General features: G+C 38.1%; 1 protein-coding gene across 4 annotated transcripts; it reads right to left on the bottom strand.

The window, feature by feature from the left end:
* Positions 1-28,761: 28,761 nt before the first annotated feature.
* On the bottom strand, positions 28,762-91,957 carry nudt14 (nudix (nucleoside diphosphate linked moiety X)-type motif 14). 4 transcript variants are annotated; one of them, XM_062034896.1, is made up of 6 exons: positions 91,865-91,957; positions 91,528-91,697; positions 55,179-55,222; positions 44,906-44,970; positions 44,197-44,497; positions 28,762-36,931 (listed from the first exon to the last, which is right to left on the bottom strand). In XM_062034896.1, exons 2-6 carry the CDS (start codon positions 91,606-91,608, stop codon positions 36,682-36,684), a joined length of 741 nt encoding a protein of 246 aa, XP_061890880.1. In that variant the 5' UTR covers positions 91,609-91,697; positions 91,865-91,957; the 3' UTR covers positions 28,762-36,681. The 4 variants fall into 4 exon arrangements, with proteins under 4 accessions (XP_061890880.1, XP_061890879.1, XP_061890881.1 ...); XM_062034895.1 differs by lacking the exon at positions 91,865-91,957 and having other exon boundaries at positions 28,762-29,159; positions 36,820-36,931; positions 91,528-91,737; XM_062034897.1 differs by lacking the exon at positions 91,865-91,957 and having other exon boundaries at positions 28,762-29,156; positions 36,820-36,931; positions 91,528-91,737.
* Positions 91,958-122,500: the final 30,543 nt, after the last annotated feature.

Genomic DNA, 122,500 nt, shown 5'->3' with positions numbered 1-122,500 from the left:
CAGCCTCTGTTGACATATCCTTTGTTTTATTATTATTATGGGCCTGCTGCTAACATTTTAGCACATTTCTTATGTTTACAACGAAATATCATGGATTGTGATACTTGGCCCTATCTTAGATGTATGATCATTTCTTCAGTGTTAGCATGCTAACCTTTTATGCCAGCATTTTAGCTAATTTTGTTCGTTATACTTGACGCCATCTTAAAAGTATGTTAACTTCTCCTATGTTAGCATTTTTACACTAGCATTTCAACTGATTGTGTTCGTTTGTATCTAAAAAGCAAAGCTTTTGATATTTGGCGGCGTCTTCCAAGGATGCTAATTCATCCTATGTTAGCATGCTACCATTTTAGCAAATTTTTGTGTGCTTTAATCTAAAAAAAATCACAGATTTTAATACTTGGCACTACCTCAGAATTATGATAATTTGGCACTACCTCAGAAGTATGATAATTTCTTCGATGTTAGCATGCTAATGTTTTATGTTAGCATTTTAACTAATTTTGTTCGTTATACTTGACGCCATCTTATGTTAAATTCTCCTATGTTAGCATTTTTACACTAGTGTTTCAACTAATTGTGTTAGTTTGTACCTAAAAATCAAAGCTTTTGATACTTGGCGCCATCTTCGAAGTATGCTAATTCATCTTATGTTAGCATGCTAACATTTTAGCTCATTTTTTTGTGCTCAAATCTAAAAAAATCATGGATTGTGATACTTGGCCCTATCTTAGATGTATGATCATTTCTTCAGTGTTAGCATGCTAACCTTTTATGCCAGCATTTTAACTAATTTTGTTCGTTATACTTGACACCATCTTAAAAGTATGTTAACTTCTCCTATCTTAGCATTTTTACACTAGCATTTCAACTGATTGTGTTCGTTTGTACCTAAAAAGCAAAGCTTTTGATATTTGGCGCCGTCTTCCAAGTATGCTAATTCATCCTAGGTTAGCATGCTAACATTTTATGGTAGCATTTTAGCTAATTTTTGTGTGCTCAAATCTAAAAAAAATCATGGATTGTGATACTTGGCACTATCTTAGAAGTATGATCATTTCTTCAATGTTAGCATGCTAACCTTTTGTGCTAGCATTTTAACTAATTTTGTTCCTTATACTTGACGCCATCTTATGTTAAATTCTCCTATGTTAGCATTTTTACACTAGTGTTTCAACTAATTGTGTTAGTTTGTACCTAAAAATCAAAGCTTTTGATACTTGGCGCCATCTTCGAAGTATGCTAATTCTTCTTATGTTAGCATGCTAACATTTTAGCTAATTTTTTTGTGCTCAAATCTAAAAAAATCATGGATTGTGATACTTGGCCCTATCTTAGATGTATGATCATTTCTTCAGTGTTAGCATGCTAACCTTTTATGCCAGCATTTTAACTTATTTTGTTCGTTATACTTGACGCCATCTTAAAAGTTAGCATTTTTACACTAGCATTTCAACTGATTGTGTTAGTTTGTACCTAAAAATCAAAGCTTTTGATACTTGGCGCCATCTTCGAAGTATGCTAATTCTTCTTATGTTAGCATGCTAACATTTTAGCTCATTTTTTTGTGCTCAAATCTAAAAAAATCATGGATTGTGATACTTGGCCCTATCTTAGATGTATGATCATTTCTTCAGTGTTAGCATGCTAACCTTTTATGCCAGCATTTTAACTAATTTTGTTCGTTATACTTGACACCATCTTAAAAGTATGTTAACTTCTCCTATCTTAGCATTTTTACACTAGCATTTCAACTGATTGTGTTCGTTTGTATCTAAAAAGCAAAGCTTTTGATATTTGGCGCCGTCTTCCAAGTATGCTAATTCATCCTAGGTTAGCATGCTAACATTTTATGGTAGCATTTTAGCTATTTTTTGTGTGCTCAAATCTAAAAAAATCATGGATTGTGATACTTGGCACTATCTTAGAAGTATGATCATTTCTTCAATGTTAGCATGCTAACCTTTTGTGCTAGCATTTTAACTAATTTTGTTCCTTATACTTGACGCCATGTTGTGTTAAATTCTCCTATGTTAGCATTTTTACACTAGTGTTTCAACTAATTGTGTTAGTTTGTACCTAAAAATCAAAGCTTTTGATACTTGGCGCCATCTTCGAAGTATGCTAATTCATCTTATGTTAGCATGCTAACATTTTAGCTAATTTTTTTGCGCTCAAATCTAAAAAAATCATGGATTGTGATACTTGGCCCTATCTTAGATGCATGATCATTTCTTCAGTGTTAGCATGCTAACCTTTTATGCCAGCATTTTAACTAATTTTGTTCGTTATACTTGACGCCATCTTAAAAGTATGTTAACTTCTCCTATGTTAGCATTTTTACACTAGCATTTCAACTGATTGTGTTCGTTTGTACCTAAAAAGCAAAGCTTTTGATATTTGGCGCCGTCTTCCAAGTATGCTAATTCATCCTAGGTTAGCATGCTAACATTTTATGGTAGCATTTTAGCTAATTTTTGTGTGCTCAAATCTAAAAAAATCATGGATTGTGATACTTGGCACTATCTTAGAAGTATGATCATTTCTTCAATGTTAGCATGCTAACCTTTTGTGCTAGCATTTTAACTAATTTTGTTCCTTATACTTGACGCCATGTTAAGTTAAATTCTCCTATGTTAGCATTTTTACACTAGTGTTTCAACTAATTGTGTTAGTTTGTACCTAAAAATCAAAGCTTTTGATACTTGGCGCCATCTTCGAAGTATGCTAATTCATCTTATGTTAGCATGCTAACATTTTAGCTAATTTTTTTGTGCTCAAATCTAAAAAAATCATGGATTGTGATACTTGGCCCTATCTTAGATGTATGATCATTTCTTCAGTGTTAGCATGCTAACCTTTTATGCCAGCATTTTAGCTAATTTTTGTGTGCTCAAATCTAAAAAAATCATGGATTGTGATACTTGGCACTATCTTAGAAGTATGATAATTTCTTCAATGTTAGCATGCTAACCTTTTGTGCTAGCATTTTAACTAATTTTGTTCCTTATACTTGACGCCATCTTATGTTAAATTCTCCTATGTTAGCATTTTTACACTAGTGTTTCAACTAATTGTGTTAGTTTGTACCTAAAAATCAAAGCTTTTGATACTTGCCGCCATCTTCGAAGTATGCTAATTCATCTTATGTTAGCATGCTAACATTTTAGCTAATTTTTTTGTGCTCAAATCTAAAAAAATCATGGATTGTGATACTTGGCCCTATCTTAGATGTATGATCATTTCTTCAGTGTTAGCATGCTAACCTTTTATGCCAGCATTTTAACTTATTTTGTTCGTTATACTTGACGCCATCTTAAAAGTATGTTAACTTCTCCTATCTTAGCATTTTTACACTAGCATTTCAACTGATTGTGTTCGTTTGTATCTAAAAAGCAAAGCTTTTGATATTTGGCGCCGTCTTCCAAGTATGCTAATTCATCCTAGGTTAGCATGCTAACATTTTATGGTAGCATTTTAGCTAATTTTTGTGTGCTCAAATCTAAAAAAATCATGGATTGTGATACTTGGCACTATCTTAGAAGTATGATCATTTCTTCAATGTTAGCATGCTAACCTTTTGTGCTAGCATTTTAACTAATTTTGTTCCTTATACTTGACGCCATCTTATGTTAAATTCTCCTATGTTAGCATTTTTACACTAGTGTTTCAACTAATTGTGTTAGTTTGTACCTAAAAATCAAAGCTTTTGATACTTGGCGCCATCTTCGAAGTATGCTAATTCATCTTATGTTAGCATGCTAACATTTTAGCTAATTTTTTTGTGCTCAAATCTAAAAGAATCATGGATTGTGATACTTGGCCCTATCTTAGATGTATGATCATTTCTTCAGTGTTAGCATGCTAACCTTTTATGCCAGCATTTTAACTAATTGTGTTCGTTATACTTGACGCCATCTTAAAAGTATGTTAACTTCTCCTATGTTAGCATTTTTACACTAGCATTTCAACTGATTGTGTTCGTTTGTATCTATAAAGCAAAGCTTTTGATATTTGGGGCCGTCTTCCAAGGATGCTAATTCATCCTAGGTTAGCATGCTACCATTTTATGATAGCATTTTAGCAAATGTTTGTATGCTTTAATCTAAAAAAAATCACAGATTTTAATACTTGGCACTACCTCAGAAGAATGATAATTTGGCACTACCTCAGAAGTATGATAATTTCTTCGATGTTAGCATGCTAATGTTTTATGTTAGCATTTTAACAAATTTTGTTCGTTATACTTGACGCCATCTTAAAAGTATGTTAAATTCTCCTATGTTAGCATTTTTACACTAGCGTTTCAACTAATTGTTTTCCTTTGTACCTAAAAATCATAGCTTTGATACTTGGCGCCATCTTCGAAGTATGCTAATTCATCCTATGTTAGCATGCTAACATTTTAGCTAATTTTTGTGTGCTTAAATCTAAAAAAATCACGGATTTTAATACTTGGCACTACCTCAGAAGTATGATCATTTCTTCGATATTAGCATGCTAACGTTTTTTGCTAGCACTTTAACTAATTTTGTTCGTTATACTTAACGCCATCTTAGAAGTATGTTAACTTCTCCTATGTTAGCATTTTTACACTAGCATTTCAACGAATTGTGTTCGTTTGTACCTAAAAATCATAGCTTTTGATACTTGGCGCCGTTTTAGAACTATGCTAATTCATCCTATGTTAGCATGCTAACATTTTAGCTAATTTTTATGTGCTTAAATTAAAAAAATCATGGATTGTGATATTTGATCCTATCTTAGAAGTATGATAATTTCTTCAGTGTTAGCATGCTAACCTTTTATGCCAGCATTTTAACTAATTTTGTTCATTATACTTGACGCCATCTTAGAAGTATGTTAACTTCTCCTCTGTTGGCATTTTTACACTAGCATTTCAACTAAATATGTTCGTTTGTACCTAAAAAGCAAAGCTTTTGATATTTGGCGCCGTCTTTGAAGTATGCTAATTCATCCTAGGTTAGCATGCTAACATTTTATGATAGCATTTTAGCTGCTCTTGTGCGCTTAAATCTAAAAAATCATGTATTGTGATACTTGGCACTATCTTAGAAGTATGATAATTTCTTTGATGTTAGCATGTTGACCTTTTTTGCTAGCATTTTAACTAATTTTGTTCGTTATACTTGATGCCATCATAGAAGTATGTTAACTTCTCCTATGTTAGCATTTTCACACTAGCATTTCAACTAATTGTGTTTGTTTGTACCTAAAAATCATAGTTTTTGACACTTGGCGCCGTCTTCGAAGTATGCTAATTCATCCTAGGTTAGCATGCTAACATTTTATAGTAGCATTTTAGCAAATTTGTGTGTGATTAAATAAAAAAAAAATCATGGATTGTGATACTTGGCACTAACTTAGAAGTATGATCATTTCTTCGATGTTACCATGCTAATGTTTTATGTTAGCATTTTTAACTAATTTTGTTCGCCATCTTAAAAGTATGTTAACTTCTCCTATGTTAACATTTTTACACTAGCATTTCAACTAATTGTGTTCGTTTGTACCTAAAAATCATAGCTTTTGATACTTGGCGCCGTTTTAGAAGTATGCTAATTCATCCTATGTTAGCATGCTAACATTTTAGCTAATTTTTATGTGCTTAAATTAAAAAAATCATGGATTGTGATATTTGATCCTATCTTAGAAGTATGATAATTTCTTCAGTGTTAGCATGCTAACCTTTTATGCCAGCATTTTAACTAATTTTGTTCGTTATACTTGACGCCATCTTAGAAGTATGTTAACTTCTCCTCTGTTGGCATTTTTACACTAGCATTTCAACTAATTATGTTCGTTTGTACCTAAAAAGCAAAGCTTTTGATATTTGGCGCCATCTTCGAAGTATGCTAATTCTTCCTATGTTAGCATGCTAACATTTTATGATAGCATTTTAGCTGCTCTTGTGCGCTTAAATCTAAAAAATCATGTATTGTGATACTTGGCACTATCTTAGAAGTATGATAATTTCTTCGATGTTAGCATGCTAACCTTTTTTGCTAGCATTTTAACTAATTTTGTTCGTTATACTTGACGCCATCATAGAAGTATGTTAACTTCTCCTATGTTAGCATTTTCACACTAGCATTTCAACTAATTGTGTTTGTTTGTACCTAAAAATCATAGCTTTTGACACTTGGCGCCGTCTTCGAAGTATGCTAATTCTTCCTAGGTTAGCATGCTAACATTTTATAGAAGCATTTTAGCAAATTTTTGTGTTCTTAAATTTAAAAAAAATCTTGGATTGTGATACTTGGCACTAACTTAGAAGTATCATCATTTCTTCGATGTTACTATGCTAATGTTTTATGTTAGCATTTTTAACTAATTTTGTTCGCCATCTTAAAAGTATGTTAACTCCTCCTATGTTAACATTTTTACACTAGCATTTCAACTAATTGTGTTCATTTGTACCTAAAAATCATAGCTTTGATACTTGGCGCCATCTTCGAAGTATGCTAATTCATCCTATGTTAGCATGCTAACATTTTAGCAAATTTTTGTGTGTTTAAATCTAAAAAAATCATGGATTGTGATACTTGGCACTATCTTAGAAGTATGATAATTTCTTCGATGTTAGCATGCTAACGTTTTATGCTAGCATTTTTAACACATTTTGTTCGTTATACTTGATGCTATCTTAGAAGTATGTTAACTTCTTCTATGTTAGCATTTTTACATTAGCATTTCAACGAATTGTGTTCATTTGTACCTAAAAAGCAGAGCTTGTTATATTTGGCGCCATCTTCCAAGTATGCTAATTCATCCTAGGTTAGCATGCTAACATTTTATGATAGCATTTTAGCTGCTCTTGTGTGCTTAAATCTAAAAAATCATGGATTGTGATACTTGGCACAATCTTAGAAGTATGATAATGTCTTCTATGTTAGCATGCTAACATTTTATGGTAGCATTTTAACTGAACTTGTGTGCTTAAATCTAAAAAATCATGGATTGTGATACTTGGCACGATCTTAGAAGTATGCTAATGTTTTATGCTAGCATTTTAACTAATTTTGTTCGTTTGTACCTAAAAATCAAAGCTTTTGATACTTGGCGCCGTCTTCGAAGTATGCTAATTCATCCTAGGTTAGCATGCTAACATTTTAGCAAATTTTTGTGTGCTTTAATCTAAAAAAAATCATGGATTTTGATACTTGGCACTATTTTAGAAGTATGATAATTTCTTCAATGTTACCATGCTAACCTTTTGTGCTAGCATTTTAACTAATTTTGTTCATTATACTTGACGCCATCTTAGAAGTATGTTAACTTCTCCTATGTTGAAATTTTTACACTAGCATTTCAACTAATTTAGTTCGTTTGTACCTAAAAATCATAGCTTTTGATACTTGGCGCCGTCTTAGAAGTATGCTAATTCATAGTAGGTTAGCGTGCTAACATTTTATGATAGCATTTTAGCTGATCTTGTGCGCTTAAATCTAAAAAATCATGGATTTTGATACTCGGCACTATCTTAGAACTATGATGATTTCTTCGATGTTAGCATGCTAACGTTTTATGCTAGAATTTTTAACTAATTTTGTTCGTTATACTTGACGCCATCTTAGAAGTATTTTAACTTCTCCTTTGTTAGCATTTTTACACTAGCATTTGAACTGATTGTTTGCTGGGCCCGAGCTCACAATTGTTTTTGGAACAAAGAGGAAAAGAACCATCTGGATTGTTACAGGCACAAAGTTGAAAAGCCAGCATGTGTGATGGTATGGGGGTGTATTAGTGCCCAAGACATGGGTAACTTACACATCTGTGAAGGCGCCATTAATGCTGAAAGGTACATACAGGTTTTGGAGCAACATATGTTGCCATCCAAGCAACTTTACCATGGACGCCCCTGCTTATTTCAGCAAGACAATGCCAAGCCACGTGTTACAACAGCGTGGCTTCGTAGTAAAAGAATGTGGGTACTAGACTGGCCTGCCTGTAGTCCAGACCTGTCTCCCATTGAAAATGTGTGGCGCATTATGAAGCCTAAAATACGACAAAGGAGACCCTTTGGACTGTTGAACAACTTAAGCTGTACATCAAGCAAGAATGGGAAAGAATTCCACCTGAGAAGCTTCAAAAATGTGTCTCCTCAGTTCCCAAACGTTTACTGAGTGTTGTTAAAAGGAAAGGCCATGTAACACAGTGGTAAAAATGCCCCTGTGCCAACTTTTTTGCAATGTGTTGCTGCCATTAAATTCTAAGTTAATGATTATTTGCAAAAAAAAAAAGAAGTTTCTCAGTTTGAACATTAAATATCTTGTCTTGGCAGTCTATTGAATTGAATATAAGCTGAAAAGGATATGCAGATCATTGTATTCTGTTTTTATATATATGTTTATGTCTTTATTCGTTTTTAATGTTTTCATGCATATGTATGTGTTAGCACATTTACGAGTGTCTGCGTTAGTATTATTAACTTTTCTATTGTTTCAGTTTCACAAATTCCTAAGTAAACTCACCGAAACGTCAACGTGGAGTTATTGGGTCTGTTTAGCTGATTGGAGCGCTAGCTTCCGCAGCTAGAGGGTCCATGACAGAACTTCTATTTTGTTTGATCCGCCATTTAACTTCTGTGTTACAGACACCGTTTGGAAAAAGTTAAGGTACTGTATATAATAACATTTGAAAAATATTTCTGTTTAAATAACTAATTTCGCAACGTATGCATCTGCGGCTTTTAGTCCGGTGTGGCTAATACATGGAAAAATATGTTTTCCTTCCAAAATGTAGTGGGTGCGGCTTATATATTGGTGCGCTCTATAGTCCGGAAAACAAGGTAATGTTTCCTACTTCATGGAAATTAATTTATAATATTCATGTCATCGATGCATGGTGCAATCGCACGTGCGCAATGTGAGTTATTCATTACTCATTTGTAGTTTTGTATTGCGTTTTACTTTTGCTGCTGTATGTAAAAAATGGTGCCGCCGAAAGTGGCGTCTGATTGCAGCAGCTTTCTGCACTTTTACTGTATATCCTCTATTTTTTCATTAAAGGCCTACTGAAACCCACTACTACCGACCACGCAGTCTGATAGTTTATATATCAATGATGAAATCTTAACATTATAACACATGCCAATACGGCCGGGTTAACTTATAAAGTGACATTTTAAATTTGCCGCTAAACTTCCGGTTCGAAACGCCTCTGAGGATGACGTATGCGCGTGACGTAGACCGGGGAACACGGGTATGCCTTCCACATTGAAGCCAATACGAAAAAGCTCTGTTTTCATTTCATAATTCCACAGTATTCTGGACATCTGTGTCCGTGAATCTGTTGCAATCATGTTCATTGCATTATGGAGAAGGAAGCTGAGCAAGCAAAGAAGAAAGTTGTCGGTGCGAAATGGACGTATTTTTCGAACGTAGTCAGCCACAACAGTACACAGCCGGCGCTTCTTTGTTTACATTCCCGAAAGATGCAGTCAAGATGGAAGAACTCGGATAACAGAGACTCTAACCAGGAGGACTTTTGACTTCGATACACAGACGCCTGTAGAGAACTGGGACAACACAGACTCTTACCAGGATTACTTTGATTTGGATGACAAAGACGCAGACGTGCTACTGTGAGTATGCAGCTTTGGCTTCTAAACATTTGATCGCTTGACCGTATGTGCGCAACTTTTTTTTGCGTATGTACGTAACTTTTTTAAAATATATAAGCTTTATGAACCTTGGGTTAGGTGAACGGTCTTTTGGGCTGAGTGATTGTGTGTGTTGATCAGGTGTTTGAATTGTATTGGCGTGTTCTATGGAGCTAGGAGCTAGCAGAGGAGCTAGGAGCTAGCATAACACGTACCGTACCGTACGTGCGCGTCGCGTACGTAACTTTTTAAAAATATATAAGCTTTATGAACCTTGGGTTAGGTGAACGGTCTTTTGGGCTGAGTGATTGTGTGTGTTGATCAGGTGTTTGAATTGTATTGGCGTGTTCTATGGAGCTAGGAGCTAGCATAGGAGCTAGGAGCTAGCATAACACGTACCGTACCGTACGTGCGCGTCACGTACGTAACTTTTTAAAAATATATAAGCTTTATGAACCTTGGGTTAGGTGAACGGTCTTTTGGGCTGAGTGATTGTGTGTGTTGATCAGGTGTTTGAATTGTATTGGCGTGTTCTATGGAGCTAGGAGCTAGCAGAGGAGCTAGGAGCTAGCATAACAAACACGCAGGTGTTTTTATGCAGGATTAATTTGTGGCATGTTAAATATAAGCCTGGTTGTGTTGTGGCTAATAGAGTATATATATGTCTTGTGTTTATTTACTGTTGTAGTCATTCCCAGCTGAATATCAGGTCACCCCCGGCTCTCACAGCATCTTCCCTATCTGAATAGCTTCAACTCCCCACTAGTCCTTCACTTGCACTTTACTCATCCACAAATCTTTCATCCTCGCTCAAATTAATGGGGAAATTGTCGCTTTCTCGGTCCGAATCTCTCTCACTTCATGCGGCCATCATTGTAAACAATAGGGAACTTTGCGTATATGTTCAACTGACTACGTCACGCTACTTCCGGTAGGTGCAAGCCTTTTTTTTATCAGATACCAAAAGTTGCAATCTTTATCGTCGTTGTTCTATACTAAATCCTTTCAGCAAAAATATGGCAATATCGCGAAATGATCAAGTATGACACATGGAATAGATCTGCTATCCCCGTTTAAATAAAAAAAATTCATTTCAGTAGGCCTTTAATGTTTCCCGCTTGTTTGTACATGTTTTTTTTTTACCGCTTGGTACTTTTAATCCCTCTTTCTTGACTTTTACGCTGCTTTTAATAATCGTTCTGGGACTGAAACCACACAATTTCCCCGTTGTGATAGGAACAAAAGTCTATCTATTCTATGCTCAGAACTGATCAACAGCGACAAACAAGGGACGACTGTATACGTTTTTGTCAACAAAAAGACAGTAGCTTATTTATTTGGCAGACAGTAAAAATAGTGTGTTGCTTATGTAGGAAATATTCAAATTTAATTAGACTTTTTTTTTTCTGTGTGTGTAGAAATATGGGGAAACAACTACAAATGTGCACTTCATTCACTAACTGTGTTACAAAAAATTCAATGAGATTTGGTGCATTTGCAAACAGCTAAAATGATGTACAAAGCAAATTATAACCTGCTAGCCAAGAATGTACAAAAATTATTCTCAACAAAAGAGGAGAAATATAACCTTAGAGGAAAATCTCATTTAAAACATTTGTAATGCACGTACAGCACTTAAAACCTTTAGCATATCAGTACGTGGAATTAAATTATGGAATGGATTAAGCAAATAAATCAAACAAAGCACCAATGTGATTCAGTTTAAGAGACTGTTCAAACTACAAGAGTTCACAAAGTACACATAACAAGAATTATGATGAACATTTTAAACCTTTTTTTTTTTTTTTTGAGATAAAGATTATTTGTATATTTAATATTTGTTTGATTACTATGCTATATTAATTATTTATTTATTCACTGTTCTGTTACAGAGAACAAGGAAATGGGATAAAATTGCTATGGTATGAAAAGGGGTAGGATTAAATAAGCTCAGCTTCTTCCTACTCCTTTTCGGACGTGCTGTAATTGAAACAACTGGAAATATGTGATGCATTACATTTACAGATGTCCGATAATGGCTTTTTTGCCGATATCCGATATTGTCCAACTCTTAATTACCGATTCCGATATCAACCGATACCGATATATACAGTCGTGGAATTAACACATTATTATGCCTAATTTTGTTGTGATGCCCGCTGGATGCATTAAACAATGTAACAAGGTTTTCCAAAATAAATCAACTCAAGTTATGGAAAAAAATGCCAACATGGCACTGCCATATTTATTATTGAAGTCACAAAGTGCATTATTTTTTTTAACATGCCTCAAAACAGCAGTTTGGAATTTGGGACATGCTCTCCCTGAAAGAGCATGAGGAGGTTGAGGTGGGCGGGGTTGGGAGGGGGGGGGGTTGAAGTGGGGGTAGCGGGGGGTGTATATTGTAGCGTCCCGGAAGAGTTAGTGCTGCAAGGGGTTCTGGGTATTTGTTCTGTTGTGTTTATGTTGTGTTACGGTGCGGATGTTCTCCCGAAATGTGTTTGTCATTCTTGTTTGGTGTGGGTTCACAGTGTGGCGCATATTTGTAATAGTGTTAAAGTTGTTTATACGGCCACCCTCAGTGTGACCTGTATGGCTGTTGACCAAGTATGCCTTGCATTCCCTTGTGCGTGTGAAAAGCTGTAGATATTACGTGACTGGGCCGGCACGCAAAGGCAGTGCCTTTAAAGTTGATTGGCGCTCTGTACTTCTCCCTACGTCCGTGTACACAGCGGCGTTTTAAAAAGTCATACATTATACTTTTTGAAACCGATACCGATCATTTCCGATTTTACATTTTAAAGCATTTATCGGCCGATAATATCGGCAGTCCGATATTATCGGACATCTCTAATTACATTGCATCGTAAGCATGTTCGAAATAAACTGAAACTCCTGTAAATGCTGTTTTTTTTCTGCAATTTGTAGGATGTTTGACTGTGGAAGTTGATGCTTGACAGTTGCCAATGACAACCACGGTAATAAACATATTGTTGAATGAATACATATCGACGGTGTCTATTAAATCTGAACATACTCTCTCACTCTATTATTGCAAAGAAGCAGAGGCAGCTTCCCTTGAACTCTGAAGGAGTTCCTTATACAGTAAATCGCCCGCCAGTAAAAGCTGCTGTGATTGGCCCCATCACGCTACTTACTGCACACACAACCAATTTGCTTGCAAAGCAAAATGTATTTACTGAGCATCTGAGCATCCGAGATAAGACCGTCTCCTTCCACACGCAAACAGACTTGCCCTGAACCCGACCATCCATGGCTTCACGTAAAACCTGAGGTGCTCGTAAATATGTATTAAAGCCAAACCACAACTCACTGGGCTTGCAGAAAGCGGGGCAGAAACCTCAAGAGGCAGGTCAACTTTAAAGCAGAAACAGGTTGTCAGCATTCCCTTTGCTTCTTATCTCAGACCGGACCACTTCTTCACCCCGCTGCGCCTTCTCAGAGCTGGATGCTGATCCATGAAGGTCGTGACCTCGCTGCAGGAGGGAAGGACAGGGATACTTCACACACGCTGGATGGAAATGTGGATGTAAAATATGTACAGCATACTTACGCGTTTAGCAAAATGATGAGGGATTCCCTCGATTGTGGTCAAAAAGCGTCACGAGTAATACAAGTGTTTAAAGTCAATTTGACCAACACACCACACAATTATTAGAACAAACAGACCTCCAACGAAGCCAAACAATCGCAGTTTTGATCATTTCTCCAAAAATAACCCAAAAAAAAAGGAATATTTCAGTAAATATTATTAGAGTGATGGGGAAATATCTTACTGTAAGGCTACAATAATAAACTGTTGATACTACCAGAGAACTAAATATGTCAGAAACAGTTTGTTTTTTTTCAGAAAAAATATTTTTACAGATAGGTTACACCAAGGGTCACCAACGCGGTGCCCGCGGGCACCAGGTAGCCCGTAAGGACCAGATGAGTAGCCCGCTGGCCTGCTCTAAAAATAGCTCAAATAGCAGCACTTACCAGTGAGCTGCCTCTATTTTTTAAATTGTATTTATTTACTAGCAAGCTGGTCTCGCTTTGCCCGACATTTTTAATTCTAAGAGAGACAAAACTCAAATAGAATTTGAAAATCCAAGAAAATATTTTAAAGACTTGGTCTTCACTTGTTTAAATAAATTCATTTATTTTTTTACTTTGCTTCTTATAACTTTCAGAAAGACAATTTTTTTCCTCTTTTTCCTGACAATTTAAATCAATGTTCAATAAATTTATTTTTTTTATTGTAAAGAATAATAAATAAATGCTATTTTAATTCTTCATTTTAGCTTCTGTTTTTTCAACGAAGAATATTTGTGAAATATTTTTTTCAAACTTATTATGATTAAAATTCAAAAAAATTATTCTGGCAAATCTAGAAAATCTGTAGAATCAAATTTAAATCTTATTTCAAAGTCTTTTGAATTTCTTTTAAAAATTTTGTTCTGGAAAATCTAGAAGAAATAATGACTTGTCTTTGTTAGAAATATAGCTTGGTCCAATTTGTTATATATTCTAACAAAGTGTAGATTGGATTTTAACCTATTTAAAACATGTCATCAAAATTCTAAAATTAATCTTAATCAGGAAAAATTACGAATGATGTTCCATAAATTCTTTTTTAAATTTTTTTTCAAAAAGATTCAAATTAGCTAGTTTTTTTCTTCTTTTTTTCGGTTGAATTTTGAATTTTAAAGAGTCGAAATTTAATTGTCATTTTTTTCGTGTTTCCTCCTCTTTTAAATCGTTCAATTAAGTGTAAATATCATTAATTATTAATAATAACATAGAGTTAAAGGTAAATTGAGCAAATTGGCTATTTCTGGCAAGTTATTTAAGTGTGTATCAAACTGGTAGCCCTTCGCATCAATCAGTACCCAAGAAGTAGCTCTTAGTTTCAAAAAGGTTGGTGACCCCTGGGTTACACTATATATATATATATATATATATATATATATATATATATATATATATATATATATATATATATATATATATATATATATATATATGCTAAAATATACTGTAAATCACACCCATTTGAATCCATTGCAAGGCATGATCTCAGCTGCATTCGGGCGCAAGCACCCCCCGGGACCCCGAAAGGGACAAACGGTAGAAAATGGATGGATGGATGGATGGGCAAGGCATTATGGGACAAAATGCTAAACACTCTCTCCACACTTATTCACGTTTGACTTTTAGCCGCTTGATATTTCTGATTGATTACAAAGCTTTAAAGATGCCATCGCGGAAGTAAATAAGGTAGGAGTTGAACTTTCACATACAGTGCTATTAACATTAAATTGTAATATTTGTTAATTATTCATTAAATTATTATATGTAAACACACACAAACACATACACACAGACATATATATGTATATATAGTTATATATACAAAACGTATATACATACATACATATATACTGTGTATATATATATATATATATATATATATATATATATATATACATATATACTGTGTATATATATATATATATATATATATATATATATATACACGTGTATATATAAATATATATATATACACACACATATACATATATATATGTGATGTGAAATCGATGCGTCACTGTATGCTTAAAATGAGCAAAATACATGTTATTATGAATGTGCCTGTTATGACACAACATATACATATTACAGTGTGTATATAAAACTTTGATTGAGGTTTTTGAATTGGGTTTTTTAGAGCGCTTTAAAAGCAGATTAGATCTCGACAAAGTGTATATAAAATTGGTTATGAATTTTCAGTTTAACAACACTTTTTGTGGCAAATGTAGTTATTTCATAATCCTGGTAAATAAACCCACCGAAATGCATGTTTGGTCCACGGTTCATTATCTGTCAGCTCACACAATAAAAAAAAATGTTTTCTCCACAATCCTTTTAACATTTACATTAAAAAAATATTATATTGGTAGCACCAACTTCTCCAACATGTTTCCCAGATGGACAAATTTATATATTGATATTTATGATGTATTAACCAAGGGATAAAAGAATGAAAAACGGATATTTCCCCCCGCCCCCTTACACGAGGTCTCATTATCATACAGATGGGGAGTGTGTTGGAATCGTGTTAGCTTCAGACTGTGGCCGTGGATCTTGTCCTCCTGTCAAAGACCTCCTCTTCGCTCCCACCTGTGAATAGGACACATTGACAAGGTAATCCATCTGCTGGCCTGGCACACATACAGATGGCCTCTGGAGAGCGGAGGTACGGCCATTGTGTCCCGTTACAACATGAAAGCAGCAGGCACGCCATATATATACATACATACATACATACATACACACACACACACACACACACACACACACACACACACACACACACACACACACACACATATATATATATATATATATATATATATATATATATATACATATATATATATATATATATATATATATATATATATATATATATATATATATATATATATATATATATATATATATATATACAAATATATACACACATAATAATTGCAGGAAATGTAGTGTTGATTTTCAAAATTTTCTTTCGTGCTGATAGAAATGCTCCTCTTTTTTCTCAAAGGGTGCTCACATCTCTGAAGTCCGTACATGATGATTCTTTCATACTTATTTTTTGCTCATAATGTTAACCATATCGGTTTTGAAGTAATCATGGACAAAGGCAACAAAAAAATGCAATTAAGTGATGAAAGTAATAGTTTTATATGGCTTTACCACACTGTATGTGGGGAATGACGTCACACCAAGAGGGGGCGATATATGGAGTCTGGCGATGGGAAAAGGGGGCGTTCCAGGTACAATAAATTATATAACGATTACTCCAAATCTAATTGACTGCCAGATACATTTTCAGGAACAAAAGATACCAAACAAGAACTTTTTAGTGTCACGTCAGTCATTTAGACGCTATGGGTGGAAGGGGTAGTGGGAGAATTGGTATTCAGCCCAAGTATTTAGTAAGTTCACAAAATATGCTCCGAAAAACGACATTTTGGGGTAAGTATTAGATTACATTATATTCTCTGCGGGAAACCTCGCTGTGCCACACTTAAAAAAACATATGCTCTCAAGCTCAAACTTTTTACACCAAGTAGCACCTTAGAAAAAACTTGGCTACAGTCCAACATTAAAATACAGTATTCAATAAAAACAAGGCAGAGGTGTTATTCAGCAAGTATATTGTAACATTACATTGAGTTTGAACGGTAACACTGTGTTTGAACTAGGGTTGTACGGTATATCGGTATTAGTATAGTACCGCGATACTAATGAATCATACTCGGTACTATACCGCCTCTAAAAAGTACTGGTCCGACCCCCCCACCCCCGTCGTCGGGTTTACGAGAAGACGAGCATGTTCGGCAGCGCACAATCACAGAGTACTTACAAACCGACAATGTGTGTAGACAGAAAAGGGAGAACGGACGCATTTTGGCTTAAAAAGTAAAGATAAAGGTCAAGTTATAACACTGAAATTGTCATGATCCGTGGCCCGAATCATGTTTTGTTATGTTCTGGACTACCTTAGTTCCTGTTTGTGCACCTCTGGGTTTGTTTTAGTTTCCATGGGGATTAATTGGGTTCACCTTCCTCTGGTTAGTGGTCAGCACGCTCAGCTGCTGTCAACCACTAATCAGAGAGCTTTTTATTCACCTTGCTCACCACGCTCAGTCTGGCTTCCTTCTGTCACGTCGGGGTCGCATCTTTATGCGGGGTCGTTCTCCCAGGAATGCAGACGGAAAACTCCGGACGAAAGCGTGAGGTTGGAATGATTTATTGTCCATAAATCATGCAAAACACAAGAATACCGAAAAGTGTTCCGTTAGCATGGGAGCTATGGCGAAGCTTAGCACATGAACTACAAACAGGAAACATAGAAGTACTCAACGTAACTGTTGCTTTCAACAAACAAGGAAGCCAGACTGAGCGTGGCGAGCAAGGTGAATAAAAAGCTCTCTGATTAGTGGTTGACAGCAGCTGAGCGTGCCGACCACTAACCAGAGGCAGGTGAACCCTATTAATCCCCATGGAAACTAAAACAAACCCAGAGGTGCACAAACAGGAACTACGGGAGTCCAAAACTAACAGAACATAACAAAACCTGATCCGGGCCACGGATCATGACAGAAACGCCCTCAGGAAGAGGTGCTTTAAGACATGGCTAGCTAGCTAGAGGCTAAAGTCCATCCCCAGTCGGCAGTGTTTTAGCTACTTCTAAATCACTAATCCTCACCTCCATGGTGACAAATAAAGTAAGTTTCTTACAAGTATCATCCCTGCAGGACGAGGACTAGCTAAACATGTTTCACTACACACCGTAGCTCACTGGCGTCACAATGTAAACAAACGCCATTGGTGGATCTACACCTAACATCCACTGTAATGATACCAAGTACAGGAGCGTATCCAGTCGATACTACTATGATTACATCGATATGTTTTGGCATCACATCTTCTTTCGTTTTTTTTAAATGTATATTATGTTTATAAACTCAGGAAATATGTCCCGAGACACATGAGGACTTTGAATAGGACCAATGTATGATCCTGTAACGACTTGGTATCGGATTGATACCCAAATTTGTGGTATCATCCAAACCTAATGTAGAGTATCAAACAACAGAAGAATAAGTGATTATTACATTTTAACAGAAGTGTAGATAGAACATGTTAAAAGAGAAAGTAAGCAGATATTAACAGTAAATGAACAAGTAGATTAATAATTCATTTTCTACCACTTGTCCTTAATAATGTTGACAAAATAATAGAATGGAAAATGACACAATATGTTACTGCATATGTCAGCAGCTAAATTAGGAGCCTTTGTTTGCTTACTTACTACTAAAAGACAAGTTGTTTTGTATGTTCACTATTTTATTTAAGGACAAACTTGTAATAAGAAACATATGTTTAATGTACCCTAAGATTTTTTTGTTAAAATAAAGCCAATAATGCAATTTTTTGTGGTCCCCTTTATTTAGAAAAGTATCGAAAAGTACCGAAATACATTTTGGTACCGGTACCAAAATATTGGTCAACACTAGTTTAAACGTAGGAACATTACAATATTGAATGAAATGATTCTTTGGCGTACCACTGGGTAGAGCCCGCAAACCAATAGTGGTAATCGTACCGCAGTTTGAAAATTACTGCTCTTGAGAGCATATTTACCGACAAGATGTTCCGGGTTGGTCGTGTTGCTCAAGTTATTAAGACGCTGTGCAGCATTCCATGCCACCATTGGGCCTTGAAACTCTGGCAAAGGGGGAGGGGACAAGTTCAAGTCGAAATGTCACTAAACAAACTTATTTAAAGTTCATTCATTCATTTCCTACCAGTTGTCTTGGTCATGGCAGAGCTGGAGCCTATCCCAGCTTTTGGTGAGGTGAGGGGTGAGAAGGTGCGCCCTGGACTGAACACCAGTCAACCACACTATGGACAGTTTACAGTCTCCAATTAACTTCTCCTGTTTTTGGAGAGGAAACGGAGGTTGTGACACTGAAGTGGGAGTACAGTGTAAGCTTGTATTCCCAAGCAACACTAAGCAGAGGGAAAGTGCTTTCAAATGCTCTGCGGGGAACCAATATGTCTCCGCACGTGTCTGGTTAAGGCATCAAATGGTCCCTTTTGTGACTCGCGTTTCCTCTGCAAAAATCATATCCTCATATCTGTTAAAAGGATCAAGATCAAGTGTTGAAACTCTGCATTGCATCAACGCGGAAGGGATTCTTTGCTTGAATGGGTCAGCTCGTTTTCACATCCACTATCTTATCTTCGTCTTATCAGCACGCACTGACTGTCAGGTTGCTGAATGGGAGGAAAGACTCGGCGACGCAACACATTTTATGTGAAAGTGAAATTAAAGTTTGATTCCACTATTACAATGTCAATAGAAGCGCAGTACATGCACTAATCAGAGGGGGCTTGTGTTTTAAACATTATTTCTCCTCCACAAATGTAAGTTCAAAAATGTGGAAGTTATCCTGTCCTGATTGCAATCAGTGCAAGTCATCAGAATCAGAATCAGGTAATACACCAACTTTTTGCCAATTGTATTGTACCATATGTCCCGACAAGAAATCTGCGTTCAAAGAACTCCGGCTTATTAGTGATTCCCAGAGCCCAAAAAAAGTCTGCGGGCTATAGAGCGTTTTCTATTCGGGCTCCAATACTATGGAATGCCCTCCCGGTAAAAGTTAGAGATGCTACCTCAGGAGAAGCATTTAAGTCCCATCTTAAAACTCATTTGTATACTCTAGCCTTTAAATAGACTAGCAACAGCATTGCTAGGCTTTGCCAGGCTGGAAAGCATTAACCGTGTGGTTACAGGTCCAGTGTTTGGTAGTATTGTTAATCTTCTGTCTATCCTTCCAGTCAGGGGCTTATTTCGTCTGTTTCTATATGCAGTTAAGCACGATGCTATCACGTTAGCTCCGTAGCTAAAGTGTTTCGCCGATGTATTGTCGTGGAGATAAAAGTCACTGTGAATGTCCATTTCGCGTTCTCGACTCTCATTTTCAAGAGGATATAGTATCCGAAGTGGTTTAAAATACAAATCAGTGATCCACAATAGAAAAAGGAGAAAGTGTGGAATCCAATGCACTCTTGTACCTAAGTTACGGTCAGAGCGAAAAAAGATACGTCCTGCACTGCACTCTAATCCTTCACTCTCACGTTCCTCATTCACGAATCTTTCATCCTCGCTCAAATTAATGGGGTAATCGTCGCTTTCTCGGTCCGAATCGCTCTCGCTGCTGGTGTAAACAATGTGCAAATGTGAGGAGCCCTTCAACCTGTGACGTTACGCTACTTCCGGTACAGGCAAGGCTTTTTTTATCAGCGACCAAAACTTTATCGTCGATGTTCTCTACTAAATCCTTTCAGCAAAAATATGGCAATATCGCGAAATGATCAAGTATGACACATAGAATGGATCTGCTATCCCCGTTTGAATAAGAAAATTTCATTTCAGTAGGCCTTTAAACGGAATACAATGATTTACAAATCCTTTTCAACCCATATTCAATTGAATGCACTACAAAGACAAGATATTTGATGTTCAAACTCATAAACTTTATTTTTTTTTTGCAAATAATAATTAACTTAAAATTTCATGGCTGCAACACGTGCCAAAGGGCATGTTCACCACTGTGTTACATGGCCTTTCCTTTTAACAACACTCAGTAAACAATTGGGAAATGAGGAGACACATTTTTTAAGCTTCTCAGGTGGAATTCTTTCCCATTCTTGCTTGATGTACAGCTTAAGTTGTTCAACAGTCCGGGGTCTCCGTTGTGGTATTTTAGGCTTCATAATGCGCCACACATTTTCAATGGGAGACAGGTCTGGACTACAGGCAGGCCAGTCTAGTACCCGCACTCTTTTACTATGAAGCCACGTTGATGTAACACGTGGCTTGGCATTGTCTTGCTGAAATAAGCAGGGGCGTCCATGGTAACGTTGCTTGGATGGCAACATATGATGCTCCAAAACACATATGTCAGAGTCAAGGCCCGCGGGCCATATCCGGCCCGCGAGAAGGTTTTTTACGGCCCTTGGGATGATCTTGATTTATTATTAGAACCGGCCCGCAGACCGCAGATCTTTTACACGCACCAAGCGGATGCCGGTCCAAGGTTCCGAAAGGGGGCGAGCGGCCCGCCGGGACGCGCCTGCCGGCCGAAGGGCTGCAGCCCGGCCGTCAGTCGCGGAGCCCGCCGTGCCACGCGCGCCAAGGGGGCGGGCCGAAACCCGGCCCCGAGGCCCTGAGACTTCTGCTTTGTTTCCCCAAACCGCGCGTCACCGCCGGGCCCGCACCACCGTCGGGCTGCAGCCCGGGCGTCGGTGGCGGAACCCGTCATGTGCCGCGCGCGCCAAGCGGAGCGGGGGGGTCAAGCGGGCCGAAACCCGCAGGCCACCCCCTCACCACGAGGCCCTGAGACTTCTGCGTTTGACCCCTACGCGCGGCCCGTCGGGACGCGCCCGCCGTCAAGCCACGAGGGCCAGCCGTCGGGTCGCGGAGCCCGCCGTGCCACGCGCGCCAAGGGGCGGGCCGAAACCAGCGGGGGGTTTCGGGCACCCAACTCGCCTCCCTCCCACGGAGGGATGAGGGGGTTTAATGTGAACATTACTGTGCAATCACATATTTAGAGTTTTTACTCAATTCAAGTTTAAAAGTTAAAGTTTAATATTTGTTTTCACTGCATGTTACTTCTCCTTAAACAAAGTGTTGTTTTTGATTTATAGATTTTTGCACTTTATTTTATTGTATTTCAATTTAATTATATTTTAAAAATATTTCAGTTGAGTGGATGATAGAAAATTGCTATTATTGTTTTTTTCTTTGAAGTAAATTTAGCCCACTTTTGCTAAAATAGAAAATATAGGCTACTGATGGTGCCTTGAATACCGGTTTCTTTCATTTAATGTTCATGTTATGGGGATTTTTATATAAAGGAAATTTGTCTTTTGTGTCTGTTGAAAATTAAAGATTACTGACAGAGCCATAAGAATATATTGCTTTATTTATCTGATCATATTGGAATATATTTGTTAGGTTTTCAGTAGGTTCAATTAGGTTCACTAGACTATATGCGTCATTTAAAAATTTTTCAATGAACATTCGAACAGTCCGGCCCTCGGCTTGTAGCTAAATTTTTTATTTGGCCCTCCGTCCATTTGACTTTGACACCCCTGCTCCAAAACCTGTATGTACCTTTCAGCATTAATGGCGCCTTCACAGATGTGTAAGTTACCCATGTCTTGGGCACTAATACACCCCCATACCATCACACATGCTGGCTTTTCAACTTTGCGCCTATAACAATCCGGATGGTTCTTTTCCTCTTTGGTCCGGAGGACACGACGTCCACAGTTTCCAAAAACAATTTGAAATGTGGGCAGCACGGTGGACGAGGGGTTAGTGCGTCTGCCTCACAATACGAAGGTCCTGAGTAGTCGTGAGTTCAATCCCGGCCTCGGGATCTTTCTGTGTGGAGTTTGTATGTTCTCCCCGTGACTGCGTGGGTTCCCTCCGGGTACTCCGGCTTCCTCCCACCTCCAAAGACATGCACCTGGGGATAAGTTGATTGGAAACACTAAATTGGCCCTAGTGTGTGAATGTGAGTGTGAATGTTGTCTGTCTATCTGTGTTGGCCCTGCGATGAGGTGGCGACTTGTCCAGGGTGTACCCCGCCTTCCGCCCGATTGTAGCTGAGATAGGCTCCTGTGCCCCCCGCGACCCCGAAGGGAATAAGCGGTAGAAAATGGATGGATGGATGGAATTTGAAATGTGGACTCGTCAGACCACAGAACACTTTTCCACTTTGTATCAGTCCATCTTAGATGAGCTCAGGCCCAGCGAAGCCGACGGCGTTTCTGGGTGTTGTTGATAAACGGTTTTCGCCTTGCATAGGAGAGTTTTAACTTGCACTTACAGATGGAGTGACCAACTGTAGCTACTGACAGTGGGTTTCTGAAGTGTTCCTGAGCCCATGTGGTGATATCCTTTACACACTGATGTCGCTTGTTGATGCAGTACCGCCTGAGGGATCGAAGGTCACGGGGCTTAGCTGCTTACGTGCAGTGATTTCCCCAGATTCTCTGAACCCTTTGATATTACGGACCGTAGATGGTGAAATCCCTAAATTCCTTGCAATAGCTGGTTGAGAAAGGTTTTTCTTAAACTGTTCAACAATTTGCTCACGCATTTGTTGACAAAGTGGTGACCCTCGCCCCATCCTTGTTTGTGAGTGACTGAGCATTTCATGGAATCTACTTTTATACCCAATCATGGCACCCACCTGTTCCCAATTTGCCTGTTCACCTGTGGGATGTTCCAAATAAGTGTTTGATGAGCATTCCTCAACTTTATCAGTATTTATTGCCACCTTTCCCAACTTCTTTGTCACGTGTTGCTGGCATCAAATTCTAAAGTTAATGATTATTTGCAAAAAAAAAAAGTTTATCAGTTTGAACATCAAATATGTTGTGAATGGATGTAAATATAAACGAAATACAATGATTTGCAAATCATTGTATTCCGTTTATATTTACATCTAACACAATTTCCCAACTCATATGGAAACGGGGTTTGTATATATATATATATATATATATATATATATATATATATATATATATATATATATATATATATATATATATATATATATACACACACATATATATAATAATAAATAATAATAATGGATTGGATTTTATATTGCGCTTTTCTATTATTAGATACTCAAAGCACTCACAGAGAAGTGGGAACCCATCATTCATTCACACCTGTATATATACACATATATACACATTATATATATATAAATATATATATGTATATATATATATATATTTTACACACATATATATAAGTCGCTTTACATGTAGAACCCATCATTCATTCACACCTGGTGGTGGTAAGCTACTTTCATAGCCACAGCTGCCCTGGGGTAGACTGACGGAAGCGTGGCTGCAATTTGCGCCAACGGCCCCTCCGACCACCACCTATCATTCATCATTCAATTCACCGGTGTGAGTGGCACCGGGGGCAAAGGGTGAAGTGTCCCGCCCAAGGACACAACGGCAGTGATTTTTGGATGGTAAGAGGCACGGAGCGAACCTGCAACCCTCAGGTTTCTGGCACGGTTGCTCTACCCACTACACCATGCTGCCCTATAAGATTTGATTTGATTTGATTTTTATTAAGGATCCCCATTAGCTGGTTGCCACAACAACCCACTAGTCTTCCTGGGGTCCACAAACTCAATACAATTACTTGTAAAAGCATATAATTATAACTACACAATACAGAAAAAAATAAAAGCATCAATAAGAAAACAAGCAAACAATTTACAGTCACAGAATAATAATTACCATATAAATATAACTACACAATATAAAACCAAACAAAATCACCAACAAGCAAAGTAATTTAAAGACTCAGATAAAATATTACTTTCTTTTTAAAAACCTGTTTACTTTCAATGCTGGTGAGAATTTGAGGCAGGTTATTCCAGAGCGATACAGATCTATAAATAAAAGATTTCCGCAAAGCATTCTTCCCGGGACGAGGGAGTACAAAATGCCCTCACTAGACGCCCTGGTATTATGATTATGTATATAGTGCTACTGGAAACTATTTGGGCCATGAGAAAAGCAGGAGTTTTACTACCGGTTACTGATTTGAACAATATTAGAGTATTAGCTGACAACCTGTCCTGCACTGTTAGCCAGGAAAGAGAAGCATGCATTTGGTTTACATTGGTTCTTAGTGAACAACCCAGAACCAGCCTTGCTGCCCTATTTTGGACAATCTGGAGCTTACTGATCTCACCACTTACAGCAGACGCCCAGACTGTAGAACAATAGTCAAGATGACACAAGACTAAACTCTTAACAACAGATGACGCGCTAGCTGTCCAAAGTCGGGACCCAGGGTGGACCACTCATCTGTGCATCAGTTGGGGACGTCTCTGCGCTTCTGACCTGTCTCCACTCAAGATGATCTCCTGCTGGCCCCACTATGGACTGGACTCTCACTATTATGTTAGATCCACTATGGACTGGACTCTCACTATTATGTTAGATCAACTATGGACTGGACTCTCACAATATTATGCTTGATCCACTCGACGTTCATTGCACCGGTCGCCCAGGGGGTGGGGTCCTCACATCTGCGGTCCCCTCCAAGGTTTCTCATTGTCATCCCACTGGGTTGAGTTTTTCCTTGCCCTGATGTGGGATCTGAGCCGAGGATGTCGTTGTGGCTTGTGCAGCCCTTTGAAACACTCGTGATTTAGGGCTCTATAAGTAAACATTGATTGATTGACTGATTGATTTTTTACGCAGACTGACTCATTTTACGCTGTCGCAAACTCATTTTATGCAGACGTGAACTCATCTTACGAAGGCGCGGACATATTTTTTGCGCAGACTCAGACTCATTTCACGCTGTTGCGGACTCATTTTATGAAGGCGTGGACTCATTCGACAAAGGCGCAGGCTAATTTTTACGCAGGCTCTGATTAATTTTACGCAGTTGCGAACTCATTTTATGCAGCAGTGAACTCATTTTACGCTGTTGCGTACTCATTTTACGAAGGCGTGGACTCTATTGACAAAGGCGCAAACTAATTTTTTACGCAGGCTCTGACTTATTCACCTGAATATTATCTGCTAAGACAACAATGCTTTATCAGTTTAATAACTGAAATGTGGCTAATATTGAATAGAGTTTGAATAGAGTTTGATAACATTAGACCAACTTTATACATCCCACGAGGGGAAATTCCACTTGAACAGTATACTTCAAGAAACTGTTTGTTTGGCTTCTGTTAACAAGTCTCAGTAAATATACTTGAAATTCGACTAATTAGCGATCATTAGCATGCTAATAAGAGGTCATTTTATTGCTAATACTATGACATAAGACAGTCATGGAGCGGTGTGGCTCAGATGGTAGAGCGGCCGACCAGCAACTTCAGGGTTCCTGGTTCAAATCCAGCTTTTGCCATCCTCGTCGTCATTACCCACCTTTCACCCAGTGCCACCCACACTGGTATAAATGTATCTTAAAAATGTAGATAATAGCTTTTCAATCTAAAAGCACTCTGAGTCACTCGAGAAAAGGTGCTTTTTAATATAAATCACATAAATATCTATTTCTATGTCTATATATTAATATGAAAAATCATCATCTCAGCAGCACTCGGAATAAATACGAAGTTAATAAATAATATAACCTCTCATCATTCACTTACATATGATTATAAATATGGTACAATTTCCTTGACATGTATGAATCAGCTGATACACATAGGAGTATCAAATCATAATAGTAGATCATTATTTTTATGGCGATATTATCATCAGTGCATCTGCTGGGGGGTAAGCCACCCTCGTCCTTAAAAACTTGTTGTACCTTTATTTCAAACTTAAATCGAGGCTCCATGAATGCACCAGAGTGAAAGTGAAACTTAACCATTACTTTCTCCTTTACTGCCGCAGGTAGATTTAGTGATGTTTTACCATCCTTCTGTCATTTTACACTTCTTCCAAGTGGTGCTGCGTGTGACCGCTTAAAGGTGAGCTTTGATGACGTTATGACGTCTGTGTTGAGTGACTTGGTTCGATGCTAGGTTTGTCGCTATCCAGGTGGAGCAAGCCATTTTCTACCTGTTTTTATATCTGTGTGTGTAGGTTTAGTCGTAGATGTTCTTCATTTCTTTCAAGCAACCTTATTTTTGCACTTTCACAGCAACATTTATCTTTGCTTACATTGTGGAAAAAAAATCCAAAGGAATTTACAGTAAAAAAAAAACCTCAGCTCAGTCACAAAAATGTTACCGTAAATGTTACTTTGTCGGAAAAAATTACCGTATACTAAAATACAGTATTGTTGTTTTTTTTTCGGTAAAAATCTGCCGGCCCAGTTTTTTGACAGTGTAACATTCTCAGCAGTATTTAAAAATATATATATATACACTATATTGCCAAAAGTATTTGGCCACCTGCCTTGACTCACATATGAACTTGAAGTGCCATCCCATTCCTAACCCATAGGGTCCAATATGATGTCGGTCTACCTTTTGCAGCTAATACAGCTTCAACTCTTCTGGGAAGGCTGTCCACAAGGTTGCAGAGTGTGTTTATAAGAATTTTCAACCATTCTTCCAAAAGCGCATTGGTGAGGTCACACACTGATGTTAGTCGAGAAGGCCTGGCTCTCAGTCTCCGTTCTAATTCATCCCAAAGGTGTTTTATCGGGTTCAGGTCAGGACTCTGTGCAGGCCAGTCAAGTTCATCCACACTAAACTCTGTCATCCATGTCTTTATGAACCTTGCTTTGCGCACTGGTGCACAGTCATGTTGGAAGAGGAAGGGTCTCGCTCCAAACTGTTCCCACAAGGTTGGCAGCATGGAATTGTCCAAAATGTTTTGGTATCCTGGAGCATTCAAAGTTCCTTTCACTGGAACTAAGGGGCCAAGCCCAACTCCTGAAAAACAACCCCACACCATAATTCCTCATCCACCAAATTTCACACTCAGCACAATGCAGTCCGAAATGTACCGTTCTCCTGGCAACCTCCAAACCCAGACTCGTCCATCAAATTGCCAGATGGAAAAGCGTGACTCATCACTCCAGAGAAGGCGTCTAGAGTCCAGTGGCGACGTGCTTTGCACCACTGCATCCGACGCTTTGCATTGGACTTGGTGATGTATGGCTTAGATAGCTGCTCGGCCATGGAAACCCATTCGATGAAGCTCTCTGCGTTCTGTACGTGGGCTAATTGGAAGGTCACATGAAGTTTGGAGCTCTGTAGCAACTGACTGTGCAGAAAGTCTTTGCACTATGCGCTTCAGCATCCGCTGACCCCTCTCTGTCAGATTACGTGGCCTACCACTTGGTGGCTGAGTTGCTGTTGTTCCAAAACTCTTCACTTTTCTTATAATAAAGCCCACAGTTGACTTTGGAATATTTAGGAGCGAGGAAATTTCACGACTGGATTTGTTGCACAGGTGGCATCCTATGACAGTTCCACGCTGGAAATCACTGAGCTCCTGAGAGCGGCCCATTCTTTCACTGTTTCACTTGTTTGTAGAAACAGTCTCCATGCCTGAGTGCTTCATTGTATACACCTGTGGCCGGGCCAAGTGATTAGGACACCTGATTCTCATCATTTGGATGGGTGGCCAAATACTTTTGGCAATATAGTGTATATATAACCGACATTTCTAAATGACAGAAACAAATCTTCGACTTTTACTGCTACAACATTTCTACTTACCCCTTCACTTCGACGCCCCTGCCTGTACAGTTAATAAAAGTTGTATGAAGGAGACATCTTGACACTGGAACATTATTTCTAAAATTTCTTGGGGAGAAAAAACAAACAAACACAATATTGTTACATTAATGTCATTAAAAGTGTCAAAACAGAGTGTGATTTCTTTAAAAAAAAAAAAAAAGCAGGATTTAAAAAAGAAATGTATTTTCTTGAACTGGCTGTGCAAGTGTCCTGAAGTTGTGAAAAAGGCAAAGATGTTGTCAAATCATCACAAAAGACATCGTCTCAAAATGATTTCTGGGTATTGCACCCATTTTATTTCAGCTTAATCCATCACAGTTAGTGCACATGCAAAGTATCTTATTTGAATGTATACCGTTTGTTTGTACCAATAGTCATGTTTTCAAAATTACCCTATATTAACACTGAGTCAGTAGAATGAACTGAATTGGAACAATACCGAAAAACAACGGGCACAGAGATCCAACACTCTTAATAAAGCGTAAAACACGTATTTGTGTACATTTTTTTTTTTTAAGAAAGAAAGTCAGACAATAAAAATATGACTGAAGACTTTGTGATAAAGAAAAATGTAAATACCTTGTATTTCCAGTAAATATCTTGTCAATATGAAGAGTTTTATAGCGGATTACTTTCCTGTAGATTGTCTAAATCCAGCTACCAGTCTGCTAAAAAGAAACCGGAAAAAGGTAAATGAATAAAGCTGTGGTGCCTAATGAAGAAAGTGAGACAAACAGTTAATATATGAACTGCGACGTCCGCATATCAACTCCTAATTTAACAGTACTCCACCTGTCTTACTAAATAGGACACAACATTTAGCACCTTTATCAAAGAAATCGCAGCGACATGAAAAAAAAAAAAAAAAAAGAAAAGTGCAGAGATATAAAAGAAACAGTCACAGTTAAAGAAGCAACTACAGCATAGTCATGGGGAAGGAATAAGATACAACACTGAAATGTGCTGGATGAAGTGGTTTTCTGATGCGATGCTGAGAGTCGGATATGTCAGCGCCGTGTTAGACAGCAAACAGGCACAAAATAGTTGGGTTGTGTGCCTGAGTGATGGAGGTAGAAGTGTCTTTAACGTTGAGCTCATGGTCCTATAGTTACCGCAGGCAAGGAGGAATTTGAAAACCACCAGCTGCATACCTCGCCAGCGTTAAAAGAGAGCGAGCATATGGCTTTTTAGTGGCAAACGTCACTTTCGACTGTGGAAAGAATGGCTTGTAAATAAATTGCAAAGGTGCAGATATTGTGAAGGTGTGATGTCGCTTAAAGGGGAAATGCACTTTTTTTTTTCTTCTATTTTGCCTATCAATAAAAATCCCGATGCAAGACAAGAACACATACAGAATGTTTTGCTTTTTTTCTTTAAATCCCTTCTAAATTGTAAAAAATTGTTAACAAGTCAACTAACAATGAAGCCAATTGGAGTCGCTCTATTTCGCCTATAAAGCGTTTTAAAAAACCTCCATCAACGTTTTATATACACACTGTACATATATATGGAATGCAGTAACAGACACATGCATAATAACATATGCCGTACTTTCCGGACTACAGAGCGCACCAGGATATAAGCCGCACCCACAAAATTTTAGAAGAAAAAAAACATTTTCCATATATTAGCCGCACCGGACTATAAGTCGCACATACATACGTTGTTACATGAGGTATTTACACAGGAATATTTTGTAAATGTTTATTTACATACCTTAATTGTTTCCAAACAGTGCCTGTACCTACTCAGTGGCCTTGTGGTTAGAGCATGGGTGTCAAACTCTGGCCTGCGGGCCAAAATTGGTGGTAGCGGGGGGTGTATTTTGTAGCGTCCCGGAAGAGTTAGTGCTGCAAAGGGTTCTGGGTGTTTGTTCTGTTGTGTTTATGTTGTGTTACGGTGTGGATGTTCTCACGAAATGTGTTTGTCATTCTTGTTTGGTGTGGATTCACAGTGTGGCATATATCTGTAACAGTGTTAAAGTTTTTTATACGCTTCACCCTCAGTGTAACCTGTATCGCTGTTGATCAAGTATGCGTTGCATTCACGTGTGTGTGCGTACAGAAGCCGCACATATCTTGTGACTGGGCCGGCACGTTGTTAGAATGGATGAAAAGCGGACGTGACGACAGCTCATAGAGGACGTTAAAGGCAGTGCCTTTAAGGCACGCCCCCAAGACTGTGGTCCGGGTGGACTACGAGATATAATGACTGATGAACACCTTCGTTGGATAATGAAGGTTGCCTCAGCTCAAAGCCTGAGCCCCGACATTAATGAACTAGCATCCAAGAAAAGATGGCAGGTATCTGGCTTGGGCACATCAGATTAGATCATTGTTGCAAACTGAGCAGTTTAAAGTCCTCAATGGTTGGTTTATTCATTGTTATTTAATTTTCAAATTTATTAGCCTGTGGAAAAAGTTCATGTTGATATTTACCTCAGAAGGCTGCAAATAGAAAAGAGGGATTACATTTTTATTTAAATTGTATTTGATATGCCATTGATATTTTTTTATTATTATTATAATTATTTGAAACTCGATTTTGCATGTCACTATAAAGTTATATAAGCCTTGCTTGTTCAATATTTAATGCAAAACTTGTTTGGGTCCCTATTAAAAGGTTAATTTGTTCAACATTGGCCCGCGGCTTTGTTCAGTTTAAAATTTTGGCCCACTCTGTATTTGAGTTTGACACCCCTGGGTTAGAGTGTCCGCCCTGAGATCGGTAGGTTGTGAGTTCAAACCCCGGCCGAGTCATACCAAAGACTATAAAAATGGGACCCATTACCTCCCTGCTTGGCACTCAGCATCAAGGGTTGGAATTGGGGGTTAAATCACCAAAAATGATTCCCGGGCGTGGCCACTGCTGCTGCTCACTGCTCACCTCACCTCCCAGGGGGTGATCAAGGGTGATGGGTCAAATGCAGAGAATAATTTCGCCACATCTAGTATGTGTGTGACAATCATTGGTACTTTAACGTTTTGGCGAACTTACTTAGGAATTTGTGAAACTGAAACAATACAAAAAAGTAAGTGATTAATACTAACACAGACTCTGGTAAACATGTTAGCATATGAGCTAATGCTAACAATGCGAGCTTGATTACGTTACCATAGCACGTACAAATATGCATGGAAACACTCCTACAGACATCACACATGGGACGGTTCAGTAAGTAAGACATTTTTTAGTTAAACTGTGAAACCTAAAAAGGTTGCTTGGAGTGATGAGTGAAGAATCCTTTCGAGCAAAACGCGACGGATGCTTATTTCTTGTTTACCGCATGAAAACAGGAAGTTACATTTTCAACCCGCAATACCTGCAGTAAACAAACTCGCCCAAAATTTGGCGCCATGGCACAGACAGTAACACAGCATTTTAGTTTAATGCAAACTATTGAACACAAAACCTTAGGGCCATTAGCGGAAAAAAATAGCCGCTCCGTTTTATACGCCGCAGGGTTCAAAATCTAGGAAGAAAGTAGCCGCTTATAGTCCGGAATTTACAGAAATATTTACTTATTTTGCTCATTTTAAGCATACAGCGGCGTATTAATTTCACAAACGCATAACGTTTACTTTTCCCTTTAACAACAGCAAATCTACTACTCACGGCAGACTTTGTGAGAAACAACAAAGACTACTTTTGGACAAATTATGATCCAGAACCTTATATTTTTGAGCCTGAATATATGGAGGATGAGCTGTGTGCTTAACAGATCTATCTTTAGTGAAACACAAAGCATCGTGTAGCAGTATTGCTAAGTGGTAAACAAGAAATACAAACAATGAACATACTAAAACAATCACGTACTGCACAATGTCTGCTTTCACTTCCCATTTAGATGAAGACTTAATCATCCTTGTGAAAAAAGTTGCCGCAAACAAGCGTCTTTTTGTGTCTTTCTCGCCATCTTTGGGTATAAGTTGAATGTCAAAGATGGCCACTTCTCGGTCTATGGTAACAACATTCTACTCTCCAGGTGATTTATAATCTAGAATTAACTTTTACCAAATCAGAGGATGAAGCAGCAGCAGGACACCGGCTCAACGTTTCAATACAGCAGCATAGGCTAGTTAGCTCTCTGTGATCAATGCGCCGCTAAAAATAGATTGTCTTACAATAACAATATTGCTGATACTTAGTTAATATTCAGATCACGATATTCAAATAGAGCAGTGTTGGCGGTTTTTGGATGGTTATTCAGAGGGCTTTGTGGGCAGAGTAGAGGAGCTCCCATTGACATATAGAAAGCATAAAAATATAAAAACATACCTGTTCTTGTCTTACATAAGGATTGTGACTCATAGGCAAAGTGCAGTATCCCTTTAACATTTCCAAACATGGATTACATTTTGACAAGTTAAGGTCTTGCACAGGATCGGACATTTTTGTGGTAAAACGTAAAATGAAAATTAAAAAACCTGTCTCACAAAAAAAAACGGATAAAGTGTCGCTGCCTTAGAAAGTGCAACTCCTTTAGAAATTGCAAGAATTTGGTGAGAAATGCCAAATAAAACCTAACTCCAGATTATAACGATTGATATTGTACATCACAGCATATCATAACAATGCTCTATGGCAGTCCTCAGATACTATTTAAAGTAGGCCCCTGTGGGCTGTGAGCAGCAAAGGGATGACATCAAAAAAATCTGATTGGAGGCTTTAACGACGGCCCTTTTTTACTGCACAGTACCGACTTGGCTCACCTTAGTGTTTCTATTTGTAGAAAAAAAATAGTTATTTCTAGTACCCGGTCCATGCGGGCGGTGTACACTACTGCAGGTTGCTCATTGGTTGAGCGGTTTTTGAATAGAAGTAACAAAAATACTGTAATTTCCGGACGGAAAGCAGCTACTTCTTTCCCACCCTTTGAACCCTTAGTTTTATACAATGCTGCGGCTAATTTATAGATTTTCTGGGTTCAGAAGCTTCACATGCCACCAATAAATTTAGCCTCGTCACATCAGACCATTCAAACCTTTTCCAGCGAGGCCTGTGTAAAGTAAAGTTGAAGGACGTGGGGGCCACTTTGATACATTTTGTAGATTAAAGATGCTAAAAGCAACCAAGTCTGCGTCAATACATGCAAAGCTACCTGAACAAAACATCCACGTTAGCTTTGTGTTATACGCGACAAAGAAAGTGTGTGTAATGTAATAACTTGGAATGTCAGAAAAAAACGAGTCAACTCTTACGATTAATTATAAAATATATTGCAATAATCACGTATATACGCAGATTAATCGCGCAAATAAATTTGCTCTTTTACCTTCTATCAATTCTAACAACAAAATTGCATTGGTGACTTAAGTTAATAGAATCATTCGTCAATTGATATCATGTAAGCAAGTTTATACCAATGGTAATACTTGTACTTAATCCAAATGTAAAACTGTGATTAATCTGATTTTAAAAATGTATCGTTTGACAGCATAACTAATAACATCTTGATAACAATGAATTCATTTAATTTTTATGATCTGCTGAGGGCCAATAAAAAACGAGCTGCGGGGCGATATTTGGCCCCCCGAACCACACTTTGAACACCCCTGCATCAGACCGATGAAATTGCAACGGGTCACGATGGGCCAATGAAATTGTTCACATTAAATCAAACGCGCGCACACAATCATTTAGTCAGCCATTTAGCGCCTTATGGACTCACCCTTATCATTAGCAGAAAATACAAAATGCGCAAGACGCAGCCCCACAGCCTAAGCCGATCAACCGGGCTATCGAAAAAGGAAACAGACAATACAAAGAATGGAAATCCACCACCACTAACGGACCACGAAAGGCAGCGGAGAGGGACAAAGACTGTGCTCAATGACTTTTCCGGTAGGCGCCTGTGTAAATATTTCATGTTTCAATGTGTACACCTGTGCCTTATAGACTTGTCCGGGAACAAAAATATTTGTCCAAAAATAATTTTTACAATTTTATCAATTTTGCACAACATTTTGTACAAATAAAATGTGCTAGTTTTCTTATTTTGGGGCATTTTATTTTGTGCAATATTTCTTTTAGCTCAGTTATTACAGTAAACACACATGCTAACATTAGCGTACCCTGTTGCCATACCTCATCTCTGGACGCTGCGGTAACATACTCCACAGTCTCCACTTTGCTGCAGTGGCCCTCAATCTCCTCTTTAATAAATGTAGTTATTAAAAATAATAATAATATAAATAATAATAATAATTACAAAAATAAACTAACAATATTTTTCTTCAAATGATTTCTTTACTGTAGTTAACAGCCACATGTTGGGAAAAAATAAATACATTGAAAAAACAACCAAAGTAACTGGAGCCAAGCTAAAACGAGTACTACGTAGTAAGAAAGCGGCAATAGTTAGTCCATTGCAATTTGACATCGTCACAATATCATAGCATTCTGCCCTTTTTTGTGTATTCTATATGGGCTGCAAATGTTGAGAAATGACATTTATATGCATTTGTGTGAGTGCTTGACTACCTCAGAATTCACAAAATTACTGCAAAAACATTCAACTCTGCATAAAGGAATGCCTAGAAAAGACACAGAGGAGAGTATCGCTGATATTTGTAGAAATTGTGCAGGTGAGAATAACACGGCAAAAACCCAAACTGTACCGAATTATTGCACTAGGACACCTGGAACTATTCTATTGCTTCTGCAAAAACTGGGATTATCACTAACATTGTTGAGATCATTACTCCAACCTACTCTGTGAAGGAAGTGACCGCGTATAAATGTTGATTGTCACCTTATTTTGCAACAAATAACGTGTTTTTTCACATGGTGTCTGCAGCTTACATTTCTGTGTTAAAGTTCAGTCAATAACAGTTCAACACATTTATTTCAGTCACTCAGGTCCATAAGAGAGGTTCTTACATGATCTGATTGCAATCATGGATTCAAGAGATTGGTTATCTACAATACGTTTTTGCATACTGTCCAAAAGGAAACTTAAGATATGGTGGGAAATTCTTCCACCTGACATGCGTAACATTACGATGCGGTACCAGCCCTTTATTCGAACGAGGAGGAATACTCATAGATAGTAGGACGATTGGAGACTTTGCTGCAAGCGAGTTTGAAGAATGATATTAAAATGCTGGTCAGCGTCACACATCCAGAGATTCTCCCTGAACCGGAGCAAAGTTTTATTATAGGACCTGAGCTTTTAGCGAACAGCAAAGTAGGATCCAGTTTGTGTGTGAGGCAGCAATTCTTTTGCATTACTACAGATAGTTAACTAGTTGACGTCCTACCTAAACATCGCCTTATATGATTAGAATGTCAGCCAACACATGAAGATTACTCTTTTTCTTTTTATCCAGTCAGACTTCATTCCAGCAAAACTGACGCAACCGAAATGGAATCAAAACCAACCTTTATGTGAACGGAGTCGTTCACGTTCTTATTACTTGTTGGGTGCAGCAGGACTTCAATACCATTCAGGGTGGCTTTCATTGTGTTTGGTACTCACGCAATCACACAAACTGTGCTTAAGCTAACAGGGCTAAGCAACAATCTGCAAGTATGTTGATAAATTTCCAAAATATTTGTGTATTGTGTTGGTATCAATTAAAAGTCTGCAGAACAAGGAAACTGTTTGAGGCATTGCTAACAACACGGTGCAACCATCACCATGATCAAAGGCCGCCGCCATTGACAAGCATAGTTTTTGCATTACTGGCTCGCAGTGTAAAGGAATGCTCCGCTGTTTGCTTTTTTTTTTTTTTTTTCCAAAACCGCATCTTAAGTAAGAGTTTTCAAAGGGCACATTTCAAAAAATATATATTTTCCAAAACTGGGCATTGAAAAATAGGGGTCAACACAGTAGTTCAAAAAATAGATGTCTGCAGCTGAAGCTTGTGTCAACGCAAAAGTTTTAGCAGTGGAGCATTCGTTTACATAAAACCAGGGATATGTAATACCATTTTCCATGCCTGGCAACATACATTTTCAGGAAAAATGACACACAACTGGGGGAGAAAAGTGCCAGTGACAGCCTGCTGAGGCAGTCTGCGTTTAGGAAAAATACACAAAAAACGTTTGACAAAATAGAAGCTGGCAGACGTCCACCTGTCATCACGTGCCATTGACGAAATAGGCGGAAAAAAAAAAAAAGTGAGGGGCTATGAGGAGGCGAGTAGGTGTGCTGGGCCAGTGATTTGACATAAAAGTTACTAGTGGTTACACGTTGGTGGAGATCTTGTACTTCGGGGACATGTTGTTATGGAACCAAATGAAGCTAAATATGACACCCATGGTTTTGGGGATGCGCTCGTTGTAGGCGAACGTCATGGCTTCGTGCAACGGGATTTTGACTACCTCAATGAGCTCGCCCTCCCGCGGATCACCTCCGCCTGCGCTTACGCAGTTGTCGTCGGACACCTCGGCGTAGAACATGGTCTGATTGGCGCCTGTGACGCCCACGCCCGACCTGGAGACAGAAGAGGCAAATGTAAACGGAAAATGTGTTTTTCCACCAAACTACAACAGTGGTACCTCCACTTAAGAGTGTTTTGAGATAAGAGCTTTGTCTCTGCGAATTGTTTTGTGAATGTTAGTAACAAGCCAGTGTTTCCCATAAACTGCCAAGATACCTGTGGTGGTGGGGGCGTGGTTATGGGCGTGGCTATGGGCGTGGTCGCCATGACATCATCGAGTAATTTGCATAATTTACTACAATGATATGATTTTCTCTAAAAAGGCTCAAAAAATATATATTTACTAATTAATAATAACAGTTTTGTTTTAAACGTCCATCCATCCATCCATTTTACAATATAATTACAACACTTTATGTACATATTTATATACAGATTTGAACAATAAGTTATTCACTGAAATATATTTATTAATTGTGGTTCTTACAAAAAATATATCTTATAAAATATAAAAGCTAAAATGTCTCTTAAAGTTCTGCCCCTTTAATTAGTGCATACTAAATAATTTAACTTTAGCCTACTACAACAACCATATTATTTACCAGCAACATAATAATTTCTCTCTTTCTATCCCCTCCTGCTCCGGCCCGGCTGCACCAAATGATAATATAAATACATTTAATAAAGTCAAATACAAATAAGGCAACAAGAGAAGTGTCCTACACTTCTCTTTTGTAAAGTAAATCTGAACAGCCGATATGGGCATCTACATCAACTATATGATTTGCCTGAGAAGCTGGACAGGACAAAAAAAAAAATAAAAAAAAAATAAATAATAAATAATTTAAATAAATAAAATAAAATAAAAATATATATATATATATATATATATATATATATATATATATATATATATATATATATATATATATATATATATATATATATATATATATTGTGGCGGACGTAATTCTTTCGTGGCGGGCCGCCACAAATAAATGAATGTGTGGGAAACACTGCAAGCGTTCCAGCCACTGGTAGGCACAGCAAAGGCATCATTGAACCCTGTAAGATCCGCCCAAAACATCCAATCTTGCTTGTCTGGGCCGATAGAAAATATCAATGTATAACACGACAGTCACGTAATTTATATCAATAAAAAATGCGTTCGATAAAACGTTCAATATTTTTGGGCCGGAAGAAACCGAAAGTTACGAAGCAAGGTTGGTTGCATGAACAAAAGCACTCCCTCTTTGGTAACCGAGCAAAACAGGAAGTGATGGAAGGGACACATTAACAGCCAATGAAATCACAGTATCAACATTATCACGGAAACAACCGGTAGGAACCAGTGCAGGAATGTATAAATAAAATAAATTACAAAATATATCAATTACTGCGGAACATAAATTAATTTCCATTTTAAATAAGAATAACAGACCATATTAAATGTTTCACAGCCTCAACTTCCTGGCATTAAAACTGTAAAAAAATAGTTCTCTATGTTAAATGTTCACACTATTTTGTTACACTTCATTATGCATTTCTTACATATTCCTTATTTTTGCACCTTAATTTTAAGATGTTACTGTGAAGTGTTCAATGTGATTTTAGAATTTGTTTACATTGAGGGTTTTCCTTTCCTTTTTACCTTCACAGCTGAGGGAAATATAATCAGACAAAGGTTACATTTTCAGTACAAATAATTCCATTTAAATTTATTTTTCTCCTCGTCCATATTTTCGATAAGTCTCTAAAAAGTATCAATAATTATCGATATCAACTGATATAAAACACTTATCGTGTGATACAGTTTTAAGACACTTAATCAACAAATATATATAAATAAAAAATGTGTTTGATAAAACAGTCGATATACACACATATACATACACACACACACATATATACACATTCATATATACATTTATATATATATATACACACAAATATATACATATGTGTATACGTATATACATACATATACAGTACATATACATACAGTACATACATATACAAAAACAAAAACATACATATGTATTTGTATATGTATTTTTGATATTTGGTCAGAAAAAACCCAAAGGTTACAAAGCAAGGTTGGTTACATGAAGAGACGCACTCGCGCTCTGGTAACCCAGCAAAACAAGAAGTGATCACTGAGCAATGGGAGAGGCATGCTAACAGCTAATCAAGTAACAGTATCAAGTTTGGTTGCGGCATCTTGGGGTCTTTGTTTTTTTTTAAACGGACAGTAGTCATTAGCCGCGCTCATGTTTTTTCTTTTCAACCCGCTTCCGTTCCCTATTTGGGTATAAGGACACAACAGAAAAGAACTAAAGTGCAGAATTGTATAAAATAAAAAGAGATTGCTAAATATAACAAATTTGCTACTATAAAATAATAATAATTCGGGTCGCCATTTATCCATAAAAATATGGAAAAAACGCTCAGTGTGTTTGATGGAATAGCAGCTGGAAGGAGATGCCACAGTAGTCCTAGGTAAATGCTGGACATTATCATCACATTACTTCATAAAACTACTGTAGTTGTTTGTAGTGCATTTCATTGTATTGTTTTTCATGCAATATTTTTATAAAAAAGTTTGATTTTCTTTTTCATGTTATGTTAAAATTGTGCAGTTTTGGGGGGGGCAAAACACCAATTAAAATGATTTCAATTATTTCAATGTGAGACGTTGCTTTGAGATGCAGGTGTTTTGAGTGGAAAAGCTACGTCACACACTCAAAAGCTCCATTACACAACTAATTAAACTCCTAAGTTGAGGTACTACTATATTCTGTTCCGACTGTTTTGCAAAATGATTGATGTGAACAGGGTTTTGTGCCAAAATGACCTGAATGCGGCTTTAGTAAAACCTCCAGGCCCACAATTTTACAAAAATACATTCTCATACATCAGAATATGGATCATGATTATCTTATTGTAGAGTGGTACCTCAACTTACGAGTACTTTAAGATACGCTTTAAGTTGCGAGCAAAGTTTGAGTTATGAGCTTCCCCTCTGCTGGCTGAATTAGTATTTGTCCACAGGAACGGAGAAAGTTAGTGCCAAGGAGAAGAAGCTGACGACTGAATCAGAGAAACAAACATGTCCTACCGGTTAGCCGCCCCGGGGAGTCAGCCCAACAAAGCCACAAACAATGGACGTTTATCCATAAAAACACGAAGAAGCTGCCGGGGTTGTGTTTCAGTTTGTTCGGTCTACATGACTTGACCAGCTTTGATTTGTCAATTGTTCTCAACACTGACCTCTCCGGTCCCTCACTCAAAGATGTCTGTCCATGTGCAACATAAAAAACTATTTCTTAGTTCCGATTGTTACACAACGGAGAATCAGCGCATAGGAGACACTAACAAAAGTAAGGTAAATTCGGTACAATATTTTTACATTATTTCTACTGTAGTTGTTGGTAGTACATGCTATTGTAATGTTTGTCGAACAATTTTTTTTTAATCTAAAAGTGAGTTTTTCTTTTTAAAAGGCATGTTAAATGGTAAAAGTGTGCTGTTTTGGAAGGGCAAAGCGCGGACTAAATTGATTGAAATTCATTTTAATAAGCAGCGCTGATTTGTGCTGAGTTAGGAGCTCGATCGTGGAACCGTCTGAGCTCGTAGGTTGAGGTATCAGTTTATAAGTCTAATGTACAGTCATATCTTGGTTTTTGTACGCCACACTCATTCGGTTTTTAACAAAAAATTTCCCTAAAGGTTTGATTCGTTTACCGTGTCGGTTATCGTACAGTCAAACTTTATGCGCATCAAACTAGTATTATTGGTGACTCAAGTCAGTGTCTATGAAGAATGGGTAGTGGTTGTCTCAGATTTGGGACATACACAGAGTCCATTCAGGGAACCCCTGTAATCATCTTTATTGTGTGTGGGCGTGTCTTTTTTGTTCAGAGAAGGCATACAAAAAGATTAACAACTCTTTGTCTGTCTCCTTTCTTTGTGTTGGAGCAGGATCCATGTAACCTCCAGAAAGTTTCTGTGATTTTTTTTAATGGAGTACACAAAATAAGACCTTTGGCCCAAAGAAAGTTGTGAGTACCAACACTTTGATAAAGAAGGAGGGGAATCACCACAAGAAAGACCTTGTAGTTAAGTATGAAGGCAGCGTCTTCTCTCTTCTACTTCTCTTCTTGTCGCCATCTTTGCCATCAAGAATCGTTAATAAATGTCAAAGTGATAATAATAACGGATTAGATTTATTTATTTTTTTAGACACTCAAAGCGCTTCACACAAAAGTGAGAACCCATCATTCACACAGTGATGGTGGTAAACTACACTTGTAGCCACAGCTGCCCTGGGGTAGACTAACGGAAGCATGGCTGCCAATTTGGCCCTACGGCCCCTTCGACCACCACCAAGTCATTCACTTTCATTACTTAAATAACGTTGCTGTATGACATTTGTATCCAAATATTGGGGTATTTTCTTAAGCAGATTTTCATTATCCAAGCAAATAATAACCCGTGATTAATTACATTTCAAGAGTGTGATTAATCTGATTTTTTTTTTTAAATCTCTTGACAGCCCTACTTGTTAATAAAGAAAACGTTGATGCATCAACTCCTTGTTATGTTTGTTTGATACACAGTACTGTATAGCACTTTATATTGTGTTCAAAGTGTACAAACTTTCACTAAATATGGACTTTTGTCAAGGATGGAAGCCATTATTCATATTTACAGTGTTTCTTATATAGAAATCTGCTTCACGATACGAACTTTTAGATTTACAAATCCTGTTCAAGAACCAATTAAGTTCCAAAATCTAGATTTCACTGAATTAAGTATCGAAAGGCAGCATGCAAATGTTTATATTCTCATGAGTCAAAATATCTACCACAGTTAAAAGTAGAGAGCTCAATATAGTTATCAGATATATCAAACAATTGCTACCCCAAATAACATCTAGTACAATGTGTATGTCATTTCACTCTCTGAGTGTTTATAATACACAACAAAGCCCATTTAGCCGCCACAGTAAATCATTTCAGTGCCTTAGCGTGCAGCTTCACCGCCACACAATGCACTTCCTTCAAAATTCTGTACCCTCATAGGGGTCGTGAGGGTTAAGACGATACCCATCTATTCAAATGGGAGCGGACCCACACGTAACAAGGACCATAGACAACACCAACAAAGCTGGAGGAGGCCAGCGAGTCAAATCAAAAGCACAGTTATGAGAGCCGTCAGTCTACCCTGTGCAGGTGTGGTAGGGGTTGTTTTTCTTCCTGCTGCGTTGTCTCATTGGGCTTGCTAATAAAACATTTAAAAAGATTGATGGCTCACTTGATGCTTCCGTTGACCCTGCATATATCTCTGAATCTTTAGCTCTCATCCATCATCAGTGGAGGATACTAGAAAAAAACTGTTTTAAATGTTTCCTTATCTTGTGAGGCATATATGTAAGCAGGATTTACACAGCATTTACCTACACCATGTTGGACCACATTTAACTAAATTATTGTGCAGTAAATTAGTATTGGACGTGAAATTATTAATCGAAAAACTATTTGATTTATTGCTTGTATTCCGACACTTCTGGAAATGAAAACCAGTGGTGATCAACAACGCTAAGATAGCTGATGAACAGCAAGCAGCGTGCAAGATATCTAAAGTTAAAGTGCGTGCAAGATATCTAAAGTTAAAGTGCATGCAAGATATCTAAAGTTAAAGTTAAAGTTAAAGCACCAATGATTGTCACACACACACAATAGGTGTGGTGAAATTTGTCCTCTGCATTTGACCCATCCCCTTGTTCACCCCCTGGCAGGTGAGGGGAGCAGTGAGTAGCAGCAGTGGCCGCGCCCGGGAATAATTTTTGGTGATTTAACCCCCAATTCCAACCCTTGATGCTGAGTGCAAAGCAGGGAGGTAATGGGTCCCATTTTTATAATCTGAGTACAAAAGAGGCTTAAATCTTCCTGCAAAAAGCAGCAATGAGGAAAAAACCCAACTATGCAATGGAACAGATTCCTATACTTTATCAAAAAAAGATTTGTAGAGTGATGTCAAGAATTATACGTTGGTCGCGTTCTCAGACATATCAAACTGATGTGCTCCAGACGCCATATTGTACACCACAAAACAGAAGGAAACTTGGAAAAGTGTGGAGGTCTACAACTTCTTTGTGAGTGGCTGGGTCAAGGACATTGGTATCAAGTCTCTCCCGGATAAATGTGCATCGTTTTTGCTGAGGTAAGGTTACATGTCATGATTTAACTTGGCGTCTACTGCCATGTTTGTTGCTGTTGCACCTGCTGTTTGCGATTACGTGTGTTTTTCCCGTCTTTATCAAAATATAACTATAGATGTCAACATTGTGTATGCGCTGAAAGCTTCATTTATGATTGCTGCCTTTGGTAAAAGCTTAACTCTTTAAGGTTTTGCTTAAATGTGCTTGATTTTATTTAGACTCGCTTTAGTTGGTGCTTTTCGAAACACTCGAAGCAAACATGTGTTTAAGAAATACAAATAACATTAGGAAAATACTTAAATGGGAAATGATAAACGTAAAAAATATATCAAGCAAACCTTTAACAAAGTGATCACTGCAAACTCGTGCATTCTTTGACTCTGCTCCCTTGGACTGGAGTGTGAGCTGCTTTTCTCGTTGTTTCTTAAAATCTTGCACTCTTCCTCCCTTTTTAATTACATTTCGAGGAACTCTGAAGAAACCTTTATCCTTTTTGCAATTTGAACGATTGATACAGCCGAAAACAACACAAGCATAGGTAATTTTTTCTTTGAGAAAGGCTATTGGCGAGTAGTAACCATTGACAACAGAGCTATCTTGACCACCACGCATATTTAATGGTTGGGACATTAGTCAAATCCATGTAACAGCCTGTCGCTTCAATTATTCAATTAATGAGAGCACTAATAAAAAGACCGCATTGAGTGCCCATTACTTGAAATATGCAAAACGTAAAGTTATCTGTGTGGTGGCGAACAGAGAAGAGTTTTTAGGTACTTATTTCTTAGAATTAATTCACACATGTTAAACTTTTGTTTATTTGAACTATTTTACCTAAAATACACATTGAAGCCATTAAATGTGTTTTATTCGATTACCCAATTAATCAAACTAATCGATAGACTACTCGATTATTAAAATAATCGATAGCTGCAGCCCTAATGAGTACTACAATATATATTTTTAGTCTGGTTGACTTGTTTTGTTGGTCTTTCTTGTCTGCTTATTGTTCAAATATTATGTGTATGCGATGTATGAGTTTTGAATAATATCGTAAAGTGAACAAATACAAATGGTACAGATAACACTTCTCACCGATAAGAAGTAATCCTCTTGAGTTTTGAAGCAGGCACATCGTAGCCACACTCCTCCAGCACTTCCTGTCTGGCGATTTCCTCCAAGGAGAGATTGGGTTTGTCCACCAGCCCGGCGCACAGCTCGTAGGTGACCCCAGCGGCGGCCGGCGGCCACGCAGACGGGCTTTCCCCCGCTGTAGGCGCTTGGGCCTCCTGGCTCTCGGAGCTAGACGCTGCAGCTTCGGCGACCCCCTCCTCTGTCTTTTCAGCAGATTGACATGGCTGTGTCTTGGTCTTTTCCCACTCACACATGAATACAGCTAGTGGATAAGCATTAATGTTAGTACGTAAGTTGCATTTAAGTGTGTCACGTAAAATACAGCACATTATACTAATAATTAATATCCACAGGCCAAATGTTAAACACCAACGTCAAGCAAAGTCTCGGATAAAGTGCATAATATCTTTTTATCTATCCATTTCCTCCCAGCAATAGAAGCGAACAAAAGATATTAATACACAGACTTCCTTGAATTTAGTGCCGAACAAAGGAGGTAGGCCTCTTGTGGCGTATTTAAGCAATGTGGCTCCAACCAGCATGAATAAACGGGATTTGAAATACACTATTTTTTGGTGAGAAGTGGCTACAGAGTAACAATATACTGCAGATCTGACATTGTCGAGGGAATTAAATAAATAAGCAGCAGCAGTGGTTAAACAAAGCTTACCTGGACGGAACTGCTTGACAAGGACAAAACAGTGGGAGGTGGTGTTGAAGATCAGCACAGATACACTGAGGATAAATAAAGGGGAAATGTTACGATAAAACAATTAATAATATATATGAATGTTGGCATTCATCCAGGTCGTTGTGTTCTAAGGGCATTCAATCAACCGACTGTTCTGTTTGTCTTAGAAGATGTTTCACCTCACATCCAAGAGGGTTCATCACTTCATGCTCATAGATTTAGATTGGTCAGATCTAGTCTTAGACTTTAATTGGACAGAGAAGGGATCATGGTCCATTTCAATGAAATTAAGCATGTGTGGAGACTGTGGCCTCCTTTAAGTTCCTGGGAACATATATCTCGGAGGACCTCAGGTTCGTGTACGTCGCGGCCATCTAAATTTTGGATGGAATAGTAATATAATTTAACATAAAAATCCACTTTCCACGTTTTTTGGTTTGATAACAAAAAATAAAAAACAATCGTTATCCGCTGTCCAATATCCACATTACTATAGTGTTTGAAAATCTAAAATGGGAATCAAAACAAAACTCTTTTCCCTATTCCTCGTTCTATTTGTTTGGGCATATAAGTGGCTTGCACATGCGCAGTGTCTCTTTTCAGGATCCTCGTCTGTGAGTGACCCGGAACAACAGAAGAAGAAGACAAAGAATGGTGTCAGTGTCGTCGGTCAATAGTTTTACGTCAATACGTCACTCTTGTTCTTCTGTTGTTGTTCCAGGTCACTCACAAACGAGGATATGAAAATGAGACACTGCACATGTGCAACCTTCTCATATGTAACAGGGACTACGGAAAATAGTTTTCCAATTATTCAATTTTAACAGATAACGGATAATGGATAATGATCTGTTTTTCTTTTTTTATTATTTTCAAACCAAAATAAAATGGGAAAGTGGATTTTTATGTTAAATTATTTTTCTATTCTTAACAAAAAATGGATGGCCGCGATGTAGACTGACCACATAACATGGATTGTCAACACTTCAGCACTAGTCAAAAAGGGACGCCAGAGACTCCACTTCCTTCGTGCTGCGGAGGAACCAACTTGAGGAGAAAAAGCAGGCATCTTTTTATGGGGCAAACATAGAGCCAGTACTACGTAACTGTGTGGTTTGCTGCCTGCTCTGCTGCAGACAGGAAGGCCCTGCAGAGTGTGACCAGGACAGCGGAGAAGATCATCGGACAAACAGAGTTAAAAACAGTTTTTATCCGTGGGCCATTACGATATTGAATCCGTCCCAATAACTTACACTGTTTTTCAATTTTTCACTGATGATTGTACTGGTATTTATGTATTTATTTTTAACATGATATTTATTGTTTGTCTTGTATTTTAATGTCACCTAACAGAGTAGCCACCTGAAATTTCGTCATGCTCCCATGTTTTAGACATTAAAGCATTATAATATTTTCTATTATTTCTAGTCCAGACTAGATCTGATCAATCTAAATATAAGACTTTATTAGACTAGTCTAGACTAGATCCGACCAACCTAAATCCAAGACTAGATCTGACCAATCTATAGGTCTATAAACATGAACAGATGAAGCCTACTTGGATGAGAGGCAAATTGTCTTTTAAGAAAAACTGAACAGTCCAGTTGCAATCGACTGAATGCCCCAAAAATACAATTATTCATAGTTTTGTTGTATGTGAATGTATGTCCTAGAAGGTAGATAAAAATCTGCCCGTAATTCCTTGAGTTATCTATAGCGGAATTAAAGAAACGTGAGCACATTTGCTACTCATCCCCTGTCTTTGTCTCTGTGAGACCGCCAGCATACGCATACACAGAAGTTGAAGCTTGTAACATAATAGAAATGATCAGAAGCAGGCCCAAAATCAAATGAGCTGTTCCTTATCCCATTTAGGATATTTTCTGAAGGTTTTATGAAAATCCGACCATTACCTTATTACCTTAGTCAGTTATTTTGCTGACTAAGTAACTAAGAGACAGACAAACCAACGACAACGTTTATATAACCTCCTGGTGGAGGTAATCATGGATATTCACAGTGTATCAACGCTCAGACCACAGAGAATGTTGATAACCATCACCTTTCTTTCAAATTCTGAAGGTGTCAAAAATCCAGACAAGGAAAAGTGGAACAGTAGGAGCTGTGTTGAAACATATCTGCACTAGAACACAGGTACAGGTACAATTATGCAGCAGATTGAGGCAAAAACAAAAAAAGTGGGACATGCAGGCCTGAGGCATGGAAGCTGTCCCTTGAGGCAACTCTGGGTCTTTTAAAACTGTTCCACACATTACAGCTCTTCTGCAGCTTCCCAAAAACAAAATGCTCTAATGGTTATACCAAGACGCTTGGGATTTTTCATGCGCCATTAAACGTGTTACCTCCTCAAGGGGCCTTTAACCCGGACAGTGGGATATGAGCAGTGATTTTGTTAAGTATCAAAACAGCAGAAAGTAGCTTCTTCCGGTGCAAAAAATCAAATTTATACAGTATTTGATACCATGATCACAATGTTTTCAGTTAAAATGAGGATTCTTTTCTTTTTTTTGTCCTGTCCCTCTACTCAGGCAAATCATATTGTTGATGTAGATGCCCATATTTTCTGTACAGATTTACTTTACAAATAAAAAGTGTGAGATACTTCTCTTGTTGCCTTATTTGTATTTGACTTTATTAAATGGATTAATATTATTGTTTGGCGCAGCCGGACCAAAGCAGGAGGGGATAGAAAGAGAAAAAAAGGAAGACAGAGGGGGAAATTGCGGGAACAAAAAGGGGATAAGACAGAGAGACAACATCAACAGTAACAACAACCCCAACAGAACAGCATCAGCAAATAGGATATGTACAAATATGATACGAAAAGTGATAGCAAAGAAGCAGTTAGTGAAATAAATATTAATAACACATAAATGACAATGAACATTATTGCACTACAAATGGAGCAATAAAAATATCAATAGAAATAGCACTATTGATAATAAATAATTACAATAATTACCTCTATTATCAACAATACAATTGTTTCCAATGCAACAATACATATATGTAATGATAACTTGATTTACAAAAGAAAGCAGATACATGGAGGGCAAGAAAGAGAAGCTAACTGTATTAACCTTGTAGACCAGACCTGGGCATTCTGAGGCCAATTATAAATTACAAAATAAATGTTAAAAAGTATCTATGTCGTGCGCGCAATACAACTGTGCTGCTTTTATTTTGAAAAGTATTATTTATGGGCGTGTGTCCGTGTGTAACCTGTGAGTGAAGGTGCACATGCAGCGACAAGTGATGCACGGTTTACACCCGAGACGCTAAAAAGAGAAAAGTTGATGAGGAATGCCGTGTTTTCAACAAGACATGAACTGCAAAGCAACGTCCCCTCTAAGGAGCGTGCCTGCGCAATTGCGCACTGCTCAAGCGTCCGCTGCGCGCAGCAGGTATATGCCGCGCACCAAATCAAATCCCATCTGAATTCTAAACAAAATAAACATATTTATTCTATGGAATTTTGCAATGCAACTTTGAGTGACAGTGTCAACAAGCGGCCCTAACGGTGTTCGTCAACACCGTTCAATTGAACACCGTTCAATTATTGTAACGTCTATCGAGATGCTTCGAGGACAGGAATTATATCGATCACTTTATTGAGCAAAACTGTTTATATTCGGACATAACCACACCAAAAACATGAGTAAAACAATTCTATCTCGAAAAACTAGTCATTTTCTGCCGTACAAACCAGGCCAAAACCAACTTGTCATCTGTCACCAACACGCATAGCACTAAACCACTGGTGCGTTTATGGCCACACAAAAAGTCGGACAACTCAAACACCACACAAAGTTACACTATGACTCCTCAGTCATACGTGTGCTTATTTTACTGTCATTTATTATTAATGTTAATTTATTTATATTAGTCATGGAATGCTGTTACACACACTATGTTGAAGTATTACTATTATTATTAATTATTATTATTATTATTATTATTATTTATCTTACGGTATATATCAAAAATAATATTGAGCAAAATTTAATTGAAATATTGTCGATGTGGCCCTCCAGCAGTGCTCGGGTAGCTCATGCGGCCCCCGGTAAAAATTAAGTTATATGTAAGTTATAATAGCAATAGGATTCTTCGAGAGTAATGTTTGGTAATTCCTCACCAATCATAGCAAATTATAGGAATTTGGCTGAGTGCGTGAAATTGATGGTTGACTAAAGCGGTTTTGAAGAAATTTGACAAAAAAATGCATGCACTTCTTGGTTGTGCGCTGTTGATTCTGTCCAAACTAGTTTGCCGTTTTAAAAACAACAACATGACTTCAGCTATTCACATATAACTCCCCTTGGCAGCCTTAATCTGCTACACTGAGCAATCAAAATAGTTTCCAGGTACTAAGGTCAAGCAAAGGTCATAGAAGTACTAGTTGAGAAATTAATGGGACAAAAGTGATGAAGGCTTTGGATGAGTTAGTCTGTTGATTTGTGTGTACAGTTCGCTTCCTGCCTATGTTGCATATCTTCCACAACTTGAGCAACTACTTGTGATCGCGTCTCACTTCCAAGCACATTTGTGCTCACTGCTAAAAGTATGCAGGCGCAAATGGCCCAGAACGCCTCCCAATGAACTCAGTGAACAAGTCTGTCCTCAGTGCACAATTGTAGCTGTCAATTGAGATGGGAACTGGGCCACTTTCTGAGCAAATTATTATTAAGTATGCAGCATGACTGGATAAGATCACACATACAAGCAGAATGTGTTAAGCTATTTCATAGAGATGTCTTGACATTTCCATTCTACACTTTAGTCTAGGTATGGCGAAATAGGAGCTGATCTTAAGACAAACAATATTTATTGTTTGAGTAAATTCTCAGTCATCCAGATCTTGGTAATCCGCAAAACTTGTTAGTTGCCTATAGCGAGTTGTTTTGCCACGATGCAGGTAAATGACCCATTAGTATGCAAGACGGTCCATCAGCCATGCAAGACGATATTAACAATGACAACCTTATGGTTACCACTCCCTGGAGACTCACCCACCAAGGACATACCGGTATATAGGGAAACTCCAGATCTAAAGTTAAAAACTGAAGAAGCCCTTTGGAAATAAAGAGGCAAACGTCTTCAACAAACAAGAAGAATCCAGAACAAACAGATTTCATATCTGCCAAAAAGATCGGTGATGCCCCCAAATTTGGCTTTCACATTTTTAGGTCATTCACCTGAAACGTGCAAAGAAGCTTAGACATGACTCAACCCTGCACAGAGGAAACTGTAATGCCCACTTAAACAAAAATGCTAAACAAATTTAGGTCCATTCAATACATGTCAAAACGGGAAATACTACTTTGACACCTGGGAAAGAATTGCCGGCTCCCGTGGCCTATTTCCTCTCGGAAATACATGTATGAGGTTAACAGCCTTTGTCTCAGGAGTGCTGTTTCTACAAGGACTTCTTTTGGGGTTAAGAGTAGAGGAAAGAGAGCTTAAATGACCTGAGACGTACCTCTGACCATTAGCGTTCCTCAGGCAGAACACAGAAGAAACCAGGGCTTTGACGTGGACGTGTGATATTTCTCTTACAGGACGCCCTGTGAGGCTTAGATAATTATAGCTATTGACAAGTACAATAAAGGGGCTCCATTTTCCCAAAATAATGAGGTCTCTAGGCCTTGTCCACACGTCAACTTAGAGTTTTTTCCTTAAAAGGACAAAAACTTACCTTCAGCGGGTAAAACTAAACTGTTTGGTTTGTGTCATAAGGAATGCGTGACATTATATAAGCTTTTACAAACATTACTTAACAAAACATTAAGCTATTTACTAATGAGTTTTGGTTTTCATTTTGTGCAACTGCAGACAAGCCTGTTCATCCCTGTGATTTTAAAGACAATGTAAATGTCATTGTACATCTAATATATCACTATACTAATGAACAAACGTGTTTTAATTCCACTAAGTCAGCTGTGGCGGACTTTCAAGGGGTTCTGATTGTTGAAAATTGTCTTTGAATAGGTTTTTGTGTGGACAGAGATCATGTAGGGATGTAACGATATGAACATTTCATACTACGGATATCAGAACCAAATATTATCAGTTATTATTATTATCCCATTATTGTTGAATGTGCTCAAAAAGTATTTATACACACATTCAAATCTTGTCAGCAAGGGCATTTTTTTTTAACTAAAATAAATAGACAGTTAGAAAACCCACTTATGCATCACTGGTAGTGTTTTAGTCTTAGTAATTTATCTGTTTTAATGGCTAAGCTTTTTTTGTTTTAAATAATGAATTGTACTGTTAAATTTTTAATATTTATATAAATTAAAAGTGTATAACAAATCAAATCTATTTTTATTATTTATCATTTCTGGCGAGCATTGTGGCGTCCTACTCTTTTGAGCGGTTCTTAGACGCACCGTAAAAACGCCTCTGTCTCTCAGTATAGAACAAAAATTAATTGCTAAGAGAGCACAGCTTGTAGGTTCAATGTGCATAATTAAATAGCTTAGTTGCTCAAACAGCAATGTTTTAGGTTTAGATTGTGGTAGGTCATTTCTTAATATGGAAAGATATTATTGTCTCTTGTTTTCATGTTAGGATTTAAAATAGTGAGCTGGCGCCATTCAAATCCTGAGTTTATCAAAGTGCAGTTATCAATCTCGTTTTTTTTGGAAAATGTCTATTTAAAACGATAATACTAACTGTCAGGAGCTTATCATTAATACTGTTTATCGTTACATCCCTAACTGTATATGAGGGATATTAAACTAAATTGTTTTGGGGGCCACATTTCCAGTATGCTGTGGACCGAGGCAGCCTTCTTGTTTCACTATTAGTCTTGTTTTATCAGCGTTAAAGGAGCGCTCTGCTGTTTTTACCGACCTTCTGCAAAAAACGTGAGTCTCTTACAAGTTTTGTTTAACTGAACCAACAGTTGAATAGCCCGAATGATAAAAAAGAGAGGACCAAAAATGGAACACCACTAGTATAACTAAATGCATTGAACAAACAAATACTGACTACATCTGAAGTAAACAAGCTAAAGCAACACCTTAGTTACACAAATCACATTATGACAAAAATATGTAACTGCCAAAAAGGAGAGGACATAAAGGGGTGCTTTGAGGAACGCCTCAGGTATGTACTTCACAAGTTTGGACCCCAGTGTTCTGTTAGTTAGCAAGGTTAAATGTCAATGCAAGTACCTGCCGGTATGTTTACAATGGACCAAGTTCCTCTATACAACAGTTTTTAGAAATTTGCTGCAAAAATGTTTGTCCCCCAAGTTTTTAACTGAACTCCGGACCGCCAGTTGAATAGCCCAACTTTATATCCACATAAGAAACTTTGTAAGTGTAATTTGACATTAGGGATGGGAATTTGTATGTTTTTTTCCGGTTCAGATTCTACTTTCAATTCCGCAAACAATTCGGTTCCTTAACGGTCCTCTTATCGATTCTTATTTGGGGGGAAAAAAGAGAAAAAATGGTGAAATAGCATCAATTTTGATTAGTTTAGAGATAACGTGACCTTACAAAGCCTACAGCAAGATCTCAAGAGGCATACGTAGTATAGAAGAAAAAAAAAGAAACAAATAAATAATTAATATTCTTCTGTAGACTTTAATCATGTGCAAATTACACTATAATGTCACATTTAGTAACATGTAATATTAAGTTATTACATGCATAGTGAGGTATGTCAAGCATTTATGGATTATAACTTTGATGATTATAGCTTACAGTTTATGAAAACTTTGAATTGTAAATCTCAGAAAACGTAAGGTTTCAAAAACTGTAAGCCATGATGATCTGAATTATAACATATAGACGGCCTACATGTAATAAATTCATTTCACAGATTAGTTTCACATTTGAAGTAAATTGCTGACATGAATGGAGTAATTTTTTGATTTTCACCTGTATAATATTATGACAGACAAAATCTGGTTGCAGGAAAACATGCAACTTTTCTCTGAGTACAATTGAACATTCACCTACCGAAAATGCTAACTTTTGACCAAACTTAGTTGCTGCTCGGTGACATTAGTTTAACGGCAGACGTAAACTCGGGCGAGTACTGCTTGCCTCGAAAGACAGTCAGAATCCGTTACTCTCAATGTGTGTCAAAAGGCATTAACAAATAATAGCACTAACACAGGCCTGGGCAATTATTTTGACTCGGGGGCCACATTTAGAGAAAAAAATGTGTCTGGGGCCGGTATATCTATTTTTAGGAACACTAATACAAATCCTCACAATAATGTCTGATTTAATGCTAAAAACGTTATGACAGACCGCCTTAAAAAACAATGGAATTTTACATTTTTCTATGAAGGTTAAAACACTGAATATTGACAAAATATGAATCTCACACCCCCTTTCGATCGACATATTTTACAATCAAGTGAAACGCAACAAAAATGCAACAAACACTGAAATATGAACGCAAAGGGTACAAAATAAACCCACCTACAATCTGATGTATCTAGGGATGATGCATGTTAAGAAAGTATTGATTTCGATGCCATTATCGAATCCTCTTATCAAACCGATTCCTTATCGTTTCTCTTATCGAATCCAGATAGGTTTGTATATGGAAAAAACACACAATACTTGGTTTAACAAAAACTCACTTTTGGCAGCCTTCACTTATATTTTTTAAGAAAAAAATTAAATTAAATAAATAAATACATGCAGGGAAAATCCTGCATTCATTTGTATTATTTATTAGACGAACCTGCAAACTCTGGAGTGGTGTAGGCTAAAAGATAACGTTAACGTTATCAGACACATACAAAAAGGCTAACGTTAACGTTACCGTTAGCCACTGACTATGCTTAGGTAACATTAGTCTAGCTAACATTACTGCAGTCCTGGTTGACATAAGAGGTAACGTTATTTTAGCCTAAAGGCTACAAATGAGCAGATATGGAAATGAACCGGCAACAGTTAACGTTAGTTACTCACCGGCACTATCACTGTGACTGCAGGTTGAAGCAGAGGAAGAGGGGTTTGCTTCGTCATCTCTGTCGTTGCTTCTCCACGACACCTTTCTCTAACCTTCAGATTATGTACGGCCTGAACATGTTTCAACATGTTTGTTGTACTGCTCCCCTTACAGGAAAGCAAAGCCTGGCAATAATTGCAGATAGCCGTTTCCTCGTTGTATTTCTTAGTTAAGTGAAGCCATGCCTTGGAGCGTTATTTCCAGTCCATAGTTGTTGCTGCTTCTGTATCTGCCGCCGAATGACTGAGCTACATCATTTCCTGTGACGTGCCACAGGACATTTCCTGTGACACGGGATTCGTTCCCAGGGATTTGAATAAAGAACCAAATCTTTTTCTTTACTATAGTGGCTTCGATAACGGGAACCATTTCTCAAAAAGGGATTCGAATCCATGGAATCAGTTATTTTCTTATCGAACAATCGGAGAACAGGTTTTCGAACATCATCCCTAGATATATCTGATATATCACTAAGCTTTAGAACTTTGTTGTGAAAATCTCCTTCCGCGTCTGTGCAAACGCTTACCACCCACACTGCTTGGTGCCTCGTCTGAGCTGCTGTGACGTAGATTACCATAGTAACTAATTAGATGACCATAGTAACTAATTAGATTACCATAGTAACTGGTATATCATCCATAAGCGCAGATTCCAACCATTGAAATACTTTGTATAGTTCTGTCCGGTGGGCCAGATTGAAAAGCTTAACGGGCCGCATGTGGACCCCGGGCCTTAATTTGCCCAGGTTTACACTAACATGATAGGAGGTGTTAGTACCTGTTGTATTCAGATGACGTGCTCGGGTTACTGCTGCTGGAGCGGTTAAAAACACAACTTTCATTTATAATTATTGCATGCTGTGTTCAAATGTTTCAGCATATTGCTCGCATGTCCTCCTCTTGATAAACTAGCAGCTTTATAATTATTACAAGTAGCGCTGTTGCAATATTTTCTTGTAAAATGTAGTCAAGTGTAGAGCGTTTGTTGCCCGCCATTTTGAGATCTGACGTCACTACGCGACGTCATCCCCACCCGGAAGGATCGACAAGAGATTTGTTTGAATAAATGGCTTCCAATTCCAAGGAATTGATACACTGGGAACCAGTTCTAAACAAGAACCGGTTTTCGATTCCCATCACTATTTAGAATGTTTATTTTTCAATGTTACTTTCATTTTTCCTTAATGCTTCATTTGCGCCAATTAAAGTGTCAATCAAACGCTGCAAAGCAAGGGTGTGGTTACCTGTCATGAGTTCGCATGAAGTCCCAGGACTTTTTTGTGCCATTCTGTGGAGAGATAAGATGGAAACACAGTCTGTGAGTGACTGCAATAAAAAGAAAGCACTAAACTATTTGAATGCTCAAATGCTCCGGTTAGGCAGAATTAGGTGCTTCCTTTGAAGCGTGAGGTCCTTGAAGTCTGGATGCCAAATCATCTTTGATTTATTGAATCTGGGTACTGCTAAAGCAATAAGCTTCCCGACAACAGACGCTCAGTTCATGTAAAACTACTAAAGTCTGGCATGCATCTTTGACTAGTAGCCTCTTAGACTGAATATCTTTTGCAAATTAATCGGATTCTCACTTTTATATGGGACAGTAATGGAACAATGCAATGTGGGACTTGGAGCACTTGGAGATTTTTGACTTATCATTTTTCAAGGAGTATTATAGTTCTGGATTGGATATAAACAAAGACGGGGTTTGTCAAGCGCGATTCAATTCAGTTGGGCAAAATGTTGTAAATCCATCCATTTTCTACATTATTCTAAATGTGTGGTTGATCTTGAACTGGATTAGAAGCTACTTAACCAACAGGAAGCAATACGTGAAGATAGGCGAACACACTTCTACAGAGCTAAAAATATCTTGTGGCGTACCTCAGGGTTCACTACTCGGACCAAAATTGTTTAATCTCTATATAAATGACATTTGTAAAGTTACAAAGGACTTAAAGTTAGTATTATTTGCAGATGATACAACGACATTTTGTTCAGGAGAGAACACACAGAAGATAATACAAATAATAACAGAAGAAATTAACAAATTAAAAAGATGGTTTGACAAAAACAGACTATCTTTGAATCTCAGTAAGACTAAAATAATGCTATTTGGTAACAGGAGAAGAGAAGGTCAAACACAAATACAGATAGACGGAGTAAATATTGAAAGGGTAAAAGAAAACACATTGGAAATCTCATGTAAAAAATATACAACATAAAGTAGTAAGAAACACATCAATAATGAATAACGCAAAACATGTTCTAGACCAAAAATCACTTCATATTCTTTACTGGTCACTAGTGTTAACATATCTGAGTTGTTGTGTAGAAATATGGGGAAACAACTACAAATGTGCGCTTCATTCACTAACTGTGTTACAAAAAAGATCTTAGAATAATACATAATGTTGGATATAGAGAACATAAAAAACCCTTTATTAAATCACAATTATTGAAATTCAACGATTTTGTGCATTTGCAAACAGCTAAAATTATGTATAAAGCAAACTATAACCTGCTACCCAAGAAAATACAACAATTCTTCTCAACAAAAGAGGAGAAATATAACCTTAAGAGGAAAATCTAATTTAAAACATTTGTATGCTCGTACAACACTTAAAACCTTTAGCATATCAGTATGTGGAATTAAATTATGGAACGGATTAACCAAAGAAATCAAACAAAGCACCAATATGATTCAGTTTAAGAGAATGTTCAAACTACAAGTGTTCATAAAGTACACAGAACAAGAATTATGATGAACATCTTAAACCCTTTTTTTTCCTTCTTTTTTTTTTTTATTGAGACAAATATTTATGTATTTAATATTTGTTTGCTTACCATGGTATATTATTTATATGTTCACTGTTCTGTTACAGAGAACAAGGATATTGGATAAAATAGCTATGATATGGAAAGGGGTAGGATTAAATAAGCTCTGCTTCTTCTTACTCCTTTTCGGACGTGCTGTAATGAAACAACTGGAATTGTGTGATGCATTACATTGCATCGTATGCATGTTCGAAATAAACTGAAACTGAACTGAACTGAACTAAATCATTATTAGTAAAGAGTCTGGGAGACATTTTTTGAGAACTTTCTCTGAAAGCGATGAAGATAATGGGTTAAAATAGTAAGAGAAAACCTTGCTACAGATCTGAACTTCTTCCTCAGCCATTTGTGTTAGGTAATCTTCAATAATTCCCAAAGGTTTGAAGCAGCACTGACAAATAACTTCTATGGTCTAGGGACGTCACCCTTGACTGATGGGGACCAAAATGTGTCTTAGCTTTAAACGAAATAGCAACAATGACTTTAAAAAGAAGAAGCTGAAATGAAAGGATGGGTGTTTCCGCGCTGGATTAAGTTTCAGGGAGGGAATCCTGATGACTAAATGCTAAAACACGCCCTATTGTTATTCAGCTTTGGTGGCAGAGGTGGTAAATAGCTTTTTATATGCCCTGCGGTCATGTTGTCACATCAACAGGATGTGCAGCATTACACACCATCAGATGTGTGGTTAAGAAGCAGCACAAAAGAGAACACCGGGTGTTCGGTGTGTGGGAAGTGATTTGCACATTGTCTCGGATGTTTCTCATTACTTAGGAGTGTAAAGGAATTTGCTTAGCATCTTGAGAGTCAAGTTTATTATAGCCATTACCTTTAGATGGGGCGGGTTCAAGTACATGCTGGGTTTCAAGGCTGCATTCGAGAAAACGATAATGATATGGAATTATCCACTCAATTTCACTTTCAGCGTGAAATGAAGACATCTGATCGTCACCTACTTATGTTTGATATGCTGGCTGCCGCTCCTCGGACGTGAGACGAGATGCACAAAAGTCTTATTTTAGCTCATTCGATTAGAACTGTGGTCGGGGTGACTCGGCGGAGCGAGCCGAAAAAGAAAGGCACCACTACGCTACAAGTAGGGATGTCACAGTATGAACATTTCTTATTACGGTTATCATTATTATCGCTGCATTTTTAAACGTGCTCAAAATGTACAAAAAAATCTTTTAACAAAGTTGTATTTAAAAAAAAAACAACAAAAAAACACAACACATTGAAAATGATTTCCTTTGTAGGAGAACCATTGTTGTGGATAAAAACACTGTTTCAGGTAGAAATTGAATGAGCATATGAAAGAAACACAAGCGTTATCAACAAAGTAATATGGTAGAAAAATATATAAATAAATAAAACAATTGTGAACATTGTGCAAGATAGCACTTTATGGACATAAGAGATAAAAAATAAATAAAAACAAATGTAAGAATTTTGCAAGATGGCACCTGATGGCCATAAGACGTAACTGCACTTTTTGTCCATGTATATGAAAATAGTGTTCATGTATGAAATCTAATCTTATACATAGGGCTGCAAAATTATGGCCACAATAATAATTAAGATGAATATCAATTTTGATTGATGATTATGATTATTGATTATGTTAGGTAAAACAGTGTTGGGGTGTGAACGCGACGCCATCAAGTAATTTGTAATGTCGAAATAAAAAGGTTACCCATATATTTAAAGACAAATATTTGTTTTTTGTTCATTAATAGTTAAGTATCAACGTGTCATCTTTTTCTCATTACATGAAGACATTATCTCTATTTTTACATTTTGATAGTGAGAGGTATTCTTTAAGTTATGTACATTTACATGCTGTATGGGGACAGATCCATTAAGAGTTTGCGCAGAAATGTCGTATAGGAATTAACTATAAACCATAAAATATTAACATATGTCACATGAATGGTTTTTAAAATAACAACTTTATGAAATTAAAAAAAACATGTAAAAAAAAACAACAACAATTTGCCGTTTACTTTTTGATATCAAAATAAAACACAAAGCAGTTTGGCTAATGAAAATAAAGTTAAATAAACAAGCGTTGTTCTTCTCCAACAACACCAACAGTTTGGCCAACAAAAATCAACAGGAGTGGTACCTCTCATATCGAATACACAATCTTCACAGCCTCCGTTCAATTCGATGAGATGACAAAACACTAAAGCTAGTACTTATGTTATTTGAACACTGATAAAGTTAGTAGTTAAATAAAGGAGTGAACATCCCAGTAAACAAACAAACTACTTTATAAACAACTTGTGGCAACGTTATCGACACGTCGCCTGTTGCATGTTTCCTCACCTCATTAACTCTCAGTCACAGCAGCTGATGGACACCGTATTGAAAAAAATAAAAGCAACATCAAATAGTTTTCTCCTTCGCTGTATACTTTTAGTGTGAGACAAATGAGTCTGTCTCCAATATTGTCCACACCTGTCACATCGAAAAACAGCAATGCGCTCTTAAAAGCAAGCCAAGACTCCACGGAAACGAAGTAGGGAAAATGAAGTTAAACCAAGCGCTTGGCTCTGTTTACTCCGAGAGAAAATCTCCGTAGCAAAGTCCGAATAGTTCTTCAAGCCGAACGACGCATGTGCATATGCGCTAGCGCTGCTAGGACTTTGTTTCAGGAAGTAAGCAGTGTTGCCTAAAATGCATTAATAAAGGACGTTTTTTCGGTAATTAAAAATATAAACGGTATTACTAATCGTCTGGAATTTTACCGCGGTTTATCATTATATCGTTTGTCGTTACATCCCTAGCTACAAGACACGTTTTCACCAAAGCGGTGGCTCTGATCATGACGGCTCATAACAAGGAGCTCAAATCGCCACACGAAAAAAACAATGTTTTACATTTATTTGCAGGAAAGTGTTGAACCCATCTGATTTAATGAAACAACTTTTTGTCATCCACAGATGCATCTTGCATGTTATATTGTTGTCATGGATTTGTCATTATGTCCTGTGTGGACTCCCACCGCAGGTTGCTGGGTACCGAATTCAGTACTTTTACAGCTAACGACCGAGTTCCATCTGTACTACCGGATGAATTCACGTAAAAACAAGCGGTAGCATTTTCGATAACTTTGTTGCATGTGACGTAACACCGGGTTGGCAGGGAAACAAGCAGTCAAGAACTCAGATCAAACTTAATCGGAATGCCTTGAGGTAACAAAGCAAAAATAAGGCGCTGGAAAGTAGGGCTGGGTGATAAAACGATATACCGTAATTTCCGGACTATAAGCCGCTACTTTTTCCCCTCGTTCTGGTCCCTGCGGCTTATACAAGGGTGCGGCTTATTTACGGCCTGTTCTTCTCCGACACAGACGAAGAGGATTTCAGTGGTTTTAGTACGCAGGAAGAAGACGATGACACAATGATTAAAGACTGACTTTTCATATACCGGTAGGCTGGTTATTTTGATAACGTACAGGCGAGCACTTTGTATTACTTTGCACCGTTGTATTATTTGTACTCTGCACGAATGCTGTTCGCCATGTCAAAGATGTGAAAGTTTGATTGAATGATTGAAAGATTTATTGTTAATAAATGGGACGCTTTGCGTTCCCAAACAGTCATCTCTGTCCCGACAATCCCCTCCGTGGTAGCAGGAACCCCAATATACTACGGTAATTACACATCAAAACCCTGCGGCTTATAGTCGGGTGCGGCTTATATATGGAGCAATCTGTATTTTCCCCTAAATTTAGCTGGTGCGGCTTATAGTCAGGTGCGGCTTATAGTCCGGAAATTACGGTAAATATACAGTATATCGCGATAGACACGTAATTTTTTAAAAACGTGTTTGATATTTTCTTTTTCTTCAATGTCGGAAGAAACTGGAAGTTGCAAAGCAAGGTTGGTTGCATGAACAAAGGCACTGAGGCTGTGGTAACCGAGCAACGCAGGAAGTGATCACTGATCAGTGGGAGTGACACGCTAAAGGCCAACAAAAGGTAATGGTATCAACTTTGGTTGGGTCATCTTGTTGTCTACCGATTTATGGTTTGCATGGAGTGAAAAGAGAAACTGAAAATGAGTACTACTGAGTGTGAAAAAAATTGTTGATAAAACTGGCAAAGTACCCTCGAAAGTATAGCAGTTTTGGGGGATTTTTAAAAAAAACGGACAGTAGTCAGACCAAGACCTTAGCTTCCTGGATTGCAAGATGGCGGCGCATGGGTATGCTGCGGCTATGCTAACGCTCTTGGGAGTGTAGAGCGATTTGGCAAAAAACACCCGTCATTTCTGTCAATTTCATGGCTGGCTCAAAGCGTGAACACTCTGTGATCACATACGACCGACAGACAATTCTGGATGTGGATGGATCGGGTCGTTATAGACTGAAAGATGCATGTACGGTGGACCTCCTCGCTAGCATGGGAATACTTCGTGGGCTACATCGAGCGGCCTTTTTAGCAGCGGAGTCAAGTGCTAGCGGTGACCGCCAATGGAGACGACATAAGCGGTGCGAGCGGAAGCAGAAGCGGGGATGCCGAGCTGGGCTAACAACAAAGAGAAAAGCTAACCAAAGAAGCGTGGAGTCTCCGGGTAAGAAGCCATTCAAACTAGAACTAGCCGGCGTCAGGCTGGATAATCCCTGCACACATAGCAATTTTCTTAGAATAAAACACAACTCACATAATGTTTTTTCTTTTGTGACCGTGTCAGAGGCAGACATACATTGTACTGAGGTAGCTAACTATGATGCGTTCAGTTTATCGCAACATCAAGCAAACAATCTGAATATCCCCGTCGTATCAATTCCTAGATATGGTCGAAACTATTTAAAGTGCAATATGCATAATAAACGCAACATTATTAATATTGCTACTTCGGATAATTTCAACAAACAATCCTCAAAACAGCCCACTACCTATAATATGGGCTTTTTAAACATAAGATCATTATCTTCCAAAACGTTATTAGTTAATGAAGTCATTAGAGACAACAAACTTGACGTCGTTGGTCTCGCCGAGACCTGGCTCAAACCAGACGATTTTTTTGCGCTAAATGAGGCATCTCCTCCTAACTATACCAATACACATGTTGCCCGACCTCTTAAAAGGGGAGGGGGTGTCGCACTAATATACAATGAAAACTATAATCTTACACCTAACCTAAATAATAAATATAACTCGTTTGAGGTGCTCACTTTGAGGTTTGTCACACCGCTGCCTCTCCACCTGGCTGTTATCTACCGCCCCCCTGGGCCCTATTCGGACTTCATCAGTGAATTCTCAGAGTTTGTTGCTGATCTAGTGACGCACGCCGACAATATAATCATAATGGGGGACTTTAACATCCATATGAATACCCCATCGGACCCTCCATGCGTGGCGCTCCAGACTATAATTGATAGCTGTGGTCTTACACAAATAATAAATGAACCCACGCATCGCAACGGTAATACGATAGATCTAGTGCTTGTCAGGTGTGTCACCACCTCTAAAGTTACGATACTCCCGTACACTAAAGTAATGTCCGATCATTACCTTATAAAATTCGAAGTTCTGACTCATTGTCAACAAACTAATAATAAGCCGCAACATTAATGCTGCCACAACGACGACTCTTACTGACCTACTGCCTTCGGTAATGGCACCATTCCCAAATTATGTGGGCTCTATTGATAACCTCACTAACAACTTTAATGACGCCCTGCGCGACACCATTGATATTGTAGCACCGCTAAAGCTAAAAAGGGCCCCTAAAATGGGTTATACTTGTATAGCGCTTTTCTACCTTCAAGGTACTCAAAGCGCTTTGACAGTATTTCCACATTCACCCATTCACACACACATTCACACACTGATGGCGGGAGCTGCCATGCAAGGCGCTAACCAGCAGCCATCAGGAGCAAGGGTGAAGTGTCTTGCCCAAGGACACAACGGACATGACTAGGATGGTAGAAGGTGGGGGTTGAACCCCAGTAACCAGCAACCCTCCGATTGCTGGCACAGCCACTCTACTAACTTCGCCACGGCGTATCCCATGGTTTACAGAAGAAACTAAAGCCCAGAAATTATCATGTAGAAAGCTGGAACGCAAATGGCGTGCGACTAAACTTGAGGTTTTCCATCAAGCATGGTGTGATAGTTTAATAACTTATAAACGCATGCTTACCTCAGCTAAAGCTAAATATTACTCAAATCTCATCCACCTCAACAAAAATGATCCTAAATTTATGTTTAGTACAGTAGCATCGCTAAACCAACAAGGGACTCCTCCCAGTAGCTCCACCCACTCAGCAGATGACTTTATGAATTTCTTTAATAAGAAAATTGAAGTCATTAGAAAAGAGATTAAAGACAATGCATCTCAGCTACAACTGGGTTCTATTAACACAAATACGACTGTATATACGACGGATACCACCATCCAAAATAGTTTCTCTCTCTTTGATGAAATAACATTGGAGGAATTGTCAAAATGTGTAAATGGGACAAAACAAACAAAATGTTTACTTGACCCAATTCCTGGGAAACTTATCAAGGAGCTTTTTGTATTACTAGGTCCATCAGTGTTAAATATTATAAACGTATCACTTTCCTCTGGCACTGTTCCCCTAGCATTCAAAAAAGCGGTTATTCATCCTCTACTCAAAAGACCTAACCTCGATCCTGATCTCCTGGTAAACTACCGGCCGGTGTCCCACCTTCCGTTTATCTCGAAAATCCTCGAAAAAATTGTAGCACAGCAGCTAAATGAACACTTAGCGTCTAACAATCTCTGTGAACCTTTTCAGTCCGGTTTCAGGGCAAATCATTCTACGGAGACAGCCCTCGCAAAAATGACTAATGATCTATTGCTAACGATGGATTCTGATGCTTCATCTATGTTGCTGCTTCTTGATCTTAGCGCCGCTTTCGATACTGTTGATCATAATATTTTATTAGAGCGTATCCAAACGCGTATTGGGATGACAGACTTAGCCTTGTCTTGGTTTAACTCTTATCTTACTGACAGGATGCAGTGTGTCTCCCATAACAATGTGACCTCGGACTATGTTAAGGTAACGTGCGGAGTTCCCCAGGGTTCGGTTCTTGGCCCTGCACTCTTTAGTATTTACATGCTGCCGCTAGGTGACATCATACGCAAATACGGTGTTAGCTTTCACTGTTATGCTGATGACACCCAACTCTACATGCCCCTAAAGCTGACCAACACGCCGGATTGTAGTCAGCTGGAGGCGTGTCTTAATGAAATTAAACAATGGATGTCCGCTAACTTTTTGCAACTCAACGCTAAGAAAACGGAAATGCTGATTATCGGTCCTGCTCAACACCGACATCTATTTAATAATACCACCTTAACATTTGACAACCAAACAATTAAACAAGGCGACTCGGTAAAGAATCTGGGTATTATCTTCGACCCAACTCTCTCGTTTGAGTCGCACATTAAGAGTGTTACTAAAACGGCCTTCTTTCATCTCCGTAATATCGCTAAAATTCGTCCCATTTTGTCCACAAGCGATGCTGAGATCATTATCCATGCGTTCGTTACATCTCGTCTCGATTACTGTAACGTTTATTTTCGGGCCTCCCTATGTCTAGCATTAAAAGATTACAGATGGTACAAAATGCGGCTGCTAGACTTTTGACAAAAACAAGAAAGTTTGATCATATTACGCCTATACTGGCTCACTTGCACTGGCTTCCTGTGCACCTAAGATGCGACTTTAAGGTTTTACTACTTACGTATAAAATACTACACGGCCAAGCTCCTGCCTATCTTGACGATTGTATTGTACCATATGTCCCGGCAAGAAATCTGCGTTCAAAGAACTCCGGCTTATTAGTGATTCCCAGAGCCCAAAAAAAGTCTGCGGGCTATAGAGCGTTTTCTATTCGGGCTCCAATACTATGGAATGCCCTCCCGGTAAAAGTTAGAGATGCTACCTCAGTAGAAGCATTTAAGTCTCATCTTAAAACTCATTTGTATACTGTAGCCTTTAAATAGACTCCCTTTTTAGACCAGTTGATCTGCCGTTTCTTTTCTTTTCTTTTCTACTCTGCTCCCAACCCGGGGTGGACCGCTAGCCTGTCCATCAGATGGGGACATCTCTACGCTGCTGACCCGTCTCCACTCGGGATGGTTCCTGCTGGCCCCACTATGGACTGGACTTTCGCTGATGTGTTGGACTTTCACAATATTATGTCAGACCCACTCGACATCCATTGCTTTCGGTCTCCCCTAGAGGGGGGGGGTTACCCACATATGCGGTCCTCTCCAAGGTTTCTCATAGTCATTCACATTGACGTCCCACTGGGGTGAGTTTTCCTTGCCCGTATGTGGGCTCTGTACCGAGGATGTCGTTGTGGCTTGTACAGCCCTTTGAGACACTTGTGATTTAGGGCTATATAAATAAACATTGATTGATTGATTGATTAAACCTGCAAAAAAATTGTTCTTTTCAATGTTTACATTTTCACACTTCACACTATTTCGTTACTTGATTAAGCATTTCTTACATATTCCCTATTTTTTTACCTTCATTTTAAGAGATTATTCTTAAGTGTTCAATGTGATTTTAGAATTTTGTTTACTTTTATTGAGTATTTTCCATGGTTGTGTTGGCATTTTCTTTCCTTTCTGCCTTATCTCAGAGGCTTAAAATCAAAGGGACGCTTACATATTAAATAAAAATGTTTAATTTTAATACATTTTTCTACTGGCCCTTATTTTTGATAGGTCCTAAAAAAGAATCAATAATTATCGTTATCGTCCGATACAAAACACTTACATCGTGATACAGTTTACCTACTGGAGAGTAAAGTTAAGCTACACATTTGAAAATGCGCTAGTTCGATGCTAAAAGACATGTACCTCAGACATGCTACCGATCAGCATTAGCGATTTTACATGGCAATTTCAACACCTCTCCAAATGTAGTAATCCAAAATTAAAAAAAGATAAGCGTCAAACTCAAACAGCTGGTGTGGAATAAGTACAATACTTACAGTACAAAAACTTTGTAGGGTGCAAGAAAAGACTGGCCCATTGAAATTAAAGACAAAGACCACAATTCTATAAACTATTGCCAACTAATGTCTTGAAATTGTAACTGCATACAAAGTGTCTACTATAACACTTGCAAATGAGACTCAGAAGTGTAAAAAATAAGACATAACAACTATGAGGAGTCCCAAGTCCTGCAGCACGTTTATTTGTGCAAAACTCAACAGTCAGTTAACATAAAAATGTACTCCAATAGGCACAGAAGGTTTTTATTTTTTTGTATTTTTTTGTATTTTAGTCCAGTCATTTACAAAAAATAAACATGGTAGGCTATAGGCTACTAGGAGCTAGCAGCTACACAACAGCGAAGCACACAAGATAGACATATACGGTAGTTGCATACAATAATACTTACATATATAAAGACTCCAGCAAGAAGCATATTAGAAAGTATACAGTAACAAATGTGTCCGCATCACTGAATTTACTGCATAAACGTCTAACGCAAACAAAAGGGGTCATATTGTGGGGGGGGTTTTCACACTTGTTCCACACTTAAAACACTTCCTTGTGGTCTACATAACATGTAATGGTGGTTCTTTGGTTAACATTGTGCTCAGATTATGGTCCTGATTTACTAAAGGTTTGTGTGTACAAAAACACGTGCAAAGTGGATAGCACACGCAAAGCTGACATACTAAACGTCTGCAATGTGGATTGAGTTTGATTGAGTTAAGTGAGCAGAATAAGGTTTGCAATCCATTTCGTGCCTCTGTCTTTATTAATATGCAAAATATATGCCGTTTTGCAAACACTATTTAGCATTTTATTTAGCATGTGTGAGAAGGACGCGCAAACTGACAGTTCCACAGGATCAGTGCTAACGCTGCAAAGACAAGACGATGGACGGATGAGAATCCTCTGTCCTACGTATATGTTAACGTTTTGGACGGTCAGAAATAACAATTATTACACATATTGTCTATTCAGCAACATCATTTTATAGCTGCTAGAGCAGTGGTCCCCAACCTTTTTGTAACTGCGGACCGGTCCCACGGACTGGGGGGGACCCTTTTTTTTTTGTCATAAAAAAATACAATCATGTGTGCTTACGGACTGTATCCCTGCAGGCTGTATTGATCTATATTGATATATAATGTAGGAACCAGAAATATTAATAACAGAAAGAAACAACCCTTTTGTGCGAATTAGTGTGAATGCGTGTAAATGGGGGAGGGAGGTTTTTTGGGTTGGTGCACTAATTGTAAGTGTATCTTGTGTTTTTTATGTTGATTTAATAAAATAAAATAAAAATAAAAAAGTATTTTTTTAAAATTTTTTTATTTCTTGTGCGGCTTGGTACCAATCGATCCACGGACCGGTACCGGTCCGCGGTCCAGTGGTTGGGGACCACTGTGCTAGAGGACTTAAGGGGCTGATTAAAACAAATTAAATTGATGCGTTTTGTTTCAGTTCTTTTTTTAATGACTGTTTTTTTCACATTGAATATATATTATTAAAATATTTGTTATATGAAAAAAACTGCTTTAAGTATGCAATTTTTTTGCATCTTACATGGAGTAAGTGCAGCCTTTCTCCAATGAACACACCTTCAGTGGTAAAAAAAAACCTCCTCAACCATAAATCAATTCCGTACAATATCACTTCTAAACATAGAAGGCAAAATCTTCTTTTCTGTACTGGCAAAAAGGATGACCTTATACATGACGCAGAACGGATATGTTGACACCTCTATCCAGAAAGGTGGAATTCCAGGCTTCTCTGGATGCCTGGAACACACCGGAGTTCTCAGTCAGATGATCCGGGAGGCCAAAGCAAGCAAAGGCAACCTGACTGTTGTCTGGTTTCAATATAGATGCACTGCAGGACTGTTTTTAAAATTTAAAACATTTTGATAGAGGGATGTTTTTTTTTTAAGTTATGTACATTTATATGTACATAACGTCAGAAAAGTTGGTTTTGCATAATGCGTAGGTCTACTCTAAGGAATTATTGTGGCCACTTGGTGTTACAAAAAAAACAAACAATTACTTCACTTGATTTTAAAGACAATATAAGTCTGTCTTAATGTTAGTTTTTAAAATCATTTACTACGATATCATACTGAAATCATATCGGATAAATAACAGTATCGGCCAATACTCGAGGGTTGTATCGACACACCCCTAATAACGACTGGACAGCACAGTTACCATTACCAGCTCACTGTGCAAGAAATGTTGAATATATTTTTTTATGTTATTACTAAACAATTAACATGTGTAAACACATATTCTTGAGGATCTGCATCAATTTAGTAACATGTCATAAAAGAGTATACATGCATTTCTTTCAATATGCATCATAACAAAAAGGGTAGTACTAAAAAAATGGATAGATGTTGATAGTCCGTATACACAAGCTATAGAAATGATATCAGTAGAAAAAAACTGCATTTAGTTTAGATAATAATGAGTCATATATTAGAATATGGCATCTATTATTATTAAAATTTGTTTTAACTATTAAATGAACCTAAAATATGAATTATTTTATCTTTGTGGAAAATATTGGACACAATGTGTTGTCAAGATTATGAGATGCGATGCAAGTGTAAGCCACTGTGACACTATTGTTAATTTTTAAAATGTTTTTACAAACCCCGTTTCCATATGAGTTGGGAAATTGTGTTAGATGTAAATATAAACGGAATACAATGATTTGCAAATCCTTTTCAACCCATATTCAATTGAATGCACTACAAAGACAAGATATTTGATGTTCAAACTCTTAAACTTTTTTTTTTTTTGCAAATAATAATTAACTTAGAATTTCATGGCTGCAACATGTGCCAAAGTAGTTGGGAAAGGGCATGTTCACCACTGTGTTACATGGCCTTTCCTTTTAACAACACTCAGTAAACGTTTGGGAACTGAGGAGACACATTTTTTAAGCTTCTCAGGTGGAATTCTTTCCCATTCTTGCTTGATGTACAGCTTAAGTTGTTCAACAGTCCGGGGGTCTCCGTTGTGGAATTTTAGGCTTCATAATGCGCCACACATTTTCAATGGGAGACAGGTCTGGACTACAGGCAGGCCAGTCCAGTACCCGCACTCTTTTACTATGAAGCCACGTTGATGTAACACATGGCTTGGCATTGTCTTGCTGAAATAAGCAGGGGCGTCCATGGTAAAGTTGCTTGGATGGCAATATATGTTGCTCCAAAACCTGTATGTACCTTTCAGCATTAATGGCGCCTTCACAGATGTGTAAGTTACCCATGTCTTGGGCACCAATACACCCCCATACCATCACACATGCTGGCTTTTCAACTTTGCGCCTATAACAATCCGGATGGTTCTTTTCCTCTTTGGTCCGGAGGACACGACGTCCACAGTTTCCAAAAACAATTTGAAATGTGGACTCGTCAGACCACAGAACACTTTTCCACTTTGTATCAGTCCATCTTAGATGAGCTCAGGCCCAGCCAAGCCGACGGCGTTTCTGGGTGTTGTTGATAAACGGTTTTCGCCTTGCATAGGAGAGTTTTAACTTGCACTTACAGATGTAGCGACCAACTGTAGTTACTGACAGTGGGTTTCTGAAGTGTTCCTGAGCCCATGTGGTGATATCCTTTACACACTGATGTCGCTTGTTGATGCAGTACAGCCTGAGGGATCAAAGGTCACGGGCTTAGCTGCTTACGTGCAGTGATTTCTCCAGATTCTCTGAACCCTTTGATGATATTACGGACCGTAGATGGTGAAATCCCTAAATTCCTTGCAATAGCTGGTTGAGAAAGGTTTTTCTTAAACTGTTCAACAATTTGCTCACGCATTTGTTGACGAAGTGGTGACCCTCGCCCCATCCTTGTTTGTGAATGACTGAGCATTTCATGGAATCTACTTTTATACCCATTCATGGCACCCACCTGTTCCCAATTTGCCCGTTCACCTGTGGGATGTTCCAAATAAGTGTTTGATGAGCATTCCTCAACTTTATCAGTATTTATTGCCACCTTACCCAACTTCTTTGTCACATGTTTGCTGGCATCAAATTCTAAAGTTAATGATTATTTGCAAAAAAAAAAAAAAGTTTATCAGTTTGAACATCAAATATGTTGTCTTTGTAGCATATTCAACTGAAAATGGGTTGAAAATGATTTGCAAATTATTACATTCCGTTTATATTTACATCTAACACAATTTCCCAACTCATATGGAAACGGGGTTTGTATTTTTTATAAATGGCTGTGATGATAATGTCAATGAGGGATTTCTAATCACTGCTATGTTGGAATTCTTATTAATAATGATACTGTTGTTGATATTGTTCATTTGTGTTTGACTACTTTTGGATTGTTTTGTGTCATGTTTGTGTGTCCTCTCAATTGCTCTGTTGATTGCTATTCTGAATGTTGCTGGGCCGGCCGGGTTTGGTTTTGGAATTGGATCTGTATTATTATGGTATTATTGTGTATTTATTTTGTTGGATTGATTAATTTAAAACAACATGTATTAACACACACAAAAGTACCATAAATTAGTACCAATGAGTACCAGTATTGATTTCTAGGTAACAAGACTTAGTACTCTATCGGTTCAAACGTGAAAGGTAAGCATCCCTCGGTGTGTGGATATTTTGAGGGACAATTTCACCAGGTCACTTTGTTATTATTACTATAAGTTTACATGTATAGCTTTAACTTGCTAACATGGCTACAGCGCATTTGTATTTGAATCCCACACTGGAAAGTTTTACCCTTGATGTCCTTTATGTTTGGCGCTGTGACTCTGGGGACGTGGTGACAGTCAAGTCTTTTAACGGTGGTTGGTTCGTCAACAACAATAATAGTAGTGCAGAAAAGCAACACACCACATTCACCATTGTTCTATCAGTCCAAAGGCTTGGAGAGCAACTATGAAATGTATCTATAATCGGTCTTACTGGCTATCATTCCTTGCCGAAGCCAAGTTAGCCGCACCCCACTTTGTGTGGAAAACCATCTGAAATGATTGAAATGCCTGTTGAGTCCTGCAAGATTGCCTCCTACATGCTGAGACTTACATATCTTACACTGGCAGCTGCAAAGTCATCTTTCGTGTTTTTCAAATCCATTGGGACAATGTTAGGTTTACTGTAGTTGTCCTAAACTGATTTTTTTAAACATTAGCCAGAATTGTGAAACTTATTTAACCAGGATTGTCCAACCTTTGTGGAGCTGTGAGCTACAAGCGGTACAGAAAAACAGATAACGTTCTGTTTCCACTGATAAATTCCAATTCACAAATTAACAAACAATGGAGTTGTGCGATATGGAAGATATGTGACACAAATGATAAAAATTTGGCTGACGATAGAACTTTTAATGTTATCAATGCGATCTAACTAGGGCTGGGCGATATATCGAATATACTCAATATATCGCGGGTTTGTCTCTGTGCGATGTAGAAAATGACTATAACGTGAGTATTCAAGTATACCTTCTCACACAGTTGCTTTTAGTACAGGCGTTTCTCACTCTTTCTTGTCACTCCTTCTCACAGAGAGATAAAACAATCGCACCTTCTTACATACGTCACATTCTGTCGCGCGTGCAACGTCATACGCTGTCGCCGAACAGAGACGTAGCAGCATGGGTAAAGTTAGCTGTAGCAGGTGGTGTGAGTGGTAATACGAGAGGGAGAGAAGGTGCAAATCTGGTAACAAATGAAGGAAGAATAATTAATTCCCAAGACAAACAGCATCGTCTGGCGGTGGTTTGGCTTCAAGCGGGAAGATGTTGAACAGACAACCGTAATATGTAAAGTATGCGGCAAAAGTGTTGCTACAAAAAGTAGCAGCACTACTAATTTGTAGCATCATTTGAGAAGTCACCCGCTAGAGAATGAAGAGTGCTTGAAACTCTGCATGTCAACATCTCCGGCCGGTGCCACGCCAACAAAATGGCGAAGCAACCATCCATCCATCCATCCATTTTCTACCGCTTGTCCCATTCGGGGTTTCGGGGTGCTGGAGCCTATCTCAGCTGCATTCGGGCGGAATGAAGGGTACACCCTGGACAAGTCGGCACTGACCCAATTGAGCCTGGCGTCTTCCATTTTCACATCAACACCGTATGAAAAAAATAGTCAACAACAGAAGGAGATAACGACCGCAGGAACCTACCACGTAGCGAAGGACATACACTATTTTCCTATTATGCAGCTCATTTTTATGACGGTTATTGAAATATCTTGTGTGACATCAAGCACAAAAGTGCACTTTATTTGTTTTTAACTATTGTAGTGGCATTCTGTACAAAAAGTGCACTTTAATTTAGTGTTGTTTTGATAAGTCATCTTAGTGACTTCATGCACAAAAGTGCACTAATAGCTTGTTTTAAAATGCCTCTGACAATCTTGCACTTTCGGTTTTGGAATTGACATAAATGTTTGTGCCACTGCTTAATAACTGTTTTATAAATACAGTTTTGGTAAATTGACTTAGTTGTGATTTCCCTCTCTGCATGAAAGTTTAAAATGAGCATATATTAATGCAGTATGAACAAGAATGTTTTAATGTAGACACATAGAATCATCATACTGGTGTGATTATACGCATCAAGTGTTAATTCAAGGCTAAGGCAAACTATCGAGATATATATCGTGTATCGTGACATGGCCTAAAAATATTGAGATATTAATAAAAGGCCATATCGCCCAGCCCTATGTTGAGGACAAGCTGCCATCAATAACAAATATCAACAAGTCTTATTCGTCAATGCATGTTGATGAAACATTCTTGCAGTGTCCCGCAAATTGGACAGCAAAGGCGTCCTTGCTTGCGGCTAACGTCCCTCCATAATGCAAAGCCACTTCTAAGTCCGAAATTCTAAACTATGTTTCTTACTATTATCACTGGAGGACAAGGACTAGTAAAACATACTACATTACACATGAAGCCATGCTAACCGCTAGGGGTGCAAAAAAAATAGATTCACATCCAAATCGCGATTCTTATTCATCCCGATTTTAAATCGATTCATAATTTTAAAAAATTGACAAAAAAAAAATATATATTTTTTTTTTTGTCAATGTTCTAAAATTATTAATTATATAAGAACATTTTTTTTCGGCTAACGTCCCTACACAATGCAAAGCCTCTTCGAAGTCCGAAATTCTTGCTTCCATGGCAGCAAACAAACTATGTTTCTTACTATTATCACAAGGACTAGCAAAACATGCTACATTACACATCATAGCAAGATACATGAAGCCATGCTAACCGCTAGGGGTGCAAAGAGCATAGATTCTTATCCGAATCGCGATTCTTATTCATCCCGATTCATAATTTTAAAACATTGGCAAAAATATATTTATATATATATATATATATATGTACAGTATATATATATATGTACAGTATATATATATATATATATATATATATATATATATATATATATATATATATATATATATATATATATATATATATATATATATATATTCATAATTTTTAAAACATTGACTCAAATATAAATATATATATATATATATATATATATATATATATATATATATATATATATATATATATATATATAAATATATATATATATATATATATATATATATATATATATATATATATATATATATATATATATAACCTGTTTTTAAAAAGTTTCATTATGCATGTTATTATTATATTATACCATAAAATACAATGCGAGAATCGGTTAGAATTGAGAATCATGTTGAATCCAGGAATTGGATACAGATCAAATCGTAAGGTGCCCAGAGGTTCACACCCCTACTAAACACTGAACTAGAATTCTTCAATGAAGAGTTGGTAAAGTCTTTGGGCTACTTTCCCAATACAGAAAGTAGCTATTGGCTGTCATAAAAGTCGGTAGATGACATTATCGCTCCATTTGCATATTTTTTTTTTTTTTTACAATAGACGCTGTACGAGAGAGGAGTAATATTGTTGGAGACATACAATGCCAATTATGATTAGAACTGTAAAGGAATTTTCTTCTGTTAATTCTTAGTTTAGTTGTATTTTTCTTTGTTCTTCCTCGTTAAAATGTATTAAATTTGATCAAAAGACAGAAGGGTTGGAATAATCACGAACTAACCAAATTTATTGACTGGCTCATTAACATGAACGATGGGTTTGTTTTTATTTTTAGCGTGATAATGATGAAACTTTTAGTTTTACATCTCACTCTGTAAACCAAGGCCGAAACAGCGCCAGCTTTGCACAGAGTGGGTGTGGGTCTCCTCTCTGCTCTGCCTGCAGCAGCACCGGCTGTTCATTTAGGATATTAACTGCAGAGTTACGCCCTTGCATGTCTCCAAAACTTCCAAAGAAGTCGGTAGGTTTGTCCCTAGTCACTTTTGAGAAAGAAAGTCCCTAAGAGGAGATGTAAAGTCACTAGATTTAGGGAGAAGTTGGCAACACTGCTTGAATGTAAACAGAGGTGGGCAGATCTACACAAAAATCGACAGCAACGATACCAAATACAGTATCAGTGTATGGTTGATACTACAGTGATTGGATCGATATTTTTTACAACCACAAAATATTTTGGCATTTTTGTTATTGTTTACAAACTTAGGAAATGAGCTCCATGGACACAAGAGGACTTAATGGGGGAAAAAAATAATAATTTATATCATAGCCAATAGTAGAAAAAAAAATATTGATACTATTACACCGCCATCTTGTGTTTTGTCTGATTATAATTGTGATCAAAAATGAAATCATTCAATGATCTTGAAAATTTGAAGTATCAGCATTGGTATGGCCAATACTGCCTGTGTTAAAAAAAAAAATCAAAGTGATTCCTATTCATCCCAATTCTAAATCGATTCATAATTATTAAAAGTTACTTTTCATTTTTTAAAATATGTTTTCAGGCCATCTTTGTGCAAACTATAAGGAGCTTTTCTAACATGTAATCTGTTTTTAAAAGGTTTCATTATAATACATTGCGAGAATCGGTTTGAATCGAGAATCGATTCTGAATCGAATTGCCACCCCAGGAATCGGAATTGGATCGAATCGTAAGGTACCCAAATATTCACACTCCTAGTAACTACTTGGTATTGGATCGATGCCCTAAATTTGTAGTATCACCTAGGGCTGGGCGGTATACCGGAGTTATACCGGTATATTTTAGAAAGAGATATGTATTTGAGACAATACTGCCATATTCAGGGCTCGAATTTAACCACAGCAACATCGGCGGCAAGAACATGCCATGACTGCCCTTGACTTTTTACTTGAGGGATGTAACAATAAATGGTATAATGATAATTTGTGATAAAATTCCAGACGGTTCGTAACACTGTCTAATTTTTTAATTACAAAAAAAACATCATTAATAAATGCACTTTAGGCAACACGAAGTCAGACGCATGCGCACTAGCGTCATTTGGCTTGATAATCATGGCGGACTAAAGGCACAGACTTTGCTCCGGAGATTTCCCCTCCGAGTAAACGGATCCAAGCGCTTAGTTTAACGTAATTTTCCCTCGCTTCCCGCCGTGCGTTTAAAAGCGCACTGCTGTGTTTAGATGGAGACAGGTGTGGACAATATTGGAGACAGACGCACTTGAAAGTATACAGCGAAGAAGAAAACTACTTGATGTTGCTTTTATTTTCTCAATACAGCGTTCATCAGCTGCTTTGACTAAGAGTTAATGAGGTGAGGAAACATGCATGCATGCGTATATATATATATTATATATACTGTATACATATATATGCATGCATGCATGCTTTGGAGCCCCTGCCTCGAAAGAAAACAATTATTGCCTTGGTGCCCTAAAATATGAGCCCTTCTTTAAAGCAACACTTGCCTTGACCTTAAAAAGTTAAAATTCGAGGCCTGCATATTGGTATATATAATCCTTAATGTCTTAATGCAGATGTGTCTCTGCTCATTGTGTCTGCAATGGGTGCTGTGTCCCTCCTTCCTCTGTGTCTTGCCGATCCCATTTTCCCCCGTATATTGCTCTTAATGAAAAAAAATCCTCAGCAGTATTGCCAGCAATCGGGTCCGCTGACTCAAGACCCGGCATCACTCGGGGCAACACGCAGCGTGTCGAGTTGCAATTCATGTGATTCTTTCAAATTAACAACGCGAGAGAGATGGATGCAACGGAGAAGACATATCTCTGCCAAAATATAAACTTTGTGTAACTAGATATGCTCATAGTTGCAGCGGTATGAAAAAAAAACGGATTTTAAAAAGCTGCCAGAAATAATACATTTGTTATATGAGCTTCCCAGTCACAAGTGCTTTGCTCAAGAAGCACTGCTAGAACAAATGTGTACACAATCTGCAGTTGGCAGCTCGGTGTTTCTGGCTTAAATTTTCAAGGGGATCAAGGGTCTTCTAAAAATGTTCAGCTAAAAAAACACGATTGTTCAAGTTTTTTTTTTTCTTCCAAGTTGCTGCTGATGTTTAAAATGTCCCCTTAAACCAGGGACTTTATTTTATATGTTTGTGTTTTTTGTTATTAGCTAAGGATTATAGTTATATTTTACTAGGGTTGTACGGTATACCGGTATTAGTATAGTACCGCAATACTAATAAATCATATTCGGTACTATACCGCCTCTGAAAAGTACCGGTCCCCCACCCCCCTTACAAGTATCATCCCTGTGGGACAAGGAATAGCTAAACATGCTTCACTACACACCGTAGCTCACCGGGGTCAAAATGTAAACAAAAGCCATTGGTGGATCTACACCTGACATCCACTGTAATGATACCAAGTACAGGAGCGTATCAAGTCGATACTACTATGATTACATCGATATTTTGGCATCATAACAACTTCATTCGTTTAAAAAAAAATTATATTATGTTTATAAACGCAGGAAATATGTCCCTGGACACATGAGGACTTTGAATATGACTAATGTATGATCCTGTAACAACTTTATATCGGATTGATACCCAAATTTGTGGTATCATCCAAATCTTATGTAAAGTATCAAACAACAGAAGAATAAGTGATTATTTCATTTTAACAGAGGTGTAGATAGAACATGTTAAAAGAGAAAGTAAGCTGATATTAACAGTAAATGAACAAGTAGATTAATAATTCATTTTCTACCACCTGTACTTAATAATGTTGACAAAATAATAGAATGGAAAATGACACAATATGTTACTGCATATGTCAGCAGACTAAATTAGGAGCCTTTGTTTGCTTACTTACTACTAAAAGAAAAGTTGTCTAGTATGTTCTCTATTTTATTTAAGGAAAAACTTGCAATAAAACACATGTTAAAATAAAGCCAATAATGCAATTGTTTGTGGTCCCCTTTATTTAGAAAAGTATCGAAAAGTACCGAAAAGTATCGAAATACATTTTGGACAACACTATATTTTACTATTCTTATGTTATTTTCAAAGCTTTTAATATTTTATGTGCACCTATCTAGCATGAAACTTTAACATTTCCAGAAATGTACCCATTAGTTTCAATAAAACAACTTGACACGCATATTTGGGTTTGACTGTGTTTAAATTCACTTTCCGGGAAATATACAGCGATATATATCGTATATTCAGCCAAAATATATATCGGTATATGAGTATGAGTATCACCCAAAGCTAATGTATTCAAACAACAGAATAATAAAAGTGCTTACTACATTCTAACAGAAATGTAGATAGAAACATGTAACAACATAATGTAACCAGATATTAACAGTAAATGAACAAGTAGATTAACAATAGTTTTGAGAAATAATACAACAGGAAATTATGAAATATGTAACCTCAGCAGCCAAATTAGGAGCCTTTGTAACTGTTTTGAAATGCCAATTATCATTTAATGCCAAATAACATATCGGAATATATATCGTTATCGCAGGAGACTGTAATATATATCACGTTATATTGTATATTGGTTTAAGCCCTATCTGTCAAAGCCAAGGCCCCTCGGGGTGATATCCTAGGGATCCCACCATGTCATAAAAATGGGATCCCACAGTAAATTTTTGGGGTCCCACTTTTTTGTAACTGTTTTGAAAACAAATGCATTATCCTGTTATATCTCACATTCTATATTGTGTTTTGGAATAAGTTTGTCATAAACGTTACTTAAATCATTAAAAAAAATAATACATAAGAAAACAAATTTTTATGCATATGTATATTTATTTAGCTATTAACATTTATTCACTTTCTTCTTTCCTTAATGGATCTAAACTTTACCGCTGACGGTATTTTTTTTCTATATTTTTATTGTAATATTTTCAGAATGTGTTTGTTCTATTTTTGGCCAAAGTAAGACAAAGAAAACAATCTGAAGTTACCTTTAGTTTTTAGTTTTAATGCCATGATTTTAATAGTTCGATTTTAATAGTGTACACAGATTTCCCTCCATGCGGCCCCTGAGCTAAAATGAGTTTCACACCCCTGGTTTAAGCCATATCGCCCATCCCTACTTGCTACTAGACATCTTACATCTTAAAAGTGCAGTTGATATCAAATGAGGATGCAAATTGTGTACTACACATAACAAAACCGAACGGAACTGCATGAACTTTACCATAGGAGGCACAAGCATTGAAGGGATAGCTCGATATTTTAGATAAACACCAGCACCACCTGTCATGTCACTTACGAGAGAAAGTGTTATTTAGCACAATCGCAGCAGAACATCACTACGGATTTGTAATTGGAGTACTGAAGAGATGACACTCGAATGAAGCCATTCTCTCTCTCTCTCTCTCTCTCTCTCTCTCTCTCTCTCTCTCTCTCTCTCTCTCTCTCTCTCTCTCTCTCTCTCTCTCTCTCTCTCTCTCTCTCTCTCTCTCTCTCTCGGATCTTGTCACCACTCCCAGATGGTGGGGTTCCTCTCATTACTACACCCTCTTGCTGAGAGGAGGGTGGGGCAGGTGCAATGGCTCAGGAGGGCCGCCGAGTCATGTTCGATGTGGATTATGACACAGTGCTAAACTAACGGGGGGGGCTTGAAATTAATGTGGTCCCCCTGGCTTTGGGGCATCAAACTCCAGTTTGAATGGCCATTGTGGAGACAGGGCGTATCGTCTTGATCTTTTAGGTGCTTAACGTGTGATGACCGGCGCATGCACCTACTGTGCTCGCCACGCTCGACACTACAAAGCTGGCAGCTGCTGCATAAAGTGGGGAAAAAGCAAAATCAACTCAGTTCTTCAAATTCAATAGTGCTCTTTGATTCCGAAACATATGCTCGGAGGATTTTGCTTGGATTGTGATCTTCCCAGCATCGCACGCACTTTACAGCTGCTCCACTAATGATCGGCGACGCCTCAAGGAACAAAAGAAGCACACTTTGCGACAGCCGACCTGTGATGAGGATCCACAGGATCAGCAGCTTCCCCAGCACGCACTGTATCAAAGTAACAACCATATCCTCCAACACTATTATATCCATATCACACACTCTATGTAAAAAAGACATACTTTCTTTTACGTCAACTTCATAAATTGCATTGGAAAATGTTGCATTATGTTATGGTATCATTTGACAGTCATGCAAAATAATTTTTATTGTATTCACTAAAAACTTATGAGCAGAGTATCTCATGCTAAATATGTTAATTACAAGCTGGTACATTTAAAATTATGTAAAACAACAACTATCTAGAACCTTTTTGACCTTGGGGCCAAACTTTTCCACTACAGAAGGGTCCAGGGCCCACTCAAATAGTAACACTGAATAGTAATCTTACTCTTGACTTTAATCACATTTAATAACTGTATCCAACCTACTTACAGTTTAACATGATAATTATTGACAAATGATATGAAACCTTTTGGTAATCACAAAGATTATTATCAAGGCTTAGGTTGTGATTGACATCCTAGTTGTCAGCCAACGATTGGCGCGTTAGTTGCCAACTAGTTATTAGCGTGCTAGTTGTCAGCTAGTTATTAGCGCAGTAGTTGTCACCTAGTTATTAACAAACTAGTTGCCAGCAGTGGATTAGCGCGCTAGTTGCCAGTTAGGTATTAGGAGGTAGTTGTCAGCTAGTTATTAACACACTAATTGCCAACGGGCGGTTGACGTCATAGCTGCCAGCTGGTGATTAGCACGCCACTTGCTAGCTACATAAAAGCGCACTAATTGTCAGCTACTTATTAGCGCACTAGTTGCTAGGGGGCGATTAGCTCACCAGTTGCCAGCAAGTTTTTGGTGCGGTAGATGTCAGCTACTTATTAACGTAATAGCTGCCAGCTAGTTATTAGCGCGGTAGTTGCAGCTAGTATTTAGCGCAGTAGTTGCCAGCTAGTGATTAGTGCGCTAGTTGCCATCTGGCGACTAGTGGCACAACACTTATCATTTGAATATCTTTAGTTATGCACAATAACAAAGTACCAGTTTTCTTGTCAAATAGGGCAAGACGATATGGCACAAAAAGTATATTTTTTTCATATCATCTGATCTCGATTAATATCACTTTCTTTTTTTATTCAATAAAGGCAGATGGTTCCGTGCAGGATTATACTGAACACTGTTGCCTCTCTACTGTTGACAACTGCAGTATCTTCTAACAGATTGTAACAGACTGTTTGATTGATAACAGACTGTTTGATTGAGGTAATATATGCTAAGACCTGATCGAACTGAAATGAATCACAATCAACGATCACAATCGTATAATCGCCTAGCCCTAACGTAAAATACAACCAAAGTTTCAAAATTATATAAGTAGGGGGTCCCCGGTTCTTCTCTCCATCCTTGGCCTGGACAACGTTAAAGGCCCTGGTCTATGACGAGCAGCACTGCAGATACCGAAAAAATTACAGATTCCATCTCTAAATTCATGTGCGTAGTAGACATTGGGGGTTAAATCACCAAAATGATTCCCGGGCGCGGCCACCGCTGCTGCCCACTGCTCCCCTCACCTCCCAGGGGTTGATCAAGGGTGATGGGTCAAATGCAGAGAATAATTTCACCACACTTAGTGTGTGTGTGACAATCATTGGCACTTTAACTTTAACATGATCTGGTCTACACTGTTAAAAAGAAGGGTGATACGAACAATATTTCTTAACTTTTACTTGTCCTTTTTATATAAAATAAAGATTCTATACAAAAAAAAGTTAAATTTGCATTATTTTCTTGTGTGAATATGGATCATTTCAATAAAAAATACTATATGGCGATCAGGATATAAAATTACCTATATCATGATATATATTTGTCCATATCGCATAGCACTACATTCAACAATACCAAGAACTGATATCATTACTTCCCTAGCTACTGGTGTTATCCCAATACCAATATTTTGGTCATAATTCGGTCATACTTAAGTCCTCCTGCGTCCAGGGGATGTATTTCCTGAGTTTATAAACAATAAAAAACTGACACAGGATTTTGAGATACTACAAATATGAGTTGTAATCATTATAGTATCAACTATGTACCGCTCCTGTGCTTGGTTTCGTTACAGTCGATATTTGTATAGATACACCCATTTGTTTACATTCAGGAGCGCTAGTCTGCTGTAAGTGGTTAGCAATTGTATCCTTCCGTGGTGTGTAGTGGAGCATATTTAGCTACTGTATAGGGACAAGCGGTAGAAAATGGATGGGATAGATTCCTCATCCAGCAGGGATGTTACTTGTAAAAAACGTACTGTCGTTTATTTGTCGCCATGGAGGCAAGGATTCGTGATTTAGAAGTAGCTAAAACACCGTGGAGACTCGTTAAACGCTAGCTAGCGACGACTTTGCAGTACATTGAGGAAACTTTAATTTTTTTGCCCCACATCAACATGCATTATCCCGATATGACGATATAAAAATGATATCGTCGAACAAAATGTATATAATTTATAAATGGTAATTGTTATATTTATTTTATATATATATATATATATATATATATATATATATATATATATATATATATATATATATATATATATATATATATATATATACATACATACATACATACATACATACCGGTATATATATATACTATATATATACACACTACCGTTCAAAAGTTTGGGGTCACGCAAACAATTTTGTGGAATAGCCTTCATTTCTAAGAACAAGAATAGACTGTCGAGTTTCAGATGAAAGTTCTCTTTTTCTGGCCATTTTGAGCGTTTAATTGACCCCACAAATGTGATGCTCCAGAAACTCAATCTGCTCAAAAGAAGGTCAGTTTTGTAGCTTCTGTAACGAGCTAAACTGTTTTCAGATGTGTGAACATGATTGCACAAGGGTTTTCTAATCATCAATTAGCCTTCTGAGCCAATGAGCAAACACATTGTACCATTAGAACACTGGAGTGATAGTTGCTGGAAATGGGCCTCTATACACCTATGTAGATATTGCACCAAAAACCAGACATTTGCAGCTAGAATAGTCATTCCCGGGCGCGGCTACGCTGCTGCCCACTGCTCCCCTCACCTCCCAGGGGGTGATCAAGGGGATGGGTCAAATGCAGAGGACAAATTTCACCACACCTAGTGTGTGTGTGACAATCATTGGTACTTTAACTTTAACTTAACTTTAATTTACCACATTAGCAATGTTTAGAGTGTATTTCTTTAAAGTTAAGACTAGTTTAAAGTTATCTTCATTGAAAAGTACAGTGCTTTTCCTTCAAAAATAAGGACATTTCAATGTGACCCCAAACTTTTGAACGGTAGTGTATATATATAAATATAAATATAAATATAAATATACATACATACATACATACACACTCACACAATACAGGCCAAAAGTTTGGACACACCTTCTCCTCATTCAATGCGTTTTCTTTATTTTCATGACTATTTACATTGTAGATTGTCACTGAAGGCAACAAAACTATGAATGAACACATGTGGAGTTGTGTACTTAACAAAAAAAGGTGAAATAACTGAAAACATGTTTTATATTCTGGTTTCTTCAAAATAGCCACCCTTTGCTCTGATTACTGCTTTGCACACTCTTGGCATTCTCTCGATGAGCTTCAAGCACACCTGTGAAGTGAAAACCGTTTCAGGTGACTACCTGTTGAAGCTCATCGAGAGAATAAAAATAAAGAAAACGCATTGAATGAGAAGGTGTGTACTTTTTACTTATTGTTTTCGCCTTCTTTTTGTGCCCTTGTGAGTGTTCAATTATCCTTTTTTATCCTTTGTAACTGAGCTACTGTGATAACAATTCCCCCTGTGGATCATCAAAGTTTGTCTAAGTCTAAGCCACATCGAATATTTTCTACATCGCCCAAAACATGTTTTAAAGCACCGCTCGGTGTTTGTAGCTTCACCTTTATCAGTAGTTTTGAAGCCAAAATACGTCCATGCTCCTTCTTCTGTCTCCACACTGTTTCCACTTGTAAGTGCTATGTGTGAGCCTCGGCTCATATGGTCCAAGACAGTATAACATCTGTTTGAATTAATTAGTACCGCAGTAATTTATTGGTGCACTACTAGCTACTAAAATTAGCTATCATATAATATAGCCTATGGTAACGTCAGCATGACAGTAAATTGTTGATTGCTTCTTTGAGACTGGGTTGGTATATGTGCACGCACTTAGGACATGTTCGTGTGTAACATAGTTGTGAAGGCCATGAACGCCAGTCATCGTGTACGGCTCGAATGACAATTTATATACAGGTTAATGTGTAATTGTGAAAAACAAGCGGTAGAAAACGGATGGATGGATAAACATTGTTCGTACAATTTAGTATGCAGTGTTGGCGTTAACGCACTTTTTGTGTCTTTTTACACATTGTAATCAGAAAGGACGCAAATTTCCAGAGACCCGCACGTCCTCTGGACAGATTTTTTATATTTTTTTATCGCTTGGTTGCTTGTTTTTTTATTTTTATCGATTATCGCTTTCCGCAGGTGTTTTGTTTATATTAGCCAGGTCAAATTGTTAATTATTATTAATTATTGGTCAACTTCAAAGTAAGCTTCTTTAAATTTTGATTCGTCGAAAGTTTTATCGATCACAAATACTGCACTTCCGGTATTAGAACTCCCGCGTGTTATTGTTTTCATCATGGCGAGCAATAAACCCAAGAAGCGAAGCTTCAATGAAAAGTGGCTTCAGGTTACAAAAAAGTTGGACCCCAAAAATGTACTGTGGGACCCCATTTTTATGACTTGATTTTGAAAATTCCTAGCGCCAAACACTGGTATGTTCTTTTAAACTACTATTGGTAGCATATGCCAGCCAGTAGTGGTTTTCCTTTATGGCAGCTTTAAGGTGACTTTATTTGATGCAGTTTAGGTCAAGGCTGACCACCAATAGTTCAAGAGAGAAAATGTGTTTTAAGATCATAATGGATGTATTCACTGAAGGGCTGAGGGGCCACAGGCTGTAAGCTACACAGGCTGAATAATTCAAATCATTATCATGAATAAATGAAGGTGATTAGCCTGCATGAAGTAGCAACTTGAATGAGGCAACAATGGTGAGTATCATTTCCCAGAGTCAACAGGAGACAGTCACCTTTTTTTAATAGAGAGGAGACCGATAAACAATAATGATGACGAGAGAGAACCACTTAGGACTATAGAGCGTGAGTATATAAGCTTGTGAGGGAGCAACGCGAGGCTGCAGATGTGCTGTGCGACAAAAGGGTTTTTTTGGGGGGAAAGTAGCTGAAAAGCCTTTGTGGGGACTCCCTGAACAGCCTATCCTGATCTGGAAAGGACTTGGCCAGGATGAAAGAGAGGGAGTCCACCATCATCATCTCCTTTGTTGCCCATCTGCCATATTAGCTGTTCCGCCATTCTCTTGATAAGCTGAACCCCCACCTCCTGTCACAGGTGTGAACACCAAATGGTGAAAAAAAACTATAAGCACCATGGTGACTGAGCTTGTAATGAAGGCAAAGGGTCTCCTTCAAAATATGTGTCTCCTGATCCGATATTAGCAAAACAAATAAGCATCGAATTATATCGGCTTGGATCTAAAATCTCTGATAAAGTATGCAAAGCTAGACAGCCAGTTAACATCTAAATGTCCTCCTATAAACACACAAGGTTGGTGTTGTGTTTTAGTGAAGTAATTGACTAAAGGGAAACATGGTAGGCTATCGGCTACTGGGAGCTAGCACAACAGCTAAGCACACAATAGCAAACAAGCTAGACATACAGTACGTATTAAGTGCCCTTAATTGAACAATACCGCAGTCTAAAAGACAACATTTGTCAATATAAACACATGAAGAAATATCCTTGCAAATTACTTACAGAAGTAACAAACGTGTCCGCATCATTCCTAACTTAATGAATTATTGTGGCCTTAAGGCAGGGGTGGGCAATTATTTTTTACCGGGGGCCGCATGAGCAACCCGAGCACTGCTGGAGGGCCACACCGACAATATTTCAATTAAATTTTGCACAAATTATTTTTGATATACCGTAAGATAGATAATAATAATAATAACAATATTTTCATTTAACCTAACTTATCTTTATACAAAAGCAGATGGCTTTTGATGGTTTTATTTTTAACACTTTCTTACACAACACTTCCTGATGTATATTACAATACAAAAATTTCCATTTCTGTCACTTCATCCTGCATCCTCTTTGTTGTGAACGTAGCACGTCTGTAAGGTGATTGGCGAAGAAGGAAGAAGCGTTGCTGTTGCGGAAATGAGGAGTGAGGATTGGTTTTCCTTTTGGAAAGAACGAGATAAGTTGAGCTGTGTTAGTATAGGTTGCTCAATAAAAGTTTAAAAAGGGCATCAGACTTGGTGTGCACTTCTTCTGGACGCTACAATTGATGTCACAAGTGGGATGAAATGCCTCCCAGTTCGCCTTGCCATCAAACCTGGGAGTCTTCATTGAGGGCGGAATTCCCCCCGTGGCAAGCAGCGTGGCTGCACCTGTAAACGCTGTCTCTCTCTCTCTCTCTCTCTCTCTCTGTGTCTCTCTCTCTCTGTGTCTCTCTCTCTTTGCGGCGAGCTCCTCACGTGGCACGTACCTCCCGATGACGTAGCACACAAACAGTGCAGTATGCGCAAAGTGTTACTTCTGCCACCAATTGTAGCGTCCAGAAGAAGTGCACAGCAAGTCTGACGCTCTTTTTAAACTTTTATTGAGCAAGCTATACTAACACAGCTCAACATATCTCGTTCCTTCCACACGCACGTCTCCTCACTTCTCATTTACGCAACTCAAGAAGACAACATCTACTTCAGCAGGTCGTTACACTATATTCTTTAAACACAGCAACATGTGTACCACAAATAAGCACACGGCTTTACCTTTACTTGGCAGTCCATGTCTTTTTTAAAACACGCCATTCGTCATCAACTTTTCTCTTTTTAGCGTCTCGGGGATAACCAAATTTGCGCGCACGAGCATACGTCCACACGGAAGTAATACAAATAACGCTTTTCAAAACAAAAGCAGCACCGTTGTATTGCACACTCGAAATAGATACTTTTTAAAATGTATTTTGTAATTTATAATTGGCCTCACGCGGGCCGGACAGGGACGTACAAAGGGCCGGATGCGGCCCGCGGGCCGCAGAATGCCCAGGTCTGCATCAGGAGCAAGGGTGAAGTGTCTTGCTCAAGGACACAACGTACTAAGTTGGTAGAAGCTGGGGATCGAGCCAGGAACCCTCATGTTGCTGGCACAGCCACTCTCCCAACCCCGCCACGCCGTCCCCAGTTGAGGAAAATGATCATCCATCCATCCATTCATTTTCTATCGCTTTTCCCTTTTGGGGTCGCGGGGGGTGCTGGAGCCTATCTCAGCTGCATTCGGGCGGAAGGCGGGGTACACCCTGGACGTCGCCACCAAACTAAGTTAAAGTTAAAGTACCAATGATTGTCACACACACTAGGTATGGTGAAATGTGTCCTCTGCATTTGGCCCATCCCCTTGTTCACCCCCTGGGAGGTGAGGGGAGCAGTGGGCAGCAGCGGTGGTAGCGCCCGTGAATCAATTTTTGGTGATTTAACCCCCAATTCCAACCCTTGATGCGGAGTGCCAAGCAGGGAGGTAATGGGTCCCATTTTTATAGTCTTTGGTATAACTCGGCCGGGGTTTGAACTCACAACCTATCGATCTCAGGGCGGACACTCTAACCACTAAGCTACTACAGAAATAGCATACTGTAAATTGATTTTGATATAATTTTCTTATCTTGATACATTGAAAATTAACACCAATGAGTTGACTGACTATTCAAAAAATATAAACAACGACAAATAAATGTAGAATACTATTAACCGCAACATGTAAGTGTAAAAAAAAAACAACAACATTATGATTTGTACATTTTCAGAATGTGCTTGTTCTATTTTTAAACAAAGAAAACAATCTGAAGTTGTCTTTATTTTTAAGTTATCGTGCCGTGATTTTACCAGTCCGGCCCACTTGGGAGTAGATTTTTCTCCATGTGGCCCCCGATCTAAAATGAGTTTGACCCCCCTGACTTATATCGAGATACAGTTTTTCAGTCATATCGCCCAGCCCCAGTAGGTGTAAAAAGTGAATTAAGAGGCACTTGTGTACAGACACGGATCATTAGCATTAAAGCTGCCAGGCGAAGGTAGAAAACAAGGTGTACATAATAAAGGGTCCAATGTAGTGTTTACTGTATACGTTTCTATGTAATAGTGTTAATATTCAAATGAATGAGAAAGGGCTGGGAAAAAAACATATGTACGAAGATTTATCATCCACATAAACTATGCTCAGTCAATATAAACCTCATGCAGGACATTCTATTCGACACATACAATATAATTAATGTTGTTAGCCATGACTTACACTTTAAACAAGGGGTGTCAAACGTACGGCCCGAGGGCCAGATCAGGCCCGCGAACATGTTTTATCCGGCCCGTGGTATGAGTTTGCTAAGTATAAAAATTAACCTGAAATGTTTGAATGAAAGAAACGGCTGTTCTAAATGTGTCCACTGGATGTCGCAATAGCAATTCTTTGTATCTTTGTAGATGATGCTACATATGTACAAAATAAACCAAATGATGTTAGTACATCAGATCAAACTACATAAATAACATACTGTAATTTGATTTTGATATAATTTTCTTATCTTGATAGATTGAAAATTAACACCAATGAGTTGGCTGATGAACATTATCACATCATTTATTCAGAAAGTATAAATAATGACAAATAAAGATAGAATACTATTAACCGCAACATGTAATTGTAAAAAAACCAAAAAAAACAACATTACGATTTGTACATTTTCAGAATGTGCTTGTTCTATTTTTAAACAAAGAAAATATCCTGAAGTTGTCTTTATTTTTAAGTTATCGTGCCGTGATTTTACCAGTCTGGCCCACTTGGGAGGAGATTTGCCATGTGGCCCCCCCAATCTAAAATGAGTTTGACACCCCTGCTTTCAACTGATACTGTTGAGGTAGGGCTGGGCAATATATATCGATATACTCAATATATCACGGGTTTGTCTCTGTGCGATATAGAAAATGACTATATCGTGATATTGGAGTATACGTTCTCACACAGTTGCTTTTAGCTGCGGGCATTACACTTCAGGCGTTTCTCACTCTTTCCTGTCTCTCCTTCTCACAGAGACTTAAAACAAGCGCACCTTCTTACATACGTCACGTGTGCAACGTCACACGCTCCCGCGGAGCAGACAGGTAGCGACTTGGTAACGTTAGCTGTGATGCTAACGGTGCGGTGCGAGTGGTAATACGAGAGAGAGAAGGTGCGAATCTGGTGACAAATTAAGGAAAAATTAATTCTAGAGATGTTGGCCAATAACTGCTTTAAAATGTAATATCGGAAATTATCGGTATCGGTTTTTTTAATATCGGTATCGTTTTTTTTTTTTTTTTAATTAAATCAACATAAAAACACAAGATACACTTACAATTAGTGCACCAACCCAAAAAAACTCCCTCCCCCATTTACACTCATTCACACAAAAGGGTTGTTTCTTTCTGTTATTAATATTCTGGTTCCTACATTATATATCAATATATATCAATACAGTCTGCAGGGATACAGTCCGTAAGCACACATGATTGTGCGTGCTGCTGGTCGACTAATAGTACTAACCTTTAACAGTTAATTTTACTCATTTTCATTAATTACTAGTTTCTATGTAACTGTTTTTATATTGTTTTACTTTCTTTTTTATTAAAGAATTTCTTTTTAATGTATTTACACTACCGTTCAAAAGTTTGGTGTCACCCAAACAATTTTGTGGAATAGCCTTCATTTCTAAGAACAAGAATAGACTGTCGAGTTTCAGATGAAAGTTCTCTTTTTCCGGCCTTTTTGAGCGTTTAATTGACCCCACAAATGTGATGCTCCAGAAACTCAATCTGCTCAAAGGAAGGTCAGTTTTGTAGCTTCTGTAACGAGCTAAACTGTTTTCAGATGTGTGAACATGATTGCACAAGGGTTTTCTAATCATCAATTAGCCTTCTGAGCCAATGAGCAAACACATTGTACCATTAGAACACTGGAGTGATAGTTGCTGGAAATGGGCCTCTATACACCTATGTAGATATTGCACCAAAAACCAGACATTTGCAGCTAGAATAGTCATTTACCACATTAGCAATGTATAGAGTGTATTTCTTTAAAGTTAAGACTAGTTTAAAGTTATCTTCATTGAAAAGTACAGTGCTTTTCCTTCAAAAATAAGGACATTTCAATGTGACCCCAAACTTTTGAACGGTAGTGTATCTTATTTTATTAATTTTAAAAAAAAGGATCTTATCTTCACCATACCTGGTTGTCCAAATAAGGCATAATAATGTGTTAATTCCACGACTGTATATATTGGTATCGATTGATATCGGTATCGGTTGATATCGGTATCTGTAATTAAAGAGTTGGACAATATCGGAATATCAGATATCGGCAAAAAGCCATTATCGGACATCCCTGATTAATCCCCAAGAAAAACAGCACTGGGTCCATCGTCTGGCGGTGGTTTGGCTTCAAGCTGTAAGATGTTGAACAATTATGGGGCTACAAAAATAGGCAGCACTGCTAATGTAGCATCATTTGAAAAGTCACCCGCTAGAGAATAAGGAGTGCTTGAAACTCTGCATGTCAACATCTCCGTTCGGTCCCACACCAACAAAATGCCCAAGCAACTATTTCCACAGCAACACCGTATGAAAAAAATAGTCAACAAGAGAAGGAGATAGCCACATAGTGAAGGACATACACTATTTGATTTGCTATTATGCAGCTCATTTTTATTTGACACTTATTGAAATATCTTGTGTGACATCATGCACGTAAAGGCACTTTATTTGTTTTAAACTATTGTAGTGGCGTTCTGTACAGAAAGTGCACTTTAATATAGTGTTTGATATGTCATCTTAGTGACATCATGCACAAAAGTGCACTTTATTTGTTTTAAACTACCGTATTTTTCGGACTATAAGTCGCTCCAGAGTATAAGTCGCAACGGCCGAAAATGCATAATAAAGAAGGAAAAAAATATATACAAGTCGAACTTGAGTAGAAGTCGCATTTTTTGGGGAAATTTATTTGATAAAACCCAACACCAAGAATAGACATTTGAAAGGCAATTTAAAATAAATAAAGAATAGTGAACAACAGGCTGAATAAGTGTACGTTATATGACGCATAAATAACCAACTGAGAACGTGCCTGGTATGTTAACGTAACATATTATGGTAAGAGTCATTCAAATAACTATAACATATAGAACATGCTATACGTTTACCAAACAATCTGTCACTCCTAATCGCTAAATCCCATGAAATCTTATAAGTCTAGTCTCTTACGTGAATGAGCTAAATATTATTAGTTGATATTTTACAGTAATGTGTTAATAATTTCACACATAAGTCGCTCCTGAGTATAAGTCGCACCCCTGGCCAAACTATGAAAAAAACTGCGACTTATAGTCCGAAAAACACGGTATTGTAGTGGCGTTCTGTACAAAAAGTGCACTTTAATTTAGTGTTGTTTTGATATGTCATCTTAGTGACATCATGCACAAAAGTGCACTCATAGCTTGTTTTAAAATGTCTCTGACAATCTTGCACTTTCTGTTTTGGAAATGACATGAATGTTTGTGCCGCTGCTTAATAACTGTTTAATAAATACAGTTTTGTTAAATTGACTTAGTTGTGATTTCCCTCTCTGCATGAAAGTTTAAAATGAGCATATATTAATGCAGTATGAACAAGAATGTTTTAATGTAGACACATAGATCATCATACTGCTGTGATTATATGCATCAAGTGTTCATTCAAGGCTAAGGCAAAATATCGAGATATATATCGTGTATCGTGACATGGCCTAAAAATATCGAGATATTAATAAAAGGCCATATCGCCCAGCCCTATATTGAGGACAAGCTGCCATCAATAACAAATATCAACAAGTGTTATTTGGGCTGTTATTAAACTTGTCAAACCTAAAAAGGAGCTTTAATTGTGTTGGACGAGGAAAATGAGGTATATTAAGAGTGCTGCTGAAACATCTGTAGCAGGCTAACGTTAGCATGTTAGCCTCAAGCTGTACATTAGCTGCCAGGTTTCACACCAACAGCAGTGTCAAAGCAGAGTTTACTGTAAGCGAGAACACGCATTATTGTTCATTATTATTGTTCACAAATGTCAATTGTCGCTGTCGGGGTTTGTGTTTAAGGTCAACGTAGCCTTCATGTTGTGCTAGCTCACAAAGTGGAAAGAGAAAGGGGGGTTGGGCTAACCCGCAGCATCCAGCGAGCATCTTTTTGGGGTTTTTGTCAAGGTTTGTCACACAAACTGCTCACCTGGTTGTAGTGCAGCCTGAAGGGCTTTAGGTAGTCGGAGTCTGTGCAGGGAACCACTTCAATGTTGCTGATCTCCTCCATAGTTGAGTGCAGGGGGGCTTGGGTTGTGTGGCTCGGCGATGTCGGTCTGTCACCGCGGAACACTGACAGCAAAGGAATCCTACGGAAGCCTGCAGAGGACAAAACACACACGGCTGTCATCACCGCACATGTTGGGAACAAAACATTTTGTTCCTATTAGGAAAGCTTTTGGGGGGCACTTGATTTATGTAACTAAATTGTTTGCCTTTGAATTTGCCGACAATTTCATTGAATACAAAATTGTGAGCGAATTTACTGTTTAAAAATTCCGTTTGTTGAAATCCAGTGTGTAGCAAAGAAGTGTAAAAAAAATCCGTTTATACAAATTCAGTGCAGCATTTCGTTGCTTCAAAAGTCAAGATCCACTTCCGGTAAAATAAGACCGAAGCAATGTCTCCCAAATACATATTATAAGTTTACCATGAATTGATTAATGTGGACCCCGACTTAAACAAGTTGAAAAACGTATTTCGGGTTTTACCATTTAGTGGTCAATTGTACGGAATATGTACTGTACTGTGCAATCTACTAATAAAAGTCTCAATGAATCAATTTGACTGCTGTGACGCGAGAAATTGGGCCGCCATCTTGAAGTGGTGATCGGAGCCAGCGAGCAGCCTAAACTGACAGTTGACAGGTAGAAAACAAAGATGCCGGGCTGGTGTTCAGCGTTTTCCTGCTCAAATGATCGGACTGTTGAAAATAGGAATCTGGGGATTACTTTTCACATGTAAGATTTAACATTAACGTACTATTGGTTGTATCGCTTGGTGGCAAATAAAACACTAATTGCTAGCTAATTGCTAGCTGGCAACTTGTCCAAAAATTGCTATCTGACAACTAGTACACTCATTGCTAGCTGGCAACTGGCACGATAATAGCTAACTGACAACGTGAGTGCTAATTTCTAGCTGGCAACTAGTCCACAAATTTCTAGCTGACAACCAGCACGCTAATCGCTAGTTCGCAACTGGTGCACTAATCGCTAGCCGGCAAATATTGCACAACCAGCACGCTCATCACTTGGTGGCAAATAAAACGCTAATTGCTAGCAAATTGTTAGCTGGCAACTCGTCTGGAAATCGCTACCTGACAACAAGTCAGCACATCGCTAGCTGGCAACTGGCACACTATTTGCTAATTGACTGGGTTTTTTTTTGTTTTTTCTTGGCCGGATGAGGGCTCAGATCAAAGGACGCCATTGTGAGTTTGTGAATCCCTTCGAGACACTCCTAATTTAGGGCTATATTAATACAATTTGATTGATAACTATAGAGCTAATCGTTACCTGGCAATCAGAGCGCTAATTGCTAGCTGGCAACTTGTCCAAAAATTGCTATCTGAAAACTAGTACACTCATTGCTAACTGGCAACTGGCACGATAATAGCTAACTGACAACGTGAGTGCTAATTTCTAGCTTGCAACTAGCCCACAAATTTCTAGCTGACAACCAGCATGCTAATTGCTATTTCGCAACTGGTGCACTAATCGCTAGCCAGCAAATGTTGCACAACCAGCACGCTCATCACTTGGTGGCAAATAAAACGCTAATTGCTCGCTAATTGCTAGCTGGCAACTTGTCCAATAATTGCTACCTGACAACTAGTACACTCATTGCTAGCTGGCAACTGGCACGATAATAGCTAACTGACAACATGAGTGCTAATTGCTAGCTGACAACCAGCAAGCTAATCGCTAGTTAGCAACTGGTGCACTAATCGCTAGCCGGCAAATGTTGCACAACCAGCACGCTCATCGCTTGTTGGCAAATAAAACGCTAATTGCTAGCTGGCAACTCGTCTGGAAATTGCTACCTGACAACAAGTCAGCCCATCGCTAGCTGGCAACTGGCGCACTATTTGCTAATTGACTGGGTTTTTCCTAATTGACTGTTTTTTTTGTTTGTTTTTCCTTGGCCGAATGAGGGCTCAGATCAAAGGACGTCATTGTGAGTTTGTGAATCCCTTCGAGACACTCCTAATTTATATTAATAAAATTTGATTAATAACTATAGAGCTAATCGCTAACTGGCAATCATTGCTATCTGACAACTAGTACACTCATTGCTAGCTGGCAACTGGCACGATAATAGCCAACTGACAACGTGAGTGCTAATTCCTAGCTGGCAACTGGTCCGCAAATTGCTAGCTGACAACCAGTACGATAATCACTAGTTAGCAACTGGTGCACTAATCGCTAGCCGGCAAATGTTGCACAACCAGCACGCTCATCGCTTGGTGGCAAATAAAACGCTAACTGCCAGCTAATTGTTAGCTGGCAACTCGTCTGGAAATCGCTACATGACAACAGGTCAGCAAATCGCACTAACTGCTAACTGACTGCAGGTATTTTTAGTTTTTCCTTGGTCAAATGAGGCCTCAGATCAAAGGACGCCATTGTGAGTTTGTGAATCCCTTCGAGATGTAGTGGATTGTCCGAAGCTTAAGCAGGCAACAAAAGTAGTTTAGTACAACAAATGTATTTACCCATTGTCAGAAGTGCAGGTTGAATTAAGTTGTCCGTGCAGACAGACCACATGTTACTCCGGAGCAAACAAGACACACACAAGCCAAAATCACTGTCGAGTTCCGGTCTTCTGCCATTTTTTATATGTCTCTTGTGCGTCACTGTTTTTTATCTAGAGCGTCATGATTGTTTTGTTTTGGTTTTGTCTGTTCCAAAACAACCTTGTATCTCTTAGTCATATTTGGACATTCTAAACATTCTGTAGACAGGTTGGCATAACTCCATATTCACCTTTGTCCCACAACTGGTCCATTCAATGGCACAAAATAGAAGAGAATTGAAAATGAGCGGACATTCTTAATAGACAAGAAATATAGGTCAAAAGGTCAGAAATTCTACGACATACCCTCCTTCCAGGGTCTTAAGACCCTGGACCAAAACAATTTCTGATGTAGACCACTAAGTTAAATCTCTACCACAGATAGAGGCAAAAACCTCAATGTTTTTATACGAGGCAAAAATTCCGTCTATGACCCTCCTTCAGAGCGATCGCTGTTACCAGCCTGCAGTAAAACCATCTCACAGAACACAATTAGTGGCCTACCCTTTTATTTAGTAAAGGAATAACAAATACTTTGATCATGAAAATCATTGAACATAAATAGATGAATGTATATAGACTTATGACTGTAAGACATTTGCAAAAATATTTTTTCCGGCATTTGCAATGAATGTAGTTACCAATATTGTTAATTACCAATTGATTTTGAACACACAACTGAATTTTGTATGAGTCCATGTTCGATTAGTGCTCGTATAGATGGTTCCTTTATCCTTGTACCGGATTGATTATATCGATTAAATAAAACCTCAACACGCTCAAACTTGACCCAATCCAAACTCACCTCCCCCCTCTGTCCCTCTCACAGGGACAGTGTTAGTCGCAGTAATAGTAATAGTAATATTAGTAGTAGTATTAGTAGTTTCAGAAACATCCAAGAAAAAGAAAAGGCAGCTGATAGTCAAGCGCAGCAAGAACAGAGGCGGAGGACAGGTCATGTTTGAGGTCACTGTTCGCTTTTGCAATAGTACTTTGATATTTTACAACACCTAGTGAATTATTGTGGCCTCAATAATTCACTAAATAGTTGTGTTTAATTTAGTCTATCTATGATGGGACAATGCACAGAAACATTAAGTTCAGAAACAGATATGTTCTGTACCAGATTATATCTAAATAGCTACTTTCCATCTGTAGTCCCTGGCTACCTAAATTAAAGGGATCCAAAAATCAAGCAATAAAATTATGACACTAATTAATCATAATAAATATATACATTCATAATAATCAATAATTAATCAAAAAATAATCATATTGTAGCATGTAATCAAATTAAGAAAAGTCATAAAATGCCCCTTCATGGACATATTCTTAATATACAATACAACCACACCTTATTTAAATCATCACACAAAGACCATAAATGCTCCTGTTCACATCTGTCCTCATTCGTAAAAACAACCAAGATTTTAACAGCCATACCTCACAATTTACAACAAAAATGCTCTCATGGATGAATATAATACACATTAAGTTGATGTGTCAACATAATGCCCCTCTTAGTGACCGTGTGAGCAGCCTTGATTGCTCCAAAGCCACTTTTTAACTTCAAATTTTCTATTCCTTTTGTTATAACGTGGAGAAGGCTAATTGGTCTGTACATGTTCTGGTCTTCTTTATTTCCTGCTTCATGGATTTAATTATAGTAGCAGTTTCTCGACGTGGTAGGGAAAGTGTTTTCCGTTATTGATTTATTTATCAATTGTTGTTATACGAGCAATAATACAATCCTTATATGTTTTTAGGAAGATAGTGTCCAACCCATATATATATCTCTAGATCGTGAGTCTGATAATGCAGTGAAGATTTTGTTTAACTTTGTTTCATTTGTTAATTCTAAAATTAGTCCATCCTGAATAAATGACAATTATTTGCACTGATTTTGAGGGATTTTTTATTCAGGGTTTGTACAGACTGGATGAAATGTTCATTAAAATTATTACTTATGTCCAGACTGTCTGCGATAGTAGCGCCATTGATATTTAATGTTATAGTGTTGTTTCTTGTTTGCTCTCTTTCCGTAAGTTTGTATCTGGTTTTCCATAACTTTCTAATGTTCCCTTTTGCAGCTTTGATTAATTCTAAGTGAAAGTCAGCCTTAGACTTCCGCATAAACATTGTAACTTTGTTCCTCCAAACTTTTAAAATCATACAATCTGTATTTAGACCTGTTTTAATTGCTCTTTTGAGAGCTGAGTTCCGGTGTCTTTATTAGAATCCGAATTGTTTTATTAATCCAAGGTATTTTTATTTTAGCACTCTTCTTTCTGGTTTTGTATTAGTGTATTTACAGATGATCTCTTTGATTTTTGTCATCCAATTGTAATTCCAGTAGGGCTGCTTATCCTTTGTATCGTTGTAGAAGCCGTTTATAATATCCTTAAGTTTCTTTCTACGCGTCTTATTTAACCAGTCCAGATTAACGTCCCCCATGACGTTACTTCTTTCATACTATGCTGTTTGAGGATGTCTGAAAATGAATCAAGAAAAATGTCTTTATCTGTGGTCGGTCGGTATACTACAATTACCTTGAAATACATTTCTGAGGAAAATGTGATTTTAATTTCAACATACTCAAATTGATCTACTTTTAATGTTTTCCCTTTCATAAATCATAATTCCTCCCCCCTTTGTCACTCGATCTGTCTTTTCTGTAATCTTGTCCCCCGGGACATTAATTAGAACGAAAGGTGTTGTGGGTTTTAACCATGTCTCTGATAGACAAGGTAATCCGGATTAGAGTCTTACAGTAACTGCTGTATTTGTTCAGTATGTTTCCTGTGGTAGAAAGTTTAATAATGCGGACACGTTTGTTACTGAATACTTTCTACAGACTTCTGTCTCTCTGCGACTTTGTGTATGTAGTAAGCAACTACAATTATTTGATATGCTTAATTTTGTTTTAGCTCAGCTGTTGTGTAGCTGCTAGCTCTTTGTAGCCTACAGCAGGAATGTCCAAATTGCAGCCCATAGCTATGTTTTTAACAGACAACCGAAATAATTGAAAATGTGGTATTTGCGTATCGGTTCAATCAGCGGCAGCTACGCCCTGTTTTATCATTTGACCTAAATTTTTGGTTTCGTGGGCAGGACAGAGAGCAAAGGAACAATGTGGGTCATTAGTTGTCCATCTTATACCATGTTAATTGTTGAAAGGATAGTTCACATGAGCGGCCATACCTTGAGTCCATATATAAGAGTCAAAAGGCTCCTATTATGAGTCGTCTAATTGGTGATCATACACTTTGGCGGTTTGGGTGGCAGGGCACACGGACGCACCTCAGTCAGCAAGTGCTAGGACAGTTGGAGCAGTCCCCGTCCTCCATTCGTTCCTGGGAGGCGTCCCCAGTAGTTGTCAGCTGATGTTGTGCTGTCAGGCAACATCAGGAAGTTCCTTCTGTGCAGTATTGAATTGTCAGGGCACAGTTCGTAAGCAGGTCATTACAAGGTGTGTGCAGGTTGACCACAAAGGAATGCTTCAAAGATTGTGTTGAATATTGTCCGTTGACACTTATGTCCAGCAGGGGTCTGTTTGTATCCTGCTGTTCGTCCTGCTGTGGGCGTCCTCTGTCACACCTGTATTTTTTGTGAGCATGTTCTGGCTACAACTTTGGAGCTTGTCTTGTTCAGAGAAGTTGTCAGTCCCCCGGCTGCATAACAGTTTCCACCCTAGCTTGACCTAGGACAATTCCGTGACTACCACCCAAGTCCGTCTGTATGGTTTTACGTTTTGTTGAGGTTTTTTCCTCCAGAATTTGGAACTCAAACCATGTACACCCATCGTTTTCATATCCTCTCGGTTAGTTCAATTTTGCATATCACATTTTAAAATCACAGTCTTAACTATCCCATTAAATGTTAATCAATAAACCTAATTCAAAGATTATACATACTACTTCATGTGTATTTAAGTACCCTTTTAATTCACTTAAAGATGATCTATAAGTTAATTTAAACTATCATTTGTCTATCAGTAGGCGCAAGCAAGCTGTCATGCTTGCACTCTGACCTCCCGCTGTGCGTGATATTCTCCAAAACAAAAGAATGTTTTTATTCACGTTTCTCCTTATCTTTTCTTTCACACTAGTCACAACATGCACACACACACACATTGTTTTGTGCCAGCTGTCCTGATATCGCAGCACAAACACCTCACAAGGCCACCTCCCAGACGTATGGTGGAATGCAATTTCTAATTAAAAATATAAATTACTCCAAACTAAAAATGTCAGACTGCACTTTAAAGTTACTTTTATTAAATTAATTTCCAAACTAACCACCACCACAGTAGACATCTTCCTCAATCCTATCCCAATACTCCCATAAATTAAAAGTGTTTCACAACAGTGGTTAAGTAGTTATTTTAAGTAATAGATCTCAATATGTAGAAATTAATAAGACTAAATCTTTACCAGAAAGAGTAACTTGACAGAGTATATGAACTAACTTCTTGAGAATAATAATTGATCATAAATATGTTGGAAGCCACATATTGAACATATTAAAGAAAAATATCCAAATCCATTGCTATTCGGTATAAAGTTAAACACATGCTGAATAAGAAATGTCTGCACATGTTATATTATTCATTTATTTTTCCATATGTAATATTGTTTTGAAGTTTGGGGAAATGCTTATAGAAGAAATATAGACCCAATACTTAAACTTAAAAGGCTCATTTCAATAATACACAAAGCATTATTATTATGATCATACCAATCCAATTTTTATAAGTCATAATGTGTTAAATGTTCAGATAATTTAATTTTAAAACAATGGCAATTATGTTTCCGAGTAAAGAACAACAGCCTTCCAGTTTGTATTCTTAGCTTGTTTACATTATGAGGAGAAAACTATCATTTACAGGGGATATTGATTTTTGATCAATCTTCCTTCACCTGCTCTCTCTTCCTCTCTCTCTCACCCTCTCTCCCTCACCCTCTCTCCTTCTCTCACAATACAAACACAATAATCCAAAATAATCAGTCTTATAAAATAATTTTAGCTTTAGATATGATTTAGGGCAGTGGTTTTCAACCTTTTTTCCCAGTAAAATAAAGAAATAAAATACAGCATAATGTCATCATTTTCTGATTTATTAAATTGTATAACAGTGCACCATATTGCTCATTAGTTGTGGTCTTACTTGACTTATTTGGACAAAAAAAAAAATATATAAGAATAACTAAAACGTTTTAAAAATTAAACAAGTGATTAAATTATAATAAAGAGAAGTTTTAGAATATAAATTAAAATTTTACTTCATCGTGATTATTCTTGAAATAATTAAAATGTCAATATAATTAAATAATCATTTTACCTTTATTAAATTTAATTCAATTTTATTTCATGTGTTTGCTATATCATTATTAATTCAAAGCTACAATGTGTTCCAACCTATGATGTGCATGTGTTTGTCTCAACTTCCACACAGGAACTGGATGGATCAGATAAGCAACACGGCTGTTCAATACAGTATATTACACACATAGTTAATGACTAATGAATTTACCAATGCTTAAATGTCCCAGTCCAAATGTATGTATTGATATTTAAATGTTTATTTATTCATATACGGTATATTTTATTTTTCCTATTATCAAAACCAACCTGTCAGCCTTCTCTTCAGATTGAGTACAGCTGTCCACTATATATATATATATATATATATATATATATATATATATTTTTTTTTTTTTTTTTTTTTTTTATTTTATTTATTTTTTTTTTTTTTTAACTAGCTCAATGCTAATTCAATCCAATGCTATGCTAACTCAATGCTAACCTATCTTAATGCTAACCTAGCTCAATGATATGCTAACTCAATGCTAACCTAGCTTAATGCTAACCTAGCTCAATGCTATCCTAACTCAATGCTAACCTAGCTTAATGCTATCCTAGCTCAATGCTATCCTAGCTCAATGCTAACCTAGCTCAATGCTATGCTAACAGTGTCACACCTCTTCGGCCCACGCCTCACGAAGTTGTCACTCACCCGTTGTCATGGACCCCGACTTAAACAAGTTGAAAAACTTATTCGGGTGTTACCATTTAGTGGTCAATTGTACGGAATATGTACTTCACTGTGCAACCTACTAATAAAAGTCTCAATCAATCAATCAAAAAACACAGCCTCGTCACACGCACACATCCCTTATCTTAAAATGTCTTCCAGCAGGGCCTCCTTTTTTTTTCTTTTTTTTTTTTTTCTTACTGAGTCACATGCACACACATCTTTCCCCAAAAAAGCGAGAGCCTTCTTGCAAACCACAGTGTCACACAGTTACAATCACCAGCACAGTTAAAAATAAATGCAACAGTCAACTATTTTTCTCATCCAGAAGCACAGCTGTATCATATCAGAACCTTAATAATAAGAACAACATTTATCATTTACTCTTAGATGGACAAATAGTCAAGTTTAAGGAGTGTATTCTGGACTTCCCTGCTTAGGCTGCTGCCCCCGCGATCCAACCTCCGAGAGTGGAATAAGATAATTAAATGGATAGATCATTCACTCATATGTTTTCTGTACATAAACTTTGTCTACTTTCTCACAGGCACACACATTTTAGACAATTTCCCAACTTTTACAGATAGCAGGGCTGTGAGAAAAAGCGTGAAGGGAGGGGAGGGGGGGGGGAGTGGGGGGGTGAAAAAAAAAAAGGAAGGGGAGGAATTAAACCAGATAAGAAACCAGGTGCTACACAAAAGTTATTAAATTACGCATATATCTAAATGTACCAACATAAACTGACTCACTCAATACACACACATTTCAGCATTCATCATTATACACACACATTTATAAATTACAATACCATCCCATGTCCGGACAAATATAAAGAACTAATGCACGCGTGCTTTTGTGGAATCGGCCGTCTCATTAACAAACACAGGTCCCTTCATTACTCATACAACGGCGATTAACCCGTTCAGCGGAGCAGCCCCTGGTTTTACTCCCTGACCAATACACGGCAACAGCATAAAAGCACCATAGAGTCACTGATAATCACCCAATGCTCTACAGTCATCATGTTTTGGTCAGTTCCATACAGTTTCACCAAAGCTTCACCAAAGCTCCACCAAAGCTCTACCATATGGAGCGCGATCTCTATCCATCTATACTGCAGCCAATTAAACAGAACGTCGTGACAAATACAGCTCAGTTGATCTCCTTTACCGGAGTCACCAAACGGTCACCCAAAATAGGGCTTTTCCACCGCTGCAGTTTCCGCATAGAGAGATATGTCGCACATTCATAGACTTCATAAATTTGTATGGGCCAAATGTGCCACCAGTTAGCAAACCCTGCCTTAAATTTAGCTGTATCCAACTCTGGCTAATTCTGATGCACTTGCAGAAAGAAGCATCCTCTGCCAACAACGACAGAGGATGAAGAGGTTAAAAGAAATTTTTCGTCTCACATAGTCTACGCTTCAAAAACACTCCAAACCACCAAAATTCTATTAACAATCCCCTTATAGCTAAAAACAAGAAATCACAAGTTTTCAACAAACACACAGACAAATGATCACATATAAAACAACTCAATCCAACCATAATTTACCCCATTCCAGGTTGTTTTTGGAGAACCTGTCTAAACCTATCTTTTATCAAAAACAGGTTCAGCAATTAGTCTTATCGATCCGGCTCTCTCCAGGCAGAAAATGTTTACACTTTAAAGCAAACTGCTTACCTTGTGATGCGCGCGTGCAACACACTGTCTGCCTGACAGAGAGAGCGGGAGCGGCTGTCGACCTGTAGCTTCTAAACCATCCTGTTCGTGACGCCAATTTGTGTAGTGGATTGTCCGAAGCTTAAGCAGGCAACAAAAGTAGTTTAGTACAACAAATGTATTTACCCATTGTCAGAAGTGCAGGTTGAATTAAGTTGTCCGTGCAGACAGACCACATGTTACTCCGGAGCAAACAAGACACACACAAGCCAAAATCACTGTCGAGTTCCGGTCTTCTGCCATTTTTTATATGTCTCTTGTGCGTCACTGTTTTTTATCTAGCGCGTCATGATTGTTTTGTTTTGGTTTTGTCTGTTCCAAAACAACCTTGTATCTCTTAGTCATATTTGGAAATTCTAAACATTCTGTAGACAGGTTGGCATAACTCCATATTCACCTTTGTCCCACAACTGGTCCATTCAATGGCACAAAATAGAAGAGAATTGAAAATGAGCGGACATTCTTAATAGACAAGAAATATAGGTCAAAAGGTCAGAAATTCTACGACTATATATTTAGGGCTATATTAACAAAATTTGATTGATAACTATAGAGCTAATCGCTACCTGGCAATCAGAGCGCTAATTGCGAGCTGGCAACTTGCACAAAAATTGCTATCTGACAACTAGTACACTCATTGCTAGCTGGCAACTGGCACGCTAAGCTAACTGACAACGTGAGTGCTAATTTCTAGCTGGCAACTGGTCCGCAAATTTTTTGCTGACAACCAGCACGCTAATCGCTAGTTAGCAACTGGTGCACTAATCACTAGCCGGCAAAAGTTGCACAACCAGCACGCTCATCGTTTGGTGGCAAATAAAACGCTATTTGCTAGCAAATTGTTAGCTGGCAACTCGTCTGGAAATCGCTACCTGACAACAAGTCAGCAAATCGCACTAACTGCTAAGTGACTGCAGGTATTTTTAGTTTTTCCTTGGCCGAATGAGGCCTCAGATCAAAGGACGTCATTGTGAGTTTGTGAATCGCTTCGAGACACTCCTAATTTAGGGCTATATTAATAACATTTGATTGATAACTATAGAGCTAATCGCTACCTGGCAATCAGAGCGCTAATTGTTAGCTGGCAACTTGTCCGCAAATCGCTAGCTGAAAACTAGCACACTCCTCGCTAGCTAGCAACTGGCACGCTAATAGCTAACTGACAACGTGAGTGCTATTTTTTAGCTGGCAACTAGTCCGCAAATTGCTAGCTGACAACCAGCACGCTAATCGCTAGTTAGCAACTGGTGCACTAATCGCTAGCCGGCAAATGTTGCACAACCAGCACGCTCATCGCTTGGTGGCAAATAAAACGCTAACTGCCAGCTAATTGTTAGCTGGCAACTCGTCTGGAAATCGCTATCTGACAACAAATTAGCAAATCGCACTAACTGCTAACTGACTGCGGGTTTTTTTAGTTTTTGCTTGGCCGAATGAGGCCTCAGATCAAAGGACGTCATTGTGAGTTTGTGAATCCCTTCGAGATACTTCTAATTTAGGGCTATATTAATAAAATGTGATTGACAACTATAGAGCTAATCGCTACCTGGCAATCAGAGCGCTAATTGTGAGCTGGCAAATGTACAAAAATTGCTATACGACAACTAGTACACTCATCGCTAGCTGGCAACTGGCACGCTAATAGCTAACTGACAACGTGATTGCTAATTTCTAGCTGGCAACTAGTCCGCAAATTGCTAGCTGACAACCAGCACGCTAATCGCTAGTTAGCAACTAGTGCACTAATCGCTAGCCGGCAAATGTTGCACAACCAGCACGCTCATCGCTTGGTGGCAGATAAAACGCTAATTGCTAGCAAATTGCTGGCTGGCAACTAGCGCACTATTTGCTAGTTGACTGGGTTTTTTTTAGTTTTTCCTTGGCCGGATGAGGACTCAGATCAAAGGACGTCACTGTGAGTTTGTGAATCCCTTCGAGACACTCCTAATTAAGGGCTGTGTCAATCAAATTTGATTGATTGATGAATTGATGGATTGACAACCAGAGCGCTAATTGCTACCTGGCAACTAATGTGCAAATCTCTCGCTAATTGCTAGCTGGCAACTTGGCAATTAGTAATAGTAATAACATATGAAGAGGTTCCAACAACTAAATACTTTACAAATCCCCGCAGTAACCATGCGGACCCTCTGGGGGTCACGGACCCCTACAGTATCCCTACTTGTGACCATGTCCAAAGTCAGAAGAGCAAGTGGAAGCTGACCTCCACCCCGCCCTGGTGGGTGTCACCCTCTCATATGAATAAAAAGCCTTATAATGGAAAACCATCTGCAGGTTTGCAATCTCGCCGCAGCCAACTTCCTGCGTCCAGCGAGACTCGCGCCACACAAGGGCAGGACGTAACACATTTGTGCGCTGATTTACATCAAAACAAATATGAAAACAATGAGCGGAGTGCCACGTTCCTCCGCCTTTTACAGTGCCTGATCCGGCCAAGCTGCCGGGGCACGATAAGGAGGGAGGGCCTGCTGACTGAAGGTATTGTGCCTTGGACACAAGTCCACATGGGACTCAATTAAAGAGGCCAGGCAGAGAAAAGGAAAGCCAAATAAAGCAGAAGCTTTGGACGTGGGAGCATGTCAACGTTTTGTGTCATACCGTCACAGAATGGGGGCAACGAGGACAAATGTGATGATAACTAGAGATGCCGATAAATGCTTAAAATGTAATATCGGAAATTATCGGTATCAGTTTCAAAAAGTAAAATTAATGACTTTTTAAAACGCCGCTGTACGGAGCGGTACGTATTCGGTAAAACACGGACGTAGGGAGAAGTAGTCAGCAGCCCCTCCCCTCTCACCTCTCCCACACACAACACAGGAGTTGACGACTGTAGATCGAGATGTTTACTGGCGACGCTTGATGACCTCATCAAACCGCCACGAGCGTAGCATAACAACAACAAGGGTGTGTTGTTGCCGGTGCTGTAGCCGTGGCTAACAAGCGAGCTCGCTCGGTGACTGACTAACGACACCATGTCTATGGTTTGGGATTATTTTAAAGTGTCTCTGACGGATAAAAAAAACTGGCAATTTGCAATGACTGCAAAAAGTTGGTTATGCGAGGAGGAACCAAGACGTTTTCCTTTAATACGAGCAATTTGATCTCCCACCTCTTCAAGAATCATAAGGAGATACATGATGAATACAAGCGGAAGATGGATGTGAGCCCAGTTTATACAGTATGCCAGGCAGTCTTGCACTAAAGGAGGACTATGTTATTGTTTACTTTATTACTTTAGTATACTCTGGACTGAAGCTGTGTGCCTTCATTGTTTTTGTAGCTGTTGTTTTGAGGCATGTTTAAAAAAAATAAAAATAATAATGCACTTTGTGAAAGTCAAAGTATAGTATTTTCCATAGTTGTGGTGGGTATCAGGATTATCTCAGGGAGAGCATGTCCCAAATTCCAAGCTGCTGTTTTGAGGCATGTTAAAAAAGAATAATGCACTTTGTGACTTCACTAATAAATATGGCAGTGCCATGTTGGCACTTTTTTCCATAACTTGAGTTAAAGTTGTTCTCTTATTTTGGGAAACCTTGTTACATTGTTTAATGCATCCAGCGGGGCATCACAACAGAATTAGGCATAATAATGTGTTAATTCCACGACTGTATATATCGGTATCGGTTGATATCGGAATCGGTTATTAAGAGTTGGACAATATCGGAATATCGGATATCGGCAAAAAAGCCATTATCGTACATCTCAAATGATAACCATAGAACAGGAAATGGAACTTTTTTGATAAGCTCGATATTTTTATTTTCTGTTGTTGTCGATGTTTACAAACGCAGAGAATACCGTATTTTCCGGACAATAGAGCGCACCGGATTATAAGGCGCAGTGCCGATAAATGGTCTATTTTTGATCGTTTTTTATATATAAGGCGCACTGGATTATAGGGTGCATTAAAGGAGTCATATTTATCTTATTTTTTGCTAAATGTAAAACACTTCCTCGTGGTCTACATAACATGTAATGGTGGTTCTTTGGTCAAAATTTTGCATGGATTATGTTTTACAGACCATTTCTGACAGTCGCTTCCGGATGCGCCGTTTTATTTACGGGGCTCACCTTCGCAGCGTCTTCTCCCCGTCATCTTTGTTGTAGCGGTGTAGCGTGCATGGACGAGAGTGGAAGAAGTGTCAAAAGATGGAGCTAACTCTTTTAATGACATTCAGACTTTACTTCAATCAATAACGGAGCAGCATCTCCTCATCCGCCGGAAATGTGTCCCGTGAAAAACCATCCTACCGGAACTCTCTAATAACTAAAGTTCCTTGGGTGAATAATGTAAACTCACTACACCGGTATGTTTTAGCGCTTCCATGGCGAGTGTACTGACAGATATAAGAAAGAACTTTACACTACTTTATATTAGAAATGGCAACAGCTGAGGATGAATGCCCCATAACAAGAAGATAGAGAAAAAGAAGAATCTTATCGACAACGGTGGACTACAAAGGCGGACGCGCGCACATTTTCAGGACGTACGCAGATCCCAAATACAGATCAGCAGGTACCAGAAATTAAGAAAAGTTGATTTTGCATAATATTGCGAAACAAAACGCCAGATAATATGTCTTACCTTATACACTCACCATAATAATACTCATATGTTGAAGCACAGCACGTCTGACTATGGTAGCCACAATGCGCCGACAATCCATCAAGCGGTGCGGCTTCATAGCTTACCAAAGTCGTACTAAAACATTTTGATAGATTTTTGGGCGCCGTGTGTAATGTTCTATATTTTCAATGGAACATATAAAATATTAGTGTTGTTTACTTGAGTCATATTGACATCATATTGCAGTCTTCATGTATCTCTTATGTTTGACTGCCATCTACTGGTCACACTTATCATTACACCATGTACCAAATAAAATAGCTTCGAGGTCGGTAAGCAAAACCAGAATTATTCCGTACTTTAGGCGCACCGGGTTATAAAGCGCACTGTCGAGTTTTGAGAAAAAAATACATGTTTAGTCCGCCTTATAGTCCGGAAAATACAGTAAATCCCTGGACACGGGGGGACTTTGAGGGCAGTTATTGTGTATTATTGACTTTGTTTTGTACGTTGTAAAATTGTATGTAATAAACAAGAATAAGAAACTAGTTAAAATATTGTGTTGATATTAATAAACAGTCAATAACACTCACTATAAATACAAATAAATTATAGTTAATACAAATCGGTAGGGAGGTTTTGATCAGGGTTTTTTTGTTGCCCATTCCGATACGACTGATACCGATGCCCTCAAAGACTTCCAGTGTCCTGAGAATCATTCCACGAGTTTGTACATATGAACAAAAACAACAAAAAAGATTTTGAGAAAATAAAAATATCGATCATATCCCTCTACTGTATCCATTCTCTCATATCAATCATATACTGATACTACCCTTGGTATTGACACCGCCAATTTATGGATCGTTCCGCCCTCATTTTAAGTGTTGTGTACTGACTGTGGCAATGCCGACACACTCACTTTACAGCCTCATCCTCCAGTGATAACACTACTTAAAACACTAAGAAATGTAGTTTTATTTGACGTGCACGCCTCACGTCATACTTAGCAAATAAAAAGAGAATTTGATCATTTTGACGGTCTTGGCTGCTCAGTACAATATAGCTACATTTGACAACAATACAATTGAAAGCTACCGGCACAAACAAATAATTACAATAACTGTTTTTTTCAGTTGTTTTATTGTTTTGGTTAGCTTATTTTGCATGTTTGACAGTTAATCCTGTTTGTTAAAATAAGGTATTAATATTACAAATATGATATAATTCATATAATATTATATAATAACTTACAATATTGCATAGTATATTTAAAAAAATCATGTTTCGTGTTTATGAAAAAGAGTTTTAAATGCGAGTTTTTCTTGTTTATAATAAAATGTGACCTTTTGAGCCTGAGCATGGAGCCTGCATGGAATGTGGCCCACAAAAAAATGCTTCCAAAAAAAAAAAAAAAGTCTTATCAGCGACCACTGGGGCACCCGTAACGTGTTGATCCCATCCTTCCATGGACATGTGGGTGCCAGGTCCTGGGAGTCAGGAGCAATTACTGCCTGCAGCCAGCTGATGGAGAGCAGGCTTTGTGGGGGCTTAAGGCCACCAAAAACTTGGAGCCTCCTCACGTCGCCAAACGTCTTTTAACTGTCTGTCTGTTTACTCTTTTAACTCTTTTTATTCATGACTCCAAAAACGAATTATTTATAAACACGAAGATGTACAAATGAAACTGTCTTATAGACGACAACACTGCTCGGATTATTCATAAAGTCAACAATAATATTATTCTAGAACAGGGGTCACCAACGCGGTGCCCGCGGGCACCAGGTAGCCCGTAAGGACCAGATGAGTAGCCCGCTGGCCTGCTCTAAAAATAGCTCAAATAGCAGCACTTACCAGTGAGCTGCCTCTATTTTTTAAATTGTATTTATTTACTAGCAAGCTGGTCTCGCTTTGCCCGACATTTTTAATTCTAAGAGAGACAAAACTCAAATAGAATTTGAAAATCCAAGAAAATATTTTAAAGACTTGGTCTTCACTTGTTTAAATAAATTCATTTATTTTTTTACTTTGCTTCTTATAACTTTCAGAAAGACAATTTTTTTCCTCTTTTTCCTGACAATTTAAATCAATGTTCAATAAATGTATTTTTTTTTATTGTAAAGAATAATAAATAAATGCTAGTTTAATTCTTCATTTTAGCTTCTGTTTTTTCGACGAAGAATATTTGTGAAATATTTTTTTCAAACTTATTATGATTAAAATTCAAAAAAATTATTCTGCCAAATCTAGAAAATCTGTAGAATCAAATTTAAATCTTATTTCAAAGTCTTTTGAATTTCTTTTAAAAATTTTGTTCTGGAAAATCTAGAAGAAATAATGATTTGTCTTTGTTAGAAATATAGCTTGGTCCAATTTGTTATATATTCTAACAAAGTGTAGATTGGATTTTAACCTATTTAAAACATGTCATCAAAATTCTAAAATTAATCTTAATCAGGAAAAATTACGAATGATGTTCCATAAATTCTTTTTTAAATTTTTTTTCAAAAAGATTCAAATTAGCTAGTTTTTTTCCTCCTTTTTTTCGGTTGAATTTTGAATTTTAAAGAGTCGAAATTTAATTGTCATTTTTTTCGTGTTTCCTCCTCTTTTAAACCGTTCAATTAAGTGTAAATATCATTAATTATTAATAATAACATAGAGTTAAAGGTAAATTGAGCAAATTGGCTATTTCTGGCAATTTATTTAAGTGTGTATCAAACTGGTAGCCCTTCGCATCAATCAGTACCCAAGAAGTAGCTCTTAGATTCAAAAAGGTTGGTGACCCCTGTTCTAGAAGGTGTCCAGAAGATGTTACAGGAACTAAAAGGTATTTATACATGAACATGTGTATTATCCAAAGGAGTTAATTCATAAAATACTTTCGAACGGGGGTGTCCAAAGTGCGACCTTGGAGCCCTTTGCAGCCCACGGGTTGTTTTTCATTGGCCCACGTACACACACACACACACATCCATCCATCCATCCATTTTCTACCGCTTGTCCCTTTTGGAGATGGGGGTGCTGTAGCCTATCTCAGCTGCATTCGGGCAGAAGGCGGGGTACACCCTGGACAAGTCGCTACCTCATCACAGGGCCAACACAGATAGACAGACAACATTCACACTCACATTCACACACTAGGGCCAATTTAGTGTTGCCAATCAACCTATCCCCAGGTGCATGTTTTTGGAGGTGGGAGGAAGCCGGAGTACCCGGAGGGAACCCACGTAGTCACGGGGAGAACATGCAAACTCCACACAGAAAGATCCCGAGCGCAGTATCGAACCCAGTACCTTCGTATTGTGAGGCAGACGCAGTAACCCCTCGTCCACCGTGCTGCTCATTTGCTAATGAAAATAAAGTTGAATAAACAAGCGTTGTTCTTCTCCAACAACACCGACAGTTTGGCCAACAAAAATAAACCGGAGTGGTACCTCTCATGTCGAATACACAATCTTCACAGCCTGCGTTCAATTCGATGAGATGACAAAACATTAAAGCTAGTACTTATGTTATTTTAACACTGATAAAGTTAGTAGTTAAAGGCCTACCGAAACCCACTACTACCGACCACGCAATGATGAAATCTTAACATTGCAACACATGCCAATACGGCCGGGTTAACTTATAAAGTGCAATTTTAAATTTCCCGCTAAACTTCCGGTTGAAAACGTCTATGTATGCTGACGTATGCGCGTGACGTCAATCGTTGAACCGGAAGTATTGGTACACCATTGAATCCAATACAAAAAGCTCGGTTTTCATCTCAAAATTCCACAGTATTCTGGACATCTGTGTTGGTGAATCTTTTGCAATTTGTTTAATGAACAATGAAGACTGCAAAGAAGAAAGTTGTATGTGGGATCGGTGTATTAGCGGCTGGCTGCAGCAACACAACCAGGAGGACTTTGAGATGGATAGCAGATGCGCTAGCCGCCGACCTCACCTTGACTTCCTCCGTCTCCGGGCCGCCGACCGCATCTATGATCGTCGCTCAGTCGATCGCTGGAACGCAGGTGAGCACGGGTGTTGATGAGCAGATGAGGGCTGGCGTAGGTGGATTGCTAATGTTTTTAGCATAGCTCTGTGAGGTCCCGTTGCTAAGTTAGCTTCAATGGCGTCGTTAGCAACAGCATTGTTAAGCTTCGCCAGGCTGGAAAGCATTAACCGTGTATTTACATGTCCATGGTTTAATAGTATTGTTGATTTTCTGTCTATCCTTCCAGTCAGGGGTTTATTTCTTTTGTTTCTATATGCATTTAAAGGCCTACTGAAATGATTTTTTTTTATTTAAACGGGAATAGCAGATCCATTCTATGTGTCATACTTGATCATTTCGTGATATTGCCATATTTTTGCTGAAAGGATTTAGTAGAGAAAATCGACGATAAAGTTCAAAATTTTGCTCGCTGATATAAAAAAGCCTTGCCTGTACCGGAAGTAGCGTGACGTCACAGGAGCTAGTATTCCTCACAATTCCCCATTGTTTACAATGGAGCGAGAGAGATTTGGACCGAGAAAGTGATGATTACCCCATTAATTTGAGCGAGGATGAAAGATTTGTAGATGAGGAACGTTACAGTGAATGACTTGAGAGGCAGCGATGGACGTATCTTTTTTCGCTCTGACCGTAACTTAGGTACAAGCTGGCTCATTGGATTCCACACTCTCCTTTTTCTATTGTGGATCACGGATTTGTATTTTAAACCACCTCGGATACTATATCCTCTTGAAAATGAGAGTCGAGAACGCGAAATGGACATTCAGTGCCTTTTATCACCACGACAATACATCGGCGAAATGCTTTAGCTACGAGCTAACGTGATAGCATCATGCTTAACTGCATATAGAAACAAAAGAAATAAACCCCTGACTGGAAGTATAGATAGAAAATCAACAATACTATTAAACCGTGGACATGTAAATACACGGTTAATGCTTTCCAGCCTGGCGAAGGTTAACAATGCTGTGCTAACGACGCCATTGAAGCTAACTTAGCAACCGGACTGCACAGAGCTATGCTAAAAACATTAGCTCTCCACCTACGCCAGCCAGCCCTCATTTGCTCATCAACACCCGTGCTCACCTGCGTTCCAGCGATCGGCAGAAGGACGAAGGACTTCACCCGATGCGTTTGGCGGCCCAGAGACGTAGGAAGTCAAGGTGAAGTCGGCGGCTAGCGCGGCTAGCGCGGCTAGCGCTCCAACAAAGTCCTCCTGGTTGTGTTGCTGTAGTCCGCTGCTAATACACTGATCCCACCTACAACTGTCTTCTTTGCAGCCTTCATTGTTCATTAAAAAAATTGCAAAAGATGTCCAGAATACTGTGGAATTATGAAATGAAAACAGAGCTTTTTGTATAGGATTCTACGGGGTACCATAACTTCCGTTACTCGGACTTCGTCACGCGCATACGTCATCATACCGCGATGTTTCAGCCGGATATTTCCCGAGAATTTTAAAATTGCACTTTATAAGTTAACCCGGCCGTATTGGCATGTGTTGCAATGTTAAGATTTCATCATTGATATATAAACTATCAGACTGCGTGGTCGGTAGTAGTGGCTTTCAGTAGGCCTTTAAGCCTGATGTGCTATCACGTTAGCTCCGTAGCTAAAGAGCTTCGCCGATGTATTGTCGTGGAGATAAAAGTCACTGTGAATGTCCATTTCGCGTTCTCGACTTTCATTTTCAAGAGGATATAGTATCCGAGGTGGTTTGAAATACAAATCCGTGATCCACAATAGAAAAAGGAGAAAGTGTGGAATCCAATGAACCCTTGTACCTAAGTTACGGTCAGAGCGAAAAAAGATATACGTCCTGCACTACACTCTAGTCCTTCACTCTCACGTTCCTCATCCACGAATCTTTCATCCTCCCTCAAATTAATGGGGTAATCGTCGCTTTCTCGGTCCGAATCGCTCTCGCTGCTGGTGTAAACAATGGGGAAATGTGAGGAGCCTTTCAACCTGTAACGTCACGCTACTTCCGGTATAGGCAAGGCTTTTTTTTATCAGCGACCAAAAGTTGCGAACTTTATCGTCGATGTTCTCTACTAAATCCTTTCAGCAAAAATATGGCAATATCGCAAAATGATCAAGTATGACACATAGAATGGATCTGCTATCCCCGTTTAAATTTAAAAAATTCATTTCAGTAGGCCTTTAAATAAAGGAGTGAACATCCCAGGGATTGAACCCAGGACTACTCAGGACCTTCGTATTGTGAGGCACTAACCCCCGTCCCACCGTGCTGCCCACACACATACAATAAAGACTAAATAAAAACACCCCGGATTAGAACACTACACAAAAGAAAAACAGAATATTGCACAATAACAAGGTACTTTTATTACCAGTTTGATGTAATATGGGGCCCTCGGCCTGGGCAACGTTGAAGACCCCTGCTTTACTAGATCAGGTCCAAACTGTTCATTACATGTCAAATGAAGACATACAAACATAACGTGGTTTTTCATGTGTGTACCGTAAATTCCGAACTACTACTTTTTTTACCCTGCTGCTTATAAAACGGTGCAGCAGATTTATGGATTTTTCTTTACCGACGGCCATAATGCAAATATATAAAAAATTTAAAAAAAACAAGCAAAGACACTGAATAAGTGTGTTATTTTTTGTGCTATTCCGCCATCTTTTATACAACTTTGCTCACTGCTGGTACTGCAGTGCTGCATCGCCCTTCTGTTCAGACGGAGCTTTCAACCGGAAGTAGAAGTGCCGTTCTGTCTACAAGCAACGTTTGTAAATTTTACAATACAACTAAAACTATTCTTACTTACTTAACCGTCCCATTTGTGATGTCTGTAGGTAGGAGTGTTTTCAGGCATATCTGTGCATGCTATCGTAACATAATGAAGCTAGCGTCGGTAGCATTAGCTAATATGCTAACGCATTTACGAATGTCTGTGTTAATAATATTACCTTACCGTATTTTCCGGACCATAGGGCGCACCGGATTATAAGGCGCACTGCCGATGAATTGTCTGCTTTCGATTTTTTTTCATATATAAGGCGCATCGGATTATAGGGTGCATTAAAGGAGTCATATTATTATAATTTTTTCTAAATGTAAAACACTTCCTTTTGGTCTACATAACATGTAATGGTGGTTCTTTGGTCAAAATGTTGCATAGATTATGTTTTACAGCTCATCTTCGAGCTTTAGCGCTTTCATGGCGAGTTCACTGACAGATATAAGTAAGAACTTTACACTACTTTATATTAGAAATGGCAACAGCGGAGGATGAATGTCCCATAACAAGAAGATAGAGAAAAAGAAGAAGCTTATTGACTATGGTGTCGGCACCGACCACAAGGGCGGACGCATGCAATTTTTCAGGATTCATGCAGATCCCAAATACAGATCAGCAGGTACCAGAAGGTAAGAAAAGTTGCTTTTGCATAATATTGCGAAACAAAACGCCAGATAATGTATCTTACCTTATACACACACCATAATAATAATACTCGTATGTTGAAGCACATCAAACGGTGCAGCCTACACATATCTCTTATGTTTGACTGCCATCTACTGGTCACACTTATCATTACACCATGTACCAAATAAAATTGCTTCAAGGTGAGTAAGCGCAACCAAACTTATTCCTTACATTAGGCGCACCGGGTTATAAGGCGCACTGTCGAGTTTTGAGAAGGAAAAAAAGGATTTGAAGTTTAACTTATATACTGGAAAATACGGTACAATGGCATTCTTTTTGTATTGTTTCAGTTTCGTAAATTCACCAAAATGTCATCGTATAAATATTGAGTCCGTTTAGCTGACTAGCCAGTGGGTCCATGACGATGACTTCTGTTTAGTTTGATCAGCCGTTTTACTGCCGTGTTCCAGGCAATTAAGGGTAAATAAACATTTACAGAATCTTACTGTGTAAATAACTCACAATTGAGGATTATAGTCTGGTGCCGCCAATATATGGAAAAACAATTTATTTTCGTCTAAATTTAGCGGCCAATATTTGCGCCCTAGTCTGGAAAATACGGCATTTGACTGTAAAAAAAAAAACCCCACTAAACTCAAACTACACCAAACATGTTCAGGAGGTACACAACCCCAAATTAGTGCAGTTGGCATGTTGTCTAAATCGTAAATAAAAACAGAATACAATGATTTGCAAATCCTCTTCAACTTATATTCAATTGAATAGACAGCAAAGACAAGATACTTAATGTTCAAACTGGAAAACTTTCTTATTTTTTGCAAATATTAGCTCATTTGGAATTTGATGCCTGCAACATGTTTCAATAAAGCTGGCACAAGTGGAAAAAAGACTGAGAAAGTTGAGGAATGCTCATCAAACACTTATTTGGAACATCCCACAGGTGAACAGGCTCATTGGGAACAGGTGGGTGCCATGATTGGGTATAAAAGCAGCTTCCATGAAATGCTCAGTCATTCACAAACAAGGGTGGGGCGAGGGTCACTCACCACTTTGTGAACAAATGTGTGAGCAAATTTTCCAACAGTTTAAGAACATTTTAAGACAACAGTTTAAGACAACAGTTTAAGACAACAGTTTAAGAACATTTCTCAACGAGCTAAGGCAAGGAATTTAGGGATTTCACCATCTATGGTCCGTAATATCATCAAAAGGTTCAGAGAACTGCAGAAATCACTGCACATAAGCAATGATATTACGGACCTTTGATCCCTCAGGCGGTACTGCATCAAAAAGTGACATCAGTGTGTAAATGATATCACCACATGGGCTCAGGAACACTCCAGAAAACCACTGTCAGTAACAACAGTTGGTCGCTACACCTGTAAGTGCAAGTTATAACTCTACTATGCAAAGCCAAAGCCATTTATCAACAACACCCAGAAACGCCGCCGGCTTCGCGGGGCCCGAGCTCATCTAAGATGGACTGATTCAAAGTGGAAAAGTGTTCTGTGGTCTGATGAGTCCACATGTCAAATTGTTTTTGGAAACTGTGGATGCCGTGTCCATCCATCCATCCATCCATCCATTTTCTACCGCTTGTCCCTCGTCTTCCGGAACAATGAGGAAAAGAACCATCCGGATTGTTCTAGGCGCAAAGTTGAAAAGCCAGCATCTGTGATGGTATGGGGGTGTATTAGTGCCCAAGGCATGGGTAACTTACACATCTGTGAAGGCGCCATTAATGCTGCAAGGTACATACAGGTTTTGGAGCAACATATGTTGCTATCCAAGCAATGTTATCATGGACGCCCCTGCTTATTTCAGCAAGACAATGTCAAGCCACATTCTGCACGTGTTACATCAACGTGGCTTCATAGTAAAAGAGTGCGGGTACTAGACTGGCCTGCCTGTAGTCCAGACCTGTCTCCCATTGAAAATGTGTGGCGCATTATGAAGCCTAAAATACCACAACGGAGACCCCCGGACTGTTGAACAACTTAAGCTGTACATCAAGCAAGAATAGGAAACAATTCCACCTGAAAAGCTTCAAAAATTTGTCTCCTCAGTTCCCAAACGTTTACTGAGTGTTGTTAAAAGGAAAGGCCATGTAACACAGTGGTAAAAATGCCCCCGTGCCAACTTTTTTGCAATGTGTTGCTGCCATTAAATTCTAAGTTATTGATTATTTGCAAAAAAAAATGAAGTTTCTCAGTTTGAACTTTAAATATCTTGTCTTTGCAGTTGAAAAGGATTTGCCAATCATTGTATTCGGTTTTTATTTACCGTTTACACAACGTGCCAACTTCACTGGTTTTGGGTTTTGTACATCCTGTCTTTCTTATCATGATTGAAGTGTTAGGTTTCTGTCACCTGTGTCCAAGTGTGTTTTGATGCCAGCACATGACATGTTACTATAGCAACAGACGCCTGCAGAAGCTGTTTACATGCTGGCGTATTATTCTACAGTGTACTATACAGGAGCTACGCTTCTCAGAATACAGATAATGCCTTATCCGGGATATGGTTTCCATGCAACCTGGAAGGTCGCGCAAACACAATCAGACGAGCCTTGTCGTATACAACATGTGCACACACGTGCGTAACCGTGGCAACTCTTGACCGGGCCTTATTTTAAACAGGATCTGGACACAGGGCTATCCATAGCAGAGTTTATCAGGAGGGGTCAAGCATGGATTTGGGTTGGAGCCTGAGGGAATGCACTTAACAAGGTGGCTGTTGTCCCGCTGTTAGCAGGCTGGAGGTGTGCGTCGCACGACAAAACATGTCCGCCACTCGCCTTGTCCTTCAAGACCCTCGGCGGGCAAAAGTCCAAAGAGAGCGGCGTGTCAAAAGGGCGTTGGGTGAAGAAGACACCATGCGAGTGATGAGTGACAGCGAGCAAGATCGTTACGTTTGCATTTTCAGCTCATAAAGTTCAAAGGATGTATCGGAATAAATATTATTTTAAGAGCCCTAGTTGGGGTTTACAGATCATACGATACAGATTTTGGATCCTTGAGTATTGGCCGATATTGATCATATAGACCAGGGGTGTCAAACGTAAGGCCCGTGGGCCGGATCAGGCCCGTGAACAGGTTTTATCCGGCCCGTGGGATGAGTTTACTAAGTATAAAAATGAGCCGAAATTTTTGAATGAAAGAAACTGCTGTTTTAATTGTGTCCACTAGATGTCACAATAGCAATTATTTGTGTCTTTCTAGATTATGCTACATATGTAAAAAAAAAATAAAAAAATATACCACACGATGTAAGCAAACTACATAAATAACATCCTGTAATTTGATTTTTATATTATTTTTTTAATAATAATAATAATAATAGATTTTATTTGTAAAAAGCACTTTACATTGAGTAAACAACCTCAAAGTGGTACAGTGTATTAAAAAATAAACTAAAATAAATAAATAAATTAGAAAAATAAAAAGATAATAAAAAAAAATAAAAACTAGAACAGCCAAATAGCTAAAACTAGTATGCATATATCTAAAAAAAAAAAGGCTTTTTTAAAAAGAAGGGTTTTAAGCCTTTTTTAAAAGCATCCACAGTCTGTGGTGCCCTCAGGTGGTCAGGGAGAGCGTTCCACAGACTGGGAGCAGCGGAGCAGAAAGCCCGGTCTCCCATTGTTCACTGAAGTTGTCTTTATTTTTAAGTTATCGTGCCGTGATTTTACCGTTCCGGCCCACTTGGGAGTAGATTTTTCTCCATGTGGCCCCCCATCTAAAATGAGTTTGACACCCCTGATATAGACTATTATTTTGTAGAGGGGGGTGTTGGAAAAAATTTTATCAAGTGAAATTAGTCAAAGAGAAAAGAATGGTAGGTATGAAAAACACTGACCTGTTTATTATTAACAGTCAATGGACCGGCGAGGAAATGAGGAGAAGAATCCAGAGGGTTGGATGAAGTTTGGCTCATCCCGCAAGACTCTCCTCTCCTCATATTTGACCCGTGTATCATTCCTCTTCTCTCATATGGTGTCTGAACCTGGACAACCATCACATGTTTGGAGAACAGACTGAGGGTGACGGAAAGAATCATGATGGTGTAAGGACAGGCTGTCAGATATGTTGACCATCGCATCAAAGACATGGAGATGGGCAGCACACCTGGGCAGCAGGTATGACAACAGATGGAACCACCGGACAACAGAATGGACTCCTAGACATCTAGTGTGAAAAAGCAGAAGATGGAGGGATGAGTCAACAGCACAAAGTGGCACTGCTTGGCAAAGAAGAGCTGGAGATTGAACAAGATTGAAAACTTGTGAAGAGGCCTTCGTCCTGCAGTGGAGTGAAATAGGCTAAAGAAGAAGGAGAAGGACAAGAAATAGAAGAAAAGGAAGAACACGAAAAACAAGAAAAAGATGAACAAGAAAAACATAAAGAAGAAAAAGAAGAAAAATAACGAGAAAAAAAGAAGAACAAGAAGAAGAACAAAATCAAGAAGAAGACAAAGAACCAGAAGTACAAGAAGGAAGAATAAGAACAAGAAGGAAGAAGAACAAGAAGAAGATAGGGTAAAAGAAGAAGAACAAGAAGAATAAAAAGAAGACACAGAATAATAAGAAGAAGAAGAAGAAAAAGAAGAAGGACGATGAAGAAGAAGAAGAAAAAGAAGAAGAACAAGAAGGAAAAACAAGAACAAGAAGAGCAAAGAGAAAGAAGAAGGACAAAGAAGGAAGAAAAAGTTCAAGAAGAAATAGAAGAAGAAGAAGAAAAAGAAAAAAAAGACAAAGAAGAAAAACAAAAAGAAGAACAACAACAAAAAGAAAAAAGAAGAACAAAAACAAGAAGAAGTAGTTTAAGAAGGAAGAATAAAAAGAAGAAGAAGGAGAAAAACAAAAAGAGGACAAAGAAAAAAAAGACAAAGGAAGAAGAACAAGAACTAAAAGAAGAAGAAAAAAGAAGAAGAACAAGAAGAAGATAGAAGAAGAGATGAAGAACAATAAGAATAAATAATAACAAGAAGAACAAGAAGAACAAGAAGGATGAAGAAGAAGAAGAAGAAGCAGAGAAAAATGAAAGACAAAGAAGGAAGAACAAGTACAAGAAGAAGAAGGAAGAAGAAGAAGAGGAAGAAGAAAAATAAGAAAAATAACAAGAAAAAGAAGAACAAAAACAAGAAGAAGGAAGAAGAAGAAAAATTAAAAAAAGGCAAAGAAGAAGAAAAACAAAAAGAAGAACAACAACAAAAAGAAGAAAAAGAAGAACAAAAACAAGAAGAAGTAGTGTAAGAAGGAAGAATAAAAAGAAGAAGAAGAAGGTTAAGAAAAAAAAGAGGACAAAGAAAAAAGACGAAGGAAGAAGAACAAGAACAAGAACTACAAGAAAAAGAAGAATAAAGAAGAACAAAAAGAAGGCAAAGAAAAAAAAAAAAGAAGAACAAGAAGAAGATAGAAGAAAAAATGAAGAACAATAAGAATGAATAATAAGAAGAACAAGAAGAAGGATGAAGAAGAAGAAGAGAAAAATGAAAGAAAAAGAAGGACAAAGAAGGAAGAAGAACAAGTACAAGAAGAAGGAAGAAGAAGAAAAAGAAGAAAAATAACAAGAAAAAGAAGAACAAAAACAAGAAGAAGTATAAGAAGAAGGAGGAAGAATAAAAAGAAGAACAAAAACAAAAAGAAGACAAAGAAAAAAAAGACTAAGGTAGAAAAAGAACAAGAACTACAAGAAGAAGGAAAAACAAAAAGAAGGCAAAGAAGAAGAAGATGAAGAAGAAAAAAAGAAAAAGAAGACAAAGAAGAAGAACGATAAGAACGAGAGGACAAAGACAAAGGAAACAAAGAAGAAGAAATTGAAGTACAATGAGAAGAAGAACGAGAAGACGAAGACAAAGAAGAAGACAACGAAGGACCCGACAAAGAAGAAGAAGAAGAAGATGAAGAAGAAGAAAAAGAAGAAAAAGAAGACAAAGAAGAAGACAAAGAAGAAAAAGAAGAAGAAGAGTTTATGCTGTCTTTAAATTGAAGTGGAGTAGTAAACAGTACTTAGTGTCCACAATAATTAGAGGGGAGCTATGAGGATTGTAATGTACATTAAAACAGGTCCTCGTGGTTAAGATCAGAGGTCTTCAACTGTGACCCCCAGAGGCTCCGCAGAGTTACTGCAGGGAGCCGTTACATTTCTGCCTGATTTTTGCTATTGATTTTTTTATTTTGCGCAATTTTTTTACAAATGGATTAAAATACACATGAACATTGAGCCAACACACTGTCACTAGTTAACGGCTAGTAATTAGCGCTCTAGTTGTCAGCTAGCGATTGGAACAGTAGTTGCCAGCTAACAATTAGCATGCTAGAGATCAGCTAGTGATTAGCGCGCTAGTTGTCAGCTAGCAATTAACGGGCTAGTTTCCAGCTAGCGATTAGCATGTTCAATCTCAGGTAGGGATTAATGCACATGTTGCCATACGGCGAATAGAGCACTAGTTAACAGCTAGCAATTAGCGCTCTAGTTGTCAGCTAGCGATTGGAACGGCAGTTGCCAGCTAACAATTAGCATGCTAGTGATTAGCGCGCTAGTTGTCAGCTACCAATTAACGTGCTAGTTTCCAGCTAGCGATTAACACGTTCTATGTCAGCTAGTGATTAATGCACATGTTGCCAGATGGCGAATAGAGCGCTAGTTAACAGCTAGCAATTAGCGCTTGAGCTGTCAGCTAGCGACTGGAACGCTGGTTGTCAGCTAGTGATTTGTGCGTTAGTTGCGAGCTAAGGATTACCGTGTTAGTTGCCAGCTAGTGATTAGCGCACCAGTTGTGAGTTAACAGTTTGCTCAAATAAATATTAGAAAACAATAGCAATCACATGTTTATAGCACAGTTTAATTTTATTTAATTATTTTTATCACCTGCCTAGCCTGACCGCTCATCCCTGCTGTGTTGTGTTTACTTAAATGCAAACTAGCAATATTTCATGTATTTTCTAGTATTTTGGGCTTAAAAACCTTGTGCAAAAATTTTTATATAATATTGCCTGTGGTGGACTATGTGTATGTGTATGATCAGATTGACAGTTTAAAAAAAAAAAGCATTATAATCTTACTTACAACAACGTTTGATAAAGATGTATTGATAGATAAAGTTTGATCCTGGAACTGACAATTCCATGTCTATTTCAATGTGTCAACAAAACAACTTCCTCCCAATTCAAGTGCATTAGAAACCCTCTTGTGTGTATTTTTAGGCACCGCTTTTATCATAGTTGTGCTCCCTTGTTTCTGCCGTGCCCCAGGATGTACTCCCCCACGCTGGGTCACAATTCCTGTTTTGTCATCATTCTTCCAGCAGAGAGAATAGGCAGCTCGGCCACAATGCTCCGGGTTTGTCCTCCATGGATACAAATAGATCTGAAATGGCATTCAGACGACACCAAATGAAACTATTGTGGTTGGCTCCAGTCTTAAGACACAGAAACGAAAGAGACAGAATTGGGGTTAAAAAAAATTTATTTAATAAGAAATGACATATTAGTGAACAAAACAACAATTATTAGGGGTTATATAGAACGTCTACATCCAATCAAATCTCTGCAAATACAGTATGTGTGAAACCTTGTCCAACTGATCAATAATACTCAGTGTTGGGTTAGTTACTGAAAACCAGTAACTAGTTACAATTACTAGTTACTTTATTTCAAAAGTAACTCAGTTACTAACTCAGTTACTTAAACCAAAAAGTAATGCGTTACTGTGAAAAGTAACTATTTAGTTAATTATTTTCCCCCCCCTTTTATTTTTAAGGCTCCTATTAATGCCCTTTTAGTCTTCATTTCAGTACTGTTATTGCACTGGAGAATAATACAATGTGTTGATCAACTTGACATGCATTTGCATCACTGAACTCTGCTAAGCAATGTGCTCTACATACAACACACAAACAATGTGGTCTACATACAACACACAAACAATGTGGTCTACATACAACACACAAACAATGTGGTCTACATACAACACACAAACAATGTGGTCTACATACAACACACAAACAATGTGGTCTACATACAACACACAAACAATGTGGTCTACATACAACTCAGAAAGCAATGTGGTCTACATACAACACACAAACAATGTGGTCTACATACAACACACAAACAATGTGGTCTACATACAACACAAACAATGTGGTCTACATACAACACACAAACAATGTGGTCTACATACAACACACAAACAATGTGGTCTACATACAACACACAAACAATGTGGTCTACATACAACACACAAACAATGTGGTCTACATACAACACACAAACAATGTGGTCTACATACAACACACAAACAATGTGGTCTACATACAACTCAGAAAGCAATGTGGTCTACATACAACACACAAACAATGTGGTCTACATACAACACACAAACAATGTGGTCTACATACAACACACAAAAAATGTGGTCTACATACAACACACAAACAATGTGGTCTACATACAACACACAAACAATGTGGTCTACATACAACACACAAACAATGTGGTCTACATACAACACACAAACAATGTGGTCTACATACAACACACAAACA

This window comes from Entelurus aequoreus, linkage group LG23 (assembly GCF_033978785.1).
Source record: "Entelurus aequoreus isolate RoL-2023_Sb linkage group LG23, RoL_Eaeq_v1.1, whole genome shotgun sequence".
Taxonomy (NCBI): domain Eukaryota; kingdom Metazoa; phylum Chordata; class Actinopteri; order Syngnathiformes; family Syngnathidae; genus Entelurus; species Entelurus aequoreus.
The sequence above is the reverse complement of the archived record's forward strand: the minus strand, read 5'-3'. Positions and strand labels throughout refer to the sequence as shown.

Coding starts and splice junctions, on each gene's coding strand:
- nudt14 (XM_062034894.1), bottom strand. CDS start 91,728: ATGACAGCCGTGTGTGTTTTGTCCTCTGCAGGCTTCCGTAGGATTCCT. Junction 44,971..55,178: donor TTCATGCGAACTCATGACAG/GTAACCACACCC, acceptor ATTTATCCTCAG/TGTATCTGTGCTGATCTTCA. Junction 44,498..44,905: donor TGTCAAGCAGTTCCGTCCAG/GTAAGCTTTGTT, acceptor CTTATCCACTAG/CTGTATTCATGTGTGAGTGG.